The 121,896-nt window shown below is 39.5% G+C and overlaps 4 protein-coding genes across 8 annotated transcripts; 2 read left to right on the forward strand and 2 right to left on the reverse strand.

Moving 5' to 3' along the window:
- Positions 1–17,984: 17,984 nt before the first annotated feature.
- Positions 17,985–29,221, reverse strand: LOC136990965 (ankyrin repeat and SOCS box protein 3-like). The gene is made up of 5 exons (XM_067294688.1): positions 29,147–29,221; positions 27,133–27,310; positions 25,442–25,639; positions 21,311–21,562; positions 17,985–19,086 (listed from the first exon to the last, which is right to left on the reverse strand). Exons 1-5 carry the CDS (start codon positions 29,175–29,177, stop codon positions 18,894–18,896), a joined length of 852 nt encoding a protein of 283 aa, XP_067150789.1. The 5' UTR covers positions 29,178–29,221; the 3' UTR covers positions 17,985–18,893.
- A 12,288-nt stretch (positions 29,222–41,509) lies between these two features.
- On the reverse strand, positions 41,510–103,965 carry LOC106490446 (ankyrin repeat and SOCS box protein 3). 5 transcript variants are annotated; one of them, XM_067292998.1, is made up of 11 exons: positions 103,869–103,965; positions 83,157–83,194; positions 72,229–72,441; positions 69,952–70,110; positions 59,822–59,934; positions 59,125–59,260; positions 57,639–57,816; positions 55,948–56,145; positions 51,817–52,068; positions 49,459–49,592; positions 41,510–42,605 (listed from the first exon to the last, which is right to left on the reverse strand). In XM_067292998.1, exons 3-11 carry the CDS (start codon positions 72,422–72,424, stop codon positions 42,337–42,339), a joined length of 1,635 nt encoding a protein of 544 aa, XP_067149099.1. In that variant the 5' UTR covers positions 72,425–72,441; positions 83,157–83,194; positions 103,869–103,965; the 3' UTR covers positions 41,510–42,336. The 5 variants fall into 5 exon arrangements, with proteins under 5 accessions (XP_067149099.1, XP_067149095.1, XP_067149096.1 ...); XM_067292994.1 differs by having other exon boundaries at positions 57,639–57,834; XM_067292995.1 differs by lacking the exon at positions 83,157–83,194 and having other exon boundaries at positions 57,639–57,834.
- Positions 74,595–92,834, forward strand: CHAC2 (ChaC glutathione specific gamma-glutamylcyclotransferase 2). The gene is made up of 3 exons (XM_067293000.1): positions 74,595–74,772; positions 87,267–87,302; positions 92,451–92,834. Exons 1-3 carry the CDS (start codon positions 74,638–74,640, stop codon positions 92,832–92,834), a joined length of 555 nt encoding a protein of 184 aa, XP_067149101.1. The 5' UTR covers positions 74,595–74,637.
- A 100-nt stretch (positions 103,966–104,065) lies between the features above and the next one.
- Positions 104,066–121,346, forward strand: ERLEC1 (endoplasmic reticulum lectin 1). Its single transcript, XM_067294559.1, has 14 exons — positions 104,066–104,236; positions 105,915–106,019; positions 107,305–107,385; positions 108,292–108,369; positions 108,513–108,576; positions 110,509–110,549; positions 113,142–113,365; positions 115,929–116,058; positions 116,503–116,664; positions 118,001–118,060; positions 119,397–119,521; positions 119,959–120,036; positions 120,240–120,315; positions 121,049–121,346. The coding sequence occupies exons 1-14, from the start codon at positions 104,066–104,068 to the stop codon at positions 121,118–121,120; spliced, it is 1,467 nt and encodes a 488-aa protein (XP_067150660.1). The 3' UTR covers positions 121,121–121,346.
- Positions 121,347–121,896: the final 550 nt, after the last annotated feature.

Genomic DNA, 121,896 nt, shown 5'->3' on the forward strand with positions numbered 1-121,896 from the left:
AGAACAGCTGTTTGTGCGCAGAGCTCACACAAGCGTCGCTATAAATAGGACTTAGCCAGTACTCCCTCATGGTTTTGAACTGAATCAATGCGTAGAGGGAAAGAGAGAGAGATCGGGAAAGAAAAAGAGGGAAAGAAAGAGAGAGTGCACACGTGCATGCCCTAGGCTGCCCAAAACATAATGAAGTGTTTAATATTTCATTACTTCTCCCCCCTTCCCCCACTACAACTGGGGAAAATAGTAAGTGACATGAATTGGTATTACGGATGGGTCAACACTGCAAAATTCAGATCTGGACTCTGAATCCCCTGAAGAGTGCAAGGATGGGGTCCCATATTTAATAACTATACACAGGAAAAACAGCATTTCAAACCCAGTAGCCTAAAGCTAGCCCACTAAATGTTAAATCAGAAGTCTAATTTCAGGACAAACCTAGCGCCACAGACAAAATTAATTTCATCAACTTTTCAGCACTTGGTCCTTCTCGAAAAATCTCAGTTGTGATTTATTGGTAAAGCAAAAACAAGTAAGAAGCCTTTTACTTTCTTCAACCAGTTTCTCTGCTATTTGGCAAGGAGGAGGCCACAGCAGCATACTTAAGCTATTTTGTTCCAAACGTGGCATGCTTTAAACACAGTAGCCTGAAGAGTTACCTACGCTTGGGAGAAAGCTCGGTTTATGCTACAGCTGGTGTCTTATAAAAGACAGAGACAAACTGTTCAGTCTTCACCGCCCAAAGCTTCACGCAGGGAACAGCCATTCACACGAGTAACCCCGTTGGCTTCCGTTACTGTTCAGCGGCTGGAATAGCCGCATCTTGACAAAGCGTCTTCATTTGCAGCTGCTGAGCAGTCACACGGCCCCACAGAGCCAGCGGCTCTGAAAACTCATTGGTGTTTTTTTGCCTCCAGGAGGCCAGCGATGCGCATTCTGAATGTGACCGCAATAGCTGGCGTGAACACGCACAAATAAATTATTAGGGGTTTATTTCACAGTGTACAATATATATTTTAAATATGCGAGGTTGTTAAAACTAGAAGAGAACCTGAAAATTGCTTCGCTTCTCCTATCTAATCTCTTTTTACACCAACAAAGCCTTATATGCAATGTAAATTACGAGGCTGCCCTGATGTTTTTCTATAGAATGCTTTCTTGCAGTTTGTTTTTCACTGCAAGGCAATTAAATGGCTAACATTATATTTTAATACTGTTTTCTGAAATATTAATGAATCCTTGATGCATGGTTACATAACTGCTGTGGATTTCTAGACTGCCTGCTTATTTCAAAACTGCTAAACTGCACAAATTTAGGTCTACTGTTTCTTTTCTAAATGCATCATTTTCTGAAATTAATTCCCTGCCTAACATAAATAAACTATACTGATGACTGTGTTTTCACGCAGCAACAGTCTTATAGTCTGAGTGCAGAGGTCTTCAGGCTTGAAATCTTGCAAAGATTTCTAAAAGAATTTAAGGCCATAGGGTGCACAAAGATTAACCTGACCCTTGCATTTTCCAGATAAATATTATGTCTTCTCCTTTCATAAATCAGTATATTGCATTATACAAGCATGTTCTTTCAGAAGCCACAGTTCACAAACGCAACAAATCAGCCAGGCACTCTGGCACCAATTTACCTTCAGCATACGCTAAAATCCCAATGGTACTTATACTTGTGCATATAAGAAGCTTCCACCGGGATTTTAAGCATATGCTTAAAGGTAAACCTATAGTAGGCCCGGCTGAATCGAGATACAAACACAGGGGCTTATGCGTTTTCCTGAACTGAAGGCTTGCTGCCGAGAGCTGCAGGCTTTTCCCTGCTGGCTTTGGCAGGAGGTTCTGCAGATATCAATGGGAGCACATGAGCAAACCTGATCAGGACCAAGCAAAACTGAAACCCATGCAGCAGGCCGGGGGCAGGAGGAAGTTCATTCTGTTTTCTTTCTGCTTCAAGTAAAAGGAGGTAAATTTTGTCCACGTGGCAAGACTGTAATTTCCAAGATTCCAAGAGCCTTCTGTGTAATCAAAAAGCTCTCAGCATGTTTGATACCTGATTTTCATTCCCTTCTTATTTCCATTGCTAAGCCCTGCCTTTTTTTTTTTCTTGCAAGTAATCCACACACTACTAACTTCATACAACTTCAGTAGCATTTCCATGGTAAAGAAGGAGCATAAAATGCATTAACCACTCAAGTGGACAACTTCAGAACTTGCTGTATTCAGAACCACGGCACATCACCAAATCCTAAACAATTAATACCAAGGACCTAAAAACAAGGACCTACCACCATTCTTTGGTACAACTCTCTAACAGCAGCACTTGTATTTTTGCATTACCATCAGCCCCCCAAGTATCTTGCAGACAGTTATACCCTCTAAGCTTGCAATCAAAAATGCCATTGAAACCATTGTTTTATGTAGCTTCACAGGCAAACTCTGCCCCCCCCCCCCTTGATGGAACACAGGCTGGAAACACTGCTATATCGCCATCAGCCATAGCTATCCCTATCCTCACCAGCAAGATGCAACTCAGATCTGATTAGAGCTAGGGATTACAAATGGACTGTAAAATAAATGTTTACACAGAAGTGAATTTTCACCAGAAGAACAAAAAAATTAATGTTAGTCTTACTTCTCTTGTTCTGCGGTCTCAGTCTCTATCCCCAAAAGTCCAGCTGGAACAAGGTGTATCTCATTTGTCACTTGCAAAGATTTGCTTATAACTGCCTTCTAACCCAACACAGAATAGAGGTTGCTGTACCAGGTCTCTAGAAAGATTTAATTTGAGTCTGCATCATAAATCAGAGAGTTTCATCCTTATTCTCTCTGAGTAGAACAGTTGCTAACTTAATGAATTAACCTATAAAATTGACCACATCTTCTAACAGACAAATAACAATACACACGCTGGAATACTTCCTGATACAGCATCGAGCTACCAAATACACGCTCATATTCTGGAACAATTATATACACATAGCCCAAAACATAGACACTGTACAGTCATGTCTAAAGTACATTTTCAAGGTACTTTTCTTGTGAGAACTGGAAATTAAGTGTCAGATACCTAATGTCAATCCTGAATCCAGCAAAGTTTTCAAGCGCACGTACACATACTTGCAAGCCCAGTGTCTGCTGCAAGTCAACAGGACAACTCCTCTTTAGGAGTTTAGGATTCCTCTTACCAAGGCAGCTCCTGTCTCCCCCATGACTACTTGGAGGAGGAATACGGAGGAGAAAGTCAGTATGGTTTCACTGCCCAAGGAAGTGACTGGTTTCCCAGTGCTGCATAAGCAAAACTTTAGCATTGACTTCAAAAGTGAAGGGTCTCCCTCCAGCTCTCCCCTCTGCTGTGGGGGCTGCAGCCCACAGCGTGTTTGCGGTGGCCATTCACCACATAGCAAACCCACCTTTCGCTGCAGAGCTCCAGGGGAAAGCCCATGAGCTGACACCCCCCTCCACCCCTTCGGAGACCGGAGACGTGGAGGCACCCTGGCCATGGATGAGTCTGTGGGGACCGACAGAGCTTGTCTCGCCTCCCGATACAACTGCAGCTGCCACCAGACCTGTTGTACACAGATGCATGGAAGTAGGAGCTGCCACAGCTGTATACACATATATAATTAATGTCCTTACCATTGATGACTGATATACGAATGCTGGCAGATTCCTAGTTCTAGTTATTACGTGAGACCTAAAAAACAGCCGGACTATCTTCACAGGAGATGGCAGAGCTGTGGCAAATTCAGGGTGACACAAGAAGGCTGGTGACTCAGGGCTAAAAACAGCTACAAGCATTCAGAAACCAGGGGCCCTTTCTGGTATCACTTTTCTGGGGCCAGCGGCCTGTTTGTTTGTTCCAGAGGAGTAACACAAACTGAGAGTCTTTAGCTCACTTCTTCCGGCAACATCAGCCCTGTGAGATAGGCTAAAATACAGACATTTGTTGCAATCGCTCAGGGGAGAGAATTTTTTCCTGTCAGCAGCCATCGCGTTCCTCCAAGCCTCACGTAGGTGCTTGGGAAGGAGGCGCGATGGGCTGCAGTCTGCCCTCACCTCCAGGTGAGCTCTGAATTCCTCCTCCTGGCAAAACTGAGCCGCAGCACGTGTCTGGCCGTTTTCACAGAGAAAGACGGTGCACTCCCGATCAGGCAGGCAGCACAGAAATATCACCGCTGTTATACTACTGGTGCAAAGCACCACGGCTGCAAGGTACTGCCCTGTTTTTATAGTGCAAATTCAGCTCTGCAGCTAGTTCTCAAAACAAGGGCTTAACCAGTACAAAGCATGTTATCGCCTGGCTTTACGAAGAAAACACACGACTCAAAAGCAGGAGTACGCGAGCCCAGGCGAAAGGGGTCCTACCAGCTTCGCAGGGAAGATTCACCTTCCTGCACTCCCCCAAGCAGGCAAGGGGCTTCCTGCAAAGGCCACAGCCCTTCTGTTGAGCTTCTGCTCTTGTAAGTACCTGGGGCACCCGCTGCCCCCCACCGCCCCTTCGCCTGCCTCGGAAGCGGCCGGCCCTCTTCCCCCAGCCTCCCAGCGACAAGTAGGGGCTGCGCCGAAAGCCCCGCGCAGGGCCGCGCTTGTGCTGCACTGCCGGCAGCTGCTTTCCGTTCCCCTCCGCTCTGACGCAAGCAGCCTCACGGCTGGCCGCCACATTCCCTCCAGCTGCGGCCGTGATTTGTTACCCGCACCGAATCCTCAAGGGTCGCGGCTGGCTCTTCCACGGGGCCCTAGCCGCGGCAGGAACAGGGGCGGCGGGCCACAGCCCCGCTCCCCGCCACGCAGCTCCCCAGGCAGCGGGCAGGTGGCAGATGGCTCCCTCTCCTGGCTGAAGGCTTTGGGCTCGCCCACCCGGTCACTTGCCCCCGGTTGAACACCTCCCCTGGGGCCTTGCACAGCCCTGCAGCAGCCGCCATGTCACTGTGGTGGCCGCCATGTCGCTGCAGCAGCCACCATGTCACTGCAGTGGCTGCCATGTTGCTGCAGCAGCCGCCATGTTGACGCGGCAGCCGTCATGTCCATGCGGTGCTGCGGCTGATCGGCGCCGTGCTTGCTCCCTCTCTGACTTTACTCTCTCCTTGGCTCCCTGACTGACTTTGCTCGCTGCCGGCCCGACTCCTTCCCTCAGAGCCAGGCTGGGCCGGTGCGGTGTGGCTGTGCCTCCCCGCAATGGCGGCGGCACGGCAGCCGTGGCGCAGGTGTCGCGAACCGGCTCCGCTCTCCAGGCCCCCGCGGCCACCTGGCGCATGCAGAAGTCTCCTTCTCCCAACAGAACGCTTCAAACTCCGCTTTCTTGACGCCCAGTTCGCAGATGGGTTAATTACAGAGTACATTCAGGGTCCAGCGGCGCAGAAGCCGCCCATCAGTCCACAGCCGGGGCCCGTCAGCACCGATTTAAGCCAGCCGGAGGTGGCCGCCTCGCCAGGGCTGCCACAGACATGGCTGTCGCCTCGTTCGCACAAAGCACGGCGCCACGTAGCCTCAGCCCGCGCGTCCGCGATGGGCAGGCCCCGTGGCGGGAACCGATGGCCGCATCCACCCTGAGGAGCCGGGGGCGGCCTCGGGCAGGTCAGGGCACCCGGGTGAGCTGCACAACCGCCGCAGCAGGGGCACGGCCCGACGGGATGCGTCTCACCCCTTGTCTCAGCAGAGGGGCAGCAGCTGGAGGTTGCAAGCTCCCAAGCAAGGAAGACGTGCCTGTTTTCAGAGAAGGCCCCGCAAGCACACGTATGGGAAGGCCCCTGGCTTCAGGGTTTCTCGGTGCTGTCTCCCTAACGGCACGCAGCTCTGCGGTCACAGCGCCAACACCCATGCCCAAACGCACAGCCAACCACAGCGTTTGCTCCTCAAAAAAGATGTCCAGCACCCTTCAAAGTCAACATCTAGACACTAAACCCAGACCTCCACAGCTTTTATTTCTAAAGGTGACGATACACTAATCGGTAGGAAGTTTTCCCAAATAATGCAGTAGCATTCCTTTAAACCCAGATATTTACCAAGTACAGAGCATTCCTTTAAGACTAGATGATTACCAAGTACTATGTATTGTTTGTTTGTATGGCACGTGCCTCTGGAGACCCCTGGAGAGAGCTCACAGCATCATTCTGCTTAGAACAGCAGAAATGCACCTGCACAGGCAAAATTTTCCAATCTGTCCTCTTTCTCTGCTCTGCCAGGGATGATCACCACCCAGTAGTTTGGTATTCTTGATAGGAATATGCCAGCTTCAGTGGAGTGGAGAGGAGGAAGCAAGTAAGGGGGAGGAAACGCAGTCAACAGGCGAAAGGATCTTTTCATTGCTGAACAGATACAGAGAGGAAAAAAAAAAAATCACAGTTCAGCCGCACATAAAGGTCAACCCCAAACCACAAACTAATTTAAAGCCAGAACTCACAAATACCTATACCAAACTTTATTACCCATTTCTTTTGGCATCCCTCTCAAAACATATAGCAAATACAGTTCTGTGGCTCTCCAGATGTGTTCTTAAGCACAGAATGACAATTCTTTTTGCTTCTTTAACTCATCTTTATTCAATAGGTGTAAATAATGCTATTAGGGACAGTTTGCATCTTGAGTTAAATCAAAGAAAAATGTTTTCTAGAAATCTGGAAAAAGTGTTTAAGCTGACACTTTTACACCCACATAGGGAACATTTATATTATAATGGAATGGAAACTAGTTTGTAGTTGATTTCAAATATATATATTTCCTTCACAAACTTTGACAATAACATTGAAGCAGTTCAGAGTCCCAGATTTTCCTTCAGAGCATGAATTTGCTCCCAACTACATTACAATGTAGTCCTCAACCCCATAACACATACAGGTCTCCAGTCTGGAATGCATGCCATACCTTTCTGTGGTGGTCATCTGCCAAGCCAAGAGTCCCTACACAGTTCCCTTGTGAAAGATGCTCTCTTCCTGAATGTCTTTACTTACCATTATAACCTTAGGAGCTATACAGCATAGAGCAAATTGTGATAGTCCTTCAAACTCAGTTTCTTCTAGGAAATTGCACTTTCCTGGTTTTAAAGTATGGGAGCCTTAACCCGTGGGCACCTTGGAAAGTCTAACAATTCATTGATGTCACCTGAAATTGGACAGAAAAATACAAAATAGAAGATTTTGATTTGCATGATTTGTTCAAGATCACGCAATCTGTTAGAGATGAAGTCATAACTAGTCAAGACTACCTCCTCTTTGAAAGCACTCTTGATTTAATGAAAATGCAAATATTTCAAAGCAGTGGCCTGAGCACAGAGTGGCAAATTATGTCTACAAAGGCACCTTTATGAGCCAATCCAACTCCCATAGAAATCAATAGGATCCTGTTCATACTTAGCTCAAACCCTAGAAGATAGATTACTTCCATAGCTTTGTAAGAGTGATCCTTTACAGCAAGCTGTCTGAGCAGAGATGGAGCAGACAGGGAAAAAATATTTCCCCATCAGTAGTGTCCCCTCACTCTAGTTACAGGTCAAGGAAAAGTCCCATTGAATGCAACAGTTCTAATACCAGTTTTCTTCTTATACCTAACATGATTGTTCAGAAATTTTGACATCACTAATTTTTTATCCTTGTAACACATATTTGATCCTACAAAACTGTATATAGAAGGAACTTCCCTGCCCTGCTATGATTAGCTATGGAGTCCGATATACATTTAGACCTATGCAATAGAAAAAGATTTCAATTACCTCGGATTTTTTCCATAAGAAGAGAAGTAGTCTCTTACCACCGCATGATTTCCTGCATTGGGTGGTGGGAACTCCCCCCGACTGTCCTAAATCATACTACTTGTTTTCTGTGTGTCACTGGTCACCATTGGCCCTTCTTATTATCAGATGGTTTGTTCTCAAATAAAGCCCTCGAAGGACAAGAAAATAACAAATTACTACTTTTTTTTCTTTTCTTAAGGATCAGGGGTGTTGAGGCAATATACGTCATCAGTTTTCAGTAGTTTTCCAATGGGCTTTCAATTATATTGCAAGTCAATAGTTGTTGTCCACAGACAATAGTCCTTCTTTTCCTCTGATTAAATTATGTTCTTTTCAAATAGAGTCCAACTAGTAACACAGAGTGGTGGACACTGAATGAGACATTTACGTTACAGGTTGTGGAGTTTATTCCCAGGCCAAAATGCTCAGGGCCTCTCCCTGCGACACAGCCATGGCATGGCTGCCTTCTGTTTTCCAAAACTTTGGTATAGGTGTGCATGCTGCAGGTTAGCACAGTTTTCATCCTAATTCATTAAAAAGTACCTCTTCCTCCTTTTCTGGAAATAAGAAAGGTCAAGAAAGATAGGCAGAAAAATATTACTCTGGCATTTTTAAAAAATTAGTTGAAACTCAAAGCTGTTTTATATTTCTGGGATAAGACTGACCCATTTTATTTCCTTTGGAACTCTGCAAGAACAAGGCATAGAGGCCGGGAGATGGAAAGCAATGCACTGCCATTCTCATTAGCATTTTGCCCTTCTATCTGAGAAAGTGCTGGGGGATTTTGTGCGAACGCCATTTTCTGTTTACCTCAGTAGGCAACAATGCTGAGCTCCTCACTGTCTTGGAATTAACAGAACTCATTAGAGTTACCAAGAGTTAATGCTGCTGATCTTTAATCCCTCCACCCTATTTCATTATCATTGTTGTATGAAAGCCATTGAAGCTGTGAATTCACTTTTGTTGTATTCTTCTGCAGATAAGCAGAGGCCTTATCATAAAGAAACCTGGAATGAATTCTGATATCATATTCTGAGTGGCAAAGCCTCCCTGGATGTTAACAAGGCTAAGATTTCACACATGGTCTTTGGAAGGCACCTTTCCATATGACAAACCTTCTGCAGAGGTTGGAAGCTCAAGTTGAACCCCAGAGTAGAATTAGAAAGATTTCTTGCTTAAGTCTCTACCTATACAAATTTCTTCTATGACATCTCACTTTGTTTTGCCTCCTGCAATTTGAACACCATAAATAAGGGCTCTGCCAGCATGTCTCTTTGAAGATTATTTTATTGCCTCTTGTCAATATTTAAAATTGCATTAGACCCCTAGTCTGTGTTTTATTTCTTTTTTTTAGCATATTACTGAATGTTTTATTCCCTTCCTCTGGCCCTGGAAATCTTTTACCTCCTCACTTTTGACCCCAGTAACTCTCATAGAAAATAATTAGAAGCACTGCAAAGCTGTCAGAAGATGCCCCAGCCCAGTTTGGTGGGAAGGTCTCAGTCACCGTCTCCCTGCCTGACTGTAGCCATTCACAGAAGCATTGTAACAGCTGCTCTGAGAGCTTCTATTGAACACAAGGGCTAAATCAAACAGTCTCTATTTGAGCCCAGTTTACGGGGCAGTCAGTTATGAAGGAGAGCATATTATCATCAGTGGGCTTTCTTGTTTCCTTTATGTGCCCAGCTGATGGTACAGGAAAGACTGCTGGTGAATTTACCAGATCTGGATCAAGCCCTGGGTATCAGATGGGATTACGCAAGAGCAGCCCCTCCATTTTAATAACACCCCAACTATATGCTGTCAGATAAATTTTGTAATATGCAATTTTAACAGCTAACAAGGCATTGAATTTTTATTACTGAACAGTAATAACACTTTTATTAGTTTTAAATGGCCTGCTGGCAGTCTAAGGACTTTCTCTTTTGCAGAGCAGCTCTTACTGACAAACACTACTATCTCTGTTGATAACTGAGTCAGAGCTGCCCAAGTTTGGAGTAATCAATATTGCCTAAAATAAGACACTGGAGATAGCAAACAAGAAAAAAAGTGAAGGTTGTAGCTTGATCCAGAAACCTAGTCCAGCCCCAAATTAGCTCTGACACGCCACAACTTTCCCCTCCACTCCCTGAGAGGCAGGCACAGCCCCACAAAGCCCCACCACTTCCTCAGAGCGGTGGAGAGGGTGTCCCATCCCTCCAGGCAAGGCCAGGTAGCTGGTGAGATTCCCTCTCATTGTTGGTCACATAGGATAGCAACCCTTACAAGGTGATGCCACCTTATTCAGTAACACTGGGGGCATGTTTATATGAGTGGGCCAACTTGTGCTACTGCACCCTTTCTTCTTCCATGCTGAGATGGCTGTTGGGGTCCGCTACACAGACTTGACATGCCGTATTGTTATAGGACTCCCAAGTCCTGGGCATGGCCTTTGGTGCCTGTTGTTCAATCCATGCCCAGGATTCATGAACTAATGAATCACACTAACTATACTCACCAGCTACATAATATTTTTCATCTCTGGGTCTCCAAGGCATCACAAAGGCACTCACAAAAAGTGCTGACCCCATTTTGCAGAGGAGGATGCAGAGGTGCAGCAAAGTGAAGCAGCTTTCCCTAGGTCAGCTTCAGAGCAGAGTTCGAGGCCTGTGTTCAGCTCACCACACAACTCAATGTCTTCATTGACTTTCAGGGTCAGAAGAGCTTCACTGCACCGAGAGCAGGCCCTTTCCTTCTCTGCCTTACCAAGGAGGCTGTATTACAGCTTGTCCTTTTGGTACATGGGAACAAGGGAAAAGAGGTGTAGAAACGCAGGCAAACAGGCCAGCAAACTGTAGGACTAATCTCTTCATTGGAGACCCTCGGTGAATAGGGCTTGTAAATAAGCACCCTACAACTTCCACTTGGGATCTTTGTGTTGCAGGGACTGGTGAGTTCAGGCTAAACAGATGGTAGGAGTCAAGCTCCCATGAGCTTAGTATCCATTTCAAGTGACAGTACAGATGTGGTTTCCACCCCTTTGCTGACCATGAAAATTCTGCTGATACATTTATGTTTTCACACATTTTTTTTTAACATGAGCCAGCATCTTTAAAATTGTTCTTTTCAGGCACAGAAATAAATTAGACTTTACATCTGTGTTTCTGCAACATAGTGAAACTCCACACAACATGCTTTGAAAGTTAATGTTCTTCTTGTATGGCTTCTTCTATTCTCCCAAATTCCCTTCCTCTTCTTCCCATATCTGAAGCCCATATAGTGTATTTACAGTTACTCTTGTTATAGTAAAACTACAGTCATTGCAATCCCTCCCCAGAGTAAAATCTCATTGTAAGATGACTGTTCCGTAGTTCCAAAGTTCCTGGTAGTTTGAGATGCAAATCATCTTTTGCAGCAAGACAGCTGAAAACTGAGAGAATAAAAGCTCAGGATGCTCATGAGGATTAACAACAACCTTAGGTGGAGTTGTTCAAAGGAAAATCAGTAGAAACAGATTTTGGTTTTTGTTGGCTCCATAAAGTTGACATTGTTCCTTGTGACATTTGGCTTGGTATTTTTTGACATCTGCTGCCAATACCTGCTTATATACATGCTGTTTTCAGTTCTCTGCAGTAGGGTCTATTGTTCATGCTGCTTAGTTTCTGCATTGCTGCTGCGTGTTTAGACTTTGTTGCTCTTCTAATAATGGGAGAAGATATCACAGAAACATACACAAGGTTCAAGCCACAAGCAGCAAGAGGAAGAGAACTGAACTCCAGAGAACAGAGTGAGAAACTTGCCCTCTACTGAGAAGCTGAATCAAGTGTTTACAGATGACTTGGGTGACTTCTACTATAGCCTTTCCCAGTATCTTGAATATTTGTTTTTGCCATCTTACCGTCTCCATCCCTTCACCCCCTCAAGTATTTTAATACATATGTGGATGTAATCCTCTAAAATTTTTTTTAAGCAGTCAAAACTAAATTTCATCATTATTTGTACAGGCAATCAGCAGAGCTAAAATCTTCAGATCCATCCCACAGATTTTTACTTGTCTAGTCCTGTCTTCCAGGTTGTGCCCAGCAACTTCTCCTTGCTTGAAAAGTTTCACTGACAACACAGGAGAGCATCCTTGCTTTCAGTTTGAGTGCCAGACCCTAGTGCAGAGCCAGCTTAATTACAGGAAAAGTCAAGCTCAGTCACAACCAGAACATGCTCAGTACAGACAGCTCTTCAGGAAGTTAAGCTCCTAAAATCTAAACAGCCTCTGCACTATATGCACTAATTGCACTGTTTCTAAGTCATTTTGCTTTTTACAGTTTTGGAGATTGTCTTCTCAAGACTAGAAAGTTGTCCACATCTGACCATTTTCCAGCACAGAACAAGGAGGAGGAAAGATACACCACAAAATTTTAACCATGGCAAAACCTTTTCCTTGGCTTTATTCTGACTCATTAACATGACTGAATAACAATATCAATCAGAAGCAGAAACTCAACTATGCAGTTTAGCAATTTAATAATACTCTAAGCAGCTAGGAATAAGTTAGATAAACACCAGCCTGTATGCTATCTTTGACACTAATTCCTTGTGGTGATGTGGCTTACTATTTCCCATGTTAAGATACTGCTTTCCAGCATTTCAGTTCCAGGCCTGAGAAGGTCACATCAGCACCTGGGATGGAGACACAGTTCCAAGTACAATGAAAGAATACAAAAGTTCACCCTATTTTAAGGTATGTTTAAATACCCTAGAAGAGTTGTTGCTGAAAGTGAACAGTTGATTTGTGTTATATTGCTCCACATGTGTGTACACACACACACAAGCTGGAAAGAATACACAGAGGAATATATACAAATGACAATGAGAACGGCTTGTGTCTGCCGTCTTGTGTCTGTCTCCAGCGAACAGGAATACAAAACAGTAAAGCTATTAAATGTACCACTGCTTCTATTCATCTAGGTAACAGATAAAGGATGAACTGCATTAATAAGCATGGCAAAACACTTGGATGGTTATTGTTCTATTGTTTGAAAAGAATAAACATAACTTGGAAACATTTTGTAATACAGCTGTGGATCTCTCAGTGTTTGATTAGCGTCAAATCTCTCTCAATCCTGGTTCCTAACACCATCACATAATTTAATACTCCATATTTCAGATCAATTATTTTCTAATAATATAAAAGGAATGTGCAGATTTGGTTTCTAGACCTGCTTTGGGGAAGTATTTGTGTGACTGAACAGCATGGAGTAGTCTGGAAAAATGAGGGCTTACACTTACTAAAACATTTTACCTAGTGCACTTCTAAAATTCAGTTTGCCACTCAAAACCAAACTTCCATATTATGAAGTAGCTTATCCTGATACAAGCCTCAAACTTTGGCCTCAAATATGACGAGAGAGACAACACTAACATCAACTGCATGACAGGAAGCGAGCAAAACTCCACTTGGCTGAATCCTCCAGAAGGACGCGTGTTCTTCCACTACCACCCGCTGCTCTCAGCTTCTTTGCACAGAAGTTACACTTCTCTCTACCTCCTGATAAACCTCCTGTTGGAGACCGGCACTCCCAGCCTCCATTCTCACGCACCAAGAAACCTTTTCTACACCCCTCCGCCAGTGCACAACAGCTGTAGTCACCCGGAACAATCTTACACCTTTAACAGCTTGTGGGTTTCGACGCAAACAGAACTATTAGACCGAGCCTTTCTCCAGTCACAACAGACAGATACGTAAAGGAACGTGCACCTAAGACACTGCATCAAGTTCTCTCCAAAAGGACCATAAAACAGCAGGCCTAAGACACAGTCAAGCCTCGTAACTTTTCGGAAGTTGATTTAAATTTGACTGCAGGAAGAAAAAAGGCAGACTAGTTAAAAAAGGGAGGCTTGTTTAAAACTGACTTACAAAAGAGATTTTGGTTCCCTTAGATGTTGTGAGAGAGACCTAATAAAAAAGAACACAGGCTGAACTAAAGCTGAAGCAGGTTTAAAAGCATTAAAGGAGTCAGTAGACCAGGCTCTCTGCCAGCAGCGTTCAGCGGCAGAAAGGCGACGGGGAGCAATCGAACGAGCAAAAGGTGTCGGGGCTAAAATTCAGGAAAAGAGAGCCTGGCTGCGACGGCAGTTCAAATAAGGAGGCAAGAAAATAGAGGAAGAGCATCAAAAGCAGCAGAGAGGACCGCTTCCGCCTTTTTGTGAACGGACAAAGAGGCAAGTTCTGGAAGAAAAGGCAAATTTCATTAACAAAAGACTCAGGTGCAGACATTACATCATGTCTGCCGGCCAACAGGAAAATAAAAAACAACAACTGATCAGAGTTTAGCATAACCTTTTCATTATTAAAGGCGGTATTTCATTTTCTTGCTTGTCTATTTAGCAAGTGACAATCACGCACTGTATCTTTGCTATCCCTTCCCCTAACTGAGTGGTCTGCGGGTACGTGGTTTCCATAAGTAATTGGATGACCTTTATTTCAAGAACAGGAGGGCAGCAGAGCAACAAGAGCATTTCTAAACCACGGGAGCGCACGCATTTCAGAACCTTAACTGGGGAAACAAAATTGTATGCCTGTCCCCTGTGCCTGGAGAGGGTCCGCCTGAAGCCTGCTCCACCTTGCACCAGACTCGATCCATCCCCGTCCCCCGAGGACGCAGAGTGGAACCCCCTGCCTTTGCCCAGACACACAGCGCTGGGAAGCAATGTGGTTAAGGACAGCCTTAACTGTGGAGTCCTTCTCCCCAGGGCTGCAACCTCTCCTTCCTTCTCTCCTCCTGAGATCAGCACCAGTTGCACACATGTCACTCCCCTGCTGACAGCAGTGATGCCCTTGGTTTTTCTGCTCGCTCGGTGGGGAAAGCGCCTCCTCCTCAGACAACCCCATAGCCCAAGGAAGCTGCAATTACCAAAAACAGACATATTTTGCATTGACCACAGCACCCAGTGAAGAGCCAGGAGTCAAAAAGAAACAGCAGAAGAGGAGGAGGGAAGCAGCTGCAGAAGGTCACTGTACCTAAGCCCCAAAGGAGAACACCAGCTACCATCATGAGGGAAAAATGTTGACTATGGCAGTAGCCATCACAACAGCTCATACAACACCCAAATCATTTATTACCTAGCAATGGGCCAGAAATAATGACAAAACAAACAGTGATCTCAATGTAAGCAAACCGAGTCCTAAAATACTGCTCCGTAAATTCCAAAAATCTCGCACTTCTGAGCAAAAACCAGAGCACATGGTAGGAGCCCAGAATAAACTAGCCATCTTGAACAGATACTCTCCTTTGAAAATGGCATCTATGTTCTTCTCTATATGCTTTCGTAATGCACAAGCCTGGCATTCACATGCTTCTGGGAACCTGTCAGCACGGAAAACCACACTAGTGCCCCCAAACTGCTCCCAAACTGCTTCTCCATTTAGATTATTCAGAAGGAAGCTAAAATACCAACCGCAATCATTTCTGCCTTTCTTGGGGAGAAGTCTACTTTTGCTCATTTACTTTTCAAAGAGTTCAGGCTATCTCTGCAGAGAGGCACCTATTACGAGCAAGCTGATCTTCCTTAAAGGGTCAGAAAGTTCACTCTGTTGGTAGAGATGTCGATGGCTGATGTTCCTGTCAGCAAAGGGTGCTTCTCACTGCAGAGGAAGGCCTGGAGCTTCCACTTCGCACACCTTCTTTCCAAAGGAAGCCACATTCTTTCCTTCTTTATTTACTATCTCTCTGCAGTCTGTTTTGGTGGTTAACAACACTCCTTATTCCCTTATAACCCCTGCAAGCAACAAGATACAATGAACAACAGTCCCTGGCAAGTAGTTTTTCTTTCTGGAACAGTGATCCCTATCTACTGTCATCATTTTAATGACTAACAGCTCATAATCGTGCTCACAGAAACTGAGGCATGGTCTATTTTACCGATTAACGTCCTTGGCAATGTGCAATTGATTACAATATTGCATACAGGAGCTGCATAATATAGGCTGCACATTTAACATTATGTAATTACTGCAGATAAGCCCTGGCTACTTTCCTGCATTAAACAACGGAATTGATGTCGGAACTCCAAGTGGCAAACACCGAGTCGTACAACTTACCGATACAATACAGGGTGGTCAGCAAGAAGCATCAGATAATAGTACTTCTTTGGACTGAAAATCAGATCAGTCAATAGAGATTTTAGCACCTTCTCACCAATAAAAATGTGGCTCCTTATGCTGATCTCCAAAAAGCAGTAACACCTACTGCGCTTTTATACTTCTGATGTGCTTTTCAACTGAAAAGGCACTAGCTTTCCCAACATACATCTTAGCTCCACACTATTATCATAATGTCCTGCTTTTAACTTCATTCACTGCTTCCACAAAACAATTCAATTTATTTCTATTTGCAGTCAGAAGCCTGTCATGGTTTTGAAAAGCAATGTTGGCTCCAGGGCTTTGATTCTCACTGATTTCAATCATAGTATTTATATTTTCAACAGTGTATTTTATGTTGCAAACCCTCCTTTGGAATGAAGCAGAATTTGCTTTCTTGGAAGACTCTTCTGGTGTGTACTTGGTATTTAATATGATAATAGCGTACGCTGAAGACTGCATAGATAGCAAGTCACTAAACACAGACCTTTTCAATACAGAGGCAGAAAAGAAGTTTGTGGTTGCACTGAAGCCTTCCACAGGTTGATATCACCTTGGAAAGGACAGTACCGTACAGCTCCGAAGTTACCCTGCATACAAAGGGACAAGATTCACTCTTTTGCCTTTGCTCTAAGAATACAGCCCCCTTCTCCTGAAGAAAAGCCCCACAGCAAGAAAAAATGAACTCATTCAGCTCAGTAGCTTCTTAAAGCAAAACTTGTTTTCCACAGTATTGCAGAGGTTCAGGGAAAAAGCTTAAAACTTTCTAAAAACATGTATTAGCTTACTATGCCACCTTTTACCCTCACACTCCCCTGAATCAACCTGGCTGCTGTTTCAGGCAGGAGAATAGGCAAAGGCCATTGCGAAACAGAGCGCAGAACACACAGGGAAGCAACGTGGTGTCTCCTATGGAAAAGATCAGAGTCCACTTGCAGGCAGCTTGATGAAGAACCAAAACAGAAGCAGTGCAGATTCCAGAGCAGCTTCTTTGCATTGTACCACAAAGATTTACAGGGCCCTTATTGCCCGCGAGGGGAAAAACAAACAAACAAACAAAAAACCACCACCACCACACACAGATTTTAAGACGGAAAGTCTGTCAATTAGTAATGCCACTGATAAATGCCCTAAATAGCTACTGCAAACTCAGAAATCACATCTCTGAAATATTTTACCATTGCCTACCACTATAGCTTGATTGCCCCCTTTCTGAGCACAGAAAGTAACATTCCAATCTAACTTGGGACCCCGGCCTACTTTCAAACCCTAGCTGAACTCTGTTCTTTGTGCAAGTACTCCAGCGCCTACAAGCCACAAGCTTTCCTTAAGCAAGCAACACTTAGTTACTATTAAAATGGACTTAGCATTCCAGAAATACAAACACATTTTTTTAAAAAGATGTTAACTGCAGATCTATCTCACAGCTTTTAGCTAGCAAAGAGAAGGACTTGCACACAAAGCAAAATGAATGTACATATAACTGCAGAACAGTTGGGGTTGGAAGGGACCTCTGGAGATCATCTGGTCCAACCCCACCCCTGCTCAAGCAGGGTCACCTACAGCAGGTTGCCCAGCTGGACATAGATCCAGCCAGGTTTGGAATATCTCCAAAAGGATGGAGACTCCACAACCTCTCTGGGCAACCTATTCCAGTGTTCAATCACTTTCACAGTAAAGAACTGTTTTTTTGTGTTCAAGTGGAAGCCTTACTCTTCAAATGTTTCTTACCACATCTGCAAAATACAAAAACAACAACATATCTACCACATTACTTTGTCCTAAACTAAATTTAGGATACACACATTCATAACAGTTAATTGTCCTATATCATAAACAGAGTTAGATTTTTACCTAAAAAAGTGGAAGAAAATTGAGTACAAGGACCTTAGCCACTATTACAGCACAAGTATATTTACTAATAGCAAAGGAAAATAAATTTCCCCAAGTAAAACCTTGTTTCACTCCAAAAAATATATGCTAGTTAGTATTAAATATAATATTCCAAAGAAAGTCTTATTAAATAACATTAACACAATGTAGGCATTTTTAAAAATTACTACAGCCCCTTTCAAAGAAAATTTTATTTAAAATTGAGTAAGACATTTGAACATAATTTCTCAATAACATAATACATAGGTCATGTTGCAAAGTCTATATGTTAAGTTTGCTTTTCTGGAGGGTGAACACGGCAGATACAGGTGCTCAGGGATCATCAGTTATTGAATTTTTTTTTTGACTGACCACATTTTGATTATAGGAATGACAATAAACTGCTAGATTTGTAGATATTTATTAAAATACAAACCGTATGAATTATCATAATCACTGTCAAATGCTCACAGAGCAGGACGGACACTTCATTGGAAATATAAATCAAATTCAAAAACTAATAAACAAAGTCAGTGGAATATTGTCAAGAAAATGTAAGCAAATAATATTCATCATCTTCCCTTAAACCTTCCAAGAAGCTCAACAAATCATTTTAGGAAGGTAAAGTACTAACTTACATTCACTGCCCTAATTTTGCTTTTCCACCCTTAAGAGTACACAAGTTCTGTCTAAATTCCTTCAGCTTCTAGAACGCTTCCATAACAGTTGTCAACTCCACTTGATTATAAAGGATAGAAAATAAAGAGCAAGGCCAGTCCACAGTCTTCTAGTTCCTCACCCCATCAAAGCTCTTAGAATTGCACTTCGAGCATGTGTTCATATGCATATTTGCACAGACTGGTTTATAATGGCACAATCCTGTTGCCTTCAACCTTATGGGGGCTCTTAAAAGAGTGTCTCAGTTACTTTGCATAGCATTTAATATGGCACACACATTAACTTAACGTGGAGATGTTAGTCCATATTAAAAATACCTGCTTGAAACGCACACGATGAATTGAACAATACAATGGGTGAAATTCATTCAAATATGTTGTTTTTTTTTTTCTTTTCTGTAAGTAACTACTATGTTTGCTCCTTGTATCTGGACATGCAATTTCTATTGACTATTTGACCTTCTGTTGCCATCATGCATTAGCACAAAGAGCCATTTCCCACTTACATCCTGGGAACAGGTATACACAGAGGGTTTTTTTTCCTCCAGCGGTGCTGCTTACCAAAATGACTGTTTGGAATCCAAGTGGAGCTCTCTTTGTAGTCTGAAAGGTTTCGCTCTACAGCTGGAGGAAGTCTCTTCCAGTTCGTGAACTCCAGAACAAAATTAAGAGCATCCTCGTTGACGGAATAAATCCTACATAACAAAAAACTCCCATAAGTTATATAATTTTGTACAATAGCATAAAAATTACAGTGGGAAAAATATATAGAAAGTTTTATTATTTCTAACAAATCCTTAACCATCTACATCCTAAGCACAGAAACAGAAAACCACCAAAGAAATCCAAAGTAATTTTGACAGCATAACCCTTTACCAATGCAATTATATCTTCCTCCATTACTTTTTAGAAGTTAGACTGGAACAGTTAGACTGCTCTGAAATTTATAAGCCTCAGTAATAGGTAGAATTCTCCTCTCCATTAATTTCTTGTCCCATTTCCATCTAAATTTTAATGAGGTCTCCTGTTACCAGGGCATTATAAGCTTTTCCATCACATTTGGAGAAAAAGTCATACCACAAATATATAGCTACTTTTTTTTTTTTTTTAATCAACATAGAATTCACGAGTGTTTCTAATGCTCCTTTCCCAGAGGTTGCATTTGTGCATATTCAGAAATCAGTATGATTTGCATTTCAAATCTTTACAACAACTGAAGAACTTTTAACACCACCTTAACTGGGTAAGTGGGTAGCACAGCAGGTATAAGTAACTGTTTTAGTATTACGTATGATGAAAAGCCATGCAGTTTCACAGAATAACTTCCTAGCTAGATGCATACACTCCTGAAATTTTACCTGAACAGAAAACCAAAAGCTCTAAACACAGAAAAATAGGACAACAGGAGTTTTTAGTACACGTGCTTTTTTCAAGAGATTCATGCCAAAGGGTATTTTACATCCTTTCTAGTTTTTTTTTTTTTAATTCTTATTTTGTTTTTCAACATTAAGAGATGTCATGTTTGATTTCATTTCTACATTTACTGAAAAACACAGAGGAGAGATTTCTGGTTGCCTAGCTTTCTTTAACACTCTGGAGATTTTGCTTTGCCACTAGTAGTTAGAATTGTCAATGCACTAGATTGACCAATGTATGATTATACAACTGTTTTGCACAACGACCCAGACACAATCAACAACATGTGCAAATGTAATTTGCTGTTATTTTCTTGTTATTTTCCAGGAGGAAATAGTTAATATTGATGTTTTTCTACGTTTAACTTCAATCTTGTAGATTATGCTATGATGAGCACTAGTCTAAAAAGCAGACATTTAAACAAAGCAAGCATTCTTTCTAAAAGCACTGTGGATTACATAAGATATTTAAAAGCATTACATATGAAAAAACGTATAGCAAGATTAGTCTACTTAATGCATTGCAATTTTATAGTATGCTTACTCTTGTAATCACACTCAGTCTTCTACGTATAAAATGATCTACAGAATCACAGATATACCGAGCTCTAAGTACAGTATGCTCTGACTACTGCTTAGAAAGACACGGGTGTTAACAAATAACAGAATGTCACTAAAACAAAAAGGAGTGCAGTTAACACTACAAATAGCATGACAAATTAGCTATGCTATCTGAACAGCTGCTGAAACATAAATTGATATTTAAAACTAAGTAAATCTTAAACTCCTGCTCCTTTCCTCATGTTAAGTAATACACGTAATGAGGTTATACATTGCAAAATATTCTGTTAAAAGCTCATAAATAGGGAAATCAGTCTAAGCATCTTTTGCATGGATAGCAAAAACACACAAGAAAATACTTTACAATTTTAAGTGCAAGTTTTATGCTATAGTGTAATCCTATTAAGTATAAAACAATCGCCAAGAGGTTATTTACGTGGAGAAGAATACAAAAATCAGACCGGTAGTTCTGCCGCATCATTTTGGTTTTACACAGTCTCTAACTGCATCCAGTTCCTCCCCTCCTAACCTTGGCCCAGCTTCACCCTACCTTTGTTTCCCACCTCTTCTGACCTCTTTCCTGGCATTTGAAATCCTTCTTACAATTACTGTATTGGACATGCGCACTCAAGTTTAAACAAAATTTGGGGGCTAATAAGAGATGCGTGGTGTCAAAATGGATAAGGATGCCTTTTGCCAGGGCAGGGAGAAAACAGTTCTCACTCTGCCTTTCTTCCTCCAACAGGGAAGGAAACTGTCTTACCGAATGCAGCCTTTACCCACACATCTTTCACTTCAGACCTTCCAAGACCTTCTCTGCTCCAGATCATGGCAGCTAATTATCACGGACTATCCTTTGGAAGCCCTTGTTGAACAAGACTAGCAACAGGCTTGCAAATTAGCAGGCACTATTTAAAAAAACAAGATAATATGATCTTCTTACCACAACTTGCAGAGTAAATTCAGTGGATTAAAACCAGCCAACAGCAGATAAGGCAGCCACTCCTTGTACTGCTCGTGTGCTTTCACTGCATAACTTACAAACTCCGGCAGCTGGTCCTCGGAAGGCAACCAGCAGCCCAACTTCAAGAAGCGTCGAAACAAAGGAAACTTCCCGTGGTACAGGCAATATCCTAAATTAATCCCAAGGAGGGTGATCCCATAGTTGAGGAGAACATCGATTAAATCAAAAAACCTATGAACAGCATACAAAGAACAGCACATCTCGTTAGCATGTCACAGAAAACATCGGCCATTTCAGTTCTACTAAGGACCACCAGGACAGCAAATTTCTGTTACCAACAACCCCCGCCCCACTAAACCCTCGGGACTGCAACTGTCTCCATAAAGCATCAGCTTAAAACATAAAGCTCCTTTAGGAGTCCTCAGTGCTCACACTCAACACATTTGCTCTTTTTTTTTCCCCTGCTCTGAAAAATCTGTGGTAACAGAAACAGCTGGAGACCATTAATCATGAACCTCATCTAAATAAGTTTTATGAGGAGAGCTGCTGATGCAGTGTGGCACAACCAAACGTAGTGCACCAGCCACGGAGAGGACAAGCGTAGACAGTTGGGGAAACCGTACGGTCGTCTTTGCGCCGTTTCAAGCGGCTCCGCACGGACGACCCGAGGAGCCGTCCTGCTCTTTCAGTTCTTTGCCTCCGCGCTGCCACCAAGCGATGCTCGTCTGGGGCCCGAGAGGGACAGCAGGGAGGTGGAGCTGCACTAACTTCCAGCTCTTTAAAGCAAGCCTTTTCCCTCATCATTAATAGAAACAACCCAGAGTCACCATTTACTAGCAAACATCTATATTTGCATATTACCACAACACTAATCTGCCGCAGGCTTATTTTAAATGGAAAACACAATGCCTACTTGGATAGATTTCACCTTAAACATATGCCACGTGCATTAGATGAACAACTAGGTGAAAATACCAAAACGCTGCATCTCAGAAGTCAGGGCCTACCCTAATAGTGGGAACATTCTTCAGGTTTGCATTCAGCTCTATTTGTGGGAGGCTCTGCAACCCACAGAACTATTAGAAACATTTTAAAGTGCTTATTTTAGATGCAAAAGTGTTTTACTGTAATACGCTTTGCAGGACGCAATAAAAGTGACAGTGTTTAAACACTCAAGAGCTGTCAAGCAAGAGCTCACAATATTAAGTACTATTTCTACCCTCCATTTTAATCCAACCTACAGACTACAAAGACATATACATGTTCACAAGACCACTGAATCCCCATAGTCTATTCCAGCTCACACAGTAACTCAGATTCCTTTTTCGTTTAAAGGTATAAAGATATTGTCAAAGTAATTTGGTTTTCTTTGCCCTCATTGCAATTAGTGATAAGTTGTATTTCAACATTTTGTTGATTATTCTGTATTAATTGTAATATGATAATGGCTGAAATTATGACCAACAATTTACGTATTCCTTTTTAGTTAATAGTTTGTTTGCACATCACTTCTATGAAGTGATTTTGAAGCTACTTGACTCATTTATAGCACATTTTTAGTACAGTTATCAGGTCTGCTTCCTTTCCTAGTTATTTTATTGGATACTAAGAATGGGACAGAACATGATGTCCAAGGATTTTTAAAGGCACTTTCTAGGAGTTTGCAATGAAAATCAGTAATAATAAACCCTAGGCACTGTTTCACTGCAAATCTTATACATAATTTATAGGAGACATGGTAGAGCACATTCTGCCTATTATCCAGATGCGTGATTTCACATGCGCAGTCTGGGATCTGGATGAGTTCCTGCCTAAAGCAATTCAAAATCATTTGCAGCCCGACCACAGAAACATTAGGCTATAATAGGCACAGTCACAGGGACATGCTTCACTATTAAAAAAAAACAAAAACACATTGTGTCCTTGCTGATTTCCTCCCTTGAAATAAGCCCTTTTAGCTGAAGTAGGATAAATATTGCTGCAGTTTTTTCCTCTTTCAGACAGTTATGAAACTGGCAAGTTATTTATTAAAATTCTGGTACCATTCCTAGGTTGATGGCGCACATTCAGTAAAGTTTTAAAAAATTTCCTCAGCCAACATAAGAATGTGCTATCCTATTAGTTACTAGCATGTAGTTCAAGAATATTTATGAGTGAAATGTGTTCACATTACAAACATATATATTCAAACATACTTATTTACGAGGGCTTTATATATCCTTCAACATTTGAGATCAATACATACCCTGTATCTACATCCTCAAACAAATGTTCAAAGGCAATTGATAACTTCAGTGAAGAATATCCCAGACATGTTAATTCCTTCAACAATTTCACCCAGGGAAAAAAGTATACCACCTCAAGACCACCATTTTTAATGAGAACAGGCTTTTCCCATTCAAAGAGATTTCTCAAATAGCCTCTACAAGTGCCTACTGTGCTCAAGCCTCAACTGGTTATAGGAATCAGGTCACAGAGGTACATACTTTAAATGTTAGTATTTTGGCTAAAAAGATTAACAGATAATCTTTGGGAATCTAAGAACTGTTAAAATGTTACTTAATTTGGTGCATCTTCCTTAAATAAAGGAAATCAGAGCAGGTCACGTGTGGAAAATGCCATAAGAATGAGAAAATGAAATCGGGACTCAGAGATGTAAGCTAGCCCTAAGAACTATGTTTTTGGATCAACTGGATAACCATTTTTTGTTTGGTTGGGTTTTTTTTAAATGGGGAATGAACTATACTGACTGCTACCAAAAATTCATGAACCTAAATGGCAGCACACAAGCAAGAAATTTTGATCCAAGTGCATGAAACATTCTGTTAGAATCTGTCTAGAATCTAATGAAGGTATTTTCCTAATTGAAGCACACTAGCCACATAACATTACTTTGCATAGTATTCACGAGGAGGACTGTCTATAAAGGAGGAACTAACTTTCATTCTAGCAAAATATTAAAGAGAGCAATTAGCTGAAGACAAAAAAAAATTGTTTTTTCAAATATATTCTCTACCATGTGAAAGTTCTCAATGTCTCTGTTGTTCTAAGGCATAAAGCAGTATCAGGTAAGTGCACTCAAGTCTCAACTAAAATCTATAACCATGTTGACATTATAGCTCTTTACAGTATGCAAAACTCAAAACTTCCAAGAGTGAATGTGAATGAGATTTGATCCTCCATCCTGATCTGAGCTGTGTCAGTATTCAGTCCATTGAATAATATTTTATACATCGAACTAGTTTGAGAGGAGGACAAGGAGAGCTCAGAGATATTAATATCTAGATTTTTTTAGAATAATGCTATACTTCTCCATGAATTAATACCTATAGCATTAGGAATGGGAAACTTCATTACTAAAGAAAAAGTCAACAATAAGGACATGAGGGCAGCATGCTGACCCACCATATGTATATACGTATATTTGTGAGTAAGGTTTTTATACTTTATTGTTTTTCCTCGACAATTATAGGTGCATTATCACATGCCATGCATAAAATGACATGGGCCATGATCTAAAAGGATTTATCATTCAATTTTCAAGTCCTCATTACAGTTATTCCATTGATCTAATAATTCTGTTGTCATGGCATGGTAGTCCTGTTCCAAGAATAATTAAACAAGGCAGGTATGAACACAGGTGAGAGGGGACTTTAAGTTATAAAAGTAAGTCTGAAACTTAGATAGCTTTGTTTTCGTGCACAACACTGGCATACAGAGAAAGTAAATCAGTATTTTCTAATAACCCAACCTCACTGAAAAGAATCTAGCTAATTAAGAGTCCATTTGATTCAATTACAGCATCAAGTCAAGTTCCCAGAAGACAGAGATGGGTTGATAAGGCCTTTTGAAAGCAAGAAAACCAGACTGCAATTATGTTCTACAAGACTCCTCTTCAAAGAGCCAGGCTTCCCAAAGGACGTTTGAGCAAGGTTCTGCAGCTCACGCACGTGACTCAAACCCCGCACGTCACTCAGGTACTTCAGGTTTAACTCTGTCATCTCAAGAGCAGAGGAAGGAGGGCAGGGCAGCTCTGCCTGTTCAGAAAAGGGAAACAAATACATGCCAACACAGTTGCGAATAACTTCAGAAGACAAGAGGTGTACGTACTCTTTTTGGAAAACCATGCACATGGGCGATCTGCAGCCAAAGGTGAGACACTTCTGAGCGTCCGCACTGTAGCCTTGCTGAAGTAACATTTCCAAGCACTCCTTATTACCGCCATAAATCGCTGAATACACAGGGCTCACTTTGTCTTTTCCTCTGTCACAGATCCGATCGGTAAGCGGTATGAGCAGCTCCAGTATACTGCAAATATTTAAAATCACTGTTTATTTGTGAGGTATACTTATCAAACAGTTCCATTTTAATTTTCTGGTCATTTCTTGTAAGCTCATGGCCACTTAAGAAGAAAAGCCTACCTACTTTTTTCACTGTGGAGTTTGCTTAAGAGAACAGCATTCACCATTCCATACATCCGATCACAACAAACATAGCCAGCTTTGCCATTGATTTTCATCGTCACTGGCTGTACAAATGGTATTGCTGCACACAGCTTTAAACGCCTCTGAATCCCCAGTGGGTTAGCAACAAACATAGTCTAACCAAACCAGAGACGGCTCCTTCAGGTTATCCAACAGTCCCTTTTACAGCAATACAGCCTGCCTGTGGCGCTCACTTAGATCTGTGAAGTTTGGGGGTGAACTGAACATGCGAGTTGCGGACAAAAATGAATATTCATTTCTGCTCAACAGCACTCACCGAGAGCCCGAAGCAGAAAAATCGCGCTCTCTCATAACTCACGCCTTTGACCCACATCCTTCCCAGCCAACAGGGATTAGTGGACAAACACCAGTTCCTTTGCCAGCAGAAGCTATCGATGCCGCCCAGATTGCAAGCTACGTAGTGTCGCAAAAGCAACGAAGGCAGCGTTTGATTGAAAGACATTTCTAGTACTGACAGCTTTGCCAACCCATCTCTCACTTCCGAGAAAGCTGAAGAAAAAACAGCTCTGATATCTACTACAGCCTGACCTCCTCCTCAGCAGCTGGGGAGAGGCCTCAGGTTGAGGCACAAACTTCAGCGACAATCAGCCGAGGAGCTCCTTGTGCTAATGATTAAGGATCAAGCATCCACACGAATACCATTGCAGTTGGTACCCCCTTCCTTCAATATCTTTGATTTTAAGTGCTGTCACACATGGGCAAATCATAGGGTTCCTGAGGGATGCTTCTCCAAGGGGGCCTGCCTCTCCGCGGATTTCTTGCCACCCTTGGTTTTCTGCTGCAAAAGCCACTTATTTCATTGGGATGGGGCAAAGCTATGAACGCATTTTACAAGGATTACAGGAGCTGCTTTGTGGCTTTGATTTTCTGGCTGCTTCAGCTAATTCATTGTTTGCGTATGGTTCCTTCTGCTGCTTCATGGTCAGGACTATAATGCTAATTAGGAGCCGTTCAAGCCACGTATGAAGCATATGCTATTGTTATTTATAGTTTAAAATGAAAAAGTAATATGCCTGCTCTGTGAATTGTACCTGATTCGGCAGTTATTCCCTTTCTGGAAACCCCTCTAAGCTGATTAGGAAAGGGATCAGGCCCAGAGTAGATGCTGAATTCAGAACCATTGATCGCTTCACGGCGAATACTACCAGACCTTTAAAATGCAAAAAGGATTAAGAATTCTAAACTACAGGTCAGCTCGACAACTTATTTTTCTTCCTTTTAAAGCCGGACATTCTCTTTGTCGGTTAGGTTTTATTACCAGAATCTTTCAGTTGAGGGTATTTTTTCATCACCTACTTCTTGTGGCCCATTTCAGCTGCTGCGTGAATAGGTAACTGCCATTCTTCCTCATTACAATAGAGATTTGGATCGGCCCCTTCGGATAACAACAGCTCCACACATTTGGCATGGCCTTCCTGTACAGCAATCAACAGAGGAGTGGCTCTGTCCTTGGCTTGACAGTTGATGTTTGCACCTGACAAAGAAGCCAGTACTTCACATGATACATCACCATCATGGCACAGCACAAAATAAACAACAAATTAGTGTTAATTAGTAATTGCTTTGCACAAAATGACTTCACCATGCAACTCTTTTCCATTGTAATTAAAAAAAAAAAAAAAAAGAACTACTAGCTTGCTGCTAAATTTTTTAGTCTGCTGCATAGCAAGTGATCTGCACTTCTACGTGTGTGGCTTATATCAATAGGTTTCCTATTTTCTAAATAGAAAAGAATTAGCTTATTTCAAAAACAAGGTTTTTAAGGAAGTTTTTTCGGTTTAGACTAGCACAAGGGTCTGATGAAGACAGATTACTTCACATTTTTCACACTATTTTTAAGTTAAACAAAAAATACTGAAAAATGCAGTGCAGGAAATATAAAATCCTTATGTGTGTGATGTATGCTGAACTAATAAATTTGAACTGAAATACTATACTGTAGAGTAGAACCACTTTCTCCCTATTGAGGAGAACCACTTTCTCCATCTAAAGGACACTGCCATTATTCTGTATGCCAATAATCCTGCTAAACTGACAGACTGTCGGGTTCATACACCTGCAAATTACTAGCAGTACACTGTATGCTAATAATAAAAAATATATTAAAAGTGGAATTATAAATCACATTCATTGCTTATTTACACTCCTACAAAGACTTTACATGTGATTTTCTACTCTTACTGTAAAATAAGAGAACATTCTCCCGAGAGTGAGGAACACCAACCATTCCAACTCCCTGAAACATCAGCACAACAACAGCTAAATGACAGATAAACACGCTGGAGGAAAGTCAAATCAAATGCTGGATGATATTTTGTTTGCAATCATTTTTTGCGATATTGTCCCACAGGTATCAATAGACCAGTTAGTATGATTTCTCTGGTTAGGTTAAGGCACCCTCAGATTTAAGAGCTATGTATTTAATTTTGGCTGAGAAGAAACACTGCACTTGATCAACATATTTCCTATGTCTATGTGAATGAAACTACTGCTGTCACCTTAGAACCAGAGAGAGGGATCTTCACTTAGTCTGAACGATATCCTATCACAGGAGCAATGTCATCAAAATCAGGCCACTTTGGCAATGCTACTGAGGGTGATTAATAATACTCTGAAATTCAGTCTTTATTCTTGTCGTAGGCTTTATTTCCTATTTCTTACTATTACTTAAGGGAAAATATATCAGATTACTGAAACAAAAATTTTTAAATAATTAATGATGGTTTTGCATCAACCTATTTGCAACTAAAATTAAATTGAAAATATTTACATTTTAAATTATGAAGTGCAAAAGTAGAACTAAAATTGTATCTGAAATAAATATTTTTGCTCTAAAAAGAAAAAAATTAGGGTAGTGACATAACCATTTTTTCCCACACATTCCAAACAGAAATCAAAAAGATGCAATATAGTCCATATTCTAAGTATAAACCGAGAAATTAATGGTGGAACAAACTAGACAAGCTTATTTTACTTTTTCACATATGCTCATTCACCCAATAAATACAAATGGAAATTAAATTAGTTTGTTAGAACCAGTAAGCTAACATATTTCTATTCTGGAAATAGGTCATGTATCTCCTTACGGAGAGATACTAAACAAATCTTTCTCAAGAAAACCTTATAACAGATTCACTTCCCAAATATAATAAATGATCTCATAAGTACATGCAATATTTATAATACTTAAATAATTATTGCTACCCAGCAGGTTGGTTAGGAAAAGACACCTGATAAAATGACAATTATATAAATTATCATTCAGAATACACCAATTACATGGAAATGATATGATGCTCTTACAGGTTACCTGAAAAGAAGCTTGGTGCAAAGAATTCCATCCAGACCAAGAATGATGTCCATTTATATTTGCTCCATGTTGGAGCAGCAGCTTTACAGTGCATGAATGTCCTTTTTCAGTAGCTTCAAACAGAACAGAAAAAAATTTTTTTTTATTAAGGATATATAATTAAAGGAGTCAGTATACAACTCAGATGATCTCATCATGAAGTTCTCACTGCTATGACTGTAATTTTTTTTACATTTAAACTTCCCCCCTCAAAATTAAAACTAATTTGCTCTAAATGATTGCACAGTACTTATTACCATGACATTTGTAGTGTGGTCTACAATAAACTACATACAACCTTCCTCTATCATGTTTCATGTAAAACAAGTTATTTCCAACATTCCTTACAGACAGGACAAAATATTTTAGCGTCCAAGGTGGAAATTAATGTATAGATGATAGTGGGTGGACAAGAGACAAGTATATTCCCCTTCCTTCAGGGGAGAGGGCAGCAGCAATCACTGTCAAGTGAACTTAATTGTATCTAATTTCTTGCCCTCAGAATGAAGTCGCTTATAATTTTAAAAACATTTATGAACGTACACCCCCCAAAACAATTATATGCAAAAGTTACTGCAAATAAAAAGAGACAATCACTTGTGCAAAGCAATTAGAATTGTTAAATTTACCATTCAATGATATTTAAGAAGAACTTAAAAGAATGCTGTGTTTATTCCTAAAAAGTGCTGTTTTTCTGATTAACTAGAATTTTATCAGACCAGTTTAAAAAAGTAATCTGAAACTATAATAACTTTCTTAGATACTTTCTTTCATTTTGCTGAAGGTTGTAGGCTTGGGATGTGTAATGTTCTGAATGTGCACATGTGACAATTCATATAAGCCACTTTCCTCATATCCACTGTTCTCTTTCTGCTTAATGTATCAATCAAATATACCCAGCGTCACACTGTTACCTTGGCTCTAACCCCCTGCCAACAAGGAAAGCACCAAAACCTCTAAACCTCTGTCTCAAGTCAGCCGTTACATTACCTTTTATGTCCTGCTGCTCCTCAGAGCTGTCTTCTCCTCCCTTCTTTTGCCAAGCAAAATGTACAGATGTGATGGCAAAGTCTGACTCTACTTCATGCAGGATCTGTACTTCTGCAAACCTGGAATGCGGAAGGAAAGTGAAATGAAACCTCATGTGGGAGTTCTCACCAAAACCTCCTACCCAATTCTCACCCAGACAGAAGTCCTAAGTCCTTGTGGCACATAATCATAACCTCTCAGCATATATACAGGCTCCATGGCCAAGAGAAACAGGTCCCTTGCACAGGTCCAAGAGCACAAGATTACCCAAAGCCAGTTCTCCAAGACTCACCTCACTGCATGCCACCAGAAAGGCCAGCTAATGCAAAGCCTTGCTCTGTGCTAGCCTGCATGGACTTCTCTTTTAGGAGAGGACTCTTCTCCTAACAGAGTCCTCTGACCCTTGCCCTTGCAAAAAGCCTGGCAGTGTTACTGCCCATTCTCAGAGCTTGGCTGGGCAGCACCTGCTTGTTGGGACAGGGCTGGTGCTGATGCAAGAGCACTTGGCGAGAGTGTTGTGGAGAGGCAGCTTATCGTGTGGGCAGTGAACAGGTTTGCTGCCCTTATGATCTAGGAGGTATTTCCTGGGGGTGAGCTCACATGTCTCTGTCACTGCTGCAGATGGCAAAGCTCAGGCCTTTGATCATTGTCCGCACAGAAAGGGCTGTTTTTCAGATGCCTCCTGGAGGTGTCTGTCTCCATGTTCCCACAGTGAGTCTGTAGTCCTTGACCGACCAAGAGAGAAGCTTCTCATCTCCCATCTGGTAGGGCCACCTAGAGCTCCCTAGGGCCTTGTTACCAGGGTTTGTATCTTCATGAAACTAGTGGGGAATAACTCTGTCAGATGAGTGGTTCTCAGTGAAATCTGTGGTCACGCTTGCTTCATTGGGAATCCATGCATCTTCAGGTGGAGTCACATGGAGGAGGGACTGCTTTCCACTCCCCCACTGTGTTTGACTTGGAGAGGAAGTCAGGCACCATTTTCCATAAAACTTCATTGCTTCCTTCCCTTTCTTTTGAGAGAGTGAAAAAAGCCTGACCCCAAACACAAGCTGTTACTATTTCCTGCATGTTCATTCCTCCCTGAAAGATCTAGACAAGACTTATGGATGGATCCTCCTCTGCCCATCCCATCACTGGAGTTGTGACATTCTGTTTCCTGATGTATTCTGCAAACATGTTGTATATTCTGCTTTGGAAAAGAGGAGATTGGCAATAGCTCTCCAATATCTCTGTGACCAGCTGCTTAGTGGAGGCAGGACTGTGTTGACCCTTATTGAAAGCAGTGCTTGAATCCCTTTTCCTAAACCATGTTCGGCATGATAATCGTCTCCAATTTTATTCTCAGCATTTTTATTCTTGCAAAAATAAACCTTTTGGCATTTATGGCAGTGCTGACCTACAAGACGGTTCGCTGACCAGCAGACCACTACACTATCGGAAACAACGCATGGACACTGAGATCACTTAATGAACTTCTGCATGACAATTTCTCTTTGGCAGAAAACATTAGTCTGGACATAAATAACGTGGTCATTGTTCTTTATTGATTTTTATGACCAATAATACATCATATTTCACCGTGACGATTTGTAGCAACATTCTGGTTAACTTAACATACTTCTAACAAAGAAACATAACTGAAAATATACAATTCCTCTTACCATCTGTAACATTGCTAATTAGTGCTTATATTAGAGCAACATAGATTTCAAGCAGCCCAAAACAAGGGCAAGGAATGAAAATTTATCCATAAAATGTTATACATATATTTATACTGGAGAACTGAGATGGATATCAAAGGCTCAAAACAAACAGTACAAGCAAAGGCTGTTCTGTAAAAGCCTTCCATGAAAACTCTCAGAGCAATATCCAAACGTGCTTAAAGAAGTTCAAAGCACAGAGGCAAGGCTATCCAAACACAGACTAGTGGGACCACCTTCCTTCCCCCCTACCCCACATTTACCAAGTCGCTTTTGCATATGCAGAACTGCACAGCACCATTAGCTTCCGCACAGCCCAGGAAGCAGACACCTCTGCTTCTCTAGCTTCACTGGCCTTCCTGCTGTTCTTTATCCTTGATCTGCTATTCCTCTTCTCTTTTTTCCCTTTCTCCAGCTTTAGGATATATGTTTATACTCTGCGGTGTAACAGTGGCTAACCAGGCCCCACCAAAGGCTGGTACCACCTACCCTAGTACCAAAGAAAGAAGTGAAGAGCAGAGCAAGAATAAAGTGACGCGTCTCCAAGAAGCCAGTCCTCCTTTCTATTCTTGCTCCTTCTCTAATTTTGTTTCAACTCCTGCGTTTGAATCCCTTCCAATCTTCCCACACAAGTATGTCTCTCTCATTCCCTTTATAGCAGCTCATATCAATAAAGGGAAATTATGCTTTTAATGTAAAAACAGTGAATAGCTTTGAACTATGAATTATATCAAAACTGATTTTAATACATTTGCTTTTTTGTTCAGTTTCTTTTTCTTAAGAAATATTATCAACTCCTCTGAAATTCGACAAATTTTTTGAGAGTTCATTGGCTTGGCTATGCTTCACAAGGTTCCCAGTGCTACTTGACTTCACTAAAGCATGCCATTGGATTTTACCCAACTGATTGCTCATTGTGCTTGCATCAGGAAAACAGAAATCCCAAAATTTTAAGAACATAGCAAGGATTTTAAAACATCCAAGAAAGTACAGCATTTAACTCCCCATAGATAGTAATTGGAAGTTTTCCATCTAACAACACTCCTGAAATATTAACTTCAAGTTATAAAAATGTAAATATACTTTAGGATTAACAGCTTTTGGGTTTTTTTACGTTTATATTTTGCACCCTCCTAACACAACTGAGACAAAAAGGTACATAAAAAAAACTTATTACAGCTATCACAAACCCTTCACTGTACAAAAAAATCCATTGTACAATGAACAGTACCTGGCTGCTGATTAACTAAGGCATCTCAGACAATAACAAAAGACATATTCCTAATCTATTTTATACTGCTAGATATATGCACATGCAGAGTGATAATAAAATGTACTCAAAAAATTACCTAAAGCAAAGGCAACCTCCTACCCTAAGAGAGAACTTAATTGAATAAATGTATTTGAGTACAATTTTATTCTGATTTTATTCAAAAGGCATGTTCCTATCTATGTAGGCAATGGTAAGGAGTGGTTACAGTACTTATTTAAGCATTAAACTTATCTAAGAAAAAAAAAAACTTGTATTATGCACAGAAATTCTAGCATGTCAAACAGAGTTTTCATTCCCAGTTAACCTGACACATTTATCCTCCTGCTTGTAAACCCTGCAGATATCAGTGCTGCATCTAACACTGCCTTCCAAATTTATTTATTTCCACATTGGTGTGAATAAAGGACAATGAAGATATTCAGATTTTATTCAGTACAAAATAATAAAGCCAAAGAGACAAATGACCACAATTCTTTTTTTCTGTTTTCATTTGAGACCTGAGGGATGGATAGTGTTATGAGAAAAGGCTGTTCTGCAGAAGCCTTCCATGAAAACTCTCAGAGGAATATTCCAAAGTCTGCAAACTGTTCACGTGTGTTATCTGCCACATTTAAGTCAAGGCAGCAGAGTTCTAAGTCAGGATCTCAGAAATACTGCTTTAGTCCTAACTCCAGCTTTCCATAAACACAGCAGAGAAAACACTGTCACAACACTGCAGTGTAAAGCACTATGACACGGAGCAAGAGACCTCCGAAGTTTCCAGCGGGTTCAATACTTCCAAGGAGCAGCTTCCAGGCACTGCTAATTCCACCCGCGTGTCTTGTGCAAGGTTGAGGGTTTTGCACGACGTAAGGCACATCCAATCGTCAAAACAAGGAAAAATGCTTATATCCTACAGTCTCGGAGCAGAACAAGTATCTTTCTAGAGAAGGACACAGACCACGCTCACAGACAAGTGCAGAAATGCTGAAGACAACAACGATCTCAATCACTGCCAGAGTCTTGTTTTTCTTTACAGAAGGATACTTTTAACGAGAACTGCTTTAATCCATAGCAGTCATCTGCTGTTGCTTAGGTCATGCTGACACCTGCTGGCAGACGGGCAAAGAATCCAAAAGCAACAGGCAGGTATTAAATGTGCCTGCCCTGCTCATCTCTCCTGCTGCGATCTTCAGCCCCGAATAAGCATTCGGCATTTCTATTATCGCAGGACAATCCGCTCCAAGCTTTACAAGAGCTGCCGCCCAAGTCTCTTCCAGGGTCAGCCTTGACATAGCGACATCTAGCACATGAACTATTGGCCCCCAGATATTTCAGTCTTTTGCACACGCTTCTCTCAACGCAAAACGATTAGCAAAAAGAGCAGCTTCTCAAGCACGTGAGCTTTTCAACCAGCCACAGGAAGTGAATGGACAGCAACACCCCAGGCCCTAAGGGGAAAAACCTTTCCCACAGGTCTCATTTGGCACCCGTTACCACCCCTCAAATAGGCTGAACGGGAGAAGAAAACCCTCCCCAGGCAGAGCTGGCCAAGTCCTCTCGCACCCTGAAAGCCCACCTCCTCGCCTTCCTGCACGGTCCAGCGCTCGCCCCTTACGCGAGTGTTACAACCTGCTCCTTAGAGCAATGGGAGCAGTTTGTTGTCAGCGCAGTAACGAAAGTCTCTCTCTAAAACACCGGGCAAACAAAGTGAAGTGCATGAAAAACAGAAACCTCCGCAGATACAGCTCTCCGTAGGTATTCGAGTGTCCTTTGAAGCAGAGGAGTTCCTTAAAACAAATCAGCACGCAGAAATGAAATATCTGAGTATTCTGAAGAGAGATCTACTTGGTACCCAGGTGTTTTCAGAAACAGTACAATGCACGTATTCAATAAATATTTCCTAAGGATGCTTTCAGGGCATTTTTGCTTGGTCCTCAACAGTACAGCCTGGTCCGTACAAAGGCACTTGCAATTCATCCATCTCATTGGGAATTCAGCAGTATAAGGGTTTATGAACAACTCCGATATTTTTCTCAGAGCTTGTCACCAATCTAAAATTTGCTTTTCTAAGCGTACGTTAAATTTTTCATTAATACCTTTATTGACAGGGCTTCCGTTTGCCATCCTGACTCACCCGGAGGCTTTTGCCACCAACAAATCCACCAAGCCCCGTTCCTCGCACGCGTGGACAAGCGCGGTGCCGCGCTCACTGCGGACCCAGCACTTTCTGGAACCCCAGGCACGAGCTCGCGGGGCGAGCGCCTCAGCTTGCAGTACTCAAGGTGCGACACAGAGCTGTGCCGGAGCTCGGCGATACCCTCCGGAATAACCTGGCCGCGAACCTGCTCCTGTTTGAGGACCTCTGGGCTCTGCATCCTCAGGACCGTTCCTCCGTCCACTCTCCTCTATGGAGGCACTCAGGGACTGCGCTAATTACCATCACCCAGCGCTCCTTTAATGGCACCTTCCCCACAAGTGCTGCCTGGCACAAGCACTTTCAAGCAAATAAGCTATTTAGCTGTTAAAAAGCAAAATGCGAATAGACGCCTAAATAAAGCTAACATAGTGCACAACTTAATCTTAGCTCAGTAGAAAAATAAGAACTTGCCGAGGAATATTGTGTTCATTGAAGACTAGTGAGGTAAATACCCCTCCTGGTTTTGATTTATTTACATTAAAAAGGTCTCAGAATACCAGATTATTTTTTCTAATTCGTATGTTAATGATAATACACATAGAGAATACACAATTTAGACAGAGAGCAAAAGCCTTCACACAGTTTTGAAGAGCTGGCTTGAGAGAATAAGGGGCCATTAGACTTAAAAACAAAATAATAAATAAATAAAAAGCCATCCATAAAACAAGTTTCATTTTAGGAGGTACTAGCTCTTAGAAAAAGCTGGTAGCCTTTATTTGATTTATTTCTGCATTTTATTATAGATGATTATTCTAGTACAACAATAACTCTTGCTAATAAATTAGGACATACAGAAAAGCAACTCTGTATATTAGTTTACATATAATAAACCCAAAAGATCCTCAGCCTATCAATTCCATACCCATTGGCAACATACATCAACAACCGTTTGCTACAGGAGACCACTAAAATATCCAACAGGTTTACAAGTGAAAAATAAGCTTCAATATGTCACCCAGAAGCAAACCTGCCATTCAGCAAGCCTGAACTATTTCTTTTTGAGTCTGACACTGAAGATGCCAGTTCAGACAATCAAGTCCGCTTCAGAGCATTCATTCATCTGTAAGTTCCCAACCATAAAACAGAGAGGATTAGCCACAATTAGTCCACTCAGAAGGTAAACAGTTTGCTGCTTTTAGCAAAACATGAAAGCTTTATATATATAAACCCAGCTAAAGACATAATGAGATTTCCCTGAAGGCATATCTTCCTGGGAAAATAAACTTCTTCATTTATACAGGCTAAAAGACAGAAACTGATAAAAAGTATAGCCAACCATAAAATGACAGCAGGAAAATCTTAAATGTAAACAGCGTATCGCTACTTTAAAAAAAGGAATTTTTTTGCAGTTTTAAATTCTGGAAATAAACCAACTTCTCCTCTAAAAACAAACAAATCCACAATACAAGACCCTGTCTTAGCGAAAAATTCTCCCCAGACTGATATTGTGTTTCTATCCTGTAAATGCAATTAAAAATTATTATTCTAAGTAACAACACAAACTTAAAATAAATTTTAAAAAAGACAAGAAAACCCTCATTAAAGGTCTCATCCTGCCCCTCCACAACCCAGCAGCAAGGGAAGGGCACTTCCCCGTGCAGGACTCGCCCTGCAGGCTTCAGCCCGCACTTGCGACTGACAACCGATGTTTTGCTTCCTCCCCGTCTCCTTTTGCATGTCACAACAGAAGTGTTTCTTGCCCTGCTCTCACCCAAAATAGACAGCGTACAACAAAACCATCCCAAAGGCTTCAGTCACATTTTCTCACTGTTGAGAACGTTGAGCTGACATATTTTGTGATTAGTGTCCAACTAATCCATTTGCTTTTCTGATAATGTTTTCATACTAGAAATTTGTAAATAAAGGTTTGAAGTCAGGATACTTCTCCAGGTCCTTCTCTGCACAGTGGCTTTCCAGCAGGTCAGCCCCCAACCTGTACTGCTGCATGGGGTTATTCCTCCCCAGGTGCAGGACCCTGCACTTGCCTTTGTTGAACTTCAGGAGGTTCCTCTCCGCCCACCTCTCCAGCCTGTCCAGGTCTCTCTGAATGGCAGCACAGCCCTCTGGTGTATCGGCCACTCCTCCCAGTTTGGTATCATCAGCAAACTTGCTGAGGGTGCACTCTGTGCCTTCATCCAGGTCACTGGGGAATAAGTTGAACAGGGCTGGACCCAGTATTGACCCCTGGGGGACACCGCTAGTCACTGCCTCCAACTAGACTTCGTGCCACTGAGCACAACCCTCTGAGCTCTGCCGTACGGCCCAAGAGTGGCCTTGCAATGAGCAACGAGCACTCGAGGGTGGACAGCATCAGGGCCCACGGCACTTGTGTATGGCCAGTTTGCTTAAGGGATCCCAAACCTGATCCTCCTCCACCAAGGGCAAGTCTTCATTACTCCAGGCTCCAACAGGGAAAAATTTTCTCAAAAGCAAGGTGCAAAAATTCCTCAAAAGCAAGGGAGCCATTTTCTAGAAAGCCACAGTGAAGTTTCCTAAAAAGCAAAGGGGAAATTTCTTAAAGTACAAGGGGGAACTCCTAGAAAGCAAGAGGATGTTACCAAGAAAACAAGAGAGAGATTTTCTAGAAAGCAATCGGGGGGGGGGGGGGGGGAGAGAGGGAAAGAAAAAAAAAAAAACACTCTAAAAAGCAACAAGTGGAATTGAAAAAAAAAAAAAAAAAATCATTCAAGAGGGATAATTCCAAAAGATCAGAGAGGAAATTTCCTACAACGCAAGGGAGAAATTTCCTAGAAGGCCATGGCAGACATTCCTAGGAAATGAAAAGGTAATTTTCCTGGAAAGCCATAGGAAAATTCCTTTAAAAGGACAGTGAAAAATCCTACAAATCAAAGGAGAAGTTTCCCAGAAGATGATAGTGGAATTTCTTTGAAAGCAAAGGAGGATTCCTGGAAAGCAATGGGGGGGGGGGGGATTTCCTAGAAAGCAAACAATTTCTTGAAAAGCAATGGGGGGAGGGGTTATAAATCAATGCACAGAATTTCCTAGAAAGCAACAGGAAAGTTTTCTGGAAAGCAAGAGGAAAATTTCCTTGAAAGCCAAACTAAAAACTCCTTAGAAAACAAAAGGGGAAATTCATGAAAAGAAATGAAGGACTTCCAAGAAAGCATGGGGGGGGGGGAATCACCAGAAAGAAATAGGTGGGAATTCATAGAAAGCAAAGGAGAAATTTCCTAGACAGCAAAGAGGAAATCTCCTAGAAAGCTAATGTGAATATTCCTAGGAAGTGAAATGGGAAATTTCCTGGAAAGTTAATAGGCAAATTCCTAGAAGGCAAGAGGGAAAACATCTTTCAAAACAACAGTGAAATTTCCTAGAAAGTGAAAGGGGAAATTTCCTGGACAGCCAAAGGGGAGCTCCTAAAAAACAGAGTGGGAAAATTCCTGGAAAGCAAGGGAGCAACACAGCTTACTACTTCCTCTGTCAAAATAAATTGCTTTGCAGTATTCCCATTCCAGGCCTGAGAAGATCACTTCATCACCTGGGACAGAGACCCAGCTCCAAGAGGCACAATAAAAGAGTGTAAGATTTCCCCTACTTTAAGGTATGTTAAAGTAATGTGAAAGGGAGGCTGACTGCAAGTGAGCAGATGGTCTGTCCTATGTCTCTCCACATGTGCACACACATGCTAACTAGAAAGAACGCAGAGAAGTATATACCAATGACAACGAGAACACCTCGTATCTGCCCTCACATTGCTAAATGTGTAAAAAAGGGTTTCAGGGCAGTTTTTTCAATAGAGTCTACCAAAGTAAAGTTCAAGTTATTCAGCTTGTGGAGAAAAAGGCTGAAAGGTGACTTGATCACTGTTTATGGGTACATATGGAACCAGTAGCTGATAGCAAGGGACTTCTTAACCTCTCAAAGACCTAACAAGATCATGTAGTTGTAATCTAAACTAGACAAATTCAACCTTCAAATAAAAGAATAAAAAGAATTCCTACCAGTACTGGAATAATGGTAATTAAAGACTGGAAAAGCTTAAGGGGAAGCTTTAGAGTCATTCTTTGGTGCCTTTGCAAGATTAGATATCTCTCCAACAGATAGAAATCTTATTCAGATTCTGAAGCACATTTTACAGAGTGCATATGCAGAGTCCAGGTAGATCATCATGGCAGTCCAACCTGGTCTTCAAATTCCCTTTCTGCATAGGCTCCTTCTTTATGTTGTCCTTAATATATTTATAATATTTGTAACAGTACCATTAAGAAAACATCTTGTTTTAGAGCATCAGAAAACCTGCAAGACCAAGAAACAAACATCTTTGTATTGCCCTCCCACTCATTTTCCACTGATGAGACATATTAGTTTTCTTGCTTGATATTCTATCATCCTGTTCTAAAGAAAAAGGGATTGGACAGATGCTCAATAAACAAGATACAGCACTCCTGCAAAGACAGATCAGGACTCCAGAGCAGCACGGGGAATGCTCTTAGGCGCACGGCGGGTGCGCCTCCCTTACGTGGGCAGGCAAAACGCAAACCAGCTTTGGGGAACTAGGAAGGAATGTCCGAAAGAAATTTCCCTCACTTTTCTAATGTCATATGTGGATAGGCAAAATAGGGTCAAACAAGAAGGCAAGAAAATAAATCAATCTATTACATGACGTTAGCTAGTGACATTTCACCTGACTTGACGCATCCAGAAGTCAGGCATCCCTTCAACTGAAAAGCAATACCGCAACCAGAATATTTCAGTCAGTCCTTAATTGAGATGTCTCTTGCTTTGCCATCCACTCGGTTCAAAACATCGGCAGCTTGGTTTAACAGAACATGCAGCTTCTAAAGTTAGCTCAGAATCCTTGTGACAAGTTTCAGAAATGACCCTTTTCCAGTTAGAAACATATGGAGCATAACCTGAAAATAACATTACAATGAAACTATAGCAAGTCTGATAAGGGCTCTCCAGCATGAAGTTTTTCTCTTACATTGCTTATTGAGAAAGAAAAGTGCTAACACAAAGAAAATTCCCAGATATCAATGACCGCAAAAGCGCATATTATATACTAATAATAAAAATCTGCAGTTTGGTATAGCGTAGTAAATAAGCAAATATTTAAACATACAAAATTCACAAGTTAGATTTTATGCAAGCTATCTTATACAGAGAAGAGGATCTCATTGATTCTACATTTCATTTTCTGTTTCTGAAGAAAACCTGAACTTTGAACCACCTCCCCAGCTACAAAATGCACTATTTTTTGCATTCCTCTACCTAAGGGATAAAGAGTAATAAAGTAATAAGCACGGAAAAATGGTCAGGTAGTCATTCTTCTCGAATAACCTTTGAACAGAATAAAACCTAACTTGGAAAATCTTCAGTCATTATGGATCTCTCAATATTTGCTTAGTCTCAGACATCTCCCCAGTCTTGATTCCTAACATTGTCAAATAAATCGAAATTGCATTATTTCAAAGTGAAATGCAGGTTTGGTTTCTAATCCTGCTGTGGTGCAGTGCAGCTAAAGATACAAACACAGGCACAAACTACAGCTATCATGATGGACACTAACAAAACAGATTTTTATGAATTTGAGGATAACAGCATTTCTGCAGAGGCACAGTTCCCAGCTTTTATTTGCAACATACTGCAAGTCATGTTAATATTAAATAACAATATTATTCAAGATGAAATGGATGTTCAAAACTGGGATTTAATGCGAGTTACAGTGCTTAATTCCATTCCTCCAGCTCACAGATGCAACTCACACAGGCTTCAGTCAGAACTGTAAACATGTATTGGAGGTGTAAGAAGCGTTCTTAAGAAATTATTACTCCAAATCAAAGTTGCAAATGGTTTAAAAGAATTATGATGTTGATATATTAGTCACTAAGAGAAACAAACAAATTTCTTGACTTCACATCAAGCTAATTTTTTAATGATGTTCAGATATAATGATTTCCTCTTTGGTAACTATAAAATATTGACTAAAAGCAATAGCGTGGTGAAACAGGCAAGACAGACATTGCTTTTTCAGGGGTATCAAAAACTGGCTTAGCTTTTAAGTAATCTCAAGTCAGAACACAGACTGCAGTTGCTAAGATGTTAAAGAACAACAAATATATTCAAAAGGTTGATTCTGGGGAGGGGGAGCAGGTTGATTCATGACATGGACACTTCAGTCTTTCAAAGAGCATTTTATTTTTGTAGCACTTGTTTTTCTGTACAATCATTGCAAAATATCTTTGGAGTATCTGTAAATTCAGACACTGATATGAACATCGTATATTCTACCTATGGAAAACGTGTATAAATCTGATCCATATCTCTTTTTAAGTGGCAAGAGTTCACATTAGGAGGATGAATAATCAATGGTGCATTCAATAAAGTCCTATATGCATTTTTATATTCAAATGAATATCCTAAAATAGTTTCAATGAAAGCAGCATAGAAAGAAGCATCGAAAGATGACTGAAAGTGCTGACAAAAGAATGCACATCTTCAAGTTGTGAATACAGAGGACCAAGAAAAAAAAAAAAGTTACTTCCACAAACACTTCCTTTGTTCATATTAAGTTCCTATCTCTGTTTCACCTAGATCACTCCTCAGCATCTAAATTCGTAACAGTAATACCATAAGGTGTCCTTGACTTTCAGATATTTCCTTTGGTATATGCACTACCTGGAATAAAGTGTTAGTACTAACAGCGTCTGATCAAACACATTTCAACCTTTTATAAGCTCTGTTCATTGAACAAGCTAGTTTTACTCCATAAGAGTTAAAAATTTCTTTTCAGAAACAGAAAACTTTTTCAGACTTAGAAAGTCTACAACAGACTTTCTAAACAAGCACATCATAGATCTTGCAACGAACTCCTAGATCTGATAGGAAACTACAGCATGAAAAGGCCTGTTACTACAAATTGCTATTTACAGTAGCTCTTCTCTGGTTGATGGCTAATTGCCATTACGAAATCTACAGCGAGAGAGTTCAGTCACAGGCAGTATCATCATCTGGCATCAGCATTACATGCTTCCCTCTTCTCTGCATCTTCAGAAGTGGAATGACTGGCAGGAGGAATTCCCCCAATGCTCTCATCCAGAGACTCCGCCACTGCTGGAATAGCATTCACTCTCAAGATATCTAAGTAGAGAAGGTAGTCCTGCAGACAAGCTGGTAATGGCAATTCACGGATAAACTGTTCGGATCGTAGACGCTCACTCTTTAAAATGGACCGGATCTCAAGACGACAAAGATGAGACAAGGAAGGAATGACGGCTGAAAAATTAAAAAGATGAATCAAACAGTAAACAAAAGCATGGCATCACATAGTTTGCCTATAGTTCCCTGATTTAGAGAGAGCCCATTTGAAAAACCCATGTTTGTTCCAGATAGCTAAGCAGAATTCTTTGTTGCAAAGGATCCTTGTCTGCTATAGAATCAGCATTATGGAATTTGTGTACAGTTATTATTTAAAAAAAAAAGTCATCTTAAACTTCTTGAAACAAATTGGATGAAACTTTCTGATTAAGGATAAAATGTCATTGACAACCAGCCTAAAACAACCAACCGCTTGGGGAGAAAGAAGCCCATGCCAGATTACAAGAAATGAAAAATAAGCAAGTCTAGTAAATCAAGCAACAACAACAGAAAAAGGTAACATTACACTTTTAGAATAAGTATTAAAAGACAGCATGACTCATCTGTTATTGTTCAAGTTATTGTTACTTTAACTTGACTTCTTGTAACGAATTAAGACCTGCTAAGACTCCTAACTACGTTTTTGTTCAGAACACTTATAAATCCCGTCAGTTTGTGTGCTTTGACATGAAATGAGAAACTAGTTCTCTGGAAACTTTTCTCTTTCCCTCTTGTGAATATTCATATGAATCACAGGTGCATATATACTCCCAGCTTATTTCAAGTCAACACCCAAGAGCCAGGTATTTGTACTGGCGCAACACAAATTCTAAGGTCTTCCATAACGTTTCTCTTAATAAACATTCTTAATGCTTACTACGATCTCTGGAACAAGAGAGGGTACCTGGAGTAACACAGAGCACCTCCAATGCTCTCACACTTGATATAGTGCGTTCTAAACTAGCGTATAATACCAGAGGTTCATACTGTACCTAACATTTTGGTAAATAATTTGACCAAGGACAACCACTGTGCTAAAAGATACAAAAACATGTCTGTAAAAGTACAGTCATTCAAAACCAAACTTCCATATTATGAAGTAGCTTATCCTGATACAAGCCTCAAACTTTGGCCTCAAATATGACGAGAGAGACAACACTAACATCAACTGCATGACAGGAAGCGAGCAAAACTCCACTTGGCTGAATCCTCCAGAAGGACGCGTGTTCTTCCACTACCACCCGCTGCTCTCAGCTTCTTTGCACAGAAGTTACACTTCTCTCTACCTCCTGATAAACCTCCTGTTGGAGACCGGCACTCCCAGCCTCCATTCTCACGCACCAAGAAACCTTTTCTACACCCCTCCGCCAGTGCACAACAGCTGTAGTCACCCGGAACAATCTTACACCTTTAACAGCTTGTGGGTTTCGACGCAAACAGAACTATTAGACCGAGCCTTTCTCCAGTCACAACAGACAGATACGTAAAGGAACGTGCACCTAAGACACTGCATCAAGTTCTCTCCAAAAGGACCATAAAACAGCAGGCCTAAGACACAGTCAAGCCTCGTAACTTTTCGGAAGTTGATTTAAATTTGACTGCAGGAAGAAAAAAGGCAGACTAGTTAAAAAAGGGAGGCTTGTTTAAAACTGACTTACAAAAGAGATTTTGGTTCCCTTAGATGTTGTGAGAGAGACCTAATAAAAAAGAACACAGGCTGAACTAAAGCTGAAGCAGGTTTAAAAGCATTAAAGGAGTCAGTAGACCAGGCTCTCTGCCAGCAGCGTTCAGCGGCAGAAAGGCGACGGGGAGCAATCGAACGAGCAAAAGGTGTCGGGGCTAAAATTCAGGAAAAGAGAGCCTGGCTGCGACGGCAGTTCAAATAAGGAGGCAAGAAAATAGAGGAAGAGCATCAAAAGCAGCAGAGAGGACCGCTTCCGCCTTTTTGTGAACGGACAAAGAGGCAAGTTCTGGAAGAAAAGGCAAATTTCATTAACAAAAGACTCAGGTGCAGACATTACATCATGTCTGCCGGCCAACAGGAAAATAAAAAACAACAACTGATCAGAGTTTAGCATAACCTTTTCATTATTAAAGGCGGTATTTCATTTTCTTGCTTGTCTATTTAGCAAGTGACAATCACGCACTGTATCTTTGCTATCCCTTCCCCTAACTGAGTGGTCTGCGGGTACGTGGTTTCCATAAGTAATTGGATGACCTTTATTTCAAGAACAGGAGGGCAGCAGAGCAACAAGAGCATTTCTAAACCACGGGAGCGCACGCATTTCAGAACCTTAACTGGGGAAACAAAATTGTATGCCTGTCCCCTGTGCCTGGAGAGGGTCCGCCTGAAGCCTGCTCCACCTTGCACCAGACTCGATCCATCCCCGTCCCCCGAGGACGCAGAGTGGAACCCCCTGCCTTTGCCCAGACACACAGCACTGGGAAGCAATGTGGTTAAGGACAGCCTTAACTGTGGAGTCCTTCTCCCCAGGGCTGCAACCTCTCCTTCCTTCTCTCCTCCTGAGATCAGCACCAGTTGCACACATGTCACTCCCCTGCTGACAGCAGTGATGCCCTTGGTTTTTCTGCTCGCTCGGTGGGGAAAGCGCCTCCTCCTCAGACAACCCCATAGCCCAAGGAAGCTGCAATTACCAAAAACAGACATATTTTGCATTGACCACAGCACCCAGTGAAGAGCCAGGAGTCAAAAAGAAACAGCAGAAGAGGAGGAGGGAAGCAGCTGCAGAAGGTCACTGTACCTAAGCCCCAAAGGAGAACACCAGCTACCATCATGAGGGAAAAATGTTGACTATGGCAGTAGCCATCACAACAGCTCATACAACACCCAAATCATTTATTACCTAGCAATGGGCCAGAAATAATGACAAAACAAACAGTGATCTCAATGTAAGCAAACCGAGTCCTAAAATACTGCTCCGTAAATTCCAAAAATCTCGCACTTCTGAGCAAAAACCAGAGCACATGGTAGGAGCCCAGAATAAACTAGCCATCTTGAACAGATACTCTCCTTTGAAAATGGCATCTATGTTCTTCTCTATATGCTTTCGTAATGCACAAGCCTGGCATTCACATGCTTCTGGGAACCTGTCAGCACGGAAAACCACACTAGTGCCCCCAAACTGCTCCCAAACTGCTTCTCCATTTAGATTATTCAGAAGGAAGCTAAAATACCAACCGCAATCATTTCTGCCTTTCTTGGGGAGAAGTCTACTTTTGCTCATTTACTTTTCAAAGAGTTCAGGCTATCTCTGCAGAGAGGCACCTATTACGAGCAAGCTGATCTTCCTTAAAGGGTCAGAAAGTTCACTCTGTTGGTAGAGATGTCGATGGCTGATGTTCCTGTCAGCAAAGGGTGCTTCTCACTGCAGAGGAAGGCCTGGAGCTTCCACTTCGCACACCTTCTTTCCAAAGGAAGCCACATTCTTTCCTTCTTTATTTACTATCTCTCTGCAGTCTGTTTTGGTGGTTAACAACACTCCTTATTCCCTTATAACCCCTGCAAGCAACAAGATACAATGAACAACAGTCCCTGGCAAGTAGTTTTTCTTTCTGGAACAGTGATCCCTATCTACTGTCATCATTTTAATGACTAACAGCTCATAATCGTGCTCACAGAAACTGAGGCATGGTCTATTTTACCGATTAACGTCCTTGGCAATGTGCAATTGATTACAATATTGCATACAGGAGCTGCATAATATAGGCTGCACATTTAACATTATGTAATTACTGCAGATAAGCCCTGGCTACTTTCCTGCATTAAACAACGGAATTGATGTCGGAACTCCAAGTGGCAAACACCGAGTCGTACAACTTACCGATACAATACAGGGTGGTCAGCAAGAAGCATCAGATAATAGTACTTCTTTGGACTGAAAATCAGATCAGTCAATAGAGATTTTAGCACCTTCTCACCAATAAAAATGTGGCTCCTTATGCTGATCTCCAAAAAGCAGTAACACCTACTGCGCTTTTATACTTCTGATGTGCTTTTCAACTGAAAAGGCACTAGCTTTCCCAACATACATCTTAGCTCCACACTATTATCATAATGTCCTGCTTTTAACTTCATTCACTGCTTCCACAAAACAATTCAATTTATTTCTATTTGCAGTCAGAAGCCTGTCATGGTTTTGAAAAGCAATGTTGGCTCCAGGGCTTTGATTCTCACTGATTTCAATCATAGTATTTATATTTTCAACAGTGTATTTTATGTTGCAAACCCTCCTTTGGAATGAAGCAGAATTTGCTTTCTTGGAAGACTCTTCTGGTGTGTACTTGGTATTTAATATGATAATAGCGTACGCTGAAGACTGCATAGATAGCAAGTCACTAAACACAGACCTTTTCAATACAGAGGCAGAAAAGAAGTTTGTGGTTGCACTGAAGCCTTCCACAGGTTGATATCACCTTGGAAAGGACAGTACCGTACAGCTCCGAAGTTACCCTGCATACAAAGGGACAAGATTCACTCTTTTGCCTTTGCTCTAAGAATACAGCCCCCTTCTCCTGAAGAAAAGCCCCACAGCAAGAAAAAATGAACTCATTCAGCTCAGTAGCTTCTTAAAGCAAAACTTGTTTTCCACAGTATTGCAGAGGTTCAGGGAAAAAGCTTAAAACTTTCTAAAAACATGTATTAGCTTACTATGCCACCTTTTACCCTCACACTCCCCTGAATCAACCTGGCTGCTGTTTCAGGCAGGAGAATAGGCAAAGGCCATTGCGAAACAGAGCGCAGAACACACAGGGAAGCAACGTGGTGTCTCCTATGGAAAAGATCAGAGTCCACTTGCAGGCAGCTTGATGAAGAACCAAAACAGAAGCAGTGCAGATTCCAGAGCAGCTTCTTTGCATTGTACCACAAAGATTTACAGGGCCCTTATTGCCCGCGAGGGGAAAAACAAACAAACAAACAAAAAACCACCACCACCACACACAGATTTTAAGACGGAAAGTCTGTCAATTAGTAATGCCACTGATAAATGCCCTAAATAGCTACTGCAAACTCAGAAATCACATCTCTGAAATATTTTACCATTGCCTACCACTATAGCTTGATTGCCCCCTTTCTGAGCACAGAAAGTAACATTCCAATCTAACTTGGGACCCCGGCCTACTTTCAAACCCTAGCTGAACTCTGTTCTTTGTGCAAGTACTCCAGCGCCTACAAGCCACAAGCTTTCCTTAAGCAAGCAACACTTAGTTACTATTAAAATGGACTTAGCATTCCAGAAATACAAACACATTTTTTTAAAAAGATGTTAACTGCAGATCTATCTCACAGCTTTTAGCTAGCAAAGAGAAGGACTTGCACACAAAGCAAAATGAATGTACATATAACTGCAGAACAGTTGGGGTTGGAAGGGACCTCTGGAGATCATCTGGTCCAACCCCACCCCTGCTCAAGCAGGGTCACCTACAGCAGGTTGCCCAGCTGGACATAGATCCAGCCAGGTTTGGAATATCTCCAAAAGGATGGAGACTCCACAACCTCTCTGGGCAACCTATTCCAGTGTTCAATCACTTTCACAGTAAAGAACTGTTTTTTTGTGTTCAAGTGGAAGCCTTACTCTTCAAATGTTTCTTACCACATCTGCAAAATACAAAAACAACAACATATCTACCACATTACTTTGTCCTAAACTAAATTTAGGATACACACATTCATAACAGTTAATTGTCCTATATCATAAACAGAGTTAGATTTTTACCTAAAAAAGTGGAAGAAAATTGAGTACAAGGACCTTAGCCACTATTACAGCACAAGTATATTTACTAATAGCAAAGGAAAATAAATTTCCCCAAGTAAAACCTTGTTTCACTCCAAAAAATATATGCTAGTTAGTATTAAATATAATATTCCAAAGAAAGTCTTATTAAATAACATTAACACAATGTAGGCATTTTTAAAAATTACTACAGCCCCTTTCAAAGAAAATTTTATTTAAAATTGAGTAAGACATTTGAACATAATTTCTCAATAACATAATACATAGGTCATGTTGCAAAGTCTATATGTTAAGTTTGCTTTTCTGGAGGGTGAACACGGCAGATACAGGTGCTCAGGGATCATCAGTTATTGAATTTTTTTTTTGACTGACCACATTTTGATTATAGGAATGACAATAAACTGCTAGATTTGTAGATATTTATTAAAATACAAACCGTATGAATTATCATAATCACTGTCAAATGCTCACAGAGCAGGACGGACACTTCATTGGAAATATAAATCAAATTCAAAAACTAATAAACAAAGTCAGTGGAATATTGTCAAGAAAATGTAAGCAAATAATATTCATCATCTTCCCTTAAACCTTCCAAGAAGCTCAACAAATCATTTTAGGAAGGTAAAGTACTAACTTACATTCACTGCCCTAATTTTGCTTTTCCACCCTTAAGAGTACACAAGTTCTGTCTAAATTCCTTCAGCTTCTAGAACGCTTCCATAACAGTTGTCAACTCCACTTGATTATAAAGGATAGAAAATAAAGAGCAAGGCCAGTCCACAGTCTTCTAGTTCCTCACCCCATCAAAGCTCTTAGAATTGCACTTCGAGCATGTGTTCATATGCATATTTGCACAGACTGGTTTATAATGGCACAATCCTGTTGCCTTCAACCTTATGGGGGCTCTTAAAAGAGTGTCTCAGTTACTTTGCATAGCATTTAATATGGCACACACATTAACTTAACGTGGAGATGTTAGTCCATATTAAAAATACCTGCTTGAAACGCACACGATGAATTGAACAATACAATGGGTGAAATTCATTCAAATATGTTGTTTTTTTTTTTCTTTTCTGTAAGTAACTACTATGTTTGCTCCTTGTATCTGGACATGCAATTTCTATTGACTATTTGACCTTCTGTTGCCATCATGCATTAGCACAAAGAGCCATTTCCCACTTACATCCTGGGAACAGGTATACACAGAGGGTTTTTTTTCCTCCAGCGGTGCTGCTTACCAAAATGACTGTTTGGAATCCAAGTGGAGCTCTCTTTGTAGTCTGAAAGGTTTCGCTCTACAGCTGGAGGAAGTCTCTTCCAGTTCGTGAACTCCAGAACAAAATTAAGAGCATCCTCGTTGACGGAATAAATCCTACATAACAAAAAACTCCCATAAGTTATATAATTTTGTACAATAGCATAAAAATTACAGTGGGAAAAATATATAGAAAGTTTTATTATTTCTAACAAATCCTTAACCATCTACATCCTAAGCACAGAAACAGAAAACCACCAAAGAAATCCAAAGTAATTTTGACAGCATAACCCTTTACCAATGCAATTATATCTTCCTCCATTACTTTTTAGAAGTTAGACTGGAACAGTTAGACTGCTCTGAAATTTATAAGCCTCAGTAATAGGTAGAATTCTCCTCTCCATTAATTTCTTGTCCCATTTCCATCTAAATTTTAATGAGGTCTCCTGTTACCAGGGCATTATAAGCTTTTCCATCACATTTGGAGAAAAAGTCATACCACAAATATATAGCTACTTTTTTTTTTTTTTTAATCAACATAGAATTCACGAGTGTTTCTAATGCTCCTTTCCCAGAGGTTGCATTTGTGCATATTCAGAAATCAGTATGATTTGCATTTCAAATCTTTACAACAACTGAAGAACTTTTAACACCACCTTAACTGGGTAAGTGGGTAGCACAGCAGGTATAAGTAACTGTTTTAGTATTACGTATGATGAAAAGCCATGCAGTTTCACAGAATAACTTCCTAGCTAGATGCATACACTCCTGAAATTTTACCTGAACAGAAAACCAAAAGCTCTAAACACAGAAAAATAGGACAACAGGAGTTTTTAGTACACGTGCTTTTTTCAAGAGATTCATGCCAAAGGGTATTTTACATCCTTTCTAGTTTTTTTTTTTTTAATTCTTATTTTGTTTTTCAACATTAAGAGATGTCATGTTTGATTTCATTTCTACATTTACTGAAAAACACAGAGGAGAGATTTCTGGTTGCCTAGCTTTCTTTAACACTCTGGAGATTTTGCTTTGCCACTAGTAGTTAGAATTGTCAATGCACTAGATTGACCAATGTATGATTATACAACTGTTTTGCACAACGACCCAGACACAATCAACAACATGTGCAAATGTAATTTGCTGTTATTTTCTTGTTATTTTCCAGGAGGAAATAGTTAATATTGATGTTTTTCTACGTTTAACTTCAATCTTGTAGATTATGCTATGATGAGCACTAGTCTAAAAAGCAGACATTTAAACAAAGCAAGCATTCTTTCTAAAAGCACTGTGGATTACATAAGATATTTAAAAGCATTACATATGAAAAAACGTATAGCAAGATTAGTCTACTTAATGCATTGCAATTTTATAGTATGCTTACTCTTGTAATCACACTCAGTCTTCTACGTATAAAATGATCTACAGAATCACAGATATACCGAGCTCTAAGTACAGTATGCTCTGACTACTGCTTAGAAAGACACGGGTGTTAACAAATAACAGAATGTCACTAAAACAAAAAGGAGTGCAGTTAACACTACAAATAGCATGACAAATTAGCTATGCTATCTGAACAGCTGCTGAAACATAAATTGATATTTAAAACTAAGTAAATCTTAAACTCCTGCTCCTTTCCTCATGTTAAGTAATACACGTAATGAGGTTATACATTGCAAAATATTCTGTTAAAAGCTCATAAATAGGGAAATCAGTCTAAGCATCTTTTGCATGGATAGCAAAAACACACAAGAAAATACTTTACAATTTTAAGTGCAAGTTTTATGCTATAGTGTAATCCTATTAAGTATAAAACAATCGCCAAGAGGTTATTTACGTGGAGAAGAATACAAAAATCAGACCGGTAGTTCTGCCGCATCATTTTGGTTTTACACAGTCTCTAACTGCATCCAGTTCCTCCCCTCCTAACCTTGGCCCAGCTTCACCCTACCTTTGTTTCCCACCTCTTCTGACCTCTTTCCTGGCATTTGAAATCCTTCTTACAATTACTGTATTGGACATGCGCACTCAAGTTTAAACAAAATTTGGGGGCTAATAAGAGATGCGTGGTGTCAAAATGGATAAGGATGCCTTTTGCCAGGGCAGGGAGAAAACAGTTCTCACTCTGCCTTTCTTCCTCCAACAGGGAAGGAAACTGTCTTACCGAATGCAGCCTTTACCCACACATCTTTCACTTCAGACCTTCCAAGACCTTCTCTGCTCCAGATCATGGCAGCTAATTATCACGGACTATCCTTTGGAAGCCCTTGTTGAACAAGACTAGCAACAGGCTTGCAAATTAGCAGGCACTATTTAAAAAAACAAGATAATATGATCTTCTTACCACAACTTGCAGAGTAAATTCAGTGGATTAAAACCAGCCAACAGCAGATAAGGCAGCCACTCCTTGTACTGCTCGTGTGCTTTCACTGCATAACTTACAAACTCCGGCAGCTGGTCCTCGGAAGGCAACCAGCAGCCCAACTTCAAGAAGCGTCGAAACAAAGGAAACTTCCCGTGGTACAGGCAATATCCTAAATTAATCCCAAGGAGGGTGATCCCATAGTTGAGGAGAACATCGATTAAATCAAAAAACCTATGAACAGCATACAAAGAACAGCACATCTCGTTAGCATGTCACAGAAAACATCGGCCATTTCAGTTCTACTAAGGACCACCAGGACAGCAAATTTCTGTTACCAACAACCCCCGCCCCACTAAACCCTCGGGACTGCAACTGTCTCCATAAAGCATCAGCTTAAAACATAAAGCTCCTTTAGGAGTCCTCAGTGCTCACACTCAACACATTTGCTCTTTTTTTTTCCCCTGCTCTGAAAAATCTGTGGTAACAGAAACAGCTGGAGACCATTAATCATGAACCTCATCTAAATAAGTTTTATGAGGAGAGCTGCTGATGCAGTGTGGCACAACCAAACGTAGTGCACCAGCCACGGAGAGGACAAGCGTAGACAGTTGGGGAAACCGTACGGTCGTCTTTGCGCCGTTTCAAGCGGCTCCGCACGGACGACCCGAGGAGCCGTCCTGCTCTTTCAGTTCTTTGCCTCCGCGCTGCCACCAAGCGATGCTCGTCTGGGGCCCGAGAGGGACAGCAGGGAGGTGGAGCTGCACTAACTTCCAGCTCTTTAAAGCAAGCCTTTTCCCTCATCATTAATAGAAACAACCCAGAGTCACCATTTACTAGCAAACATCTATATTTGCATATTACCACAACACTAATCTGCCGCAGGCTTATTTTAAATGGAAAACACAATGCCTACTTGGATAGATTTCACCTTAAACATATGCCACGTGCATTAGATGAACAACTAGGTGAAAATACCAAAACGCTGCATCTCAGAAGTCAGGGCCTACCCTAATAGTGGGAACATTCTTCAGGTTTGCATTCAGCTCTATTTGTGGGAGGCTCTGCAACCCACAGAACTATTAGAAACATTTTAAAGTGCTTATTTTAGATGCAAAAGTGTTTTACTGTAATACGCTTTGCAGGACGCAATAAAAGTGACAGTGTTTAAACACTCAAGAGCTGTCAAGCAAGAGCTCACAATATTAAGTACTATTTCTACCCTCCATTTTAATCCAACCTACAGACTACAAAGACATATACATGTTCACAAGACCACTGAATCCCCATAGTCTATTCCAGCTCACACAGTAACTCAGATTCCTTTTTCGTTTAAAGGTATAAAGATATTGTCAAAGTAATTTGGTTTTCTTTGCCCTCATTGCAATTAGTGATAAGTTGTATTTCAACATTTTGTTGATTATTCTGTATTAATTGTAATATGATAATGGCTGAAATTATGACCAACAATTTACGTATTCCTTTTTAGTTAATAGTTTGTTTGCACATCACTTCTATGAAGTGATTTTGAAGCTACTTGACTCATTTATAGCACATTTTTAGTACAGTTATCAGGTCTGCTTCCTTTCCTAGTTATTTTATTGGATACTAAGAATGGGACAGAACATGATGTCCAAGGATTTTTAAAGGCACTTTCTAGGAGTTTGCAATGAAAATCAGTAATAATAAACCCTAGGCACTGTTTCACTGCAAATCTTATACATAATTTATAGGAGACATGGTAGAGCACATTCTGCCTATTATCCAGATGCGTGATTTCACATGCGCAGTCTGGGATCTGGATGAGTTCCTGCCTAAAGCAATTCAAAATCATTTGCAGCCCGACCACAGAAACATTAGGCTATAATAGGCACAGTCACAGGGACATGCTTCACTATTAAAAAAAAACAAAAACACATTGTGTCCTTGCTGATTTCCTCCCTTGAAATAAGCCCTTTTAGCTGAAGTAGGATAAATATTGCTGCAGTTTTTTCCTCTTTCAGACAGTTATGAAACTGGCAAGTTATTTATTAAAATTCTGGTACCATTCCTAGGTTGATGGCGCACATTCAGTAAAGTTTTAAAAAATTTCCTCAGCCAACATAAGAATGTGCTATCCTATTAGTTACTAGCATGTAGTTCAAGAATATTTATGAGTGAAATGTGTTCACATTACAAACATATATATTCAAACATACTTATTTACGAGGGCTTTATATATCCTTCAACATTTGAGATCAATACATACCCTGTATCTACATCCTCAAACAAATGTTCAAAGGCAATTGATAACTTCAGTGAAGAATATCCCAGACATGTTAATTCCTTCAACAATTTCACCCAGGGAAAAAAGTATACCACCTCAAGACCACCATTTTTAATGAGAACAGGCTTTTCCCATTCAAAGAGATTTCTCAAATAGCCTCTACAAGTGCCTACTGTGCTCAAGCCTCAACTGGTTATAGGAATCAGGTCACAGAGGTACATACTTTAAATGTTAGTATTTTGGCTAAAAAGATTAACAGATAATCTTTGGGAATCTAAGAACTGTTAAAATGTTACTTAATTTGGTGCATCTTCCTTAAATAAAGGAAATCAGAGCAGGTCACGTGTGGAAAATGCCATAAGAATGAGAAAATGAAATCGGGACTCAGAGATGTAAGCTAGCCCTAAGAACTATGTTTTTGGATCAACTGGATAACCATTTTTTGTTTGGTTGGGTTTTTTTTAAATGGGGAATGAACTATACTGACTGCTACCAAAAATTCATGAACCTAAATGGCAGCACACAAGCAAGAAATTTTGATCCAAGTGCATGAAACATTCTGTTAGAATCTGTCTAGAATCTAATGAAGGTATTTTCCTAATTGAAGCACACTAGCCACATAACATTACTTTGCATAGTATTCACGAGGAGGACTGTCTATAAAGGAGGAACTAACTTTCATTCTAGCAAAATATTAAAGAGAGCAATTAGCTGAAGACAAAAAAAAATTGTTTTTTCAAATATATTCTCTACCATGTGAAAGTTCTCAATGTCTCTGTTGTTCTAAGGCATAAAGCAGTATCAGGTAAGTGCACTCAAGTCTCAACTAAAATCTATAACCATGTTGACATTATAGCTCTTTACAGTATGCAAAACTCAAAACTTCCAAGAGTGAATGTGAATGAGATTTGATCCTCCATCCTGATCTGAGCTGTGTCAGTATTCAGTCCATTGAATAATATTTTATACATCGAACTAGTTTGAGAGGAGGACAAGGAGAGCTCAGAGATATTAATATCTAGATTTTTTTAGAATAATGCTATACTTCTCCATGAATTAATACCTATAGCATTAGGAATGGGAAACTTCATTACTAAAGAAAAAGTCAACAATAAGGACATGAGGGCAGCATGCTGACCCACCATATGTATATACGTATATTTGTGAGTAAGGTTTTTATACTTTATTGTTTTTCCTCGACAATTATAGGTGCATTATCACATGCCATGCATAAAATGACATGGGCCATGATCTAAAAGGATTTATCATTCAATTTTCAAGTCCTCATTACAGTTATTCCATTGATCTAATAATTCTGTTGTCATGGCATGGTAGTCCTGTTCCAAGAATAATTAAACAAGGCAGGTATGAACACAGGTGAGAGGGGACTTTAAGTTATAAAAGTAAGTCTGAAACTTAGATAGCTTTGTTTTCGTGCACAACACTGGCATACAGAGAAAGTAAATCAGTATTTTCTAATAACCCAACCTCACTGAAAAGAATCTAGCTAATTAAGAGTCCATTTGATTCAATTACAGCATCAAGTCAAGTTCCCAGAAGACAGAGATGGGTTGATAAGGCCTTTTGAAAGCAAGAAAACCAGACTGCAATTATGTTCTACAAGACTCCTCTTCAAAGAGCCAGGCTTCCCAAAGGACGTTTGAGCAAGGTTCTGCAGCTCACGCACGTGACTCAAACCCCGCACGTCACTCAGGTACTTCAGGTTTAACTCTGTCATCTCAAGAGCAGAGGAAGGAGGGCAGGGCAGCTCTGCCTGTTCAGAAAAGGGAAACAAATACATGCCAACACAGTTGCGAATAACTTCAGAAGACAAGAGGTGTACGTACTCTTTTTGGAAAACCATGCACATGGGCGATCTGCAGCCAAAGGTGAGACACTTCTGAGCGTCCGCACTGTAGCCTTGCTGAAGTAACATTTCCAAGCACTCCTTATTACCGCCATAAATCGCTGAATACACAGGGCTCACTTTGTCTTTTCCTCTGTCACAGATCCGATCGGTAAGCGGTATGAGCAGCTCCAGTATACTGCAAATATTTAAAATCACTGTTTATTTGTGAGGTATACTTATCAAACAGTTCCATTTTAATTTTCTGGTCATTTCTTGTAAGCTCATGGCCACTTAAGAAGAAAAGCCTACCTACTTTTTTCACTGTGGAGTTTGCTTAAGAGAACAGCATTCACCATTCCATACATCCGATCACAACAAACATAGCCAGCTTTGCCATTGATTTTCATCGTCACTGGCTGTACAAATGGTATTGCTGCACACAGCTTTAAACGCCTCTGAATCCCCAGTGGGTTAGCAACAAACATAGTCTAACCAAACCAGAGACGGCTCCTTCAGGTTATCCAACAGTCCCTTTTACAGCAATACAGCCTGCCTGTGGCGCTCACTTAGATCTGTGAAGTTTGGGGGTGAACTGAACATGCGAGTTGCGGACAAAAATGAATATTCATTTCTGCTCAACAGCACTCACCGAGAGCCCGAAGCAGAAAAATCGCGCTCTCTCATAACTCACGCCTTTGACCCACATCCTTCCCAGCCAACAGGGATTAGTGGACAAACACCAGTTCCTTTGCCAGCAGAAGCTATCGATGCCGCCCAGATTGCAAGCTACGTAGTGTCGCAAAAGCAACGAAGGCAGCGTTTGATTGAAAGACATTTCTAGTACTGACAGCTTTGCCAACCCATCTCTCACTTCCGAGAAAGCTGAAGAAAAAACAGCTCTGATATCTACTACAGCCTGACCTCCTCCTCAGCAGCTGGGGAGAGGCCTCAGGTTGAGGCACAAACTTCAGCGACAATCAGCCGAGGAGCTCCTTGTGCTAATGATTAAGGATCAAGCATCCACACGAATACCATTGCAGTTGGTACCCCCTTCCTTCAATATCTTTGATTTTAAGTGCTGTCACACATGGGCAAATCATAGGGTTCCTGAGGGATGCTTCTCCAAGGGGGCCTGCCTCTCCGCGGATTTCTTGCCACCCTTGGTTTTCTGCTGCAAAAGCCACTTATTTCATTGGGATGGGGCAAAGCTATGAACGCATTTTACAAGGATTACAGGAGCTGCTTTGTGGCTTTGATTTTCTGGCTGCTTCAGCTAATTCATTGTTTGCGTATGGTTCCTTCTGCTGCTTCATGGTCAGGACTATAATGCTAATTAGGAGCCGTTCAAGCCACGTATGAAGCATATGCTATTGTTATTTATAGTTTAAAATGAAAAAGTAATATGCCTGCTCTGTGAATTGTACCTGATTCGGCAGTTATTCCCTTTCTGGAAACCCCTCTAAGCTGATTAGGAAAGGGATCAGGCCCAGAGTAGATGCTGAATTCAGAACCATTGATCGCTTCACGGCGAATACTACCAGACCTTTAAAATGCAAAAAGGATTAAGAATTCTAAACTACAGGTCAGCTCGACAACTTATTTTTCTTCCTTTTAAAGCCGGACATTCTCTTTGTCGGTTAGGTTTTATTACCAGAATCTTTCAGTTGAGGGTATTTTTTCATCACCTACTTCTTGTGGCCCATTTCAGCTGCTGCGTGAATAGGTAACTGCCATTCTTCCTCATTACAATAGAGATTTGGATCGGCCCCTTCGGATAACAACAGCTCCACACATTTGGCATGGCCTTCCTGTACAGCAATCAACAGAGGAGTGGCTCTGTCCTTGGCTTGACAGTTGATGTTTGCACCTGACAAAGAAGCCAGTACTTCACATGATACATCACCATCATGGCACAGCACAAAATAAACAACAAATTAGTGTTAATTAGTAATTGCTTTGCACAAAATGACTTCACCATGCAACTCTTTTCCACTGTAATAATGAAAAACACTTACTAGCTTGCTGCTAACTTTTTAAACTGTAAATGCTTATACATATTAGCACAGTGTTCCAATGACCTTCTTAAGTTCTGTAAGTATGGCTTATGGTTCTTAAGAAAGAATTAACTTATTTTCAAAACACAGTAGAGTTTTGTGTGCATACTTTCCTTAGATTAGCCCAAGGGTCTGATGAGGACACAGTGCTTTACATTGTTCGCTCTATTTTTAGGTTAATCACAAAATACTGAAAAATGCAGTGCAGCAAAATATTAAATCCTTAGATATTTATTATCTATGCTGCACTAATAAAACTGAACTAAAATAACATACTACACAGGAAAAATACTTTCTCCATATAAAGGACACTGACATTATTCAATATGCCAATGATCTTGCTTTACTGACAAACTGTAGGTTCATAATCCTGCAAATTACTTGCAGTACATTGTATCCTAATAATAAAAAAAAATGTAAGAAGCAGAACTATAAATCACATTCATTGCTTATATGTACAGTCCTAAAAATTAGCTTTACATGTAGTTTTCTTCTCCTGTCATAAAAGGAGAGGACATTCTCATGAGACTGGGGGGCACCATTCCAACTCCCCAAAAGAGCAGCATGGCAGATAAACAACAGATAAATGTGCTGGAGGAAAGGCAATGGGCTAGGTGATATTTTGTTTGCAATCATTTTTTTGAGATATTGTCCCACAGGTATTGATAGACAAGTTAGTAAGATTTCTCTGGTTAGGTTAAGGCACCCTTAGGTTTAATAGTTATTCATTTAATTTTGATTGTAAGGACACATGCACTTAGACATAGAAAACGTTGATTATGTGAATGAAACTATTGCTGTTGCTTTAGGACCAGAGAGAGGTATCTTCACTTTGCCTGAACAATATCCTAATACAGGAGTAATGTCATCAAAATCAGACCACCTATGTACTGGTACTGAGAGTTATTAGCAAGACTGTGAAATCTGGTCTTTAACCTTTTCATGGGTTTGATTTCCTATTTCTTAATATCACTTGATGAAAAGTAGATCAAATTACTGAAATAACAAGATTTAAATAATTAAGATGGAATTATGAAATACAGAAGTAGAACCAAATTGTATCTGCTGACAATGTGGTGCAAGTTTAAAAACAGTGAGGCTGGATGAATGATGACAATTACCATAGGATACAAGTATTCTTAAACTCTCCAGCTTTCCGTACTGAGCAGCAACAAACAAAGGCGTAATTCCAAAGTCATCCTCACATTCCTTGTTTGCTCCTTGCTCCAGGAGTATTTTTATTATCTCTGTGTATCCCTGAAATATATAATTTTACCCTTAAACAAAAAAACAAAAAAAAAGGGGGGTGGGGGGGGAGGGATTGACTGAACCCTTTTTTTCCCACAAATTCCCCAAAGAAATCAAAAAGATGCAATATAGTCCATATTCTAAATAAAAACTGAAAAACTAGACAAAGTTTAATTTAATTTTTCCCATTTACTCATTTACCCAATAAATAGAAATGGTAATTAGTTTGTTAGAACCATTAAGCAAACATATTTCTATTGTAGAAACAGGTCATATCTCCTTATGATGAGATACTAAACAGAAATCTTTCTCAAAAAAAAAAACCTTATAAGCGATTCGCTCCCTAAATTAATAAATAATTTCATACATACATCCAATATTTGTAATACTTAAATAATTATTGTTACCCAACACCTTCTCTTTAGTGCATTCCAAGTGTATTAGCACTTTGACTGCCTTATGGCTGTTAGGGTGGTTTAGGAAAAGTCTCCTCATAAAAAAGGCAAATTACAAGTTATCATTCAAAATACACCGATTACGTGGAAATGATATGATGCACTTACAGGTTACCTGAAAAGAAGCTTGGTGCAAAGAATTCCATCCAGACCAAGAATGATGTCCATTTATATTTGCTCCATGTTGGAGCAGCAGCTTTACAATGCCTAAATGTCCATTTTCAACAGCTTCAAACAGAACAGTTAAAAAAAAAAAAATTTTATTACAGATAGATAATTAAAGGAGTCAGTACACAACTCAGATGATCTTGCCACCAAGTTCTCACTGCTATAATCATAATTCTTTTACATTTACCTTTCCCCCCTCAAAATCTGATTTGTTCTAAATGATTGTGCAGCGCTGATTACCATGATGTTTGTAGTCTGGTCTAAATATCAAACACACACAACCTCCCTTCCATCATGTTTGATATAAAGCAAATTATTTCCAATGTTGCTTATAGACAGGGCAAAATATGTTATGCTCTGAGATGGAAAGGTACACGTGAAAGTAAGCGAGTAGACAGAAAAGTATATTTCTCTTTCCTCAGGAAGGAGAGCAACAAAAATCAAAGCTAAGTGAACTTAATTGTATCTAATTTCTTACCCTCAGAATTAAGGCACTTATCTAAAAAATACTCCTAGGAAAAAAAGGAAGAATTTATGCACAAATAAAAAGGGACAATCATTTGTGCAAAGCAATCAGAATTATTCTAAATTTACCATTCAATGATATTTAAGAAGAACTTAAAAGAATGCTAAGTGTGTTTATTCCTAAGAAAATGCTGTTTCTCTGATTAACCAGAATTTTATCAGACCAGTTTTAAGAAGTAATCTGAAACCCTAATAACTTTCTCAGATATTTTCTTTCATTCAGCTGAAAGGTTTAGGCTTGGGATGTAATGTTCTGAATACGTACATGTATGACAATTCATATAAGCCACTTCTCTTGTATCTGTCAGGCTGGATACAGATCTTACGCTAATGTAAACTGTAAATAACAAGGGATTTTACTTCTGACTTACCTCATAGGTGGAGAGCACAGAATTGATCCTATTAGCACTAGGACTAACTCCCTATTTAACCTCATAGTAAAGAGGATGTGTACAATGCAGCTACACCTGCATACCAATACAAATTAAGATACAAATTAAGATATGAAAGAAAGTACTAACAGTTAAGTTCCCCAAAAGATCATTGAAAGAAAGGAAGACCATTCTCTCACTAGTACTACCACTGACTCATTGTGTCAGACACACTGATTCTGATCACTGAAAGACAGATATAAATATGTAAAACAGACATTTAAAGACATATTTGTTGCTGAATAAGGCTTAATAATATTTGTGTAGCAAGTCAGAAGGCCTGAAAGTGGAAAGTAGCAGGATTTGTAAGAACTCCACACTGGACCTCAGAGACTCACCCTGCTAAATACAATTTCACAAGATGTACCAAAACATACTTAACACAAACCAACATCTTCCTCATACCTCAATTTACCATATAAGAGAGAGTATTCCACTTCTGCTTAATATATCATTCCAAAAGCCTACAGAAGAAAGTATTATTCCCTATTTAGAGTTTGTTTCCTCTAGTTATCTGTCTTTATTGCCTGTCAATATAAAAAGCTGAAAGCATGCAGCTTCTTCTCTGGAGTAAGTTGACTTTCCACATCCAGATCCATAAAAACTTGCTTTGATAGCTAGCACTAAAGGTGGTACATATCAAGATACAGAGGTAAATATTAAATGTCTTTTTTTCTTTTTTTCCCTTTTCCTTTGCCTTGCGTTCCCTAGCTTGGAATGAGATCACAGTAGCCTAGAATGGCAGAAGAGAAAGATATGAATAGATAAAGTGATAGCAACAGACTCATGTTAAAAAAAGTTTGATTGTCAAGAATTCCTTTAGAAATTCCTTCCTTTAGGAGCTTGCTGTTACTGAAAACTTAAAATGTAAACCCTTTACCAGATTTCATTTTGGTTTTTTTCCTCCAATTCTTAGGTAGCAGAATTTGACTTGTGTGTATGTATAATTTCATTTACACAAGTACAACTTTAAAGAGAACTAATAACACTTAAGATAAAAGCATCTTTAGAATCAGGTCATAAATTTCTATTTAACATATTTTCCTCTTGATTTTTATTATTCTGCAAAAAAATAAAGCTTGATTCCAGACAAAGGGAAGTTAAATATTTATACTTCATTTCAGAAGATCTAGTTCTTCAGAATATTAGCATGTGTTACTACAAGGGAAATTAAGATGTTAATGGAAACATTAAAATAATAGAAAGCTGGTAGAAATGTAGTTACATTTCTGAGTACACTACATTTCTGGAAATTATATAAGCCTCTATTTGGCAAAAATATATATGTGCATTTTGGGGGGGGGGGGGGGGGGACACAAAATGTAAATACTTGAAGCCCAAGCAAAAAGCAAGGAATTCACAGAAATAGTCTGTGAGGGAAGTTAAGAAACATTTGCTGGGAATAAGTCCTGGAACAATTATTCCAAGAAGTTTCCATGACAGTTGCAAAAGGAAGGCTTAGATTTCACAGTGGGATTAATAGGGAAGAATTAGAATAAAAATACAAGTGTAGGCAAAACAGTCCAGAAATTATCTAAAGGGGATTTCTCCTTTTTCAAGTCTGCTTTCAAAAATCAAGGCTTCTCTTTAAGATAACTGGAACTCTGACAGGTGTCCCATCAACTCTGCTTACTGACCTTCTCACCAGCTGGAGCATCTTGGCACAAAATACGTAAAAACAAGGACCAACTAACAGAAAAAAATATTTCATTCTAGCCAGAGCTTTGTCAAAGTATCTGTCTCATGTAACACAAAGAAGATCAACAACTGTGGATTGTGACAGAATTCCCACTCCAACAGCTATTCAAGTTCTTATGGACTTACTAGAAGGGATTAAAAAACCCAAAACGTTAGAGCTGAGGTAAGGAATACTGTCTCAGTGAAGCCACCGTCTTCTGAAGAATCTCAAAAGACTTCTTTCACAAATACTGAAAGTTTTCCCAGAGAGACCCAAAAAGACTGAAGGTATTCAATCTTTATTGGTCTCGGGCTTCATCTCATGAAACCATCCCAACTCTCGGCCTGAGAGCCGCCCCCGAGCCTCACAGAGCATGCCTGAGCAGGCTTCAGGAGACAAACGGGACCAAGTACTGATCTCGACGCCTTGTGACCATGCTGGCGCAGTACTGAGTCGAAGCCAACAAGCCCCGATGCAAAGCACAGTGTATTAGCCAGGGTCCATCACCGGGATAACTTAGCTGCTGTATCAGAGTTTCCTAGGGGTCTGGGAGCTCTCCTGGAATGTCCACATGCAAAAAAAATCCATTTTTATTTCTTCTATGAACATATGACTGTCTCCCCAGTCACTCTCTAGCTCTCAATTTATTTTCTCTTCTTGAATAAGGAAAGCAAGAGGTCAGTGCGGATCACAATTAAGTGTCAAAAACCGGCAGCCCATCTAAGCAATACTAAAGTTTTAATGAGTGACAATCACGGAAGCGTACCCAGAATGATCATAAAATAAAATGGGTTGTTGCAAACTTCTATACATGCTGCCCAATTCAGGGAAACAAAATTCTGGAGGCTTTAGACTGAAGGAACAAGTAAAACTGTATGTACAGGCTCTCAGACAGGTTATGGTACTACAGCAAAACCTACAGGGCCTAAATATATTCCACATATTCAGCTTTATTATAGAAAAGGCTATAAAGTACTTCTGTAAACAGAGCTTTTATAGGTGATTATATAGGTTGTTCCTAATAAGAATGCACCAGAGTACCTCTGCCTGGAACTGAGAGATTCAGGTACGACCAGCAAGATCTGCGGGAATGAGAAAAGTTGGCAATGACAACCAATGACAAACCAATGACAAAGAAAAACGCTGTATGAGACCCCATTGCCTTGAAGATCCAAGGGGTATCTTTCGTTCAGTTGCCCCTTTCAGCACAAATTTACAACAAATGAAATGCTGCAAAGGAACAGGAGCTGACAAGCCTGACTATGGGGAAAGAACAGATGCTGTAAGGAAAGACAAAATGTATTTAAAAAATCATTGCACCTGGCCCCTCCATGTAACATATTAAAAAAGGGAATTAAATGTATTCTGTGCAAATAAAAAATTATATGTATTCTCTTTGCAAATACAAGTATTTAAAAGAGAAAATACTTTAAAGAATTTGTTGATCATCCTCATGTTAAGACACACAAAATATTTCTGTCTTTTCCAACACAGGTCAGAGGATAATCAACAGTGTTATTTGCATAATAGCAGCACCACTTCTCCTGGCCTGAGATCCTATTTACACCAGAGGTTTTCTAGAACTAATACAGGTGAAGCAACAACTGAAACCAAATGAGCACAGAACACAATTCAAATGCCAGTGCAGACAACAGCTGCAAACAAATCAGATACTGAAGTTAAGAGGTTATAGCCACAATTTCTGGGCTAGTTTTAATTCCATTTTCCTAAACCATGTTCAGCATGATAATCGTCTCCAATTTTATTCTCAGCATTTTTATTCTTGCAAAAATAAACCTTTTGGCATTTATGGCAGTGCTGACCTACAAGACGGTTCGCTGACCAGCAGACCACTACACTATCGGAAACAACGCATGGACACTGAGATCACTTAATGAACTTCTGCATGACAATTTCTCTTTGGCAGAAAACATTAGTCTGGACATAAATAACGTGGTCATTGTTCTTTATTGATTTTTATGACCAATAATACATCATATTTCACCGTGACGATTTGTAGCAACATTCTGGTTAACTTAACATACTTCTAACAAAGAAACATAACTGAAAATATACAATTCCTCTTACCATCTGTAACATTGCTAATTAGTGCTTATATTAGAGCAACATAGATTTCAAGCAGCCCAAAACAAGGGCAAGGAATGAAAATTTATCCATAAAATGTTATACATATATTTATACTGGAGAACTGAGATGGATATCAAAGGCTCAAAACAAACAGTACAAGCAAAGGCTGTTCTGCAGAAGCCTTCCATGAAAACTCTCAGAGGAATATTCCAAAGTCTGCAAACTGTTCACGTGTGTTATCTGCCACATTTAAGTCAAGGCAGCAGAGTTCTAAGTCAGGATCTCAGAAATACTGCTTTAGTCCTAACTCCAGCTTTCCATAAACACAGCAGAGAAAACACTGTCACAACACTGCAGTGTAAAGCACTATGACACGGAGCAAGAGACCTCCGAAGTTTCCAGCGGGTTCAATACTTCCAAGGAGCAGCTTCCAGGCACTGCTAATTCCACCCGCGTGTCTTGTGCAAGGCTGAGGGTTTTGCACGACGTAAGGCACATCCAATCGTCAAAACAAGGAAAAATGCTTATATCCTACAGTCTCGGAGCAGAACAAGTATCTTTCTAGAGAAGGACACAGACCACGCTCACAGACAAGTGCAGAAATGCTGAAGACAACAACGATCTCAATCACTGCCAGAGTCTTGTTTTTCTTTACAGAAGGATACTTTTAACGAGAACTGCTTTAATCCATAGCAGTCATCTGCTGTTGCTTAGGTCATGCTGACACCTGCTGGCAGACGGGCAAAGAATCCAAAAGCAACAGGCAGGTATTAAATGTGCCTGCCCTGCTCATCTCTCCTGCTGCGATCTTCAGCCCCGAATAAGCATTCGGCATTTCTATTATCGCAGGACAATCCGCTCCAAGCTTTACAAGAGCTGCCGCCCAAGTCTCTTCCAGGGTCAGCCTTGACATAGCGACATCTAGCACATGAACTATTGGCCCCCAGATATTTCAGTCTTTTGCACACGCTTCTCTCAACGCAAAACGATTAGCAAAAAGAGCAGCTTCTCAAGCACGTGAGCTTTTCAACCAGCCACAGGAAGTGAATGGACAGCAACACCCCAGGCCCTAAGGGGAAAAACCTTTCCCACAGGTCTCATTTGGCACCCGTTACCACCCCTCAAATAGGCTGAACGGGAGAAGAAAACCCTCCCCAGGCAGAGCTGGCCAAGTCCTCTCGCACCCTGAAAGCCCACCTCCTCGCCTTCCTGCACGGTCCAGCGCTCGCCCCTTACGCGAGTGTTACAACCTGCTCCTTAGAGCAATGGGAGCAGTTTGTTGTCAGCGCAGTAACGAAAGTCTCTCTCTAAAACACCGGGCAAACAAAGTGAAGTGCATGAAAAACAGAAACCTCCGCAGATACAGCTCTCCGTAGGTATTCGAGTGTCCTTTGAAGCAGAGGAGTTCCTTAAAACAAATCAGCACGCAGAAATGAAATATCTGAGTATTCTGAAGAGAGATCTACTTGGTACCCAGGTGTTTTCAGAAACAGTACAATGCACGTATTCAATAAATATTTCCTAAGGATGCTTTCAGGGCATTTTTGCTTGGTCCTCAACAGTACAGCCTGGTCCGTACAAAGGCACTTGCAATTCATCCATCTCATTGGGAATTCAGCAGTATAAGGGTTTATGAACAACTCCGATATTTTTCTCAGAGCTTGTCACCAATCTAAAATTTGCTTTTCTAAGCGTACGTTAAATTTTTCATTAATACCTTTATTGACAGGGCTTCCGTTTGCCATCCTGACTCACCCGGAGGCTTTTGCCACCAACAAATCCACCAAGCCCCGTTCCTCGCACGCGTGGACAAGCGCGGTGCCGCGCTCACTGCGGACCCAGCACTTTCTGGAACCCCAGGCACGAGCTCGCGGGGCGAGCGCCTCAGCTTGCAGTACTCAAGGTGCGACACAGAGCTGTGCCGGAGCTCGGCGATACCCTCCGGAATAACCTGGCCGCGAACCTGCTCCTGTTTGAGGACCTCTGGGCTCTGCATCCTCAGGACCGTTCCTCCGTCCACTCTCCTCTATGGAGGCACTCAGGGACTGCGCTAATTACCATCACCCAGCGCTCCTTTAATGGCACCTTCCCCACAAGTGCTGCCTGGCACAAGCACTTTCAAGCAAATAAGCTATTTAGCTGTTAAAAAGCAAAATGCGAATAGACGCCTAAATAAAGCTAACATAGTGCACAACTTAATCTTTTCCTTAGCTCAGTAGAAAAATAAGAACTTGCCAATGAATGCTATGTTTATTGAAGACTAGTGAGGTAAATACCCCTCCTGGGTTTGATTTATTTACATTAAAAAGGCCCTCAAATACAGGATTATTTGTCTAAGTGGTATGTTAACGATACCACACATGAAGCATACACAAATTAGAGATCAAAAGCCTCTGCCTTCAGACAGTTTGGAAGAGCTAGCTTGAGAATAACCAAACAGGGGATCATAAGACTTCAGAACAAATTTTTTTAAAAAGCCATCCACAAAACAAGTTTCATTTTAGGAGGTACTATCTATTAGCAATAGGTTGTAGCTTTTATTTGATTTATCTTTGCATTTTATCACAGGTGATTAGCATAGCAATAATTCCAATAAATAAGCATATGCAGAAATGCAACTCTGCATATTAGTTCACACATAATAAACCCAAAAGATCCTCAGCCTATCAATTCCACAGCCATTTGTAACATACATTGACAACCTTTTGCTACAGGAGATGACTAAAATATCCAACAGGTTTACAAGTGAAAAATAATCTTCAACACATCATGGAGAAGTCATTTATAACAGTCATTTAACACACAGGAATTATTTATTTCTTTTAGAGTCTGACACTGCAGATGTACCTGAAGACAATCAAGCTCACTTTAAAGCACTGACTTGATCAATAAGCACCCATTCACAAAACAATATAAAGAGGAAGAATCAGCCCACTCAGTATGTAAACAATTTACTTCTTTTATAAAGACATGAAGGCTTACATATACACATAAAAACTAAAAACAATGAGATTTCCTTGAAGGCCTCTTACTAGGAAAATAAACTTGTTTATGAAAACTAAAAATCATAAACTGATGACAATTTTAGTCAATTATAAAAGATGGGAAGAAAAATCTTAAATGTAAACAGTGTACCACTATTCTCAAGAAGTGAAATTTTTTGCAATTTTCAATTCTGGAAATAAAACAAGTCCTTCTGTAAAAACAAACAAATCCATAATACAAGACCCTGTTTCAGTGAAAAATTCTCCCCAGACTGATACCGTATTTCTATCCTGTAAATGCAATTAAAAATTGTTATCCTAAGTAACAACACAAAAGTTAAAAAAAAGACAAGAAAACCCTCATTAAAGGTCTCATCCTGCCCCTTCACAACCAAAGAGCAAGGGAAGGGCACTTCCCCGTGCAGGACTCGCCCTGCAGGCTTCAGCCCGCACTTGCGACTGACAACCTACGTTTTGCTTCCTCCCCATCTCCTTTTGCATGTCACAACAGAAGTGTTTCTTGCCCCGTTCTCACCCAAAATTGACAGCGTACAATCAAACAAGGCTTCAGTCACATGTTTTCTCACCGTTGAGAATACTGCACTGACATGTTTTCTAACTAGCATCCAACTAATTAGTTTGCTCTTCTAATATTTTACTTCTTTCCATACTAGAGATTTGTAAATAAAGATTTGAAATAAAAATAGCTCTCCATAGTGTTCATTTTTGAAGATTAATTGTAACTGATGTTTCTAGTATTTTTTGATGTAATACAAACCTGCATAGCTAGTTTTTTTGAAGAGCTGATTTTTTTGTTCAGAATTTAAGCTGCACATTACAAAGGTGCACCATCTTAATTTTCTGATCTCTTGAATGACAGCATTTCAAGTAAAAAAGATATAAATGTTCTAAGATATAAATATATAAAATATATATATATTAAAAATCCCTTACCTCTGTAGTTGCCTAGGATGCCTTCTCACCTGAAGTGTTACCAGCTCACCAGCACTCTAGCTACAGGCCTATCCCACCAGCTGCTACCCCTCTCTCCACTGCGCTGGCGTTCCACCACCAATCATTTAACAACCTGCTCCACTAAACACCATCGGTCTCACAGATGAAGACACTGAGGTCAATAATTGGTGAAGTAATTTTTCCCATATAAATTACTGTAATAGAGGAAGGATGCATGCAGGGTCTTAAGAAACATGGTATTTAAATATAAAAGGAACATTATACATGGTGTGGAGAATTGAGAGGCAAAAGCAAAATCAGGAGTCATCCAGGATCATCAATTGAAAAAGATGGTGGCTTTTTGCCACCATGGATTTTCTCTCTTCCAAAAGATCTTAGCCACTTCATCCATGAGACCAAAAGCCCGACAAATCTTTTATTCTGAGTGGCATTGCTGTCTCTTTCCGAACAGTAAGATTTTCACTGTTGTCATCATCTTTCTCAGATTAGTCAACATAGTCAATACATGGAGAATGAAGGAGGGAAAGAAGGGTAGAGCATTCAGCCTCACAGATGAAGTGGCTGAGAATCCATCTTTAAGATTAGTAATCTGTTCCCAAAAACCAGACCCCCAAAGTCACCACCTCCTCCAGCTAACATTCCTGATGATCACTGAATATTTAAATTGTGCATACTTCATAATTCTCTGCACACATCGCACTTTATTCTTATGGGAAAAATCACTTCGCCATCCCTCACCTTACTAACCATGACACTTTTCAGGACTGTATCCTTGGTAGATAGCTGGGAATGCCTGTATTTGGTCACATTTAGAGCACCACAGCTAACAAGGATCTCAAAGCCATGCACACTATTCAACACCATGCTATAAACAGTGCCTAGAAAAGAAAACAATTAAAAAAAAAAGACATTTTTGAATGTCTGCAACTGCAAATGCTTTGTCTTAAAATTGCACTGAAACTAGCAATTTAATGGCAACATACTTTTTAAATATACTGTAGACCACCAAGACTATAAATTTCCAGGAATAAGAGGACTTTTCACATAAGAAGCAGAGAGGAATTAAAGGGAAAAAAAAAAAAAAAGACTTAATACTCCCAATACAGATGTAATCCTATACCTTCTAGACCTTTTCTGTGCTTAAAAGAAACAAAAGATGTAAAAAGTCTATTCTGTTTTACAACTTTGTTTTGAAACACAGTCTGAAGCAGACTTATCCTTAAATAGTAAACAAATTTTAGAACCACTCCATCTCTGATTCTATAGCTTAGTATTTATACAAAAGGCTTCAAAAAACATGAAACATGATAAGCAGGGAATAAACTCTGGAATATACCGTGACTCTTCCCTACACATCAGTATTCTGCTTCTCAGATTTCAAGAAAGCATGCATCACCTAGAAACAGTGGGGTGGTTGCTTCAGTAGTAACTTCATTAGGATCAGCTCCAGCTTCCAAAAGAATGCTGACACTTTCCACACACCCATGGCTTGCAGAAAGATGCAGTGCACACATCCCTTCAAACGTCTCTGATTTTATGTAGTTATCAGATGGAGCTACAAATGAGAATAATGAAAGAGGTATATTTAGCAATAAATTATATAACACAGTTGTTTTCTTAAAATAACCAAATAATTTCAGATGCATGGCCTGAGTACCCATGAACATGCTTTTAGACTATTGCAAACAGCAGTATCAGTTATTGCTGGCCCTACACAAATACATGCTTTGGACAGAGAACGTAAGGTAGAATCAGTTGTCATTCAGTTTCTTAAGTAATCTCAGACACAGACGGCTACAGACTTTAGAGCAGAAGAAAAAGAGCGTGGGACACAATGTCCCACAATAAAGTGAAGTACATTTGTTGCAATAATTACAACTTTCTTTGCCTTTTTAATGTAACAAGTGAAATCAGTACTCAGACAGTATCAGCCACTCTCTCTTGCATTCAGGAGGTGGTTATGAGAGGTAGAGCTCAACATCTACTTAGCTACCTTCTCTCAATTATTAACCTTTCAGGACCTCTCTTTTGTCAATGGACAAAACGTAGTACCATCTGATGATGATTCTGACCATCCTAAATTAACCAAGACACTGGAGGGGCCCTTAATTCTTTACTGACAATATGGAGAGTAAAAAAATTTTTATGGAAAGTAATACGGAGAGTAAAATTTTTTTTTAGATGGCTGAAGTCAGGTAAGATGAATCCTGTTTTGAAGTTTCAATGAAAGCTGAATGAAAGTGGGAAATTCACCCCAATAAGACCATTCTTAATTATCAGAAATAGGGTTGTATCTCAATAAGCTGCTGAAGCTGCCTGATCTCTCATGGAGCGAGTGCCTCTAACCTGCATGAGCAAGTGTAAGATATTAGTTTCATAGCACATTTAACATATTATGTGCCACTTGGCTGGGTTTTGAGTATATATTATCTGACCTTGAATCCCAATGAAAGAAGCCATAAACATCCTAGGAAGCTCTTCAAGAATCTTCCTTTGTTTAGACAGTATGAGGGAGCCTGATCTCATCAACAGCGTGCAGTCTAACTCACCTTTGATAAGAACAGTATTGAGAAAAAACTAGCAGTTGCATTGTATGAGAACAAACATTTGCACGCAAAACAGAAGATTAAGCTTAGGGATCTTCTTGCTTTTGTAAAACAACAAATAAAGCAAGCTGCAGTTAACACGTGAATGAGGCCTTTCAAGGATCTAGGATGGGAAGACACGAAGGGGATCCTTAACAGAAGAAAGATGTGTTGCTATTTGACAGGTAGATCTAAAGGCTTAGGGAAGAAGAACATAGAAAAGAAATGATTCCTACTATTTTTGATTATTATCATGTTATCATAAGTATTACCATGTTATCATTTTGAATATTATCATATTACCATCACAGGTGTTATCATGTTGCCCAAAGGAATTTATTTTATTTAGTGGCTCTACACTTCTAGAGCTTTACCAGATTATCCATCAGTATATTCTCCTCATAAGGTGTTCAGCACTTTGCAGGAGCTTAACCAGCATCCAGTACTCTATGTTCTCACCTAGGACCTAACCTCTAGTCTAGGAGACCACATTAAATCAGACAGGGAGGGTTGGCATGATGGGAAGTTGACCAGGCTGTGCAGGAGCAAGAGTGATCCTGTGATATAAACTGTAAGTCTATATTACCCAGGCATTTGAAAAAACAAAAACTTCCAGAAGAGAGACTGAGGTCAGCCCTTCTTCCTTTCTCTCAGCCCCAGCAGAGTATCTGGCATGTTCTGCTCTCATGTGAACAAAGAGGTCTACAAGTGCAAAAAATTCTTTAAAAGTAGGCATCTGCTACTTTTAAACACTTGAGTTGGCAATTTCAACCAGCTTTTTAAATACTACATGACATAGTTACTCCTCAATATCATGAGCTGAGATTTGGGTGTTGACTACAGTTAGTACTGATTGTACATGTTTTCAGCCAGGTAATAAAACATAATATCAAATACATCTCTGTACAGAGTAAGACAGTGCCTTTTTTTTTTTTTTTAAACCATATCCAGTCAGATTTTATAAAGGTACATTTAAATTTACTAAACAAATAAGAATATGATAGAAGAAATGTATTTAATTCCTATTATTTTATATCACAGAAAAATTCAGAAGAAAATTTTACTATTTCATATCAAATTTTCCTTACCTGCGCGAATAAGTAACTTCAAACATTCACTTGAATTGCAAACTGCTGCTTCATGGATTGGCATCCATCCCCTGTTATCTGGAACATCAATGCTGTATCCCTGTTTAATTAGTTTCCTGAGCATTTTCACATTTCCTTCTCTAGCTGCAAGTCCCACAGCGGAACATCTATCAGAATAGGCCTCTGTGAAATCCATTCTTCATAAAGTAAATTCTGAGGTAAGGAGGGGGGAGGAAGAGAAGGAAGCAGAGAAGAAAAAATAAGTATCTGTTAGTACAAAATATACATATACAGATTACAAAAGAGCAGAATAGCTTTAAATACAGCGACAGAATCACCAGGTCTGTCCAGTTTGCCTCATTTCATAGGGATGTCCTCTTTCTGAATGAACTATAAAATAGAGCCTTGCAGCAGCACCACCTCACAAAGAAATATTTTGCCATGTCATTTCAGTAACATTAAAAGTCTCATGCAAAACTGCTTTAGTTAGTAACCCATGCATCTTGCTATCATTTCTACATGATGATGACTATTTTGACACACAGTTGTAAAGCAGATACTTCTGAAATGCTTTATCATTTACTACTTTTTAAAGACTTGGACGTGTCCTAAGTATATGACACCAGCCTCAAAACCCTACAGTCTAGGGACCCAAGTCTGTTTCTAATCAAGTCTTCGTGGACAGATCATCAATGTAGAAACAGTGCTTAACTGCATAACCCAGTTGTAGGATTAGGTTAGAAACCTATGTAAGACAAATACCATACAAATAAAAAGGGAGAATAGAAAAAAGTTACAAAGGTTTTTAGCTAGCTTGCTGGCCTGAACTTGGAGGAAGCAGGTTCAAGCCCTGTTACAGTCTAGCACACTGCTGATGGTAGAGGAGCAGGACATACATGCCCTCTCAGAGCTTTCCTAAATAACCAGCCCTGCTCATGTAATAAAACAACATAAAGGGGCTGAGAGCTGATCCAACTCTCAGACTGAATCAAATAATACCTGAATCCAGAAGAAGCACAGAGCTGCGGAAATACCTCTCAGTCCAGGAAGCCTTAGAATATTCTCTGTAAGAAGAAACTTTCCAGAAAGATCTTTGCCTAATCCTAACTGAAAGACATTGCTGCCAAGCCCACTGGAGGACAGAAGGCTGGGTTTTTCTTCCTGGTTACCAAGAGCTGATTTCTCTTTCTGGTCATTTATGTTTCTTGCAACGATCCCATGAGCTGGACAAATACAGTATCTTTTTTAGGAAACTGAGACACAGATAAACTGCTTTGACCAAGGTCCGAAGTCCTGCCAGCCCAAGAAAACGAGTGCCACAGCTTCTTCAATGGTATTTTCTTGCCTAGGACTTTTTTCCCCCCCCTACACAAACAAAAGGAAAAGGAAGAATTCAAGCTATTTTGGTAGTTAAGACTTACTCTCAAAAGTGTCAAGAGATATTCCCAAGCTGCAGACTGCATGTAGTTTAGAAACACCTGGGAATAGTTGAAGAGGCTCAAGATCAGGAACCCACCCAGTGGCAGCCCTGGGTAGGGAGAGAGCTAATTCACTCCCTTTATAGGCAAGGTAAATTAGCCTACCAAGCTCTCACAGCTACCAAAAACACACCAAAAACAACAAAACAACAAAAAACTAGCTTCCCCTATTTTTACCCAACTTATAGGTTCCCTGAGAGGCATTATGCACAAGAACACTTTGCTACTTACAATATGTGACTCCTGAAAATACGAGCGAAATCACTACCTTTGACAGAGACCTTAGAAAATTAAGGTTATGAAGCTATTCTGCTAAAACATTATACACTTTCACAGCCATTAAACCACATTACTAAAATGCACCCTCATCCGGAAAGGCCCTAAACCACATTATTTTACTGGAATCTGGGAATATACCAAAGATAGAGCCACGCTGTACTGGTTTCATTGGCACACTCTTTCCATAAGCAACCACTGCTTTCCCGGAGAGGACACTGCTAGACTGACACATGGTCCAAGAAAAAGACAGATATGCTTATGGCAGTTGGTAAATGGTGCAAGTTTTTTTAGGTAATTACTTTAATAGCAATAATTACGGTTTAGAGAGGCTCTGAAAAGATGGGAGAAAAATCGCTGGTGACTGAAGTCATCACTCAGGCAGTTCGGCCACTTGACTGCTCAGGATACCGCGTGAGGTCCTCTCCGAAAACAGAAAGACGACGACGACAAGAAGGAGAGGTAGCTGACCGCGGCCACAAGAAGCCCTCCAAGCAGCGGCTCGGCGACGCCGCCCGCAGGGCGCAGCAGCCCCTCCTCGGAGCAGCCCCAGCCGCGCTCCTCCCCCGCTGCCCGCGGCGCGAGTGCGCAGCGGCCGCCCCGCCCCGCCCCGCAGTGCGGGCAGCGCGGCGAGCGGCGGGCGCGCCGGGAGGCCATGTGGGTGTTCGGCTACGGCTCCCTCATCTGGAAGGTGGACTTCCCCTACGAGGAGAAGATGGTGGGCTGCATCCTGGGCTACAGCCGCCGCTTCTGGCAGGGCAGCACCGACCACCGCGGCGTGCCGGGCAAGGTGAGGCGCCGCCGCTCCCCCGCCGCGGCCGGGGCGGGGGCCGCGGCCGGCCGCGCTCGGGCGGCTCCGCGGGGAGCCCGCGCCGGGGCAGCCGCGCCCGCGGGCGGCGGCGGCGGCGGCTCCGGCTCGCCCGCCCGCCCCAGGTGAGGCGGCGGCGCCGGCCGCTGGCGGAGGAGAGGCGGCGCCCCGAGGGCTCCCGCCTGCCGAGGAGGAAGTGGGAGCGCTGCCGAGGCGGGAGGCAAGGAACCGTCGTTCCCCGTGCCTCAGAGATTCGGGGGTTAGCAACGCTGACGGATCACTTAGGCGTTATCATCATGCAGACCTCCTCACGGAGCAGGAAGCGCGCTTCTCGCAGTATCACGCCCTGGGCACGCTCAACGCTCAGGAAATGAAATGGGTTGAGTCTCTTGCCAGCATTGAGAGAGCCCAAGCCTTCCGCTATTTAATCAGGGAACGAAGGCCAAACTGCAGCTGTTGTATCATTTGAATGCCACCACTCTGGCTTCTTGCGTTATTGAATAATCCTGTTGCAGAGTTGTAAGCATTATTAATGCTCGATTTAAATATGCATTTGAAAATTTGTTATATTTTGCAGAAATCCTAAATTAATCGTCATACTTTAAAATACATGGATTAAGTATTCAAAAATTATATGCCCTGGACATTCCATATCCAAATATTGTAATTATAATTTTGTGACTAAATCTGTCCTGCTACTACAGGAAATACTGGGGGAAAAAGGTCACTACAAAATATGAATGTTCTTTTTCCTATCTGGCACTGAAGCAGGTTAACTGATCTTTCTCTGAATCACACTATATCCAAGTACTACCAGGGCAGCTAAAATGCTCCCCAGTGAGAAGACTGTCTGCAAAAAATGCTGATTACGTGCTTAAATAATAATCATCTTGCTATATGTAAACACCCCCACTCTGGCTTATCACCTGTGTAAACCAACTCCTTATTGCTGCAGCAGTCAACATTAATGTTGGCCTCTTCCCTGAAGGAACATAAGTTCTAGTTAATGTTAACATTTCTTTACTAAGAAGCCCGTGATGCCGCAGTGATGAACGGGCATTAGAAGCATGCACCTCTGCCCAGAAAGTAAAGACAAGTATCGCCGCATGCTAGTCTTTCAGCTGCACTGGCACAGTTAGGTGCCACCTCCTGCTGGAGTCCTGCTGAGGCTGGTGGGAACTCATCTGTCCACTCTAAACACCAGTCCTGCATTTGTAATAAACAGAGACATGATGGAACAACAACTGATGGAAGAAGAAAGGGAAGGGGAGGTAATGGTACCAACTCGGATATAAATACGTCCAATTTGTCAGTGACCATCAACCCTTTTAAAATACTTGCATCTCGCTTGGACCATTGTACCTTCCCTTCTGCCCTGCTTCTCCAGAAATGCTGCCTCTTTGCCTCCACTCCTCAGCTCCAACTCCTAGAGCTGTTCTCTGACCTTTCTGCCCTCCCCCCTTCCCAGCCAGCTCCGGTGGCATGAGCACAGAGACCCGGCTGCTGAGCCCAGCACAGCTTGTTAGCCTGCTCCCCACGCAGCTAGTATCTGCGCACCTTACCAGTTCTGAATGCAATTCCAAGTATCTTATTCCAAAACAGGCATTAGCCCAAATTGGTCTTTTTTGTGCTGGACAATATTCAGTGTTAGTTGTATTAAATACTGAGCAAGCATGAAGAAGGAGGTGTACCTTAACTTGAAATGACACGAGGTAATGCCTTAAGGTGATTACTAGTAATAGGGAAGAACTGAATGGAAGTCAACATTAAGAATATTTACTACATTTCTAGAGTGCTTGCAGTTAATTTTTTTTTTAAACTTAAAAGTATCTCTTAAGAATTGATGCTTTCTGACTCGTTCTAGTCTTCTATTGTAAAGTATTGAGGATGAGTATTTCAAGTTTGACTTCTACTTTACATTTTAATAGCTGAAAAATAATTGAGTTAATAACTGAGTTAATATAGGCATTAATCTAAATAATTAGGGGAAAATACTTCGTTTTGTGGGTGTGGGACTGTTGCTTTGAAGGAAAAGGCTGGTTAAGTAAATGTCAAAAGTGTGGATCTGAGTAACCACCTCACTTTCTTCAGTTTTTTTACTTCAGAATTAACATTCATGGAGGAGACTTATTTCCTATTTGGAACAAAAACAAAAAAGACAACAAAATGAAACTAAAATTACCAAAGCAAGCATTTCCAGTTTCATGAGAACCATGTGTATTTTCAAGCCCCCAGAATGAGAAGAATCTAGTTTTACTATGCTTTGAAACCCTGTATCACCCTCCCCTTTCAAAGGCTATGACCCTCATATAATTCTGAATAACTCAACAAATGTTAAAGAAACAGTAGGTTACAGAAGCATCCAGCGAATTAAATGAGTAACATGGATGGGGCAGAACTATGTTATTTACAGTTGCATTTCCTGCTAATTAATAAGTCATCACAAATGCAAAGTGATCATTAATGTACAGATTCTGATACTTGAGTACAGCTCTCTAAAATTTACCTATTTTGAATGCTAGCTTAATATCATGAAAACATTTTCCTGATGTTTGCTAAAGCAGTCATTAACTTGCACCATTGTAACTCCAGTCTAATAAAGAGCACTCCCAGAAAAAAAAACAAAAGGATTTTCTTTTTAAAATAAAATACAACATGCTACATGTAGCATGGAAGAAATTTTCATTCAGTCCTAAATAGCACAAATCAGTGCCTTAAACACCATAAGATAACTTGCACAAAACTTAAAGATAATACAAAGCCTTTCTATAGTCAGTTTTCTGCAATGAAAATTACCATGCTTCAGGTACCAGAATGAGCTGGGTGTCTAGTATAAAAAAAAATAATAATGATAATGGAGTTTACTGCAGAGAAACAAGTCATCTGCAAGCCTACTCAGGCCCAGATGATTTTTTGGGGGGTTGGAAGCAGTGCTGTGCAAATACAGCTGTCCCAGTTCTGAACTTGAGCCCCAAAACACTTTGCAGTGTTGTGCTAGAGACCCACTCAACAGCATCACTTTCCTTCGTTACCCCTACTTTACATGTTCGTCCTGCCCAGCTTACATATATTCACACATATAATTCCTTTCTCCAAACTTTGTTTTTCTCTCAGCTGTCACCATCACCTCTCTGGACAGGCGCAGCATGTGTTGTGGCTGGCTGAGATTTATGCGTGGTGACTAGACAGCTGATCATTCACTTTCTCAGTGGAAACACTAATTTAGGTATTTCTCACCTACCAGTCATCCCTTTACAAAGATTATTTTCATACAAGTATTGTGAAATGCCTGTTCTTCTGTTGAATGTGGATGAATTGACAAACACAGGCAAAAGTTACTGGGGTGGGATAAGGAGAGATTGTAATCCTGTAAGCCTCCTTTCCTTAGGAAACTAGGCTAAAAAAATAAACAGAGAAAGTCCTTCTCTTTAAGCATCATAAAGAAACAAAACCTAAACAGGCCACTACTTTTCTCTTTTCTGCAAGTGTCCTTGAAGACCTCATTGCTTTATCTTCTGTTGGGCTGGTTGAAATTCAGGGAAATACTCAGTGTGACTGTGGGCATATATTGGAAGTCTTGCAAAATGGCCATGCCAGGTTAGTACCAGCTACCAACTTTGCCCCCAAAAGCTTAGACATTTGTATTTCTGCCCCAGTCAAGATCATGCCTAAAACCATATTCTATAGGCATCCAAAAGAACCTTAAAACAAAAAAGCCCCCACAGGCTCATTCTTTGTTCTATTTCTGTTTAAATTCTTGTTTAGACAAATTAAGGATACAGCTTATTATTTATGTAAACTGGTTAATGCATTTTACTTTTGTTTTATATAAATACTTAGCATTGACAAAACACACTTTTTCCTTAGCATCAACAACTTAATACACTTTTATATTACAGCAATCCATAAGTTGTTACTACTACTTCCAAGGCCAAAAAGGTCCCTCAACATAAGCTGAGAAAACACAGAGCTAAGGTTTCTCATTTTACCAGACCAAATAATCTCTGGTATAAAACCCTTAAAACCTCTATTACATCAGAAATGAATTAGTCCCTGGTGGGTGAATTACAAGTGAAACTGGTCCTCCAGTATTAGCACATTTTAAAAAACAGCAGTAACATACTAGCCAACAAGTTAAAAAAAAAAAAAGAAAGAAAGAAACAAACTAAACCTTTCCTGAAAACGCTAGTTGCTACAACATTCCACAGTCAGCACAACAAAGAAAATATACAGAGCACTTTATGTACAACAATGGCTGCAAGCTTTTAGTACAAAACTCAGTTTACCATTACGATGACCCTGTACTCATACTTTGAGCTGCTCAACTTATACTGTAATAAAATAGTTAACTAGATATGACACTGTGATTAAACATCACTTTGTATTTTATAGTTTACAGGATGTTAAATTGGAAAAAACATTGTTAGATTTTGAAGGCAAAACAAAAGGGAATAATCATTTCTTGCAAAATATACTGCAGTCTATGCATTAGCGCTATTTAAATGCAAGATTCTTTTTGGATTAGTCCAAATATTAGATTAAAGCAGTTAGAATTGGGGGCCAGACTCTTTTCGGTGGTGCCCAGCGACAGGACGCGAGGCAATGGGCACAAACTGAAACACGGGAAGTTCCGTCTGAATATGAGGAAAAACTTCTTTCCTGTGAGGGTGACAGAGCACTGGAACAGGTTGCCCAGAGAGGTTGTGGAGTCTCCTTCTCTGGAGATATTCAAAACCCACCTGGACGCGATCTTGTGCAACGTGCTCTAGGTGATCCTGCTTGAGCAGGGGGGTTGGACTGGATGATTTCCAGAGGTCCCTTCCAACCTCAACCATTCTGTGATTCTGTGAATTTTACCAGGCAATAAAACATTGCTCACTAGAAAAGTGCTATTGTATTAGAGAGATCTGAATATGTAGCGAAAGTGTTTTCAGAAGGGTAATAACCCTGAAATAACCAGCTTTTCATACTCATTAATTGTACTTTTAGTCTCCAGTGTTTGAGAAGACTCTCAAAGTAACCATTCTTCTATTCTTCTTCCAATGTTATCAAACTAATCTACAGTTCCTTGGGCTATTAGTTTAACACTTTTTAAATACTAAATTCTTTTGGTATCTTCCAGTTCTTGAAAATTTTTCCAGGTTCCAAGATCTGTTAAAATTATCAAACATTTGGACCTCCTCAACTAGTTTAAAATTTAGGGGCACAGATTCACCCAGATGTATCAGTCTGAAAAGTTCTAATTTTTGACAATACTCTTTAAAGAGCTTTTAGATGAATATGCCTGTATGCCCTGTTTGCTTCAAGGGCTGTTGTGCATAAGATAAAGGAGCTATCTCAGTGCTACTCAAAGTTAGGACTTTGCTTTATGCTTTGGTTATGTCATTTTCTAGCATGGGATATGAAATTTCTTTCTTCAGGCTTCCGCCAAAACCCACAAAAATGGCACTTAAGAGTAAATGTATCAAAGGGCTGAAGTGTGAAGCTAGTATTATTACAATATGGTTTGAACTAAACTAAGAGATTGCTGCTGCCAGAAGAGTGAACTTTCACTTCCTCTCCTTATAATCCTCCTTCGTCCCAGCTTCTGACAACTTGCTTTTGCCATTTACCTTGACCCAGTGTTGGCACTCACTTGATTGCACAGTACACTCCCTGAACTCACAAAAAATGCCAGAAAGCTAACCAGCAGACACGTTGTTTGCTCCCATCCCTGGTTAAACTGGCTGACTTTGTGATCACATGAATGCTAGAGATGGCACTCTTGACAACTGTCCAACTCAGCCATATTATGAAACTAATACTGCAAGTCTGACATTCAGGGAACCTTAGTTCTATATCTGGGTCTGTCAGAAATTGGCTTTAGATGTGCTTAGAAAAGAAAGTCCAGCTCCAGCTGTCTGCTGCCCACTGTTAACCTCCCTGGGAGTTCCACATGTTCACTACTATGTAGTGTTACCAGGCTTATAGAGTTTTTTTTTTCCCCCTCCTTTCATTGATCAAATACTAAGATTGCACTTTGCTCCATCAATACTGGAGTGGGAAGCTGTGTATTACATTGCACTGTTTCTGGGATCCTAGTGGTGGAGAGAAGATCTACTGTATGTGTGCGTGCCTGGGAGTGGCCCATCAACTACTGCACAGGTGGTGGGTTGTCAGTAGCAGATTAGGCTGCAGGTAGAGTTTCCATTTAGAAATGTCCAAATGAAAACTCCTATGAATTTCTGCATGTATAGAATTACTGAATGATTCAGTTTTAGGTAACAATAATGTAGGGCTTTTAGTTTGTTGAAAGTGAAATGGGAAAAACATTTCATCAGGAAATTGTCCAAATAAGATACTCTGTAAAGACGTCAGCAGTATCCTGCTAGTCTTTGTATGCTTCTATACTTCCTGTTCTTCAGAAATGAAAGATAGGAATGCCACCCTTCAGAAATTAACTCTGGAATCTGACTCCTGGGATTTTAAGTGTGTGTCAAAAATAAACACTAAGTTACTTCTTAGAGTTTTCATTTAAGGAGGAAAAAAGGCATTGTAACTTCAAATCTGAAGTTAAAATGTTGTAAACAGGAGAACACTGTGTAATTTAATATGCTGAGTAAATAGTGTTCTAGCTCTGTAATACCTGCAGTGTTATTTGTTGAGGAAATCAGGCCCTTAATTCATGCACAATTTTCACATATGATATACATCAGCCAGACACACACACAGAGCCAGGGAAACCCAGGCAGATCAGTACACCATGTTCAAATGGTAAAATTTTTGGATTTGTTTAGGAAGATCTCAATCTCATGTTAAAGAAGTCCTTTTACTTCCCAGGCATGACTGTCTTGCAGTATAATATAAAGCATATTTTAAATAGATAGCATCTTTCTAAATGTTCATCAGACATTGAAAGCAATATCTAATATCACAATAGAAAGATATCCTCCCAATTTAGGTCTGTTTTCCAGCTCGACTTTTAGCATTTACCAGCTGGCTTTGGTTTTATATAATCATTTACCTCTGACAGTTTTTCCTGTTGAATGACTGTCAGTAGTGGGGTTAAGGGAGAAGACAGATAGGCTCTTGTTAGACCACAGTGAGTCACAGGAGAAGGAAGTCTAAAAAGCTACTTTTTGTTTAAATAAACTTGTGCTTTTAAGGAAACCATTTTCAATTATTGCATTCCTATTTATTAGCATACTTTGAACTCCCTTTCAGAAAAAGGTTTTGAGGTAATCAAGCTAAAGTTATTTTTAAGTTAACATTTCCTTTTATTCCAACTTATTTTCATACGCAGATGCTGAAACTAATTGATTCTTCTTTCAGTAGGTATTTAGTTATGTCAGTATCTGAGCAGTGGTATAGTACCACTGAAAACAATCTAGCAGTGGAAGGCCTTATTTCAGTTTACCCCATTATTTTCACAGGACACATCAACTAAACTGCCATCAAGATTGTCCTGGGGAACTTTATCTCAGTGTAACTCAACAAAACCCCTACACCAGGAGAACTGTCATAGCCTCTACTGTAGAGTCTACAACATGCTAATGCTATTTTCCCCTTTCGTACTTAACCCAGGTTGGTAAAAATCTAGAAGAGTCATAGGTTGGCATCTGAATGAAAGTACCTGGTTGCAACCAAAACGTAGCAGAAATTTGATTGGGGAAGGCACTGGAGGAGGTGCTGAAATGATTCAGGGCCTTAAACCATCTTTCCTTTGATTTTCATGCAGCAGTGCTGGTCTCCTCCAACATGAATATCTAAGCCAGTGAGTAACTGCTGCTTGCATTACTGCAGACCTCACAGATGTTGTTAATGCCTCCTGTCACGTGTAGTTAACACAGGAATACATTTGGGAGCTCTAGTGTATAGTATGATTGAGGGCCTAAAGTGAAATATAGAGCTAGAACAAGATGTAATTAATTTTCCACAGAGACTTCCCTTTTGATTCAGAGAGGAGATGGCCCCCGAGAGCTACAAATGCTCTAGAATATTCTTGAGAGGCCCCGAACCTTCCTTTTTGTTTCAGTGTGCTCCAACGCAAGGCTGCCTTTTTTGGTCTTCCTAGCAGCAGGCTGTACAGAATAAACTGAGATAAATCCTTCAGTCAAAGGCATCTGATTTAGGAGACCATTCAAGTTTCCCCTTGCTAGTACTCCCTGGACACAAAAAAGATGGTTTGGGCTTATATTATATAGCCAATGGTTTATAGAGTTGTTACTTTCTTATTCAGCTACCAAAGGTAATGCCCATGGTTCCTTAATGGTGTTTATTTTAGGTAGTTCCATGCAAGGCAGACTCTATAAACCAATAAAGTAAATATCCTGTCCTTCCCTAGACAAACAGATTGTTCTTTCATCACATATCTGAAGAGTACTTACCCTTTTGTTTAACATTCAGGCTTCAGATACAGGTATTCCTGGTAATAGAAATAAAGAGAAAGTTGTTTCCTACCACAGAATGTCTCTTTAATTTATAATTTACAAAACCCTAATGACCAGTATTGAGTACACAAGTTAGGGAAGTATTAATAGCTATGGAAAAAACTGATAGCCATGTGGAAAACTAAGTCGTATATATATATATACACACATACGCACATGCACTTTTGTAATACGTTTAAAGAGAAATGGTAGAGCCATTCCAATATCACATGAACATATGTAAAAGTATCACCGCTGGCCTAGCTGCATGGCAGCCACGACACTCAGGGCAGAAATAATTGCCATGCCTCCTCTTGGGGAAACCAGGAAGAGCACTGACAACCTGAGCCAGTTATGGCTTCCACCGAGTGAAGTATGGCGTACCAGTGAATCCTACTAGAGCTCTTAATGGTATGGTCAGTGCAGTCCTCTGAATAAAGGGCAAGTTAGGGTTTTGGGGGTTTTTTAATCCCTGGGTAAAGCTTCCAATGAAGTATACATCACTTGCGAATCCAGTGAAAAAAGTAACCCATTTGAAACAAAATATGGCTTCTTGTAGAAGCCTTACTAATCCATTAAAAAGTCATTTAGAAGTCAAAAACGATCTGCAAAGGGCAATCCAATCAAGATAACAGACTTGATTTTTAAAATGCTTTCAATAAGGTTCTAAAAGAAAAAAGAGTTTCCATGGGGGAAAAGGGGATTAAACACACAATTGAAATCCAAAACCAAGGTTTAGGATCAAGTGATCTGCTTTCACAATGGAAGGAACAGCTCTAAAGGAAGCTGTCTGTTCAACATACTTGAAAGTTACCAGGAAAATAAGAAATTGAGGTGACAAATTTGTTGAAAATACAAAATTACTCAGTATATCTTAATCTAAGACTCACTGAAAAACTGCATAAGGATTTCACAGTACTGAGAGACAGAGCAATAAAATGAAAGACAAATTTTACTATTCACAGCATTGTGGGAATAACCATCAGTGTCCATGTGAGGGGCAGTCACCCTGACTAGAGGTAAGGGGTTGCTTCTGTATACAGAGAAATGAACTCTTCAGTCTGGAAAATAAAGGAATAGTAGACATGAGAGTTGTGTCTTAAAGAAGGAATATATAGAGAAAGTGAATGGACAACAAGGATAAATTATTTGTCCTAATATCAAAACTAGGGATACTTAAAATTATCAGGAAGCAAGTCTTAAAGAGAACAAATACTTTAATAAAACATGCAATTAAATTGTGAAGCTCACTGCCATGATATTATTAAAGAACTAAGACTATTTAGACAAATCAGTAGAAAAGGGAATCATTAGTAACTAAGACAGAAAGACACTGCTTGTCAGACCTAAGAAAGTATATCACGAACACAGCATTCACATATGGGTGTATACCTACACACACACCCCAGCTGGGGGGGGGGGGGGGGGGGGAGGGGACATATGTTGCGTGTATATGTTTCTTTAATGGTACCAGTTGCTTAGGAAGACAGCATTAAAAAACAAAGACAACATGCTTAACTAACTGACCCTTGGGTCTTTCCTAGTATGGCAGTTTTTGACAGTGTTTGTTCCCAGTTTGTTAAACCTAAAATGTTATACAAAACCATTGATCATCAGAGTCTTCCCCTGTTGTCCAGATTAAATTTGTAAGATATATGCTACAGATAAAGAGTCAGTAATATAGTCCTGAAGGATTTATTCTGAGTTAGGCTAACTAGTATAAGTTGTGGAATGTGTTGACTCACTTCCTTTGAGATTAAAAACTGAACACCAACTTAACAGCCCAGGTATTTTATTGACAGACTTATTTTCCAATAAACAGATGCATTACTAATGTCATCTTTTTCCAAAGAAACACCTAAGTTATCTTGATTAATCATGGTAACAGAGCTGCTTCCTCAGTGTACAGAAACAGCAATAATTTTAGTATTTAGTTTTGTTGTCTTATTTGAATAATCAGATCAGAAATAGATGGCTGATGCTAAGAGAAAACTGGCATGTCCTAAAATGTAAAAATAAAAAACCCAGCATCTCAGGGCTTATAAATAAGACAGACTTTAAGATTATAAAAGATCTAACACTGAACAAGGAACATCTACAGTTGATGGCATCTACTAACAACTTTTCCAAAAACTAAATTTCACATTTTGTATAAGCTACAGAAAAAAAATGCATGTTATTCCAATGACTCAGTGTAGGAGAAAACCCTACACTGTTACGATAAGAAAGCAACAAATATAATTATAGTCCTGTCAAATAGAAGAGCATATCCTTGGACACATCCATAAAACTGTAATATTGATGAGTCCTAAAAAAAAACCACTAAAATGATGTAGGAATCCAGGGCTGAAAGTTAGCTACAACTAAATAAAAAGTGTGCATCCAAGTACAGTTCAGATTAGCATCTTTGCAACTCTTGAGAAAGTAAATTTCTATGCTACACTAAAACTGAATGAATGCTGATATCTCTACTTCCTCTTACCTCTAAACAAGGAAACTTGTACACTATTCTGCAGCTAAAATTAGCAATTTTAAACTACAGATGTAAATCTTCATAGGAATTTTTATTTTAAAATTTTATTCTCTAAATTATACAAACAAATATCAACACTTGTCTTTTCAGTATTTTCATGGTGGTCACTGTCTTTAAAAAGGTATATGAATTAGTAAGTGCACAGTAAAGCTAAAAAAACCTTGTGCTTTTGGTCAATATGCAAGTTTAAAAAAAAAAAAAGGAAGACTGAGTTCTAATACAGCTGTAACTTTATATGCAAGACTTGAAATGTATCTTCCTTAAAAATAATGCAGGAGAAAAACAAAAATTAGAAACAAACATAAAGTACAGTTACAAGGTCAGTATTCTCAAATAAGTGTGCAAATAGATTAAAACTAATGGAGAAATGTAAAAGCATATTCAGAGATTTTTTTGTGATCACTTATTTTAATCAGGCCTTAGAAATATCTAGAACTATTCTCCTAGGTTGGTTGTTTTTTGGCAGCATAATGACAATTGTATTTAATTTAGACAATACGGGCAAATCACCCTTCTGTGAAACCTACCACTTTGGCTTCTTGTTATTGTTTGCATAGGTAGGATTAATTGCTGCCCAGTGAAAGCAACTGTTATTTTGACCATTAAGCAATATCACTAAACAACATGAAGGGGAGGAAATAGGCTACTTGCTCTTCCTATAAGGTAATTCATTGGAAAAATAGGCCATTACCAAAGTATCCTTCCTCTGCCCAGTAAGGGAGAATGAGCTGGAAGAGAGGGGGGAAAAAGAGGCAAAAGAGTCTTCTGCACCTTAAACTTTTCTTTGTTCAGCTCTGAATAACATGGTGCTAACAGGAAGAGCTTTTTCTTATTAAGGATTACTAGCAGATTTCTTTGCCCTATGTTTTCAGAAACATCAAATTCGCCAAGTGCTTTTAAACCTAGGAGTAGCCATGCATCATAGTGTGTAACTGACACTTTATTACACTCAGTTAGTGTGAATTAAGCCAGAAGTGGTAATATCTTGCTTTGTTTTATGCAAGCTAGATTTCTACATGTTACATTATTTCCTATGACCATGAATAATACTTCTGTATGCAGGTAAAAAAAGTTCACCTCATTATCATTCTAGAGATGAAAAACAGCATAGTTACTTAGGAGAAGCAATATGACTGAGGAAGGTGCACTGAGGATAGTTTTGTATTAATGAATTATTGCCACTATTTTAAATGGAAATAAAATTGAATCTGAATAGCACATACAAAGCAAGGACATTCAAATTTCCCCATTTATCACTACCCTTAAAACTAACTTCTATGTTGCAGACATTTTCCACTCAAAATATAACATTTTATTTATCACCAGTTCTGTTAATCTAATACAGATCAAAAACTTTATCTCAGAAAATACATAAACTGGGTCTCAATCATCCAAAGATTTGCACTTCCTTGAGACTCTCCTGGGTAAGTTCTTTGGGCATTTTATTACTTTTCATTTTTCTGAATGTTTGTTTGTTGCTGATGATCTACAATGAAAGCTTCTAACTGAAGAAGTGATATTTCTTTTAATTCTAGCCTGGAAGAGTTGTGACTCTTGTTGAAGACCCCGAGGTACAGTACTACTGGTTTATTTATAGTATTTACTCTATAGTGCACAAAAATTCGTAATGCATTCCAAACTTGTGTAGTAAGTCTCCATTTTTTTGCTTCTCCTTAAGCAAATAATTGAATTATCTTTATCAAAAGTTCTCAGAGTTCCCTGGAGTTACACCAGTAATTCTTGACTCTTCAAAATAAATCAATCTAAATTAAGCAACTGGAAGTAGTTTGGGTCTATTATTACCAAAGGTATGTTTTTAAGCATTTTCTTGAATAGTCACTGCAGCTATCCTGTTATAAAGAATACAGAATTTTACTTTCAGCATACATATATTACCTGAAGATGCCCCAATATTAGACAGAAGTTGTATCAGAACCATAATCTTGCCTGCCTAAAATAAAAACTGAAGCACATCAAGATTATGTTGCAGTGATAAAAAGGACATAGCCTTGCTCCCCCCCACCCCCCACATAAACAAAATGCTTAAGAATATAAATGCCACAAGTGTGATTTTGGTTTCTACTTAATATTGTGAAGTAAGCTCCTGTTCAGAAAAAAAGGTCATGGACCTAAGTCTACCATTCTTGCTTATCTTTTGACCTTTTACTTAAGTCTCACTTGCTTAGAAAAGTGCAGTGGAAGCATTAGCAAGGGAAATGCCCAGGTTATGGGGGGGGGGGGGGAATGAAACAAGACCTATGCTTACGATCATATAAGGTATAGGAAAAACTAGGATTTTTCTGCTTATAAAGTAAAAATACCTAGGCTTAAGTTTTACCCATATCTAATTCTGCTCTACAGTAAAGATCCTACCTTTAAAACTACCTGCAATCCTTTTTAGGGAGTTTTCCCACCAGAGGGCTCTTGGCTAGCCTGCTCATGAGCAAGGATAAAAAGATTCAGTTAGACTTGGGGAAGCCCTGGGGAGACTACTGCATGAAGTCTTCATAAGTACAGTTCTGACATTGCAGGTCAACTCCATTTCTCGTAGTAGCTGCTATGCCACATTTAAGTATTCTAATATTACCTATTAAAACCTATTATTTATGTCATAGTTTTCATTTAAAGTTTATACCCTACAGTGATTGTCCTCTTTAGAACACTCAGTAATAACTTACACATGGTAAAATTTGAGAAAGTCATTCCAAATTTAGAGCTTCAATATCAGTTTTTTCTTACAGCCTGTAATCACAAGGAGTATTGGATGCCCTCAATTACTGGTTTTAGACTATGTCTAAAAAGTGGTATGGATTACACCCTTAGTTTAGTGCTATGCTATCAAGACACCCATCTGTTAAAATTACGAGAGTTCTCAAATTGTTGGAAACATTTTCTCTCCAATGTCTTTCTTAAATCAGTGACTTTATTACAAGATGATGTATTATAATAAACCATGGAAGCAAGATAAAAAATAAAGTGGAGGCAGCACTTGTAGCGCACTTTAAAAAAAATAAAAATAAAATAAATCTTGCCCGTGTTCTAAGACTTGATAGACTACACTAATAGGTACCTAGTCTCCCCCATGTTCTTTATAGTGTAGTCACTTCATGGTACAGTCCTAGGCCTTCATGCATCTGTGACAGTTTTTCCCCTCATTCTATGAAGTTCCCAGTAATTTACACATGAGAAAACAAATGAACTATGCAGGATTAAGAAGTAAAGAACAAAATAACTTTCAGATACCTTCCTCCCCCCTCACAAGTCCTGTTCAGCCTAATGCAGTTGGGCTTAAAGACTGAAATGCTTCACTAGTGAGAAAGCATCTCAGTCACCTGGATTTACCCTTCCTGCCATCAGTTTTACAAACTGCATTTTAGAAACAGTTTTAATATCAAAACATGTATGATTAGGATTCAGTATGGCACTGAAGTTGGGCAGGAAATTGTTCCTTTGTTCTGCATAAATTTGCATTTAAATTTTTCCTAATTTATTTTTGAGGTGAAAAAAATCAGGAATGTTTGAAGGAAAAAAAAAAACAGCAGAAATCAACCCCACATACATCCACATTGATGGTCAGGATATTCATCTGCAAAGTGGGAAAGCAAGGTTTAAATCCCTGTTCTGATTCAGAGAAGAGCTTTGAACAGCAGAGTGCTTTAAATCCCACATTACTGCCAATTTAAGGGCACATGTGCACTACCCATACCAAAATATTAATATTTGTTCTTTTCTTTTTTTTAATCTTACTGAGGGCTGGAATCCTCTCTCTGTTCTGCCATAGAGTCACACACTTAAGATTTCTCAAATACAGTTTAGGACAGGAATACGGAACATTTACTTATGTACATGGCAGGGTGTTCATTTAAGTAAGATCCTTACAATATCCCAGAAACAAGTTCAGCTATTTTTGACTGATAGTTTATTTTGGCTTTTGGGAACCTTGCATGCAACTAGGTCAGGGAGGCTCTGCTATGTTACCTAGGTGCATGCACAGAGTTCTCAAGTCCAGAGCAGAGCAAGATAAAATTTAAATCTCTTTATACTAATACTTGAGACAAACTTCCACCAAGAATCATGTTACTTTTTGTGTAAGAAATAATATAGTTTGGGGGGCTATGAATGAAGGTCTCACTACCTCTTGCTGCCCAGATCTCTAGGGAGAGAGCAAGAGGACATATTCCTAGGAGATTTCCTCCTTCAGCGAGAGGTGCAGCCCAAGGTGGCACTGGGGATACAATTGCTTTCCCACCCCTGCAGATCCTCAGTGCCCCATGTGTACAGATGTGGACAGCTGTGCTGTTAGTGCCCATCAGGCTTCTCACCACCTCAAGAGAGTGGATCCCTGCAGGCAGTACTGCTTCCAGAGAAGACAGGAGGGAAGGAAGGGTGGCATGGAAGCACAGGTAGAGCAAGGACATGCAACACAAGGCCATAAAATAAGATAGGCATTTTGGTAGTAGTTAGTTTTTATTTATGGTTGCATGTTTATAAAATGATGATATTGCTGTCTTATCAATATATTATTCACCACTACCACAAATATTTATGTTAAAGTCAGCTTCAAGCCTGATACAGCATTGAACTTACCACTACTTAGTCAAGGCAAAATACTTTAACACTGACATTTCCCTGAAATAGCAGCAACAAATAGAGGCAAGTTTCGAGGTAATTGTAAACTTCAACTGTTTTCGCAGTTAGCAAAACCAGCAAAACGCAGTGCACTCTTTCATTGTGATTTTCTGTACCTTTCCAGTGGGTTTTTTTTCACATTACTGTACTGTAGGGCACCATTATGTTACACAGACTCCTATATAAGCAAAGAATGGTTACGTTTGTTGTCACTCAGTTGGTATTGTTAAGCAAACTTACTCGTTGCCATAGAAACCTTTTTCCCCTTAGCAAACCAGTTTTGTTTTGTTGGGTTTTTTTTCCCCTTTTCTCCAGAAACTGGTATGGACAGAGAATCACACTTCATGCACCAAAAAAAAAAAAAAAAAGATATGACAAGTAATTTGCTTTAATTTCAGCTACTCATTCTGCATTTAAAAAAAAAGATAACCTTATTCTGAAGGCATCTTAGCAGACTACTGCTATTACTTCCCCCCTCATAGCACGGTTTCAACAGCAGTGGTACTCTTATTGCCAATGCCAGCTCTCAGCTCTGTGCTAGTCTATCAATCCTTTTGAAGTGGATTATCTTTCACCAGTGATACACAGTGATACAGTTTGGAAACATCTAGTTCAGAGAATTATTTTAACATCCTCCATCTGAATTTCTTTGCCAGTTAAGAGGAAACCACATAGGAAAAGGAGAACATACTCCTTGTCAGATTTCTGTATATAGTTCTCCATCATCTGACACTCAAAACCAAATGAACTAGTAGTACGTATCTGCTTTAAATGAAGGCTATGAAATCCCCATCACCACCAGGCCTGTATATATTTTCCTATCAACAGAGAAGTATGTCCCCACAGAAGGGACCATTTCAAAAACTAACACTAACAGCTGAAGTTGACCCCCATTCCAAACGGTTGGGGGAAAGGAGGGAACCCATTCTTGTACTGCTTAGTGCTGTTCTTGGCCACAGTACATCAAACAGTGTAGCCATCTACAGCGGATGAAAGAAAAAACAACTTCTCTGAATTCTTTTAATAAAATGCCTTTGACCAACATATGGTCTTGACTGCAAAATTCAGCACTTATGAACCCCCCCACACACAGATGGTCTAATATCATGGCTAAATACTAAAATCCAGTTTTAGAAAGAAAAACAATAGCTATTCTCTGTCATCATTAATATAGCGGTGGTATATATACCAACTTAATTGCAGGAGGAATCCACATTTGATGTTGTCAATAGACAAAAAGAGATTACCATTTATTTTAAAATAAGGCACTAGTAAGAAGCAATTTTGTAGCCTTTAATGAGTAAAACAGATCATCAACATTCTTCTGTGCTACTTTAAAGGAGATCCCTACACAGATCTCATAGATTTCTTTGTATATTACTGTATCAGGGAGTATAACCAATTCACAACAAAATTAAGTATTTTCTCAGAGCTTTTATCTGTGAAGAAAATGAAGAAATATCCAGATTCTTAAAGAGATGGTAATGAAATTTATGCTAACAGGTATTTGCTGAGGTGTTGGATATGTCAAGTTAAGTTCTGCAAAATGAAGGTTCATCTCTCAGCTTTTTCTTCTCCTTGAGTTCAACTTAAGTGCAGTAACTTTACCGCAAGTAAACGAATAGAAATAAAACTGTAATGAAACAGAGAAAGGACCTGATTAAAATTACTTCAAATTTGGCACTATTTACAATTTTAATTTTCACTGCACTAATTTTTTGAGGTTAGGAGAGTATGTTGTATTCTTTCTGCCATCTCTTTAGTCAGTTGTCTTTAGAAGTCCACGCCAAGTCCGTTTACTACTTCAAACTTAAATTGCAACAAAATTGTTTCCCAAGAAAGGCCTCAGCATCAGAGTACATGATGAATCCACATAATTATTAGTTTGAATGAAGATTTCCTAAATAAAACAGCTCTTAATTTGGAGGGGGGTGTCTTTCTATGAACAATGTGAGAAATAGGTAAGACTGAAAACAGAAAAAATTAAATGCAAGCTTTTTAAGATGGTTTTACCAACATAAAATAGAAATACATTCATTTGTGAGTATCTTTTTAAATCCTGCTTGGATTTTCTTTCCTTATGTCAACAGGGGTGTGTGTGGGGTGTTGCTTATAGACTGCCAGCTGGACAAGAATGTGAAGTAAAGGCATATCTGGACTTCAGAGAGAAAGGAGGCTACAGGACAACAACTGTCATTTTCTATCCAAAAGACACATCAATAAAACCATTTGATGTATTGTTATATATTGGATCTTGTGATAATCCTAATTACCTTGGTCCAGCACCTCTAGAAGAAATTGCTGAACAAATTTTTAATGCAGTTGGTCCTAGTGGAAGAAACACAGAATACCTGTTTGAACTTGCTAATTCTATCAGAAATCTTGTACCAGAAGACGTAGATGAGCATCTCTTCTCCTTAGAGAAACTAGTAAAGGAACTCTTGGAAAAACATCAAAACCTAAATTGCATATAAAATCATTTCTCAATTTTAATGATCTTGTTTCATCTTTAAAATGGTTTTGTTGCACAATGAGTATATGACTTGGAAGCATGTTTATCTGTATTATGTTATCTTATTTATTTTAATATTGCATTCAAAACAGTAGCTAAGACTCATTAGAACAAATCATTATAAAAATCATTCTTTCAAGAGTCTGTAGAAAAGGGGAGCAGGGGAAGTGTTTTAGGTTTGAATTTGGTATATTAGTTTCTTATCCAAAGATAACATCTTTCATTATAAAAATCTCAAGAGAATCACTTAAGCCTCCCTTTGTTTGAAGATTTTTGTCTTAATTTCAGGTTTAGGGAAAAAAAAAAAACTTTAAATTATTTTTAAGACCAAAGCCTGCATTCAGATACAACTCCCATTGATTTAAGTGATAGTTCTTTCTGATTCAAGAACACAGGATTGAACTCAGTGCAGCTAAAAGATAAATGTTAAGTATTTATTGTGAATTGCACAGTAAATGCACTGCATTTATCATATCAAGGTTCAACTTCATTGAAATTAAGTTATTCCACTGAATTAGCAGTCTTACCCTTTACATGTTAGTTTTCCTTAGAAGCAGAGGACAAACAGTTCTACGTCAAGGAAATAATACTTTCCTGTGGCTAATTATTTCAAGCCCCTGAAAACCAAAGCACAAGGTACTTTGATGTAAACAAGCCATATCATATGGGTGCCTCATTTTATCTTTTAAGACTAATATAAAGAATAAAGCTAAAATGTTAAAATAAGTAAGGATATGACTTGAATCCACAATACAGCACAAACGTTCTGAAATTCTCATCTTTGCTATTTGCCTTTAGATCTGTTGTAACCCCTTCTTTAAAATAAATAAATAAAAGATCAGCCAATCTTTGAGGAAAGATTTTAAGTCAAAATTTTCAACCATCTTTTCAGGGATTCACAGACAAAAGGTAATTAAGAAAGGAACCGTATTTTCAGTAGACTTGCATGTGTTGTATGAACATCCAACCGAAGAAGGTTGGAAAGCCAGCAGTTTAGGCTAGTACGTTTACTTAATGCAAAACTTAGTTAAATGGAGTTTCCATCCCAACAAAAACTTTTCTTGCTTCTCAAAATTTAAAGTCATTTTAAAGGTTAATTTAACCTTTAACAAACCCTATTTTTTTTTGTATGTTAATACAGAAAAAGTCCTATTTCAAATACCTCATAGCATCACATCTTCTCATACAGAAAAGGTGTACCTGTTCAGTTTTAGCTTGCAAGCCTATATTTTGCATCAGTAATTGCAAAAACCATATATGTTTACTACACAGATTGTCCCTTTTTCGTCTTCACATCTTCCTGTTCTGTATTTGTAACTGCTTGAAAATATCAGGGCTATCAAAATAACAAGCTGCTATGATTTTACTTGGCCAGCTAAAAAAAGCCAACAGAACATAAATGAATGTTAAAAAGAAACATTTGAAAAGGACACCTAGATGAATAGATTGTAGGATATTAAAATTCAAATCTAAATTATAGATAACTTGACTGCTTAAAATATTTAACCAAAAAAACACTTTTTTTTAAGACTATTTTTAATTTTAGGGCACTTCTGGCATCTCTTAAGCATACATTGAGGAAAAAAATAGTCTAGATGTTTTTAGAAGCTACTGATTAAGATTAATGGTTTAATGCCACTATTTTAAGAGTGCATGATAGGGTACCACTTGATGGTCTAGTCTAAACTGCAGAAGCAAATCTTCTGTTCATATTAGTGAAATCATATGTACTGAGACCCCATTTTTCCATTAGTACACACAAGTTACTTGTAAACTAATGGAATAGCCTTTAAGTTTCAAAGGTCTTGATTCTCCACTGAGCCATGTTGGTTTAAGATGGACATAACTGAGTGGAAAAGCAACCCCAACAAAGTCAGCTGTGCAGCAGGACAGACGCATGAGCAGAATATTCATGTTTCTATAGATAACATCAGTCATTAAGATGACTGAAGATGGAATTATTTGAGTGACTTCACACACCAAAGATTTACAGTGATAGCCAACACCCAAATAAACATTAATATGAGCATGTTCCATTACACATACATTTATTCCCCTTGACTTAAAAAGTAACTCTTAAGTGTTTACTGGATATTTAACTGCTACAAAAAATGTTATGTATTATTTATTTCAAGAATATTTAAGTGTTGCAAAGAAATACTAACCTTTCTCCCTTAAAAAAAAATATAGCACCTCCTTTCTTCTGCTCACCTCAAGTTTAAGTAAGCTGTAGTAAAGTTAAATCACATCAGATGGACATGTCCAGTCTATACATTATTATTAAATTCTTTCCTCAAAGGCTTATCCTGTTCCTTAAGAGAGGGCAGGGGTTGCATAAACTCACTGTTGATCCAAAAAAACATCAATGATGATTCTCTCTTTAAAACTATATTTAAGCCCTAAATTTTGTATCTTTAATCATATTCAGATTCATACAATTCGCAATATCTGTAATGATACATTCCAGTCTGCACACAGAACTTCAATACAATAAAAATGCCTCACATTTATTAATGGTGTTGGAAAGAAAAATTTTCAGAAGTGTCATGCTTATTTAAAGACTACTGACAATACAAGGGACATCAATGGATATCTTAATTGCATCTTGTTATAAAATGCTATTAGATCCAATGACGAAAAATGATATAAGAGCTAGTTACTATTATGCAGTCTTAAATTGTGTCATATTAGCAACATAAAGAGTTAACTAAAGCACTGGAGCTATACACTTGTTTTTGCTGTATGGGATTTGAGCCGTGACTCTTCCCATAGCTTCAGTCACCAACAAAAGCCTAGTATGCTTTCAAATCCGTTACTTGCCACAAGATTTTTTTTTTTTTTTAAATATACCACATGCTTGATTTTTTTTCCTACTGGTTAGAACTGTATCTAAGTCTGTGACAAAACTATAGAGATTTTAGATATGGTTTCATAATATATACACACAAACTAAACTACCTCTAAACTTGTTTCCAAACAGTGTCTGAGGAAACAAGAGTCATCCATGTTGTCAGATTTTACTCCCTGGGAGTAGAGGATTCAAATCATCAAGTAGTCAACATGGCCCTCTGTCCTTCCATGCACGAAGGATGCAGTATGTACCAGTATGCTACAATGGTCTTTCCCCATGTGACTGCACAGTAAAGTTTTCAAGTCCATTTGTATGGAAAGCAACTTGCCCAGCAGTTGGTCAAGATCCAGTCTCCCCATGATACTGTGAACTATCTATTTAAAATCTTCAACACAGAAAAGGATTATCATTGAGCAGTATATAGCTATATACCTATAAACTCTTTTTGGAGTCTCCCAAATAAAAGTCCTATATGAATTTAATTTGCATAGTAAAATTTAAGATTTGTACAAAGACTGCAATAAGACAGTTTGCTTTTATTTGTGCTACAAAGTGAATAAAAATCAAAAAGCAGACATTAAAAAGTATACTTCTGTAATATCTGATATTCCTGTATATGATCACTTAACCATTTGATATCAAGATTGTTATTAAATACATAATCATCTTCTGTGACTATCTAAATCTGTAACCTGAATATGCAACATTTTACATACTCTTTTCTTAATGTCTAACTTTTCATAAATACGTACACTTCATACTCCTTTTGACTGCCACTGACTGTAAACTGACCTGTCTTCTGAATCAATCATAAAACTTTTGCAAACAAATTCGCGTTTCTTATTGTGAGAAAACTCAGGGAGAAGGGAAATCAAAACATTCTGTAATTACCAGAGACTTGGTAGGATCCCTAAAAATAGTTTCTGTCTTTCCTTCTTCAACCATTTCTCTGCTCCGTATTTCCCATAGATGAACAAAGATCAGATGGGACTGGCCTACTCTGTTCTAATTTGGGAACTCTGTGCTGAATCATTCAGTTATTCAGGTAGTAAATGTTGCGTTACCAGTCATTTCCATCATCTTCAGGGAAGAAGCAATAGGATACAGAAAAGCATGTTACAGACCACAGTGAACAGGAATGTGAGCACACAGAAGAGAGCTGTACTGAAGAGGGTAATTAGGCTTCTCTGTGACTCATTTAAGATGAACATTGGTTTGGGCATATAGATAAAAACATCCCATTACATTTATTAAAAGTTATCTATATACGCATAGAACCCTTAGAGTTCCTCCTTTTTTTTTTTTAATATACATAAACACTTTTTTTATTAAATCATTGTTCAACAGCTTTGTGCATGAATTACTGAAGTCTGGAGAATCACAAATTTCTTCAAAACAAAATGAAGAATAAGCTACTGCCATGCCCCCACTAAGCAGATGGAAGAACTGTTAATGATTTCCTTATCTTTGTATCACTCCATCTTTCTCCCTGCTTTTATTGTCCCAAATTTCTTTTTTCACAACAGTACATAAAGTCCAGACTCCTTCTAGACTATAGTGTTTTCTAGAAACTAAGAATGGATGAAAGTCACAGAGATGACTAAAGCTCAGTTTAGTCGCTCAGAAGAATGCAATGTTCAGTATTCCTTAAAAACACAGTACTCCCCTAAACTTAAAAAAAACACCACCCACAACCCTTAACACACTCAGTGAAACAGTTTTCACCGCAAATGGAAGAATAACATTGTGTCAGATGCGGTTCTTCAACAGTTGACAAAACACAGAAAGTATGCGGTATTAAAAGAAGCTCTCCAAGTCTGAACATTTCAGGCAATTTTGCTAAGCATAGGAGAAAATTTACCTGCTTGCTCAAAATATCATGCACAACTTATCCCTTACAAGCAAAAAAAAGTATTTTAAACACCACTTATCCTTCAAAGCCAGAGCAACACAGTTACAAAGCTGGTTGCAGCATCCTCCATCAATACCAGAAGACTATCTTATTTTATATCATTATTTCATAAAGTACATCATGTCACCAGTTTAACTCTGATTCCCTTCCCATCCCGGTATGTGTCTGGACACAGATTCTATTGATAAACTAGGAGGCAAAAGGAGGTTGAAAAAAATAAATGCTACAGCTCCCCCATCAGATCTATTTCTGTATGCCTGTTCTGTGTTAACAAAAAAAGTTCTTAGGAGGCGATTTTCTACTGTGTTCAGCCAATCTGCTGGCTGGCGGAAGAAATGCTGTGTATACAAACAGGCATCAGGAGAGCAAGCCACCTTTAGGGTCCCTCAGTTTTAGAGCCACCAGCTAGTTCCATTACAGCTTTAAACATCCTTTATCTCGACTTTTCACTATGCAAGCATATGATTTTCATAAGATTACAAAAAGAATATTGTTTTTTCAAATAATTAGGCTTCTCTAACAGTCTTCTGCAAAAGCTGAACATTGAGTGTACCCTCACTTTGATTACTGACTACAGTGACAGACCTGATTATTCCAGCTTCAGGTTCCTCCAGTATTCTGGTGCCAAAGTCATTTGCTTGCTCCTCCACCAATTTAATCGGGTAGTTTCCATTCAATTGTTCTACTCAAGCAAGTGTCTTGCCTGCATTTTGCTGATCTTTTACAGCTTAGGTCTTGTCTATATAGGTATTCTGGTATTCTCGTTTCACTGTAGACTTACCTTAACCTTAAACTGGAAGAAGGTTCTTTTCCTAACATAGCTTTATCTACTTTGGCACAAGTTTAACAGCAAAAAAATTACACCCTTAACCAACAGATTATGGTAGCAAAACTCAAAAAATAGTGATTAAACCTGAGGGTGTGATTAAACCTGAGGGTGTCATTTAGTAAAGTTTTAAGCTATCTCAGCTATAACCACCCCAGCTGGAGGTTGTACTTCTGATCAGGGAAAAGTTAACAATGGGAGTTCAAACCATTTATTTAAACAGTTTAAACAAACTCAGCTGCTTTTGCCCAACGTAAGTACGTAATGACACATATACATCAGTCTACTGACAAAACAGTGATGAAGAATAGCCAGGAACAAAACATCTTAAGCCAACCTGTCTGAACTGATGGTGTATCATCCACACTCTCTTTATCCACCACCACTTGGAATTTTTCTGGTATCTTCTCCTTCCTTTGTCTTCATATCCCTAGACCAAACCACCTAATAGTCTGTTTCTCTCATTAAGTATTTCAGTGCCCATTCTACCAGTTAGGGTTTATTAAGGATTGCTACACACTGCAAAAACATTATTTTTATCCCCATATTACATCCCATCACCAACTGCCAACCAGACAGTAAGTTGCCCCACTTCTCTCCTTCCTCCAGTCTCCACTTCATTCCAGCTGTGTCTCAACTCACTTCTATCTCCAATTAACACTGAATTCTAAATGCTTTATATTTGTCTATGAATTTCCATTGCTTAATTCTTTGAGTCTTCTGGGCCTCATCTATACCACAAAAGTGTTGCTGGCACAACTCTATCAGTTAAAAACTTGAAAGAAAAAAAAGAAAAGAAAAGAAAAAGAGGAAAACATAACACTAGCCAATCTAGATAGATTAATACTCCCACAGCATACTTCGTTGATGTAAAAAAATATGCTGTGACTATCAGTTATGCCATTCAGGAGAGACATATGCATCACACTGGAAAAGTTTCATCTTGCCATACAGTCTATCCAGTAGGGGGTCATGTCAACATAGTATACCCACTGCTGCTCCATAAACTTTTAAGTTTAAACTCTACAATGAGGGCTGACAGTTATGTAACTGTTTAGAGTACTAGAACTGGACAAGTGGGTGAAACTAGCAGATAATTGTCTAGTACTAATAGCAGTGAGATGGAAAATACAGTAGTATATTGGCTCTTTGTCAATGTCCATGCAATAAAGAGAAAATTCTAAATGTTAAAGTAAGAACTAAAGTTGCCTAAATTGCAGTCATTCCACAATTATTTAGAATCCCTTATAAAACCTTCACAAACATTCTGTTTCTAGGCTTGCTTTGTCTGTAACAGCATGCCTATTAAACAGGTAATAATTTTGCTGAAAAAAATGCAACAGGACAGGGTCCCTTTTTTGGTCACTTTCGCAAACTTAGATTGAGGGGAGCTGCAGCAGACATGCGAGATACAGAGGATCTCCCGCTTGTTTGAACATAATAGCCAATATTCAGAAAGGAAGAACTAAAACAAGAAACATTTGAGATGTTTATTGTTTTCTTAAAAGCCTGGATTAAGGTATATTTAAATAAACGAAAGAGCAATTGTACTCAGATCTGTGTCTATATTTGCATTATGTGTTTTTATAAACATCTCAGAGGTCTCTTCCAGAAGTCTCTCCCCCCCCCCCAAATCAGGCTCTTGAATGTCATTCAAAATCTCTTTGTGAGGCTTAGAGAAACACCATGCTGGTTGCAAATCTAGGCCTTTCAAATGATACTGTCTCCACTGTAAACCGGGATGTCAGCACTGGCTCTGTACAAGAAGGATGTGTTTGAAGCCCAAAGGCAGGTGCAACACCTAAACTCCTCTGAAATTCAATAAGCCCCTGGATTTCTCCAGCTCTGCATCTCTTCTCCAATCATGGCAAAAGCCAATGCACCAGGAAAAAAATTCAGAACAAGCACTACTACAAAACATAGTTTAAGTCTATGGAGCCTACTGAGTCAGTGAAGTCTTAGTTTTTAATAACTCTTTCCATCTTCAGTTGTCATCTAATTCTTTCTTTGGAGTAATCTTTTAGCATCCACATCATCCTGTGACAAGAGATTCTAAGGTTAACTACATGTTACTTGAATTTCTGTGACATGTGCTAGCTTCATTTAGTACCTCCCTGTTTTTGTATTACAGGGGACAGCAGCCCTTCTCCCTTTAACTTCTCTATGACACTCCTGACCTTGTAGATCTGTCTCATCTCCCTCAATTCCTTCTTTTCCAGACTGAAGAATCTTAGTCTACTTACTTATTGTTTATACAGAAGCTCTTCCATACCTTTATCATCCATGTAATACTGCACATTGTCCACACCTATTACATCCTTAATTTTTCCCAGTGAGAGGGACCAGACCTTCCCACAATATTCAAAATGGACACAATATGAGTTTTTTCAGGGGCATAATAATGTTTTATTTTTGGTTTTCTATTCCTTTTCTGATCACTGTTAACTTTCAATTTGCTTTTTTTGACCACTGAATCTAACATTTTCACACGTCTATTTTATCCTCAAAATCTCATTCCTGAGTGACCATGGTCAGCTCATTGTAGAGGTGCAGTTAGAATTTTTTTCCTGTCCAGTGTGCCTTACTTTACATTAGTCTATGAAAAATTTCACCTGCTATTTTATCATCTAGTCAAAGAATCAAAGCCTTTCTGCAATTCTTTGCAGTCAGATTTAGTACGCTAATGCTTAATAACTTAGTATCATTTGCAGTCTTTTTCAACTCACTATATATGTCAGAAAAGCACTGGCTACAGTACAACTCCATATATAGTATTCTACTAGTGAACATACTCCAGCATGGAAGCTCACTTCGCACAGGCCATCTTTGCCTGTGAAAGGGCAAGCTGTACTAGGCCATAGTACTAAGTATATAAGTGTGCCAGCTCTAAAACTGTCCTGTGAAATACATATTTCTACCAAATAAGTTTGCAAAAAGTGACTATTTTACTAGAGCTACACAATTATCAAAAATGTGTTATACTTTTAGATCAAAGGAGGAACGAACAACAGCTGTCTCACAATACAAGAGATACATGCTCAAAAAAACATTTAAATACATAAAAGCACACTGAAAGTATGTATGTCAAGGCCTAGAGCAAACGGTTCTTCTTCTGCTTCCCTCCCATCCACCCTGGAATTTAGTTCCCTGTGCTCAAGGCCAGCTCCCTGATAAGAGAGGGCGGCTTGAGAAGACTCAGTCAGCCTTGGAGCTCCATGAGAAAAAGCTGCAAGAAGCCTCAGAGGTTTCCCCCAAACAGCTCCACTAAGCCTCAGCAGGTTCCCCCTGCCTTTCACTCAGAAATGATCTTTAAATTGAAGTTCCCATTCATAGCCCTTCTTGAACTGCAAGGCAGCCGCGCCTGTGCCTGGACACATAGCCTGCTGATCTGCACCCCCAACCTGCAGACATGACTTCCCAGCTTGACCTAGAACCTGCCTCATCACCATGGACTTCCCTGGTGATCCCAAGGGCCCACCCTTGGCTGACCCGGACTACCATCCCCAGGCCATCCCCTGCTTGCCTCCTTCAGGCACTGCGGGACCGGGCCACTGCCTCAGCCAGCTCCTAGCTTCCCATCCCCCATCGGGTAGCCAGCCCCTGCTGCTCCCAACAACCCCGACAGTTACTAATTATTGTATTATGATTTTTCAGGGAAATATTTCTCCCTTATCTGTAAAATTTATTTATTCTGTTATAGTACTTCTACAGTCCTCATTGTAAAAAAATCAGATCCTAGTATGTAGATGTATTTACTTACACTAACACAAGTTACACATCAACTTTACAAATTGTTTCTCAAGTGTAAAAAACAGTTTTGAGAATAAGACCCATTAGTTTTTCCATCAACCTATATTATTAACATTGAATAAAACTATTGTACAAAAAAAATTCTGAGCTCTCGATATTTTAGATTTTTCAAAAAAAAAAAAAAAGGTTACAGACAGATCAGGACTTAAAAATATCCCAACTTTTCTATTGATTGCATAAGTGATTCACAACAGACAGTCCCTACCTGCTTTGTCACTGCTTAATCTTCATCAATCAAAGCATTTCATTTTCAAGAGTCACAGGTAAGCCCTCTACTTATTACAAGAAAGCACTCTATAAAAGCACAGCAGAATAAGCATTAGATAGCATTGCAGCTATTTACATTAAAGCATTCATTTCATGAAGATTTATTTGGAATAAAAACCACAAGGAATTGGAAGGATATGTATTCCTCACAGGCTTGGAGAAACTAAACAGAACAACCAAACAAACAAAAAAAGAAAACCCACAGACAGAACACCAGACAGAGCAGAATAGGACAGAACAGAGCAGACAGACCAGACAACTACAGAAGTACAGAATAATAGTGACTGACTTCTACAAGTAGTAGAAAAAAAAAAAAAAACTGAAAACAGATGCTTGATTTTTTTCTTTTATGAGCTAGCATATAAATTGATAAAATTTCAAGGACAGGAGGTCTCTAAAAACATGTATAGACTTTAATCACAGCTTCTAAGAAGCCCAGGTAAGTAGCAACCTCAGCACCACAGTAGGGTCAATCAGCCATATAGACCTCCATGGCACTTTGTTTCTAGTATTCATTTTTTGGAAGACAGCTTAAATATTTCTATACTAAAATGCCAATTTCCTCTCTCCAGCGATCCTGATTTCATTGCAAATACTGCAAATACTACAACACCAGTACAAAAGCATACATAACCAGGTTATAACTCTAAAACAAACTGTTTTCCAGAAATTCTCTCTCCTTTTGACAGCTTTTTATTCCTAGCCTGATAAAAGCACTCATTTCTATAAAACCTGCCAAGCTCATCTATAAGCAGAGTTGCAGTGCCTTTCCTAGAAGGCAGCCTTCCGATCAGTCCGGCACAGACTAGGCACAAAGCCACACGCCGAGAGGCGCCACCCTGTCGCGTACACATTTACTTCAGGCCCAGGCTGCAGCAGCTGCCAGCCAGCACAGGGCAAGGCCCCGGGCGCGGGGGAGCTGCCGTTACCACCAGCCCGGCGGCCGCGCACCCCGGAGGCTCCGGGCACCCGGTCCGGAACCGCTGAAATGCCGCGGCGACGCGGCCGGCCTGGGCGCGGAGAGACCGGAGGAAGGGAAGTGCTCGCCCCCACGGCGCCCCGGGCCGGGCGGCACGGTAGGGGGAGGGCCCGCGGCGGCAGCACGGGCAGCAGCACCGCCCTCAGCGCGGCCCCGCGGCGGCCGGGCCGGGCCGCCCCTGCTGAGCTGGGCTGGGCCGAGCCTCCCCCGCCGCCCGCCCCTGCACGGCGCCAGGCACGGCCGGAGACGGCAGGGAGGAGGGCACGAGAAACAGCTCCGAGGCGGGGTGAAGATTGCCCTCGGCCCGAGCGGCGCCGCGGGAGCCTCCGCCCGCCGCGGCCGCACACTTACCGCCCACTGCTAACGGCTCTAACGGCTCCCGGCGAACCGCGTGGCCGCCCCGGATGTTGATGTGCCGCGGCCCCGCCCCAGCCGTGACACGGCGCCCCGCCGGAAGCAGACGTGGCCGGTGGCGGGTGCCGGCGGCGGCGGTCCGCGGCCGCCTCGGCTCGGCTCGGCTCGGCTCGGCTCGGCTCGGCTCGGGCGCCATGACGGGGCGGCGGCGCCGCGCCCCGGCCCCGCTCCCGGCCCCAGCCGCGCCGCTGGCGCTGCTGTGCGGGCTGCTGGCGGCGGGCGCGGCGGGCGGCGGGCGCGCCGTGCCGCAGCTCAGCGACGACATCCCCTTCAGGGTGAACTGGCCCGGCACCGAGCTCAGCCTGGTGGGTGCCGCGGCGCCAACGGCCGCCGCCAACGGCCGCGGGGGGCGGCGCGCGGCGGGGGGGCTGTTCTCAGCGCGGGAGGCGCCGGGCGCCAGCAAGAGGCTTCCTGCCTTTTTTGTGGGTTTTTTTTTTTTTGGGGGGGGGGGGGGCCGGTGAATGGTGGCACGCGCCGCCAGCTTGCGTTCGGAAATCGGCAGGAAGCGTCCTCCTGAAGCAGAAGCTGTCAACTATTGTACAGATCGTTTTAAAACCATCTGTGACGTTTCAAACGTGTTTTTATGTAATGCATTTTCAAGATGGTGTGTTAGTCTGAGCTGTCAATAGTTTCTTCTGTTCTGACGTTAACAATATTGTCTGCAGTACTGGCACCTTTATAATGGTCTCAGGCGCTTGGAATAATATTTGTCTTAAAATAAACTTGACAGGAGTATCCAGATTGTGAATTTGGATAGGGCATTTATCAATATACGCATAGTTATCTTTGCTTTAAAAATCTTACATTTGTCTACTAATGTGAAGGTTATTTTTTTGAAGTCCCTTTTTACCAGATACTGCTTTTACCAGAATATTCTCCTTTGCTGAAGGAGCTGGCAGTCCTTAACTGTTAAAGGACACTAATAGTTAAATTCATACACTGCTGCTATTATCCATCTCCAGAGGCCATAAATACAGTCACACCTTGCACCTCTTTTTAAAGGCCCCATGTGACAAAAAGGATATTTCAGTTTTGGGTGTTCTTGGCATAGCCATACTAAACTGTTTTTAAAAGATCGCCATACATTTTTATTTGTGGGGACAAACTCTATATGAGCCCACATGGGTTTTTTGTTAGCTGTCTTGATGCTTTGCAAAGAAATACATTTGTACTGCTGTGGTTTCTATGGCTTTGTCAGTGCTGTGAGAAAATGAACCTGATTAAATCTCTCCCTGAACAATGCTTTTAGTGTAAACTGTATTTTATAGTTGCAGAATCTTGTGAGTGACCAAGTCGGAAAGAATCCAGACAGAGTCGAAGCTTAAGTTTAGCTCATAGTCTGAGTTTGCTGGATTTGTACCTGGGAAAATCCTAGGTAAATGTGATCTGAAAATCAAATGTAGTGGATATAAGAGGGTTGTTCATTTTTTAATCAAGCTGTTTCATAGCTAGACTAATAGCAAACAATTTATCTAAAAGCATATAAACTCAAAATTCTTTTTTTTTATTAAGTAGTGTTTCACTTGAAGATACTGTCTGTGGTTCTACTGTATTAGGTACTGTATTAGACAAAGTAAGATATTGTCATTTTCCTCAAGATCCTACTTTCTGCATAGAAAACAGACAACGTGAAAGAAGAGCAAGTTCTACACATGATGGAAATCTTGGATTTCTTTTGGGGCAGAATGGGGAATACATAAACAGGAGTAAGAGAATGAGCATCGAGGAGAGCAGGAATATGGTTGGAAGTAGAAGGATTGAAACAAAGAAGGAGGGAAGCCAAGCAAGCAAATATTAGCAAAGTGCTTCAAGTTTAAATGCCAAAAGTAATTTTCTTTGATATAATTAAAACCCAGGAAATACTCTGGACCACCTGCCCCATCAGTCAGAATTAACTTTACTATTCATGCATTCAGGAATATTTTTAACAAATATCATTTAAAAAAGAACCCTGACTAATTCATAGGCTGTTTGTTTTCTTAGCCTACAACTGGTGTTCTGTACAAAGAGGATAACTACATCATCATGACCACTGTGGATAAAGAAAAATATAAATGTATACTTCCACTGATATCCAGTGGCAACGAGGTAAGTTCAGTAGATTTTTTTTCATAATTATAAGCTGTAAATAAGTCTCTACAGCATCTTTTAAGTTATGTTTTCTTCAAAATAAATAGTCTTTTTTCCTATAAAAGGAAAATCATCTACAGAATGATTAATGTTTTTACAGTTTATAATAGATGCATTCATTTTGTATTAGATACTAGCTCTATACAAAGCGTAGCCCCTCTGAACAGTCTTGAAATCCTCATTTGGTAACAAATGGTTGCTCAGATATGCTATTAATTAATAGGTTTGTCAGTCTCTGTCATGAGTTTTACTTCTGGAACTTCAGCAAAAATCAACATATTGGAAATTTCTTGTATTTTAAGTAGTATTGTCAAATTCTATGCCAGTAAACAGCTAAAAAGGTTGTTAACACTACTATCATAATCGCTGTATCTGAATGCCTCCCAGTAGTGCATTTGGTAGTATTGCCACCACCAGTTGTGAAAATTTCATTCTCCCTCATCTTCTCCCAAATTGGAAAATTGAATGTACAATGCAGGGTTTGAATTTTAAAACCTATGAACGCGTTTGTTTATACGGAAGAAAGTAGATTGAGGAGGTCCATCTTTCTTTGGAAATTGGTGAGGTTTATCATTGGTCTTCAGGCCCTACAGTGGTTCTTGTTTTTGCACCATGCAAAAGCTTGCACAGACAAGCTGTACTCCTATGGCAGGGACCTCCGTTTTGACATAGCCTTCATCCTTCGGGTGACTGACAGTACTGAGTACTTCAACATAGGTGAGAAATCTTTAGTTCTAAAGAACTTTGCAGTGCATATTTTTTCAATAGCATGCATATTTGTGGAGTAAAAAATATGCAGAAATAAGCTTCCACAATATTATGTATGCCTTTCTGATCCACTTTTTTTATTCAATAAAAGCTGTATGACATTCCAATTGTACTGCATGAATACATCCATATTGATTAACAAATTAAAAGATTTTTGATACAGTTTTCCTATTCACGCCACAAGCTGCCACTCTTGACATGAGCAATTTGAGAGCTACTACTCTTTTGCAATATGTGTATGTCTTAAAACCACAGAATTTTTCTGGTTTGACTCTTTGATTTGTGACTTTTTTTTGTCTCTTCTTACTGAACTAAATTATCTTTTCTTCTAATCACAACACAGTTCCTTCATGGCAGGAATTAATGAATTGTTATGTCTTTAATTTTGCAATAAGTTTTTTTTAATTGTTTCAAATGAGTATTTACTACCAGACTGCCTTTAATTTTAATGAATTGAAATATCCTTTTATTCTAGGAAGAAGAGAAAGATTACAAAGGTCCTACTCCAGGAGAATTGTTGGAACCTCTTTTTAAGCAAAGTAGCTGTTCATATAGAGTATGTTATTTCTACACTGATAACTTGAATGTTAATCACAAGTTTACAGCCCAGCCCATTTTAAGATTCAAGGTTCAGTGTAGTTGTAAACTGTGTGGATAAAGGTAGTTCAGGCAGTAATTCAATCCAAAATAAATTATCTACATCTTGATGACTATATTTTAATATTATTGTAAAAAGTCTAAATAATTGAAGATCTCAGGATTCAAGTAAACAGGCTGACTATAGTAACAATTTATAAATGGGGATTTAAAATGTTTACTTCCAGGAGTCAAGCCCTAATATGTCACAGTCTGTAATGAAAGGCATTCCTCAGAAAATGTTAGAAGATCAAAACAAATATACTTCTAGATATTCTAAAAGTTTTCCAATGTTTCACCAAGTATCATCACTATTTAAAAATTCCCTTCTTATATTCTGAGAACAAACCTAATACCAAACAAGCAGGTATTGAGAAGCAGAGAAAGTGAAAATGTCCAACTATTATACAAATCACAGAACCTTCAGGTCCCAAGAAGTCCTTGAGGAAGGGAGAGTGGGTCAAGCCCAACTGGTAAACAGCCCGTATCTGCAGCAGAGACCAAAAATAGTCTGTGCTGAGTCACTACAGCTTAACCCCAGTGGTAAAGAGTGAATTAGCTCCAACACATCTTTCTTCAGGGTTTTTTTTGCTGTGTTATGTCTGTGCAGAAGTGAAGGAAACTTTGTCTTTTGTCTGTTTGGAACCTAGTCAAAATCCTTAGGCAATGCTGAGACCATTCGCTGTGCTACTGCTTGTGAGGGTGCTTTCAGCTACCTGCCTGGGCCAGATTTTTTTACCACAAAGACCAAAAGTTTTGGGGAAAATGTCTTCTTCTGGTAGTGTATATAAACAGAAAATGATTCCCCCCCCCTTTTTTCTTAAAGATTGAATCTTACTGGACTTACGAAGTCTGCCATGGAAAACATATCCGTCAATATCATGAGGAGAAAGAAACTGGTCAGGTAGGTTTCTTACAATTTCATAGTCTCAGTCCCCTTTTTGCTGCCATATACCTGCTTAACTTCTCAAAAAGACTTGAAATCATATGCACTTGAGAATGTATGGAAAATGGTAACTGAAAAACTAACTTTTTTTTTGATTGTAGAAAATAAACATCCAAGAATACTATCTTGGGAATATGATGATAAAGAACCCATTGTCAGAACCAGGTTTGTCTTAGTTTATTTTATTTTGTTGATGCTAATGAATTTTTTTGGTTTTAATTATTACATTCTGAGAAATGTGCTGGAACTTCTGTAGAAAACTATTTCCAATGTGAAAGGATAGTAGAATTCTGTGGATTACTCTTTCTTCCAAAATCTGTTCTTTTCAATTAATTCCTTTCCAGTGCCTTACATCACATTCGTCCTGTCAGTTTTGCCATACTATATAAAATACAATAGTTAATTAGGGTCACGTAGAGAAAATATGTAGTATAAAAAATTGAACTGATATATGCTTGACCTGACTGTTTGATATAATGTAGCCTGCTTCCAATCTCTTTTTTGGGTGGGGGGAAGTGTCTTTCAAGATATAAGCACGGCACGGAGCGTATAACACATGTTGGGCTCTGCTGTTCTTTAATAAAACATAGTATACAGACCAACCTTTTATAGCCTTTGCAGATGGATTTGATCCTTGGAATTGTTTGAAAGTCTCTTTTAAGTATTCTGCCACAGATCTGCTAAAATATTGAAGTGCCTGAAGTGGAACTTAGGTGGAATTTAGGTTGCTGAGTCCCAAGCTAATTTTCTAAGTTCTTGCATTTTTGCTAGCAAATTACTGTAGATGCTGAAAGTTCTGTGTTCGTACCTGCCAATATCTGCTTCCCTTATATAGGGCTGAGCATTTTGACACTACGTTAGTCCAAAGAACTCTAAAAATCCACAAACTAAGGGTCCATCATCAGATCCAATGGAAACAACAGAAAATATATCAGTGTTGAGTAGTTTTTTTTTAAATTTGGGCTAGTATGTAAAAAGTGGGTGCCACCATTTTCCTCCTCCTGAAAATGGTAACTTAAGTGCCTATGTCTTAGAAAGGATTAAGAGCTATAAATCCCATGCCTTTGAATGCCTGCCTGCAGCCTTCAATTAGGTATCTTAGTTCTGAACAGAAACAGGGTTTTAGAAACATTGCATTTTGGGGGGCATTTCTTATTAGCGAGTTACAGTGTTTGTGCTATTATTAATCCTGTGCAGAGGTGCATAATTTTCCCTAGATGCTGCTGTACAGAAAACAGATGTTTAGTTTGAGTTTATGAATTCTTTTCTTGGGGTTAGATGATAGGAAGTTACATGTAGTGATAACTCAGATCACCATATCTGAGACTTTCAGGATGTTGGCCCTCTGTCCTTTCTGCTTGGGTGGCAGATTTTATTCTTTCTATGCTTTCTATACAGCAATTCACACTACTTCTCTTAAAAAATAAAATAGATTGTGAGATGAATCCACAAGTGTATTACAGTAAGCTTGGAACAACTGAACAGGTGACAGCAAAGCAGAGTTGCCTTTCTCTCATATAATCCTGAAGGGAGTCCAGACTGTCTCCTGAAGCAGTTCAGAATGCTAAGGATAGCTTTAACCTGTGCCAGCCTGTAGCTCCCCTTGTACTGATGCTTACTCTCATGATCATTAGTGTGCCATGCACTCTGGCCTAACTTCTTCCTCCAGCTAGTATATCTACTGAGACTAGTGGGTGGGCTGAAGTCCTTGCCTACTGTTTACTGTCCCAGCCTGTAATTCACTCACTTTGAAAGGAATAGTCAGCTGGCCCTCAGAGAACAGCAGTAATGACATATTATTCTGGCCTGTATGACCTTATTGTTGTGCTAGGGCTGAATTTGGCCTGACAAACTCGTAAAATTGTTTCAAGAAGATGCTAACTCATATTTTGTTCTGTTTGCTCTGAATCCCAGATCACTGGGGATTTTTTCCTTTCTTTCCTCTTTTGCACCTGCACATTGGTGAAATTGACTCTGACAGTTTATACACAACATACTAGCAAATACACAAAACATATAAACTTCTCTTTGTATATAATTTCATTTTATTTCAAGTTCACAGACGTTATGCTTACCTCATTCTTAATTATTCCCTAGATCAAGAAGAAAAGGAAAATCCAAAAGAGAGTGCAAAAGAGGCAAGTGAAAAACATCTATTTTAATTTTTGCCATCAATAGTGGAGGCAATTTAAATATGATGAGATTATATAATTAGTGGCCTACTAAAATAAGTATCAATAAATGAAACTACTTTCCTGAGCTGCACTCTTCTCACTTTTGATTATCGGTCCCATCTCAAAAAGCTTATTTGGTCTGTTTCAACGAGTTTCTTGCCCTTCCAGTTATTGGACATCAAAGTTACTCAAATCTTAAAAGAGATCTGAATTACTCTTCTGCTATGAAGACAATACACACACAAACACAAAGTCACATTATGGCCTAGCAGCAGTCATTTTTCTCGCTACATCAGAGATCCCTATTCCTTTAATTGTAGCTCCATGCATTTTGGATAAGAAGAAATGCTTAACAAACTCTTACAGCACTAGTCTTGCTAAATCCCTAGCAGATCTCTCACCTGCCTTGATGACCCATCCCATGAAACTCCGTGCTTCCCTTTTCCATTAGAGAATTCTTCTATATGATTAGGCCCCAAAACTCAATTCTGAGTTACCTTACTTCATAGTGAAACAATCTAAGTATCTGAAGCATGTTGGAGTTCAGAATTAGTAATAGCAAATCTGACCTGTGGAAGGACATGCACCTACCTTATTTCCAGTTATCCTTCATGTTAATTGCTGAAATCAAATTTTGTCTACATGTTCCTTGTGGTACCAATTTACATAGCAGAGAGTGGTTTCTCTTTTGCAGTGGATCTCAGAAAATAGATGTTCTTGGTATGCATTATGGAGGTAGTTGGGAAACCAGATCCAATCAGAACGTGGCCCATTCCAGTAATTACAGCAGTTATGCCTCTTTAAAGTTGAAGAAAACTAGATTCTTTACAGCCCAATTTTTAATGTTTCAGAATAAGTTAAATCTTTTGCTAACTTTTTCAGCAGTATTTATGATGTACATAGACTGATTGGCTTCAGTCAACAAAGAATTTAGATTTGCAATTTTAATGGAATCTGTAGTCATGAAAGGGAAAGAGCAGACAACACAGGAGGAAGGTGCTTAAAGTAACCAAAAAGAACCACTGAGGCTGAAGTTTTATCTTGAATCCTGTGTAGGTGCCTTTCAGTTGGGTGCAGACAGCAGTTGTCTCCCTTTGAGTGTCTTAAACAGTGACCTTCAATGAGATGCTTAGGCAGTCTTTCAGTATTTAAGGAAAGATTGGTTGTTTCCTTCAAAAGGGAAGGGAAGGCACTGATACCCCTTTTCCCAGCTATTTTGTACACAATCAGAATGTATATTCAGTTCTCAGCTCTGACTGAATATTCAGGTATAGAGTGGAGGAGTGACTGGAAGCAAAGGAGTGCCTAAACAATTAAGCTACTGTCACGCTCATTCTTTTGCCTCATGAATATCATATCCCTTCATTCTTTCATGATGGAACAGTTTCAGTAGGAAAGAGTCAGTGGCCTACGACAGGATTAACACATGCTTTGATAACTGAAGCAGGTGAGATATAAAAGGGTCCCAAGTCTCTTGGGTTAGTGTCATGATCATGGACGGTACCACCACCATTTAGCACAGAGCCTGATTTCTTGTGCACTGAGAATATTCACTAGCTCAAACAACATAGGTAGAGAAAGGTCCATTTCATGGATTCCAACATGGCTTTTGCATAAGCAGAACTTTGGTACCCAGGAACTTTGGCTGCATTCAAGATAGGAACCAGGAGAGGGGGCTTTGATCAGTTTGAGGAATGAATCTCCCAAAGTGGAAGTTGGACAGAACTTGAACACATAAGTCCATTTATGACTTTAGCTTCTAGTGTCCTTAAAATTCTGTCTGGACAAAAATTAAATGACATGATTATGCACCACTAATTACTGTATTCACAAGCCATTAAATGAGAGTTGCTAAGTTTCTATTGGAAAAGCATTTTTTAAATATGAAGGAACAAGTCTGAAGAGATCTTACTTAAAGTGTGTACAAAATGGAGGAAAGGGGACTTAAGGTTTTTATCTGGGCTTTGTAAAGTACCTTTACTTTAAAAAGCTTTTTAAAATAAAGTATTTTAGATGAACGTTTCAAACCTTAGAAAGTGGGATTTACTTTGTATGTATTGTTAACTTTCTGTTAGACAAGGTAACAGATGGCTGGGATACTCTGAATAAGGGAGAACGCAGACTATATATGTTAAGGGGTGTAGTGCAGCTATCTGGATGGCTTTGCATGGTGCCCTGGTCTTCATGATCTGGCACCGCACTGAAGGTAATGTGCTTGGTCAGACCTAAGCTGAGCCTGGCAGAGCTACTCACGTGTCTCTGTCTCCTCGGCTACAGGGTGTACGTAGCAGGGCTTGATGCTCTGACAAAACATTGCACTCGACTGGTAAGATTTCTTAGAACTGAAACATCAGGTGACCTGTGCAGAGACTCCAGCTGCTTTTGCAATCAGATGTCGCTGGGCTTTGTAGTCAAACCTCGGGTGGCTTGGTGTATTTGTGCAGTGCTGTGCTGGAGGTAATAAACCAGAACCTGTTTGGTTGCAGCAACACCTCCATTTCAGGAGAGGCAAAGGAACTTTACTGTGATTCTTAACTTTTACTTTCTTTCACCTAGATACCTACAAAAAATATAGAAGGGCAGATGACCCCATACTATCCTATAGAAATGGGAAATGGCACACCTTGTAGCTTGAGACAAAACCTACCCAGATCAAGTACAGTGATGTACATCTGTCATCCAGAAGCTAAACATGAGATTCTTTCAGTAGCAGAAGTTACAACTTGTGAATATGAAGTGGTTATATTGACACCTCTGTTGTGCAATCATCCTAAATACAGGTACAGTACCCAAATTTTGGCTAACATTATGACTCCAAATTTTCGTCAACTTCCATGCGTGCATGTGTTTATACAAGTCTTGCGTCTAGCTGTGGTTTCTTGTACAAAACTTTCTAGACATTTCCTGTGACACTTGCATGTTACTTAGGTTGGCAAGTGCAGTTTTGTCAACTCTTGCAGTTTTCATCTTAAGTTGCACAATATTTGCACTTCATAGGTCTCTGTTGATTGATCCCATATGAGAAGCACAAATATCATTTTATTTTCAAAAGTAAGTTTCTAGCCTTATGATTCCAGAGAAAGACAAAGTAGAGCCTGAAGGCTGAGAAAGCCGCAAAGAACACCCAGTCTCTTATGTATTTTATGATTTCAAGGTCTTAGGGATCTTTTTCATGGTATTCAAATACTGCAAATTGCACATGTGCAATATATGTGTGCATAAATTTCAACTTCTCTATTGAATTTCAGAAAACAAAAGTACAGACTTCAACAATAACCTTACTATCATTTATTTTAGCAGTACTTCCAGCTTAATAAGCTCCTGTCTGTCCCTGTCCTGCCTCACTGCCTTACCTTCAGCTGCATATGAAGTCATTTCCATATAAAAAATTCATTATTTCAGTGTTATTTTCCAAAAATCAAGTTTGGGATTCTTTCTTCCCCTGCCTGAATTGTAAAATGTGTCTAAGTGATATTAGTCTCAACATTAGAGATTTTTGGCCTTTCAAGGCCTTTCAAGGTGTGTAAACAGAATAGTGAGGAAGTACATGACATACAAATGAAATGGAAAGTAACAGACCGGAGTTCTGAACTGCCCATACACAACAACCTCTGAACAACTGAATTAAGCTAGGTGTTTTGAAATAGGCACCAAGCCTGTAAGATAAAATGCTTGATCATGCATTTTATAAACACTTGGCAGTTAGGTAAATAAGTGTTGCTATTACTAAATATTTAGTACCAGTTATCACTTTGCTCATGTAAATAGATCTATTAGTACTATGTTATCTGTTGCACTTATTTATTGCATTGTTATTTGTATATTATATATTGTCTTTTAAGCCTCTGTATGCTTTACAGAGGCAAAAAGGTGGACAGGCAATTTTTATTTTTTTTATCATCTGATTAAAAAAGAGATCTTGAGCTGCCTCCTCCTCCTCATCCCCCCAAAGGAAGGTGTGGAAGGCTTTCTGGCCACTAGCAAGAAATACTTAAGCTAAACATGTAAAATTTTTATTCTTCCACATATGTCTTCCTAGTAAATAAAGGGTGGAGATAGTGGGCTTGAAATGCTGCTCAGTGTCAGTGGACATTCAAACAAACAAACAAACTTAAGTTAAGCACACTTTTCCTGTCATGTGTTATTCCCTGAAACAGCACTGAGCAGTATTGTAGGCACCAACCCTTTTCCTCTAAACCCATTATGTTACCCAATAATGCAGTTACATTAGCTTAGCAAGAGCATATCCATAAGTTCTGTCTGTCATTCTTATTTGGGTACAATTTGACTTTCTTTAAGATGGTGGGAATTGGGGGCAGGGAGGAAGGCAGTGAAGAGTAGTATTTATTTTCCTCCTGTAACTGGTAGTCTTCAATAATATTATTTAAACAAAGTTCAAACCAGGCTTTTCAGTACAGAACTGATTTTCAGATTCTTTTAAATATAGTGGTTATTATTATACAGCTACTGCTGTGTATCACAGACTCTTCTTAGGAGGATGTCACAAGAAGCCATCTTGCTTCTGAAGCAGTATCTGCATGTTTGTTTTGTAAATATGCTTCATCAAAATAACACCTTTGACTGAGATGGGCAGTGAAAACTAAGCAAGTTCATCATTTGTCAGTAGGATTTTAATGCTCACCTTTGAGTATTTTCTGTTAAGGCTTTTTTGGCGTTTTAATGAGGCCTTTATTTGTGTAATATAAGGGGAAAGTTGTGATACTCTGATTCATCTTCTAGTTATTTCTTTCCGAAGGTGAGCTGCTTTTTGCAGACATAGCTAATGAAAAGAATGGGCAGTGATAAAGGAGGAGGAGGAGTATATGAAAAGCCTTACATATCAGTTTGTGTAAGAATGTATTATTTTAATTATATAGGAACTGTATCTATAAAGTTTAAGCTTTGGAGTTTCCTAACTTCTGAAGGTTTTTCAGAGTCTTGACGCAGCATTCACAATACATGTACCATGCAGTTCGCCTTTTGATACGCAGCTTTTTCCTTTTGAAAAAGACCAGTTAGATTGAGTTGACCAGTTGTCTGCCAGCATTAATAGTCAGACTACACTAGGCAAAAAAGTATTTGAATCAGTTGTAATTATTATGACAACAGTGTAGTCTTGACTAAGATGGTGCAAGTACAAAAAAAAAAATAGACCCAACTCAGCCCAATGGAAGTTTGTAGTAACTGTAATAAAAAAAATCAGGTGTTTACTCCAAAATAAAATTTTTTAGCAGAAGTTCCTGAGCTACTGAACAGGACTGAGAGTGTGCTGGCATACCTGTATGTACAGTTATAATAAATATGAAAGAATATAAATGATATATCCATAACTTGTTTGGACAGGTTCAGGGCTTCCCCTGTGAATGACATCTTTTGCCAGTCACTACCAGGATCCCCGCTTAAACCCCATAACCTGGAACAGCTGGAGAAACAGCAAGAAATGATGAAGATGCCTTTTAGAAGGGTTAAAGAGGTAGAATTTCTTTAATTTTAAATAGGAAAGTATTTTTAAATAGTACTATTTTCCATGTTGTAATGCATTTAACTTTGATTTCAGTGGAATTTGTTCTTCTCCCCAACTGTCTAAGACCACGTCAGTCTTTCAAATGGTCTTTAGTAAGTTTGTTGAAATCATCTGCAACTTATCTTATTTGGAAGAAAAATAAAGCAGTTAAGTTTGGGCTACTAGCTTAAAACTTGTAGCCTCCTTAGCCTACGGTTTACTAAGTCACTAGCTTTTTGACCTTCTGTCTTTTTTCAACTATGCTGAAGACTGTGAAAAAACAGTGACAAAATGTTTTCATAGTTTTTCCCACAACCTGCCACTTTAATATTAGATAGCTTCTTATAGATCATAAGATTTAGCAAGGGGCATATAAAGTCTAAATGGGCATATTTATGTATACTCTAATTTCAGGAAGAAATGCATTCAACAAAAGAAGAGAAATTTTCTTCCATCCATAAGCCAGTTGCTGTTGGAAACCATCAGCTATTAACTGTGGGAACAACCCATATCTCCAAACTGACTGATGACCAACTTATAAAGGAGTTTCTTAGTGGTTCCTACTGCTTCCATGGGGTGAGAAATAAAGCTACATACAATAAAATAGCTACTTCTTACTTGCACATACTGTTTTATGTATTTTTAGTTTTTCATGAACTTTGACAGTTGAAATTCTTCCCTCAGCAGAGACCTACTTTGTTCCTTATAACAAAAGAGGTATTGTTCCTTTAAAAAAATTTGCTAATAACTTTAGCTATAAGTGAAAATATTCTTTCAGTCTAAGTTCAAGACCTACTTTTGCCCACTCCTTGTCCTGGATACTACACTTTGTTTACGTGGCTGCCTCCAAACTAGTATCTCTGTCAGTGTTGAATTGTGCTGTGCTAACAACTTACTTGGAGCCAGCTCTGGTACCTATGGGGTCTGCATTTGTGTTTTTGTCCCCCTTCCCCACTAAATACTGTCATTCTGCTGTGCGTGTGCAGAAAAGTGTATTTGGGGCATAAACCTATGATTTTCACTGTGGTCTGAAGCATGGAAAGTTGGAGCTTAATATTTGCAAATGATATTTCTCTGACTTTCAAATACCTCGTAGTTAATTCTTGCCTGGCCATGCTGGGCAAAATACAAAGCTGAAGTAAAAGTACAGTTCTTTTACTGTTTGAGTGTAACACCGGAGCTTTCATTGAACAAGCCATGTCAACTTACGTGTTTTAACAGCATTATTACATGCACAATAATTGCCTTTCCTTGCATTGATACAGGGAAGACTTATGTACTTACAAACTTGTATGTTTATGCTATTAAATTTACTGAAAGGTATCTTTAATCTTTCTGTTGAAATACAGCTTCCTTGAACAAACAGTGAAATGAAAGTAAAAGATGAGAATTGTTCTGTACTAATCTTGTTAACAAGAAGAAAAAAATCTGAGAAAACTCAGCAAGGCATTAAGAGAGGAAGCAGTTAGGACAAAGCATCAGAAGAGGAGATTTACTTAGGGAGACTCAGAGAACAGCCAGCAGAGAAAGGAGTCTGAAGTTTTCCCTCTCTTTGAAAGAACAAAACATTTTTTCTGAAAAGATAAATTGGGGGGATACTAATAGCATTTAAAGAATATAGTGATATGGGGCTCTTCCAAGAGCAAACTGTCCACATAAAAATTAGTTTCTCTTTGGTTAAGCTCATCTATTTCATCTCTTGCCTATATCAGTTAGTCTAATACGAGATTCTCTTTGAGTGCAATCCTTGAATCAGGTATCTGACTAATAGGTATGCAGTTTTCAGCTATAATACTCGGGGATTTAGGGTCAGGAGGAAAATTGGGTGTGTCTGGGTGTTTTGGGGGTTGTTGGGGGGTTTTTTGTTTTTTTTTTTCTTTTTTGCACTAACTGAAATTATTCCTCTCCTTAGGGTGTTGGTTGGTGGAAGTATGAATTCTGCTATGGCAAATACGTTCATCAGTATCATGAGGTATGTTTAAACAGTTTTATATTCTGCCACTAGATGGCTACAGCTTCTCTTATTGAAAGCAAAAGCCTGTAAGAGTGAGGGCTTTTTTTAAGTGGAAGCAACAGAAGTATGTTTGTAAAAACAAACAAAACAGAAAAAAATTCTTCTTAAGTTCTGTGTTCCTGCAAATTTTGATGTATTGTTTGATAATTAACTTTCGACAAAAGTAGTGTTGCACTGCTTAAATAACAGCAACAAACAAAGATGGTCCTGAGCAAAGATATGCTTCCGTAGTGTTAGCCAATGTGTTTTGTCTTCCATGTGCAATCGGAATGAGTCATTAACTTTCCTAATTTGTCTTGGACATGTGCCTTCTTTAGGGACTAGAGGAAGTCCTTGAAACTCCTCTCTATTTGCCTCAAAACACTTTGCTTTTCTGTGGCTGGATCAGGCACAGTGCAAAAAAGCCACGTTCCCTTCATTCCTCTTGTGCTGCATGGCATTCAGTTGTAAGGCAAAAGCTTGAGTTCCTTTTCAAGGTTATGCAAACCTGCAACAGAAGCTTTGCTTCCTTAAGAAGATTCATTTTAAAATGATAAAATTGCTACCTGAGCAGATTTCTTCCTTTTTGTCCCTAACATTTGCCAAAGCAGATATTGCATGCTCCCACAAGACCTTGAGAGATAAATACCTGTGTTTCGTTAAATAACCTTAACAAATTCAGGTTTTACTTGACAAGCTGTACATCTGTTTACCATGTTTTTCATATTTTGACAGAGGCTCATTCTGTTCTGCAGTAATAGTTGAATCTGCATGGTTTTTTGGGGGTCTATTTTTTGGTAATGATCAGGCAATATCTTGGGGTGGGGGAAGGTTAGAGAATCCATCTCAAAAAAAATTTGAGAAAGTAAACATCCGTCTTTTCTCAGCTAATCCCCATCTTCGGTTTGAGAGGAGTGATTTGGGAGGAGAAATTCTCAGTGTGCTACTGAAGAATTTATGCAGGGAGATGTAGGTACCATGTCAGATAAAGCATAGTGGTGATCAAAGCTGAAAAAAATGTTTTATGCATGGGTTTGGGTTGTTTTTTTTTGTTTTGTTTTGTTTTGGTGGGAATGCGCTTTTGCTCATTGAAACACATGTATCAGGTAACACAGCCAAGGTGGCTGTTGTGAAAATAAAGTCAAATTGAGGCTTGACCCTTAATACAAGATCATTCATACTTTGTCCCAAATGCAAGAACAATGTATTATTGACAGCAGAAGGCTTGCTCTAAAAATGACATGCTACTTGTCATTAAAACATCCTCACTGTTAAACTTCTGATACAAGGTAATTATCAGCTTTTCCTTTTTTAGGATAAGGAAAGTGGCAAGACTTCTGTGGTTGTGGGTACCTGGAGCAAGGAGGAACACATTGAATGGTCCAAGAAGAATGCTGCTAGAACCTACTATCTCAGAGAAGATGGTACACAGACAGTTAGGTATGGTTGCAGTCACCATGGTTACTGTTGTGGTTATCTGTTCCTGAATTGGTCCCTTACTTGCAAGGAGGGAGGAGAAGAGGAAATACTGGAGCCCACTTCTGCAGTTTGTGAATATTCATTTTACTAATAAATAAAATAAACTATCAAGAGAAGATCGTATAGATTTTCCCCCTAATCAACATAGAACATCAGAAAAGATAATTGAACGTTTTGGATACGATGCAAAGAAATCTTCCAACAATGAACACAATGATTTGCTTCTGTAATAATTTAAATACAACGTATCACTTTTTTTGTTCTGTATATTGGAGTTAAGCATTTGGAGAATTATGAGATATTCTATTACACAACTTAGCTGTGCGTTTAAGAATATAGTGTTTAAGAATTTAGTGTCTAATATTTCCAAGCTTTCTCATTCCAAACTTTTTTGGCAGGATGGTGTCTCATTTCTATGGAAATGGAGATGTGTGTGACTTAACAGACAAGCCAAGGCAGGTGACTGTGAAATTGAAGTAAGTTAACCTTTTATGTAAAGCTGTGTTTCATCTCTCTGCTTCATATGTCAGAGGAGAAAGTCTCTTTCTGTCTTTTTCATAAAGCTCAAAAAGCATTAACTGAGCTTCATAAAAAATGCTATAAATACTAACAAAATCCATATTTTGGTTTTGCACTTTTTCTATGGCAAATTGAAAATTTTCTCTTTTTCTCTTTTCAGATGTAAGGAATCTGATTCCCCTCATGCTGTAACCATATATATGTTAGAGCCTCATTCTTGCCAATACATTCTTGGGGTATGTAAACACACACTTGAATTCACTAAGATCAGGTGTCGCCTAGTAGAGCATGTCTCAAGGTGCATGTCTCAAGGTGCATGGTCCATGTTACATGTAAAGAGTGTGATCAGTTTACTTGTATCAGCCAAAGAATAAAAACAAAGTTTTCTTTTTAATTTGACAAGAGGAAGAGATTTTTCTACTGAAGTGAGAGCCTTTATAGCTACCATCTCTGGCAGGGATGGTAATGCAGTCCACCCCTGACAATGGAACATAGAGGCCACAGATGAAGACATGGTGACTTTTTCAAATGCACTGAAAAATGTTAACATTGCTTAAGTGTTATTATTAAATCTTACTAAGCTGCTGTTCTGTAGTCACCTCTGTGTTCCTTAGACCTGCTATATCTCATCTATTTTTTTAAATTTAAAATCATCCCTTCTAGTGACTCTTCACAAAAGATTCTTGTCATGTACTTTAGTCCTAATATGTAGCTGCTAAACAAATACTGCTTTTTGTTCAATTGCATTTGCTTAGGGAAAGGAGGGTTATTATTAATTACATTGCTAATATGCTATAGAGTCAGTACATAGAAGTAAAAAGCATAAATTAACAGTTTTACAAAGTGATGTTCAAGAACTCTGCCTGTTGCAATCCATTGGAATTAATCTCTTGTACATCTCTGTTGCAATCTCTTGTAAAAGTTTGTCAGTAACTTTAGTTTTTAAAATTTTGATCTTTTATGTTCAAGGTGGAGTCTCCAGTCATCTGTAAAATTTTGGATACAGCAGATGAATACGGGCTCCTTTCAGTGCCCAGCTAAAGAACAGTAAAGCTTGTGAAGAAAGCCATACCTGTCAACAACCCAACTGCCATTTTCCATATTAACATCATTTCTGCGAGATGACAAAGGCAAACCGAAGTTTTCAGCCAACCAACCTCACCAGCAGAATTCTATAAGATGGGGGACTCATGAACCACTTTGTGTATAACTATGTGTATATAAGAGGTTATCGATAAACTTTTAACAATTAAAATCTTGTCTTGCACTTCCTGTTTGACTTGTGTATGAGAAGTTCTGAAATCATCATCATCATCAAGGTATAAAATATCACTTTAAAAAGGCAAATAAACAAGGCCCGGCTTCAAGTGAGGAGTTCAACTGCCAACAGTTAGAATGGAAGAGGGAAAACACTTCCTGCTGAAGAGCCTTCAGTAGCCACTAGAACACTAATAATTGTTCAAACACTGCGTCAGTTTGACCATTTGGAACTGTATTTATATCGCAGTCCTTCCTCCTGTTACCTTGCCTTTCCCCCCCTCAACTGTTATCCCTTCTTCCATCCTGGACTGCTTTCCAGGACCTGTTTTTATTTATAGGTACCTATGCTGGAGGGTTCATTTCAATATATTTTGCTGAACATCAGTCAGTCATTCGCTTTTTTGCATCAGAGGAAGCTCAGATATAATATTAGCGATCTATAATCTTAATCTTTTGTGTCGATACTAGGCCTAGCTAGGCCTCCTGACTTCACTGAACATTTCTCTATGTTCAGTGATGCGTGTTATGCAACTGGCTGAGTTGTTTCTTTTTCAGTG

Source organism: Apteryx mantelli, chromosome 3, assembly GCF_036417845.1.
Source record: "Apteryx mantelli isolate bAptMan1 chromosome 3, bAptMan1.hap1, whole genome shotgun sequence".
Taxonomy (NCBI): Eukaryota; Metazoa; Chordata; class Aves; order Apterygiformes; family Apterygidae; genus Apteryx; species Apteryx mantelli.

What these genes read in the sequence shown, in the direction of transcription:
- LOC136990965 (XM_067294688.1), bottom strand. Translation starts at nt 29,177, where the DNA reads ATGGAATTCTTTGCACCAAGCTTCTTTTCAG. An exon ending in TGCATGGTTTTCCAAAAAGA is followed by an intron (nt 21,563 to 25,441) that starts GTACGTACACCT and finishes TGCTGTTCATAG; the next exon opens with GTTTTTTGATTTAATCGATG. An exon ending in AATTTACTCTGCAAGTTGTG is followed by an intron (nt 19,087 to 21,310) that starts GTAAGAAGATCA and finishes TTTGTTATGTAG; the next exon opens with GATTTATTCCGTCAACGAGG.
- LOC106490446 (XM_067292995.1), bottom strand. Translation starts at nt 72,424, where the DNA reads ATGGATTTCACAGAGGCCTATTCTGATAGATGTTCCGCTGTGGGACTT. An exon ending in GCTGAAATGGGCCACAAGAA is followed by an intron (nt 56,146 to 57,638) that starts GTAGGTGATGAA and finishes AAATATTTGCAG; the next exon opens with TATACTGGAGCTGCTCATAC. An exon ending in AATTTACTCTGCAAGTTGTG is followed by an intron (nt 49,593 to 51,816) that starts GTAAGAAGATCA and finishes TTTGTTATGTAG; the next exon opens with GATTTATTCCGTCAACGAGG.
- CHAC2 (XM_067293000.1), top strand. Translation starts at nt 74,638, where the DNA reads ATGTGGGTGTTCGGCTACGGCTCCCTCATCTGGAAGGTGGACTTCCCC. An exon ending in ACCGCGGCGTGCCGGGCAAG is followed by an intron (nt 74,773 to 87,266) that starts GTGAGGCGCCGC and finishes TTTTAATTCTAG; the next exon opens with CCTGGAAGAGTTGTGACTCT. An exon ending in CTCTTGTTGAAGACCCCGAG is followed by an intron (nt 87,303 to 92,450) that starts GTACAGTACTAC and finishes TTATGTCAACAG; the next exon opens with GGGTGTGTGTGGGGTGTTGC.
- ERLEC1 (XM_067294559.1), top strand. Translation starts at nt 104,066, where the DNA reads ATGACGGGGCGGCGGCGCCGCGCCCCGGCCCCGCTCCCGGCCCCAGCC. An exon ending in CCGGCACCGAGCTCAGCCTG is followed by an intron (nt 104,237 to 105,914) that starts GTGGGTGCCGCG and finishes TTGTTTTCTTAG; the next exon opens with CCTACAACTGGTGTTCTGTA. An exon ending in CAAAAGAGAGTGCAAAAGAG is followed by an intron (nt 110,550 to 113,141) that starts GCAAGTGAAAAA and finishes TCTTTCACCTAG; the next exon opens with ATACCTACAAAAAATATAGA.